This window comes from Salmo salar, chromosome 09, assembly GCF_965601325.2.
Source record: "Salmo salar chromosome 09, fSalSal1, whole genome shotgun sequence".
In the NCBI taxonomy this organism is placed as follows: domain Eukaryota; kingdom Metazoa; phylum Chordata; class Actinopteri; order Salmoniformes; family Salmonidae; genus Salmo; species Salmo salar.
In genome coordinates, this window is record NC_138299.1 from 72,105,746 (window position 1) to 72,237,500 (window position 131,755).

General features: G+C 43.4%; 9 protein-coding genes across 12 annotated transcripts in view; 6 read left to right on the forward strand and 3 right to left on the reverse strand.

Moving 5' to 3' along the window:
* The window catches only part of LOC106611661 (uncharacterized), a 9,993-nt gene extending 2,893 nt beyond the window's left edge, over positions 1–7,100 (reverse strand). The window contains exons 1-2 of the mRNA XM_014212102.3: positions 6,967–7,100; positions 1–1,262 (exon numbers count right to left, since the gene is read on the reverse strand). The exon at positions 1–1,262 is cut by the window's left edge and continues 2,893 nt beyond it. Of these exons, the coding sequence (XP_014067577.1) occupies positions 1–1,262; positions 6,967–7,069 (1,365 nt within the window). The 5' untranslated portion in view covers positions 7,070–7,100. The remainder of the gene's footprint in view (positions 1,263–6,966) is intronic.
* Positions 7,101–32,405: 25,305 nt separating this feature from the next.
* LOC106611673 (reticulon-4 receptor-like 2) lies at positions 32,406–36,106 on the forward strand. The gene is made up of 4 exons (XM_014212117.3): positions 32,406–32,610; positions 34,029–34,255; positions 34,472–34,705; positions 34,856–36,106. Exons 1-4 carry the CDS (start codon positions 32,553–32,555, stop codon positions 35,726–35,728), a joined length of 1,392 nt encoding a protein of 463 aa, XP_014067592.3. The 5' UTR covers positions 32,406–32,552; the 3' UTR covers positions 35,729–36,106.
* Positions 36,107–44,390: 8,284 nt separating this feature from the next.
* selenoh (selenoprotein H) lies at positions 44,391–46,338 on the forward strand. Its single transcript, XM_014212118.3, has 5 exons — positions 44,391–44,495; positions 44,877–44,997; positions 45,442–45,584; positions 45,666–45,787; positions 46,069–46,338. The coding sequence occupies exons 1-4, from the start codon at positions 44,474–44,476 to the stop codon at positions 45,770–45,772; spliced, it is 393 nt and encodes a 130-aa protein (XP_014067593.2). The 5' UTR covers positions 44,391–44,473; the 3' UTR covers positions 45,773–45,787; positions 46,069–46,338.
* A 2,987-nt stretch (positions 46,339–49,325) lies between these two features.
* LOC106611664 (polyribonucleotide 5'-hydroxyl-kinase Clp1) lies at positions 49,326–53,912 on the forward strand. Its single transcript, XM_014212111.3, has 6 exons — positions 49,326–49,452; positions 51,498–51,775; positions 51,903–52,010; positions 52,150–52,269; positions 52,464–52,601; positions 52,745–53,912. Exons 2-6 carry the CDS (start codon positions 51,500–51,502, stop codon positions 53,438–53,440), a joined length of 1,338 nt encoding a protein of 445 aa, XP_014067586.1. The 5' UTR covers positions 49,326–49,452; positions 51,498–51,499; the 3' UTR covers positions 53,441–53,912.
* Positions 53,913–54,284: 372 nt separating this feature from the next.
* LOC106611662 (palmitoyltransferase ZDHHC5-B) lies at positions 54,285–63,530 on the forward strand. 3 transcript variants are annotated; one of them, XM_014212104.3, is made up of 13 exons: positions 54,285–54,591; positions 56,434–56,531; positions 57,554–57,745; positions 57,836–57,957; positions 58,042–58,199; positions 58,400–58,572; positions 59,269–59,371; positions 59,484–59,575; positions 59,800–59,932; positions 60,042–60,150; positions 60,256–60,362; positions 60,878–61,830; positions 62,352–63,530. In XM_014212104.3, the coding sequence occupies exons 2-13, from the start codon at positions 56,509–56,511 to the stop codon at positions 62,485–62,487; spliced, it is 2,301 nt and encodes a 766-aa protein (XP_014067579.1). In that variant the 5' UTR covers positions 54,285–54,591; positions 56,434–56,508; the 3' UTR covers positions 62,488–63,530. The 3 variants fall into 3 exon arrangements, with proteins under 3 accessions (XP_014067579.1, XP_014067583.1, XP_014067580.1); XM_014212105.3 differs by lacking the exon at positions 54,285–54,591 and adding an exon at positions 54,598–55,081; XM_014212108.3 differs by lacking the exon at positions 56,434–56,531.
* Positions 63,531–64,760: 1,230 nt separating this feature from the next.
* LOC106611665 (thioredoxin-related transmembrane protein 2-B) lies at positions 64,761–68,785 on the reverse strand. The gene is made up of 8 exons (XM_014212112.2): positions 68,478–68,785; positions 68,311–68,371; positions 67,595–67,708; positions 67,272–67,348; positions 66,311–66,417; positions 66,091–66,156; positions 65,784–65,913; positions 64,761–65,676 (listed from the first exon to the last, which is right to left on the reverse strand). The coding sequence occupies exons 1-8, from the start codon at positions 68,664–68,666 to the stop codon at positions 65,521–65,523; spliced, it is 900 nt and encodes a 299-aa protein (XP_014067587.1). The 5' UTR covers positions 68,667–68,785; the 3' UTR covers positions 64,761–65,520.
* Positions 68,786–70,841: 2,056 nt separating this feature from the next.
* md19b (Mediator of RNA polymerase II transcription subunit 19-B) lies at positions 70,842–75,591 on the forward strand. Its single transcript, NM_001146654.1, is given in 6 exon segments — positions 70,842–71,227; positions 71,611–71,733; positions 71,905–72,038; positions 72,209–72,305; positions 72,447–72,541; positions 75,216–75,591. Coding segments are annotated over 6 exon segments (729 nt in total). The 5' UTR covers positions 70,842–71,007; the 3' UTR covers positions 75,276–75,591.
* A 247-nt stretch (positions 75,592–75,838) lies between these two features.
* On the reverse strand, positions 75,839–111,526 carry LOC106611663 (large neutral amino acids transporter small subunit 3). The gene is made up of 15 exons (XM_014212110.3): positions 110,964–111,526; positions 101,951–102,106; positions 101,605–101,803; positions 98,265–98,320; positions 98,074–98,150; positions 85,753–85,845; positions 85,446–85,579; positions 85,119–85,234; positions 84,730–84,876; positions 84,543–84,578; positions 84,352–84,469; positions 78,250–78,379; positions 78,099–78,172; positions 77,891–78,014; positions 75,839–77,815 (listed from the first exon to the last, which is right to left on the reverse strand). The coding sequence occupies exons 2-15, from the start codon at positions 102,102–102,104 to the stop codon at positions 77,606–77,608; spliced, it is 1,668 nt and encodes a 555-aa protein (XP_014067585.1). The 5' UTR covers positions 102,105–102,106; positions 110,964–111,526; the 3' UTR covers positions 75,839–77,605.
* Positions 111,527–112,673: 1,147 nt separating this feature from the next.
* LOC106611675 (uncharacterized) lies at positions 112,674–121,544 on the forward strand. 2 transcript variants are annotated; one of them, XR_014378789.1, is made up of 6 exons: positions 112,674–113,132; positions 113,701–113,898; positions 117,259–119,556; positions 120,398–120,442; positions 120,547–120,645; positions 120,819–121,544. XR_014378789.1 is itself a non-coding variant. In XM_082955892.1 (6 exons), exons 3-6 carry the CDS (start codon positions 119,521–119,523, stop codon positions 120,954–120,956), a joined length of 318 nt encoding a protein of 105 aa, XP_082812018.1. In that variant the 5' UTR covers positions 112,675–113,132; positions 113,496–113,898; positions 117,259–119,520; the 3' UTR covers positions 120,957–121,544. The 2 variants fall into 2 exon arrangements, 1 of the variants encoding a protein (XP_082812018.1); XM_082955892.1 differs by having other exon boundaries at positions 112,675–113,132; positions 113,496–113,898.
* Positions 121,545–131,755: the final 10,211 nt, after the last annotated feature.

A 131,755-nucleotide genomic window follows, 5' to 3' on the forward strand; every position in this document is an offset into this window, starting at 1 on the left:
GCGTTTGAGGTATGTGAGGTGGGTAAACTGTTGGTCACACTCATTGCATATGAAGTCCTTTGTCCCCTTGTGGTGAACCTGCATGTTGTGAATCTTCAGGGTGGTTTTGCTGCCGTAGTCTTTGCCACACTCTTCACAGTGGTAAGGCTTCTCCCCTGTGTGATGCTGAAGGTGCCTACTCAGCGCAGCCCTGTTTGGCAGGACCTTTTCACAGAATCTGCAATTATGAAGTGTTTTCACCCTTATCCTTTTCTCTATAGGTGGTGTGAATCTTATTCTTGGTGCCTTCAAACCCGTGGCACCTTGCTTTTTGCCTCGCTTTTTAACAGTGACGTTTTCAGAATCTGACTTCATTGTGTTCTTGCTCTTGGGTCCTCTTTTTCTCTTTGCAGGTAACATCTCCTGTTCAGTCTCCTTCTCTGAATGGTCAGAACAGTGCCACTCCTCTTCACTTAAGTCTTTAGGCTCAGTCTGGGAGCCTTGGTCACTCTCCTCACTTAGGTCCTTAGACCTCCTCTGTCTTTTTCTGAGGGTAGTGTCTTCAGCTGCAGCGTGTTCTTCCATCTTGAAGTGGGCACTTTCAACTTCCACCATGTCTTCGGAGTGAGTCCTGGTTCTTACCTTTTTAGACTTGCTACGTTTTTTTCTAGGGGGAGTTTCTTCAGCCTGTTCTACCAATTCATAATGATCACTTTCAGCTTTGTCCTCTCCACGAGGCATAGTTCTTTTTAGGGGGCTGCCCTGCTTCCTCCTCTTAGAAGCAGAGGCCACTTCAGTTTCCTCCTCCACAACTTCCTCAGGCTCCGCTTCAAATACATTGAAGTCACTACGTTGCCTCCTTTTTCTGGGGGAAGCCACCACAGTTTGTTCATCTGACAAATTGTCATTATCCTCCTCATTGCAGCAAATATTGGTCCTTTTCTTTTTTGAGTTGCTATATTTACATTTTGTTTTTGTGCTCTCTTCTAGGTGTTCACCAGGCTCGGCCCCTGAACAGTCATCACAATCCTTTGAGGGAGACTTTGTTCTTGTCTTTTTGGAGCTGCTTATTCTGTTCCTCCTTTTCGGTGGGGAGGCCTCCTTGTCGCTCTCCTCCCCAGAACCAGACACGGGAGAAAAGCCCCTCTCTTGTTCTTTTAGAACATTAGAATGCGTCCTGGGACTTTGCCTCCGGGAGTTTCTCTGAGGAGATCTCAGCTGCCTCTCAGAGCTTTGAGGAGTGGCCACCTCTGGCTGTTGTTCTTCATGATAGGAAACCGGTTCTGTGGGAAACAGAGGGGTGGTTTTAGATGTGTTTTTTATTTTTATAATTCCAAAGTTATGAAAAACAACATGAATGAAGGAATTACATTTTATTTTCTTGTCAAATCGCCAATTGGCAACCCATCCCTTATGGGATTAATTGACACAAACAAACATTACAATAATTCACTATGGTAATTAAATGATCATTCTTCTTCCGGTGTTCTCTGCAATGCGCATCGCATAAAGAGTAAAAAATAAAACATTTAAATAAAGACAATCTAAGGTAAAAATCTATACATAATAGTAAATTACATCCCTAGAGCAGTAAAATAATATACATACATACAGATGAAGTCGGAAGTTTACATACACTTAGGTTGGAGGCATTAAAACTCGTTTTTCAACCACTACACACATTTCTTGTTAACAAACTATAGTTTTGGCAAGTCGGTTAGGACATCTACTTTGTGCATGACACAAGTAATTTTTCCAACAATTGTTTACAGATTATTTAATTTAAAATTCACTGTATCACAATTCCAGTGGGTCAGAAGTTTACATACACTAAGTTGACTATGCCTTTAAACAGCTTGGAAAATTCCAGAACATTATGTCATGGCTTTAGTAGCTTCTGATAGGCTAATTGACATCATTTGAGTCAATTGGAGGTGTACCTGTGGATGTATTTCAAGGCCTACCTTAAAACTCAGTGCGTCTTTGCTTGACATCATGGGAAAATCAAAAGAAATCAGCCAAGACCTCAGAAAAAAATGCGTAGACTTCCACAAGTCTGGTTCATCCTTGGGAGCAATTTCCAAACGCCTGAAGGTACCACGCTCATCTGTACAAACAATAGTACGCAAGTATAAACACCATGGGACCACGTAGCCATCATACCGCTCAGGGAGTTGACGCGTTCTGTCTCCTAGAGATGAACGTACTTTGGTGTGAAAAGTGCAAATCAATCCCAGAACAACAGCAAAGGACCTTGTGGAGATGCTGGAGGAAACAGGTACAAAAGTATCTATATCCACAGTAAAACAAGTCCTATATCGACATAACCTGAAAGGCCGCTCAGCAGGAAGAAGCCACTGCTCCAAAACCGTCATAAAAAAAGCCAGACTACGGTTTGCAATAGCACATGGGGACAAAGATCGTACTTTTTGGAGAAATGTCCTCTGGTCTGATGAAACAAAAATAGAACTGTTTGGCCATAATGACCATCGTTATGGTTGGAGGAAAAAGGGGGAGGCTTGCAAGCCAAATAACACCATCCCAACCCTGAAGCACGGGGGTGGCACCATCATGTTGTGGGAGTGCTTTGCAGCAGGAGGGACTGGTGTACTTCACAAAATTGATGGCATCATGAGGGAGGAAAATTATGTGGATGTATTGAAGCAACATCTCAAGACATCAGTCAGGAAGTTAAAGCTTGGTCGCAAATGGGTCTTCCATATGGACAATGACCCCAATCATACTTCCAAAGTTGTGGAAAAATGGTATTGGAGTGGCCTTCACAAAGTCCTGACCTCAATCCCATAGAAAATATGTGGGCAGAACTGAAAAAGCGTGTGCGAGCAAGGAGGCCTACAAACCTGACTTAGTTACACCAGCTCTGTCAGTAGGAATGGGCCAAAATTCACCCAACTTATTGTGGGAAGCTTGTGGAAGGCTACCCGAAATGTTTGACCCAAGTTAAACAATTTAAAGGCAATGCTACCAAATACTAATTGAGTGTAAGTAAACTTCTGACCCACTGGGAATGTGATGAAAGAAATAAAAGCTGAAATAAATCATTCTCTCTACTATTATTCTGACATTTCACATTCTTAAAATAAAGTGGTGATCCTAACTGACCTAAGACAGGGATTTTTTCCAAGGATTAAATGTCAGAAATTGTGAAAATGAGTTTTAATGTATTTGGCTAAGGTGTATGTAAACTCTGACTTCAACTGTACATACACACTGTATATATATACACACATACATAACATATACAGATAAATAAATACAGAAAACAAAGAAACAGAAGTCACTTGAACCCAGTCTGGCACAAAGAGAAGATTCATATGGGAGACAAGCCAATACACAATCTATATACACACGCCATTAACCACATAGAAGATTCATATGGGAGACAAGCCAATACACAATCTATATACACACGCCATTAACCACATAGAAGATAAATACTTTTAGAATTTAATTACAGGTAGCCCTTTTTCTTTTATTCCAGGCTTCATCTAAATATTCTCGCAAACAGAAATACACAATGGACAAAAAAAAATACATTTCAATTTTTACTCATCGCTTAGCCACCTAATGCCAGGATATATCTGGTGGTCTGTCTCCTCATCGCTCAGCCACATAATGCCAGGATATATCTGGTGGTCTGTCTCCTCATCGCTCAGCCACATAATGCCAGGATATATCTGGTGGTCTGTCTCCTCATCGCTCAGCCACCTAATGCCAGGATATATCTGGTGGTCTGTCTCCTCATCGCTCAGCCACATAATGCCAGGATATATCTGGTGGTCTGTCTCCTCATCGCTCAGCCACATAATGCCAGGATATATCTGGTGGTCTGTCTCCTCATCACTCAGCCACATAATGCCAGGATATATCTGGTGGTCTGTCTCCTCATCACTCAGCCACATAATGCCAGGATATATCTGGTGGTCTGTCTCCTCATCGCTCAGCCACATAATGCCAGGATATATCTGGTGGTCTGTCTCCTCATCACTCAGCCACATAATGCCAGGATATATCTGGTGGTCTGTCTCCTCATCGCTCAGCCACATAATGCCAGGATATATCTGGTGGTCTGTCTCCTCATCGCTCAGCCACATAATGCCAGGATATATCTGGTGGTCTGTCTCCTCATCGCTCAGCCACATAATGCCAGGATATATCTGGTGGTCTGTCTCCTCATCGCTCAGCCACATAATGCCAGGATATATCTGGTGTGCTTTCTGGAATAAGAGCAAGTGTATATCGTGGCAGAAAGGGCAGTAGAGGATAAAATGAGTTTCATTCTCTATTTCTTCCAGGTCACAATAGTTACATAGTGTTTCCTCTTCCATTTCACCACAATACTGACCTGTTTCAATACGCAGAGGCAATATCCCTGATCTGACCTGTTTCAATACGCAGAGGCAATATCCCTGATCTTACCTGTTTCAATACGCAGAGGCAATATCCCTGATCTGACCTGTTCCAATACGCAGAGGCAATATCCCTGATCTGACCTGTTTCAATACGCAGAGACAATATCCCTGATCTGACCTGTTTCAATACGCAGAGACAATATCCCTGATCTGACCTGTTTCAATACGCAGAGACAATATCCCTGATCTGACCTGTTTCAATACGCAGAGGCAATATCCCTGATCTGACCTGTTTCAATACGCAGAGGCAATATCCCTGATCTGACCTGTTTCAATACGCAGAGGCAATATCCCTGATCTGACCTGTTTCAATACGCAGAGGCAATATCCCTGATCTTACCTGTTTCAATACGCAGAGGCAATATCCCTGATCTGACCTGTTCCAATACGCAGAGGCAATATCCCTGATCTGACCTGTTTCAATACGCAGAGGCAATATCCCTGATCTGACCTGTTTCAATACGCAGAGGCAATATCCCTGATCTGACCTGTTTCAATACGCAGAGGCAATATCCCTGATCTGACCTGTTTCAATACGCAGAGACAATATCCCTGATCTGACCTGTTTCAATACGCAGAGGCAATATCCCTGATCTGACCTGTTTCAATACGCAGAGACAATATCCCTGATCTGACCTGTTTCAATACGCAGAGGCAATATCCCTGATCTGACCTGTTTCAATACGCAGAGGCAATATCCCTGATCTGACCTGTTTCAATACGCAGAGGCAATATCCCTGATCTGACCTGTTTCAATACGCAGAGACAATATCCCTGATCTGACCTGTTTCAATACGCAGAGGCAATATCCCTGATCTGACCTGTTTCAATACGCAGAGGCAATATCCCTGATCTGACCTGTTTCAATACGCAGAGGCAATATCCCTGATCTGACCTGTTTCAATACGCAGAGACAATATCCCTGATCTGACCTGTTTCAATACGCAGAGACAATATCCCTGATCTTATCTGTGCACATAGCGATCTCTTGCTTTTAGGTAGGTTATACATAATATATCTCACACACACCAATTCACCCTTAATCAAACAAAAGGTTCTCAATTTGGGTTTTTGATTCATCTCCTCCACCCATTTTTTTCATATTGCATCATCAGTTGTTTTTTAATCATATCTATGTCTCCCTTCATTTTGTTTTCATACAGATGTTCACAGTCAGACTGTTGAAAAAGGTCAGACATTTCAGTTGCCCAGGCTCTCCTATGGATAGATCCCATTAAAGAACTTTACTAGCTATTCTGGCAGTTGGCATATCCAACAGTCTATTCCAAAGTCTCACCATACATGCCTTCCATCTCACCTCACAGGGTTCCCAGCCCATATCCCCAGTTATTGCAAGTATAGGTGCAAACTTGTGGACACCTAAAAAGTAATGTACTGCTCTGTTGTGGTCATGTTCGTTTTTAAAATAACTCTTAGAACCCTACACTCCTGCTGAATAGTGCAGAGCAGGACACAGACATGTGTGATACAGTTTGGAATACGTAGCATAACCAATATCCTTGAGTGTTTATGTTTTTCCTATAACTCCAAGAGCTCTACTTGCTGAGTCGGCTAGGGCTGATGTTCCGTATAGCGAGGTAATATGTTCATCAATAAAAATACCCAAATATTTATAATTGCTAGTAAACTCACAAATGTCTTCACCAAAATGAAACTGAAAAACTCTTATCTTAGTACCTAGTTTTCTAAAATGCATTATCTGTGTTTTTGTCAACAAGTTGTAAAAAAAACATTTATCATTCTAAGATTATTTCTGGAACATCTCTATCAATACGGGATTTACGGAGTTGTATAAAACATGTAGATACAAATATCTTTAATGATCGGTATTGAAGATATTATTTAATGAGTGTAAACTGCATGGTGGAGAGAGCATTATGCTGTCATTTTGCAGTGTAGAGTAGAATGAAATACAAAGTGTAGTTTCTATGGACTAAATGTGTTGTATTTCTCATTAGGTTTTCCAATGATAATTAAACAGAAACTGTTTCAAACAAGAATCCCCAATGAAGTTATGATGTATTCATTTAGGCCTCACTAAGGTTGACCAGACTTGTGTGCAGGGAATAGCCATATATGTGCCTCTGTGCTGTTCTATCAGGTATTATAAACTGGGTGGTTCGAGCCCTGAATGCTGATTGGCTGACACCGGTGGTATATCAGACCGTATACCACTGGTATGACAAAACACGTATTTTTACTGCTCTAATTACGTTGGTAGCCAGTTTATAATAGCAATAAGGCACCTCGGGGGTTTGTGGTATATGGCCAATATACCACGGCTAATGACTGTATCCAGGCACTCCGCGTTGCGTCTGGCTGAAGAACAACCCTTTCGCCGTCGTATATTGGCCATATACCACCCCTGCTCGGGCCTTACTGCTTAATTAACTCAGGCTGCAGTGTAAGCTTAAAAACCCGCCTTGCACTCATTGCCTGCTTGCCTGATGATTCTGCGTTTGATGAAACATAAAGCAGCTAATAGCTAGCTTGTAACGTTAACATTTTATGGATACATTAGCAAGCCACTTACTTCTTTTCGACCTCCGTGTAGCAGATTTATTCGAAATAGTTTTTACAATATCGGTAAGGTATAATTTCATAAACTTCCACTCTACCTGCTCACTATCGCCCATTGTTGTCAACAAGCTACCAGGCTGGCGACAAGACGAGAGGAAAGCAGGACATTTTCAAAATAAAAGTCCCCCACGTAGTAGAAACGTGTCAATAACCTGTATTTATTCATGATATATGAAAAATAATTGTCAAAACATTAATAATGATTCATATTTGTTCATATTTAAGTGACATTTGCATTAAATTGTGGGTTTAAAACATGTCCCAAGGTCAAATAAAGAATAACACATTTCTGTATACAGCACATACAAATATTGCACTGTACAGGAAAAACTATAGATTGTGTGTCCATAAAACTAGATTCCAGTCTACTCACTACAATTCCTAGAATACAAAAAGCTAGGCCATCGGAAATGTTGCTGGCCCCTCCATAGCTGCCAATGCAATTCACTGTATATGAAATACTGTACATGTTGGACTGTAGAGAAGAAACTAAACTACGAGTCTGGAGTAAACGTTAGGGGGGAAGGGGATACTCAGGCAGGTCTCTACTAAATCGTTTTGGAGGGGGACTTTGTCATACAGACTGTTGCTGGCTTTTTACTCCACCCCTTCATAGCCCACAATGCAATTTACTGTAAATGGACTGTGGAGGGGAAAAACGTACTACCTGTCTCAAATAAACTGGGGTGGAAAATACTCAGTAGGGTCATTTTTACCCTTATTTTACCAGGTAAGTTGACTGAGAACACATTCTCATCTACAGCAACAACCTGGGGAATAGTTCGAGGGGAGAGGAGGGGGGATGAATGAGCCAATTGGAGGCTGGGGATGATTAGGTGACCATGATGGTATGAGGGCCAGATTGGGAATTTAGCCAGGACACCAGGGTTAACACCCCTACTCTTGCAATAAGTGCCATGGGATCTTTAGTGACCACAGAGAGTCAAGTCCCCCGTTTAACATCCCATCCAAAAGACAGCACCCTACACAGGGCAATTGGGATATTTTTTAGACCAGAGGAAAGAGTGCCTCTTACTGTCCATCCAATACCACTTCCAGCAGCATCTGGTCTCCCATCCAGGAACCAACCCTGCTTAGCGTCAGTGGTAAGCCAGCAGTGGGATGCAAGGTGGTATGCCGCCATCTCTAAAAGCCAAATATAATTTGTTTTGGAGGGGAACTTTGTCATATAGACTGTTGCTGGCTTGTCCCCTCCATAGTCCCCCATGCAATACACTGTATATTAAATACATATTGGACTGTAGACAGAACAAAGTTTATTACCTGTCTCAAATAAACTGGTGTGGAAAATACTCAGTAGGTCTCTACCAACCAAATATAGTATTTTTTTAATGGGGACTGTGCACTGGCAGAGGGGCCCATGAGCTTGTTTAGAATGACAGGAAATTAGCTTTCAAAATGCAAAAGTTTCTCTCAGCCTCATCACAAAATGTGTAGAATAGCAGCAAATTAGCTCAGGGATTGTTGAAAATCAGGACAATCCTTGTCCGGCAGGGAAACGTTATTTTTATAGTTGAGAAAATAGATTTTGTGGCATTATTTCAGCTTAAAATGTACATTTAGGGGAATTTTATAAGGGAAAATATTTGTTTTGGGAATTTGCGCTACATCACTGGGACTGTGTTGTACGGCCTACAATACACTGTATATGAAATACATATTGGACTGTAGAGAATAAACATTACTATCTGTCTCAAACTGGGGTGGGAAATACTCAGTAGATCTCTAGTAACCAAACACTGTGCCCCCATTGTAAGCTGTTTGACCACAGTAAAAGTCCAGCAACACTTCCTCTGACCTAGCTTTTGTTCAAACTCATCTGTTTTGTATTCTAGGGACTCTAGTGAGTAGACTGGATCCTGGTTTTATTGACATACAATCAATAATATGTTCCTGTCTACTGTTATATTTTTACCATATAGTGTCCAGGCACTCCACTTTAAGCTGTTTGACCACAGTAAAAATTCAGCAACACTTCCTATGACTTAGCTTTTGTTCAAACTCATCTGTTCTGTATTCTGGAGACTAGTGAGTAGACTGGATCCTGGTTTTATGGACACAGAATCAGTGGTTTTCCCTGTACATTGCAATTTGTTTGTGCAATACAACACAAATACAGTGACTTTTCTCAAACATTAAATTATTTCAAAATTGCATGCTTGAACAATAGCACCAGTAAATTAACATGAAGTATACAATCAAATAATGATTATTTATTTCTATTTTTTTAATTGTATATTTTTTACCAGTAGGATATTGTTATGTTCTTTACATTCATTAACTTAAGCTCCAACCATTTCTCTATGTGCTCCACTGTATAATATTATTTATCTTATAAAAAGTAATAATTCTCTTTAGTTAAAAAATTCTCCCCAATGTAGGTATACTTTTTTGTACATCATTTTAACATAATGAACTATGCAAATATATATATATATATATTAAAAGGCATCATACACATTGCGTTATACGGTATACTTTTTTTTAGGGGGGGGGGGGGTCGTGTGCTTTTGTATTGGGCATAGGGATGGTAGTGCATTTTTTCTCGCCCTTTTGCTGGTTTTACTATATAATTTCTTCCATCCGAGCCAAATTTCCTAATTTGCTTGCATACGCCTCCCCTAGCCCTTGATCCTAACTCTCTCCGTTCCATTACATTACACAAAACAGTCATTGGACTATAAGGCGTCTTCTGTAAGGGGGAATTTTGTTAAGAGGCTCAGTCTGAACGCTCAGCCTGAACATTAACACGCATCGCTTGCGGTACGGTTTTGGAAGCATAAGGACCTTATCTTTCATATCAAAAAATAAATAATTTTCAAAAATGTAAAGATTCAATTGATACACACCTTTATTGGTTTAGGGTTCCTACATGGCAAAATCACCATGTTACAGCGCTTGTTTACAGAAAACAGACGGAAGACAGAGGCTACCACCTGTGCTAATTAGCTACCTAGCATACTCCGAACCCCTGTGTGTAAGCTTTACTCTGGAAGTGTAGCGGAAGTGTAGTTATGTCTGACCGAGGAACCCATAGCTGTATGGATCTGTGCTAAGCTGCTACAGTAAGTGTATTGTTTTTGTTTGAACAGATTCTTTCTCACTGATGAAGGATAAAGGCCATATGTTTCAAAAGCCATCTCGCAAGTGATAAGTATTGACGTTTCTAACCGTTAAAACACAGCGTCAGGATTGTAGTTCACATGAGGCACTCGTGGGCGAAGCTAATGGCTGAAAACTGTAGAGCGAAGGCAGAATGCTGCCTAGAGTTTTGGAAAGCTAAATCAAGATGATTTGTAGTTACAGATTGCTACACCAGATAATGTGATTTAACCAAAGATGGTTGGTATCCATTACTGGGGAGTTACAGGTTAGCTACTGATTGGTGTAGCACAGAGAATTTCCCACCAACCTTACTGTCTTTGTTCTCAATTCGGCCAAACATGTATCTTCTACAATGTCCGTGTGTCTCGTTGCAGGTGGTGCGTTTGAATTTAGAAAATACTCTGTTATTAAAATAAATAAATGTTTTACTTCATGAAATAATCCAACAATGTTGTCTTTTTCAAATCTTTCAAATTCAAATTGATCGAGACAGGTCATCATGACATGCGACACTTTGGGCTGGACCTACCGGTCTCATTCAATGAGAACATTTTTGAAATGGACAAGATGGCGGTGTACACAATGTTGGATTACTTTATTTCTTAATTCAAACGCACCACCTGCAACTGGACATGCATTTTGTAGTAGATACATGTTTGGCCGAATCGAGAACGAAGATAGTACTGACAAATTAAGGTTGGTCGAAAATGATCTGTGCTACACCGAACAGTACCTAACCTGTTTATCAATTATTTACCATTATCCATCATTCCTGTCAATAAAATCATGTTTTTGTATTCAATGCAGGTGCAGCAGTGATATTAATACTCATACTAAATTTCATACGAGCCCTATCAAAGTTTTAGTGTGTGTGTGTGTGTGTGTGTGTGTGTGTGTGTGTGTGTGTGTGTGTGTGTGTGTGTGTGTGTGTGTGTGTGTGTGTGTGTGTGTGTTTAAGCAGCGAGAGAGAGCGAGAGTTAGAATAGAGCTCGCCGGCTTGTAGTCCTAAAAAAAGCTAAATTGGTTACTTCTGGTTCGCTCAGCTATTCCTATGGGGAAAATTCATGGGGAAAGAATAGGGTTTTGGGATGAATGCCGAAAATAAGATCTGAGGTTAACGTTTTGTTCTATGAGATAATAGCAGTCAGTTAACATGACCTTTATGAATGATGAAGCCCTGGTGTGCTTTATGTGCTTTTTTGTTTGACATAAATGCTTCAAAATTCACTAAAATTGTCATTAACTGATGAAGATTATCTCATAAAACAAAATGTATAAGATCTCCTGAGCCTGTGTTTACCGCAAACATTATTTTCGGTGTTTATCCAAAAACCCTCCAAATTCCTTTCCCCCATAGGCTTTGGCCAATGGTGAAGTTAGTGCCAACAAAAGGCGCCATTACTATTTCTCTCTATTGTGACTGTCTATGATCCTGTCGGTCTGCATCATCAATTATCCCCATCCCACTCACAATTTAGGAAATAAAGGAATATATACTATGAATAAACAACAGAAATAAAGAAATTGAGGGCGGGGAATGAGATATAAATAGATTAGTCAGTGCTAATCAGGTTATGTATTTCTGCCTATTTTTATAAAGTCTTCGAAGGCAAAAAGAGAAGGAGAGGGAAAGCTTGTTCTTAAGACACACATGCACATGCACACACGCACACGCACACACACGCACACACACATCTCCTTCTGAGTTATCCAGTGGCGATTTTAGCATGTAAATCTTGGTGGGGCATGTGGGATGCATGCCAGCAAAGCCACTACATAAAACAACACTAAACAATACATTAATGGCACTATACCAATGCTACACATGGCTATCAAGGCGGAGCCTTGTCTGGCAGCAAAATAGTTCATTCAGTCTCATTTACTGCCTTTTAAAAAAACATAGCTGATATGGCTGACTTGCTTAAACAAATGTGGTTTCTACTGACAGTTGAGATGTACAAACTATGGCATAAGGGGACGACAAGCGGATAAGAGGCAATCCGTAATTTCGATTAAGACATTAATGAGCGAGCTAGGACCGATGTAGTCAATATAACTATTTGTTCAACACTTCAAAATGTACAGCTACATAATTCAGAACATGAGCCGTTCTTACAGAGTTCTCCCTGTACACCAAGTCAGATCCGTAGGATAAATAAAGGGGGCATATAAGCAGACAATGAAAACTCTTACAATATTCAATGATTACATTTCTCAAAAACAGGTTATAGGCTACATGTGCACCACCAAGTCAGAACAGTAGGTGAAATTAAGAGGTGAAAATAGACCAAATTATTAGGTTGAGGCACATGGGCTACTAACAGCTTACTACACAACATACACTTAGTACTACTTTCTTAGCTACAGTATACATATCTCCCTTCCATATTACATAATTTATGCAGCAGCATACAAGACATGTTTGGACCTTTTTGTGCTGTGCTCACTTGAACAGGAAGGTGGTGTGGCAGTCCCTTGTGGGAAAATTTTGTCATCAAAGTCTGGCATTCTCTGGATGTATGGTGCTTTCAAGACAACTGGGAACTCGGGAAAAAAATAGTTGAATCAGGTCGTAGCTCTAGAAAGAGGCCCCAGTTCCAAACGTACAATTCCGAGTTGGATGAAACTTCAAAAGTATTTTCCCAGTCGTAGCTCGTTTTTCCCGAGTTCCCAGTTGTCTTGAACTCACTAAAATCCAATTTTGCAGTTCTGAGTTAACAGTTGTTTTGAGCACGGCACAAATCATGCTTCATTGACAGCATGGCAAATGTTGAATGTTTATCATTTTAAGCTAGGAAAAGAGGCCCTTAATCTTAGATTCGCGACCACACAGCCACTCCACTGAATATCAGGCTAATGATTGGTTTTCAATGCTTGCAGTTAGCCACTGATTCCTTCAAAACCACTCATTGTTGAATTTGCGAATTTGGGTTAGGGTCTAACTTGTTGTGTAATGTCTATGTCCAATGGCCGATGAGCATCGATACATTTTATCTATAATTTCTCTTCATTATTTCTCTCCATATGACAAGGATTAAAAAGGATTTGCCAGTAGATTGTCGACTTGATTCATGATGATGACTGCTAGCTAAGATTTTGAAAGTATGATGTTGACATCAGTCCAATCAAAGCTACTGTAGATATAATGTTATTTGATGTCATTTTATCTGTGGCCAATGACCTTGAGCCTTCTTGGATGGGCACTTCTAATGTAACTCTATGGCAGCACCCAAGGGGCTAGAATTTTAGAGCTCTACCCTTAGACTTGACGGTGACGTATTGTCCCCATGAGTGACAGAACACTGAGCCAATCACGGCGCAATGCTCCGTATTTTCTGCTGGCTTGCCGCACCACCATAGAAAGCACTGAGCTTGGTTGAAACACCTGCATTTTGGAGCTGCCTTACTCAAGTAAACAAAAAAGAGACCATGTTTGTATGCATACTGATATTTTTTTATTTAACAAGGCAAGTCAATTAAGAACAAATTATTTTTTACAATGACGGCCTACACCGGCCCAAAAAAATGTGGGGTCGCCACTGGAGTTATCACAGTTATGTCATTCTAAACAGGATTCTCCTTGTTTTCTTTCCTTGTTTTCGCTCATATAATCTTACTAGAATACCGGCTGCACATCATTCAATACATCCATATATATATATATATATATTTCACATTCTAAATGGACCGGAAACCAAAAACAGAAACACTCCTTTCTCACTGGGCACATTCTGGTTGAATCAACGTTGTTTCGACATCATTTCAATGAAATGACATTGAACCAACTTGGAATAGAAGTTGAATTGTCGTCTGTGCCCAGTGCTCCTCCCATCTTCAACCACCATAGTAGTCCTCTTTCTCTTCACCAACTCTGTGTCTGTTTTTGTCCTCATCCCCTTGGTTTTCTGCCTCTTTCTCTCTCCTTCCCATAATCTCTCTCTTTCCCACCTCTCTTAATTTCTCTCTCCCCTTCCATCTCTCTGTCTCTGTCTCCCTCTTTCCCTCTCTCTGCAAACTGTATCTTTTTCTCTTTTGCTCTCTCTCTGTTTACCCTCTCTCAAGATCACTTTTTGGAGTGTCTCTGTGTGAGTGGACAGTCCCCTCGGGCCATGGCATTGCCTGACACGCCTCTCACTCTAAGCATGGAGAGACACACACACCAGGGAGTCCACACACACTGTCCCTTGGTATGTGGGGGTGTGCACGTGGGTGTTTTTGAATATGCTTGTCCTTATGTTTTTACAGTATGTTTGCGTTTGTAGAAACGTGTCTAGGTGGGTTTGGCTCTGTACTGTATGTGTTCATGCCTGATTTTGTGTAGGTGCCTATGAAGGTTGGTGCATGTGTGGGGGGGTGCATGAGTGCAGTGTGCAGTGTACAAATTAGGGTTAGGGAAGGCTCAACCCATTCGAATGAGACATGAGCTCCCCTTAATGCAACAAAAGTTAAACTAAGGGGGGGGGGGTCTCTAATTTAACCATTCTCCAATTTGTTTAAATTCCAATGTTGTACTGCTACAGCGGTAAATATGAAAATAAAAGCTTATTTCAAATGAAACGATCACCCCCACCTCTCTGTCATGGTTTAAACGTGGTTCGGGTTCTTTCAACCACGTTCATCTCTCTGCTCCGCCTGCCTCACGGGCATGATACACTAGCACAGGTTGCCACGCGGTGAAACAGCGCGTCCCTTTCATTTCAATGGAAGGAAAGCGGTGAGAAGCGGAGAGGGCTGGGAACCTTTGGGCGGTGCGAAGGTGGCGTGGGAGGCGGTGAAAAAGATAAACTATTCCCAACTTTATGCAAATCACCAGCGGCGACCGCTGGGCGATGACCAATCATATCGAGTGGTTCCCATGACGAATTTGACGTTATGCGACCCAAAGCTGGAGACTCATACTACGGCGTTCCATAGGAGACTTTCTTCAGCAGATGGCTGACAAAATACTAAGATGGAAGCAAATGTAAGTGATTATAACGTCTTAACGAATCATGCAAAAAATGTACAGCTGACAGGAATATGTTAGTTAATGTACAGACAAATGATTATGCATATTTTTTTTATCATAAAGTTCATTTACAAAAATCGCGATTTAGCAAGCTAGCTGTCACGTCCTGACCACTGTAAGATGTTATTTTCTATGGTAGAGCAGGTCAGGGCGTGACAGGGGGTGTTTTGTGTTTTTCTATGTTTTCTATTTTTATGTTTAGTTCTAGTTTTTCCATTTCTATGTTGTTTTTTTGGGATGATCTCCAATTAGAGACACCTGGCCCTTGTTGTCTCTAATTGGAGATCATATTTAAGTAGGGTTTTTTTCCACCTGTGTTTGTGGGCAGTTATTTTCTGTTTAGTCTCTGTACTTGACAGAACTGTGCGCTGTCGTTTTTTCCTCTTTGTTATTTTGCTTCAGTATTTTGAGTTATAATAAAGTATCATCATGAGCACTCAACACGCTGCGCTTTGGTCCCCTCTCTACGACAGCCGTTACACTAGCTGACTAGCTAACATTAGCCAGCTAGCTTGCTAGCTTTATGGGTCTCGTGACATGAGTATGAAATTGTAATTGTTTGTTTTAGGGACTCCTGAAACAACCAGCAAACCAGGATGTCCTCTTGTGAAACAGTGGATGTAAAGAATCTAGCAGGCTAAAGCATTTACTGCAAATTGAATGTACAATTTTGTAAGCTTTCCTTAATGATATTTGCCATGCAATGCAGATAGATGAAATATCGCAGCTAGCTATGTTCTTGCTTATTGTGGAGGATAGAAATACCTGTATGCCTATGGATGTGTAGCTATCTAGCTGATCTGTGTATGGACCCAAACGTTTGGTATATATATTAGTTCAGAACCTCAGCTATCATAGCCAGTTGTATCAACATAAAAACAGTCTGAATGACATTAATGAAGCCTATGGATTGAGTAGAATATAATATAACTTTGTGCCAAGGATGCAAGTTGTATATACATGTTATTACCATGCATGAGATCCCCACATTGTAGACTGTACATGTAATATATTCACTGAGCATGTGCTCTACCTTGGCAAATAAAGGTGTGGTTCAGGTATGAATGTCTTTGAGATAATTTTTCAGTCATATCCAATACCAGGAGTATCAAATTCCAGTCTTTGAATGATGCTGTGTCTGCATGTATGTATTACAATTATATACTTCAGTGTTTACCAATCCTGGTCCTGGGACATTAGTTAATGTGTAACCAGACTAGAATCCATATATATAGACATTTAAAAAACAGTACACTACACTTCCTATGCATCATGTAAATACTCTAAAATCAGTTCATCTCAACATCTAATGCCCTTCATCTGCATTGATCTGATAAACAGGATAGATGTAGTATTTCATCAAATGAGACTTAATTTCAACCAGTAGAGAATGTAAACGCTTTATTGAAAGATGTTAATTGTCCAAGTGTTATAAATACATGCATTATAAATATTATTATTGTAATATTATAAATACAAGTTCAATCTGTACTTCAATGCACATCTGTTGTGCATTATAAAAACAGGAAGAAAGGAGGTGGCGAGAGAGGTGTAAAAGACAGAAAGGGAAAGAGGTAAGACATAGAAGCAGGGAAGGCAGCATATGATTAATAAATCACAGTGCTACCTAAATATTCTCTCAGTTCATCACAATTACATAACAGTGTCTCTCGTCGGCCCAAAGGTTCTTAAAAGCGGGTGAGGTGGCGATGATGGGACTGGGGGTTGGCATCCTCTCACATCAAAACATACCTGCAGACGAGAGACAGAGCAATAGCATGTTTTAGCCTTGTGTTTTTATTTTTAATTCTAAGATTGTTAGTCATCATCATAATCAGGAGGTGAAATGCAAAACTGCCCTTGGATCATTAACTCTGGGACTACTGCATCTCTATAATAATTCTTCCTGTTGACCTGACCAAGTGACCTCTCACCTCGCTGTGTCCTTCATTTGATTTTTTTACCTTTATTTAACTAGGCAAGTTAGTTAAAAACAAATTCTTATTTTTAATGACAGCCTAGGAACAGTGGGTTAACTTGGGCAGAATGACAGATTTGTACCTTGTCGGCTCAGTGATTTGAACTTGCAAACTTTCGGTTACTAGTCCAACACTCTAACCACTAGGCTACTCTGCCGCCCCATGTAGCCAGTTCAGAAGCGGGAGGGGTTCACCGACACAGCTGATATAACCAAGAGGATTTAGGGAGAAGAGGAGAGAGGGATGAAGTGAAAGAGAGAGACTTATTGAGAAAATAAGGTAGTTAAAGACACAGGAAACTGTGTGTGTGTGTGGCCTCACCTGGTGTCCACACCACTCTAAGTGGCTGCAGAGTACTTTATGCTGAAAAACATGAACGGACAAACGATATAGCATAGTTACAGAAATAATGAAGTGTCTTACTATTCTCCATGGTTGGCCCTCTTGTCTATTCTTTGAAGATGGAAGGAGCCACAGCTATACACCTGAGCCTGCTTACTGCACAACACAATCCATCAATCAGATTGATACATGAGTGTGTAGGTGTGGGTTATAGGGTGTCTAATTGTTCTACATTTTTTCAATATGGGTGATTTGAAATATCCCGTTTTGTTTTTCTACAGACATCACACCCTTACCTAAACAACACCCTTACCTAAACAACACCCTCACCTGAGAAGTAGAAATCAAAGGGAGAGAACCTGGGAATTGAATAACTGCCGTTGACATAGCTAAGTAAATGGAAGAATACTCTTATTGCAATGTGAATGACTCTTAAAAAGAGCCTTTGGTTGTGCATAGTGTTGCCAGGGAACAGCAACCTCTTCGAAGAAGTAGGAGGTGAAGATCTCCCGCACACAGATTTCCTCTCTTGCTGCGTTGTTGGACCCCATCATTGAAACATCCTGCAGAGCAGCAGACTTCTCCTCTGGCACACGGCGGCGAGCTGCAGATCCCCTCCTGGTCCTCGTGTCCATCCTCATGAAGTTATGCAGGACACAGGTTGCTATCACACACCTGAATTCCTCCAGGAGGCAGTCCCAGATGGCCCTGGTCACCCAACCTTGCAGTGCCCTACACGTTAACTGTTGAAGGAATCTGGAAGACAATGTGAACCACTGCTCTTCATTGGGACCTCTTCATCTGCAGACAGGCTTTCATAGCTCTCTGTATCTGAGGACAGAAAACATCACAAGAAAACAGACTTCATTATAGTCAAATTAGACCACACTGAATATTATGTTACTATTATCTTCATCCTCACTTCTAGGGACTGGAACTACACAAAAGTACCTGCCTTATCCAGAATAACCTACTCTCTCATGACAGTTGGGGCTGCTATCCTATCACCCTCCTCCATAGCCGTTAGCTAACTGCCTACAAATGCATTTGGAGTTTGTGTTTTTACAGTGATAAATACATCAAGATATGAAGTTAGGTAGATGGTGATATTTCATTCATTCACTTAGCTAGCTATCTATACAGTATGTGAAGTTGGCTAGCCAACTAGCTAGCTCATTTGAGTTAGCCTGCACTGTAGCTAGTTAGCTAATAATACATATATTTTTTTTTTTTACATTTTCGAAATGTATTTACTTACTTGAATAGTGGACAATTGTGGACAATTGAAAACAGGGCAGCAAAGTTTGTTTGTCACCAGAGCGTTCAGTACAGCCCGCTAGCGAACTTGCAACATTGTTTCAACGGGATGCTCAAAGTTTCCAGGACCAATGAGATCGGGGAAGACAGACAGATGTATTTGCGTCCCATATTTCAGCCCCTTTTCAGTTGTCGACTTTCCTCTACAAAAAAAAATGTAAATTTGTCAGCAAGGGCATTCATTAATTCAGGCTACAAGAATGTCATTAGGGGAGAGTGGGGTAAGTTGAAACCTAACACAAAATGAATCTTGTGACCAAATATTTAGGGAGTCATTTCATGGAGTCTGAAGGATGAACCCCCATGGAAAAGTGGTAAGCAAGTTAGGTTCAAAAAATCAGATTTTCACAAAGTCAAATGAATTTGTGTTATTGGTTTCATGATGCTTGTATCTGAACCAAAGTAGTTTTAAGATCGTTTTATACATCCGTTGGGGTCTCTATAAGCTACAATATGAGGTCCTCAACCAAGCATGAAAGGGCATCCTTGTAGGTATGTGGACTATAGTCAAAATGTTTGCCTTGGGGTAAGTTGAGCCGATGGCCACCATACAAATTATTACATTTTGTCAGTTTTATGCATAGTACAGTCGTGGCTAAAAGTTTTGAGAATGACACAAATATTAATTTCCACAAAGTTTCTGCTTCAGTGTCTTTAGATATTTTTGTCAGATGTTACTATGGAATACTGAAGTATAATTACAAGCATTTCATAAGTGTCAAAGGCTTTTATTGACAATTACATGAAGTTGATGCAAAGAGTCAATATTTGCAGTGTTGACCCTTCTTTTTCAAGACCTCTGCAATCCGCCCTGGCATGCTGTCAATTAACTTCTGGGCCACATCCTGACTGATGGCAGCCCATTTTTGCATAATCAATGCTTGGAGTTTGTCCGAATTTGTGGATTTTTGTTGGTCCACCCGCCTCTTGAGGATTGACCACAAATTCTCAATGGGATTAAGGTCTGGGGAGTTTCCTGGCCATAGACCCAAAATATCAATGTTTTGTTCCCCGAGCCACTTCTTTATCACTTTTGCCTTATGGCAAGGTGCTCCATCATGCTGTAAAAGGCATTGTTCGTCACCAAACTGTTCCTGGATGGTTGGGAGAAGTTACTCTTGGAGGATGTGCTGGTACCATTCTTTATTCATGGCTGTGTTCTTAGTCAAAATTGTGAGTGAGCCCACTCCCTTGGCTGAGAAGCAACACCACACATGAATGGTCTCAGGATGCTTTACTGTTGGCATGACACAGGACTGATGGTAGCGCTTAGCTTGTCTTCTCCGGACAAGCTTTTATCCGGATGCCCCAAACATTCGGAAAGGTGATTCATCAGAGAAAATGACTTTACCCCAGTCCTCAGCAGTCCAATCCCTGTACCTTTTGCAGAATATCAATCTGTCCCTGATGTTTTTCCTGGAGAGAAATGGCCTTTTTGCTGCCCTTCTTGACACCAGGCCATCCTCCAAAAGTCTTCGCCTCACTGTGCGTGCAGATGCACTCACACCTGCCTGCTGCCATTCTTGAGCAAGCTCTGTACTGGTGGTGCCCCGATCCCGCAGCTGAATCAACTTTAGGAGACGGTCCTGGTGCTTGCTGGACTTTTTTGGGCGCCCTGAAGCCTTCTTCACAACAATTGAACTGCTCTCCTTGAAGTTCTTGATGATCCGATAAATGGTTAATTTAGGTGCAATCTTACTGGCAGCAATATACTTGCCTGTGAAGCCCTTTTTGTGCAAAGCAATGATGACGGCACGTGTTTCCTTGCAGTTAACCATGATTGACAGAGGAAGAACAATGATTCCAAGCACCACCCTCCTTTTGAAGCTTCCAATCTGTTATTTGAACTCAATCAGCATGACAGAGTGATCTCCAGCCTTGTCCTCGTCAACACTCACACCTGTGTTAACGAGAGAATCACTGACATGATGTCAGCTGGTCCTTTTGTGGCAGGGCTGAAATGCAGTGGAAATGTTTTGGGGGGATTAAGTTCATTTGCATGGTAAAAGAGGGGCTTTGCAATTAATTGCAATTCATCTGATCACTCTTCATAACATTCTGGAGTATATGCAAATTGCAATCTTCCAAACTGAGGCAGCAGACTTTGTGAAAATCCATATTTGTGTCATTCTCAAAACCTTTGGCCACGACTGTACTTTTGCAATGTGTTATGCATATTAATTATGAACTCAAGATAGTGCATTTTTATTGTTACAGAACAGACATCATCATGCCCCATGTATACAAATTGTAACAGACGCAGGAAGTCAGGAAGCAGGTGCAGTTAGTGAGTTTAATAACAACGAACAATACAAAACAAGAGACGTGTCTGACATAGAAACACAAACAATACTACCTGATGACTAGAAACAAAACAGTGCTCTATGAAGGGTCAGTAATCAGGGAGTAATGAAGTCCAGGTGTGACTGATAATGAGACGCAGGTGCGCGTAATGGTGGTTGCCAGGTGTGCGTGAAGATGGGTTGCCAGGACCGGTGGTTAGTAGATTGGCATCGTCAAACGCCGGAGGGGAGGGACGGGAGTAGGTGTGACAATACCCCCCCCCCCCCACCCGACGGTGAAGGTGGACATTTCGGATGATGTTGGGATCTAGAATATCGTCCACTGGAAACCAACACCGCTCCTCTGGACCGTCCACTAGGTACTGGAGCCGACCCCCACGACGTTGGGATTCCAAGAGGGATCTGACGTCATAGGCGGGGCTTCCCTTGATGACCAGGGGAGGTGGAGGGGTGTCATGGGGGATGGCATCACCCAGTGGACCAGGAACCACCGGCCTGAGGGAAACGTGAAAAGAGGGTGAGATCCGGTAGTTAGAGGGGAGTTGTAATCTGTATGTTACCTCGCTGACCCTCCGGAGGACTTTGAGCAGCCCCACAAACCAAGGACTCAGCTTCTTACAGGGCAGTTGGAGCGGGAGGTTCCTGGTGGAGAGCCAGATGCAGGATGGAACAGGGGCGCTTCACTGTGGTGGAGATCTGCCTGCTCCTTCTGACGGCGGACGGCACGCTGGAGCCTCACGTAAGCATTGTTCCACACCTCATCTGCACACCTGAACCACTCATCCACCACAGGAGCTTCGGTCTGGCTCAGAGTCCAAGGGACCAGAGCTGACTGGTAACCCAGAACACACTGGAAGGGAGTCAGCCCGGTGGAGGAATGGCGCAACATATTCTGATCGTATTCCACGCAAGGAAGGAATCGGGCCCACTCCCCCTGCCGGTCCTGGCAGTGACTCCTCAGGAACCTCCCCAGCTCCTGGTTCATCCTCTCCACCTGCCCATTAGACTGAGGCCAGTACACGGAAGTGAGGCTAACCGTGACCCCCAGCTTCTCCATGAAGGCTTTCCATACCCGTGACATGAATTGAGGGCCATAGTCAGAGACGATGTCCTCCGGAAGGCCATAGTGCCAGAAGACCTGCTGGAACAGTACCTCAGCAACCTGGAGAGCGGTAGGGAGACCAGAGAGAGGGATGAAACGGCATGATTTAGAGAATCTGTCAACAACCAGAATAGTGGCAAAACCATCAGAAGAGGTGAGATCAGTGACAAAGTCAATGGACAGATGAGACCAAGGACGCTGAGGCACGGGAAGGGGAAGGAGCGTTGCGGGGGGGATTTGGATTGAGTACTAACTGAACATGAATTGACAGTGGGCTATGTCCTGCGCCAAAGTGGGCCACCAGTATTTATCAGAAAAGGATTGGATAGTGAGGATGATACATGGGTGTCCAGTGGCGAGGGATGTGTGTGCCCAGGTCAACAGCCGATCTCTCACTCCTGTAGGAACGTAGATGCGCTCTGGAGGGCAGTTGGCAGGAGCGGGTTCCCGCTCCAGAGCCTGGCGGATGTCCACATTTACGTCCCAACACACAGGACCAATGATACGGCAGGACCGATTGATGGGCTGGTGGACACTCACAGGGCCCTCAACTGGCGTGGAACCACAGGGTATGGGAAAGCAGGTCCTCCGACATCCTGGTCCCCAGGCGGTAATTTTCATACTCGACCATGTGATGGTTGGATTGTGACGTTGGAACCACAGGAGGCTGAGGATTACCTTGTGTACAGGTGTGGAGTTGATGAAGAAGGGAAGACTTTCCTAATGCATGGGTCCCACGGTGAGGGTGAGTGGTGTGGTCACTGTGTCGCATCCCAATGGTCATGTGTCCGGGTATGAGGTTAAGTTCAGGTGAGGTAGTATTCTGTAACGTAAACGCAGGGAGTCAGGAAGCAGGTGCAGTTAGTGAGTTTAATAACAACGAACAATACAAAACAAGAGAAGTGTCTGACATGGAAACACAAACAATACTACCTGATGAAAAAGAAACAAAAGAGTGCTCTATGAAGGAAGGGTCAGTTATCAGGGAGTAATGAAGTCCAGGTGTGACTGATAATGAGACGCAGGTGTGCGTAATGGTGGTTGCCCAGTGTACGTGAAGATGGGTTGACAGGACCGGTGGTTAGTAGACTGGCAATGTCGAATGCTGGAGGGGAGGACCGGGAGCAGACGTGACACAAATGTAAAACAAGCAGGGATCTAGCCCCCCCCCCCCCTTGAGGTTCTTGAGAGAGCAGCCAAGGAAGTGAGAGAAGGGAATAAGTCCATTCGACCAGTAGCAAGGGATGAAAAATAGACTGAATGACACTGAAGAGGTACCTTGACAAAAAATAAAACCAACATGTACTGTACGTATGCGAAAGAGAGGATATGATAGAGTAGCAGAGGCACACAAGTTCTTATCTTATTATGACATGGAGTCTAACTTACAGGTAATTGACAAAATAATGAAAACACTTGAATAAATTAGGGATATTGAAAGCAGGTGCTTCCACACAGGTGTGGTTCTTGAGTTAATTAAGCAATTAACATTCCATCATGCTTGTGGTCATGTACAGTTGTAGTCGGAAGTTTACATACACATGTATGTTTGTTCTGTGTTGTTGTTTGTGTCACACGGATTTGCTTTATCTCAGCCAGGTCGCAGTTGTAAATGAGAACTTGTTCTCAACTAGCCTACCTGGTTAAATAAAGGTGAAATAATTTTTTTTATAAAAACAATATAAAAATACATTTAACTCAGTTTTTCGCAATTCCTGACATTTAATCCAAGTAAAAATTCCCTATCTTAGGTCAGTTAGGATCACCACTTTATTTTAAGAATGTGAAATGTCAGAATAATAGTAGAGAGAATGATTTATTTCAGCTTTTATTTCTTTCATCACATTCCCAGTGGGTCAGAAGTTTACATACACTCAATTCGTATTTGGTAGCATTGCCTTTAAATTGTTTACCCTGGGTCAATCGTTTCGGGTAGCCGTCCACAAGCTTCCCACAATAAGTTGGGTGAATTTTGGTCCATTCCTCCTGACAGAGCTTGTGTAACTGAGTCAGGTTTGTAGGCCTCCTTGCTCGCACACGCTTTTTCAGTTCTGCCCACAAATCTTCTATAGGCTTGAGGTCAGGGCTTTGTGACGGCCACTCCAATACCTTGACTTTGTTGTCCTTAAGCCATTTTGCCATAACTTTGGAAGTATGCTTGGGGTCATTGTCCATTTGGAAGACCCATTTAGACCAAGCTTTACCTTCCTGACTGATGTCTTGAGATGTTGCTTCAATATATGCACATAATTTTCATGATGCCATCTATTTTGTGAAGTGCACCAGTCCCTCCTTCTGCAAAGCACCCCCACAACATCACGCTGGCACCCCCATTCTTCACGGTTGGGATCGTGTTCTTTGGCTTGCAAGCCTCCCCCTTTTTCCTCCAAACATAACGACGGCTAAATTGTTCTATCAGACCAGAGGACATTTCTCCAAAAATATGATCTTTGTCCCCATGTGCAGTTGCAAACTGTAGTCTGGCTTTTTTATGGTGGTTTTGGAGCAGTGGCTTCTTCCTTGCTGAGCAGCATTTCAGGTTATGTCGATATAGGACTCGTTTTACTGTGGATATAGATACTTGTACCTGTTTCCTCCAGCATCTTCACAAGGTCCTTTGCTGTTGTTCTGGGATTGCACTTTTCGCACCAAAGTACGTTCATCTCTAGGAGACAGAACGTGTCTCCTTCCTGAGTGGTATGACGGCTGTGTGGCCCCATGGTGTTTATACTTGCGTACTATTGTTTGTACAGATGAGCGTGGTACCTTCAGGCGTTTGGAAATTGCTCCCAAGGATGAACCAGACTTGTGGAAGTCTACAATTTTTTTCTGAGGTCTTGGTTGATTTCTTTTGATTTTCCCATGATTTCAAGCAAAGAGGCACTGAGTTTGAAGGTAGGCCTTGAAATACATCCACGGGTACACCTCCAATTTACTCAAATTATGTCAATTAGCCTATCAGAAGCTTCTAAAGCCATGACATCATTTTCTGGAATTTTCCAAGCTGTTTAAAGGCACAGTCAACTTAGTGTATGTAAACTTCTGACCCACTGGAATTGTGATACAGTGAATTATGAGTGAAATAATCTTTCTGTAAACAATTGTTGGAGAAATTACTTGTGTCATGCACAAAGTAGATGTCCTAACCAACTTGCCAAAACTATAGTTTGTTAATCAAGAAATGTGTGGAGTGGTTGAAAAACGAGTTTTAATGACTCCAACCTAAATGTATGTTAACTTCCGATTTCACCTGTATTACAATTCCGGGCAGGCCATTATTTTGGCAATCATGGCTATGTCCCCATAGGATGACAATGCCCCCATCCACAGGGCACGAGTGGTCACTGAATGGTTTGATGAGCATGTAAATGGTGTAAACCATATGCCCTAGGCCGTCTCAGTCACCAGATCTCAACCCAATTGAACACTTATGTGAGATTCTGGAGCGGCTCCTGAGACAGCGTTTTCCACCACCATCAACAAAACACCAAACGATGGAATGTCCTGTGGAAGAATAGTGTCGCATCCCTCCAATAGAGTTCCAGACACTAGTAGAATCTATTCCAAAGTGCATTGAAGTTGTTCTGGCTCGTGGTGTCCCAACGCCCTTTTAAGACACTTATGTTTCCTTTATTTTGGCAGTTACCTATACTTTTCTTTACTATTAGGCCCATAAAGAAATGGAGCCGCCAGCGAATGTCACGGTATCATTCACACTCTGCATGCCTGTGTTTGAGGATAGAGGGGTCAGCATGTGTAAGAACAGGAGGATAAATATTTTTTACATTGTGTGTTCACCAGATCAACTGTTAGTGTACCAGAGCATAGAGAGAGGGGTGTGTGGGAGGGGAGGGAGAGCAGAGAGAGAGAGAGAGAGAGAGAGAGAGAGAGAGAGAGAGAGAGAGAGAGAGTGAAGTTGTAGTGAAGGCGTGTGATCTCTGACTACTGCAATAGGTCATCAACAGAATACTAACACACACACACATGTATTCAATCTCCATCTCTCTTACACACACACACACACACACACACACACACACACACACACACACACACACACACACACACACACACACACACACACACACACACACACACACACACACACACACACACACACACAGCCTACTCATGACCAATGTCTGGGTGATTGATGAAGGGAGGGGGGCACAGAGAGCCACCCTAGGTCAGCTGTGCAATTAGCTTCTCACTCCCCCCATCTCTCCCTTCTCCACCCCTTACCAACTCTCCTGCTGAGCTGACTACCACCCCCAATGCCCAGAGGGCCAAGGAACATTGTGCACTTACACACGCGCGCACACACATAGCAGATTGCTAGCTGGTTAACTGATCACCAGAGCAAGCATTGCACCCTGCATACATTGACGTGGTGACAATGGTTTTTGGTAGAGTGATTAGTTGAAAATCCAGAGAAGTGCTGTTATGCAGAAGGTCCTGGATGCAGACACAGACACACACACACATACACACAAATATGTTCTCTACTGATGAATGATGTCATATGCTTCCACAGCCTGTGGAGCTGACCTTCTGAGTAGCCATTGTTATTGTTCTGTACAGTTACCACTGTGTTGCCATAAGGAACAGACTGTGTGTGTCATGCTGTTGAAAATGGAACAGCCTTGACCCAAGTCATGGAGGGACTCAGTTCTGACTCAACCCACCCCCGAAACATGTATTAACATACACACACACACATGCTGCATACAATCTCTACCAAACTACACCCACCACCCACTGAAATGTACCCTAGAAAACACACACACACACACACACACACACACACACACACACACACACACACACACACACACACACACACACACACACACACACACACACACACACACACACACTGTGTTCTGTCCCTTCACAATGGAGAGATCCATACTCAGGTTAGGTCCTACTTGTGTTAGAGGTCTTCACCTGAACCCAAATACCCGAGACCCGACCTGGGACCCAAGCGGGTTCAAGTCCAAAATGCTAACTTTTCCCTTGGGTCAGGGTTGGTTCCTGTTTGATTGTCATTGGGTCTCTGTCTATGTTAACCCAGGGCCTGTGTGAGGTTAACCCAGGACTTGTGTGTCCCCAGGTGCTTTCATTTGTTGACTTCTGCAACCGTAAAAGCCTTGGGTTCATGCATGTTAACATCAGAAGCCTCCTCCCTAAATTTGCTTTATTCACTGCTTTAGCACACTCTGCCAACCCTGATGTCCTAGCCGTGTCTGAATCCTGGCTTAGGAAGGCCACCAAAAATTCTGACATTTCCATCCCCAATTACAACATTTTCCATCAAGACAGAACTGCTAAAGGGGGCGGAATTGCAATGTACTGTAGAGATAGCCTGTAGAGTTCTGTCATACTATCCAGGTCTATGCCCAAACAGTTCGAGCTTCTACTTTTAAAGATCCATTTCTCCAGAAATAAGTCCCTCACTGTTGCCGCTTGTTATAGACCCCCCTCAGCTCCCAGCTGTGCCCTGGACACCATATGTGAATTGATTGCCCCTCATCTATCGTCAGAGTTCGTACTGCTAGGTGACCTAAATTGGGATATTCTTAACACCCCAGCTGTCCTACAATCTAAGTTAGATGCCCTCAATCTCACACAAATTATCAAGGAACCTACCAGGTACAACCCCAAATCCATAAACATGGGCACCCTCATAGATATCATCCAGGCCAACTTGCCCTCTAAATACACCTCTGCTGTTTTCAACAAGGATCTCAGCGATCACTGCCTCATTGCATGTGTCCGTTATGGGTCCGCAGTCAAACGACCACCCCTCATCACTGTCAAACGCTCCCTAAAACACTTCTGCGAGCAGGCCTTTCTAATCGACCTGGCCCGGGGTATCCTGGAAGGATATTGACCTCATCCCATCAGTAGAGGATGCCTGTTTGTTCTTTAAAAGTGCTTTCCTCACCATCTTAAATAAGCATGCCCCTTTCAAAAAATTAGAACTAAGAACAGATATAGCTCTTGGTTCTCTCCAGATTTTACTTCCCTTGACCAGCACAAAAACACCCTGTGGCGTACTGCACTAGCTTCGAATAGTCCCCGCGATATGCAACTTTTCAGGGAAGTCAGGAACCAATATACACAGTCAGTTAGGAAAGCAAAGGCTAGCTTTTTCAAACAGAAATTTGCATCCTGCAGCACTAATTCAAAAAGGTTTTGGGACACTGTAAAGTCCACGGAGAATAAGAGTACCTTCTCCCAGCTGTCCACTGCACTGAGACTAGGAAACACTGTCACCACTGATACATCCACTATAATTGAGAATTTCAATAAGCATTTCTCTACGGCTGGCCATGCTTTCCACCTGGCTACCCCAACCCTGGCCAACAGCTCTGCACCCCCCGCAGCAACTGGCCCAAGCCCCCCCTTCTCCTTCATCCAAATCCTAACAGCTGATATTCTGAAAGAGCTGCAAAATCTGGATCCTTACAAATCAGCTGGGCTAGACAACCTGGACCCTCTCTTCCTAAAATGATCTGCCGCCATTGTTGTAACCCCTATTACTAGTCTGTTCAACCTCTCTTTTGTATCGTCTGAGACTCCTAAAGATTGGAAAATGGCCGCGGTCATCAACAGCCTTGGTTTCTCTAATGACTACCTTGCTTGGTTCACTAACTACTTCTCAGATAAAGTTCAGTGTGTCAAATCGGAAGGCCTGTTGTCCAGACCTCTGGCAGTCTCTATGGGGGTGCCACAGGGTTAAATTCTTGGGCCGACTCTTTTCTCTGTATATATCAAAGATGTTGCTCTTGCTTCGAGTGATTCTTTGATCCACCTCTACACAGACGATACCATTCTGTATACATCTGGCCATTCTTTGGACACTGTGTTAACAAACCTCCAAACGAGTGGTCAAATTGCTGCAAAGATACCACTACTAAAAAGGACACCATTAAGGAGACTTGCTTGGGCCAAGAATAACAAGCAATGGACTTTAGACCGGTGGAAATCTGTCCTTTGGTCTGACGAGTCCAAATGTGAGATTTTTGGTTTCAACCGCCCTGTCTTTGTGAGACGCAGGGTAGGTGAACGGATGATCTTTGCATGTGTGGTTCACACATACAACACTCCTTCCATGGCCTCCAACTGCTCTTAAACGCTAGTAAAATTAAATGCATGCTCTTCAACCGATTGCTGCCCGCACCCGCCCGCTCGACTAGCATCACTACTCTGGACAGTTCTGACTTAGAATATGTGGACAACTATAAATACCTAGGTGTCTGGCTAGACTGTAAACTCTCCTTCCAGACTCACATTAAGCATCTCCAATCCAAAGTTAAATCTAGAATCGGCTTTCTATTTCGCAACAAAGCATCCTTCACTCATGCTGCCGAACATACCCTCGTAAAACTGACCATCCTACCGATCCTTGACTTCGGCGATGTCATTTACAAAATAGCCTCCAACACTCTACTCAGCAAATTGGATGTAGTCTATCACAGTGCCATCCGTTTTGTCACCAAAGCCCCATATACTACCCACCACTGAGACCTGTATGCTCTCATTGGCTGGTCCTCGCTACATATTTGTCACCAAACCCACTGGCTCCAGGTCATCTATAAGTCTTTGCTAGGTAAAGCTCCGCCTTATCTCAGCTCACTGGTCACCATAGCAACACCCACCCGTAGCACGCGCTCCAGCAGGTATATTTCACTGGTCATCCCCAAAGCCAACACCTCTTTGGCCGCCTTTTCATCCAGTTCTCTGCTGCCAATGACTGGAACGAACTGCAAAAATCACTGAAGTTGGAGACTTATATCTCCCTCACTAACTTTAAGCGTCAGCTGTCAGAGCAGTGTACCAATCGCTGCAGCTGTACACAGCCCATCTGTAAATAGCCCATCCAACCAACTACCTACCTCATCCACATATTTGTTTTTGTTTTTCTGCTCTTTTGCACACCAGTATTTCTACTTGCACATCCTCATCTGCACATATATCACTCCAGTGTAAATTGCTAAATTGTAATTACTTTGCCACTATTTGCCTATTTATTGCCTTACCTCCTTACTTCATTTGCACACACTGTATACAGATTTTTCTATTGTGTTACTGACTGTATGTTTGTTTATCCCATGTGTAACTCTGTGTTGTTTTTGTCGCACTGCTTTGCTTTATCTTGGCCAAGTCGCAGTTGTAAATGAGAACTTGTTCTTAACTGGCCTACCTGGTTAAATAAAGGTGAAATAAAAATAAAATAAATGTAACTACAGCTGATAGACCCGAGTGGACCAGAATGGACACGACCAATGCTCTGCATAGTCTATAGCCCCCATAATCAACGGACCCAGGATGGGGTCGTGGGTCCCCCCCCCTAAAAAATAGGGAAGAAATTGTTTCTTTTTTGGGGAACTCAGTCAGGCTTCGACCCCATATCATATAAACACCCCTAAGGGATGGGGAAAAAATGCTCCCCCATGCAAAATGTGTAGAATTGCAGGAAATTCACTTTAAAACGGCAAAATGTGTGACTGGACATTCTCAAATAGAACTTGAGTACCACTGGTCTATATATATATATATACAGATCACTGCACCTGTACATAGCCCATCTATAAATAGCCCAAACAACTACCTCTTCCCCTACTGTATTTCTTTCTTTCTTTTGCTCCTTTGCACCCCAGTATTTCTACTTTGCACACTCATCTACTGTCAAATCTACCATTCCAGTGTTTTAATTGCTATATTGTATTTATTTCGCCACCATGGCCTATTTATTGCCTTTACCTCCCTTATCTCACCTCATTTGCTCACATTGTATATAGACTCATTTATCTACTGTATTATTGACTGTATGTTTGTTTTACTCCATGTGTAACTCTGTGTTGTTGTATGTTGTCAAACTGCTTTGCTTTATCTTGGCCAGGTCGCAGTTGTAAATGAAGAGCTTGTTCTCAACTTGCCTACCTGGTTAAATAAAGGTGAAATAAAATAAATAAATACAATTTATTTTATGCTAGTAAAGTGGATTTATTGACTTATAGAAGGCCTAGCCATTATATAAAACCTATTTATTAACCCGAAGAGCAACTTGGCTGATAAACAAAAAACGGGTCCAGTTGGGCTGGTGTAGACCTGACCATTACGGTACAGATAAGGTCTAGGTCTGGGTGTCAACGGGTCCATTTGGGTTGGGGTCTGATTTGTTCTCGATCTGTTCGTTGTGGGTCCCCCTTTTTTAAATGATCGCGTCCGTTCGAGTCTGGGTCCAACTCTTTGGACCTTAGAAGACCTCTAACTTGTGGCCGCTTTCTTATTTGTGTGTAATTTCACAAATCAATACTCTAATCCAAAACTAATCTCAAGCGATAAACTGACAATTTCCATTCGATCCTAGTCCTCTCCAATGCACGTCCAGACTCTGAGACAGAATGTCCTGCTAACTATTCGTACACAAATAAACCAGTCAGTCTCGCGCGTAACGGCGCGTGAATGGGTGATTTGACAGCATCTTCTTCTGAACATCTGAGCACTGAAAGGTCGAGCAACTTCCGTATTTTGGAGCACGACTCGATCTAGCCTTTTAATAACATAGTTATTGAGGTCGATTGAAGGTTGTGGTCAAATCCCTGGGTTAAATGATCTGTGGGCTGCGGTGCGAATAGGGCGAATAGGCTACTTGTATGAGTTGCAACGGTAGGCTATTGCGCCAACCAAGGTTATAAATGTTTGCTATTACTGACACACGCATGATCAAGACAGGAAGTAGAGCCACTATATACATTTGAGAGGATGAGGTAACTAACTGCCTCATTCATGCATAGTCGTAGACGTCACGTTCATGATGTCCACTGAGTCTCCGCTCACAGGTATGCTACGATCTCTTTCATGAAATACAAAATACTTGAAAACATTCTCAATATCATACTATTTCTTAGGCTAATTAAAAACATGGAAGTTGGGCAATAAGTATTTTTGTCAAATTAGCCTTTCCTACCTCCTTATCCTCGTCAACCACCCATCTGTGATCTAAACTCACTGCCCTGGAATCGTGCCAAGCTCCCCAGACACACACACACACCACCGTGGCCATCCTCTCTTTTCCAGTGACTTCCTCCCCTGAGCAACTTATCCACACCATCCCCTCCTCCCTTTCTCCTCGCCCGCGCGAGTCTGAGCCATACAGAGTGACGTATGAGCTATTCCGCGGCTTCCCACATCCGTGGGTGCCAGCTCACCAAGTATAAACCCAATCCCGGGAGTTCTCCCTGTCACTCACTCACTCAACCGCACCGACTCGGTCACCAGAGCTGAACTTCAGCGGAGATAGCAGGCACTTTCTCAGCGCTCAGGCTAGCTCGCTTTCGGCTTTGGTTCGAGATGGAGACTCGCTCGACTGCACGGAGATCTCGGAGCTCCAATATCCACAACTTCAAGAGTGAGTTGACTTCAGTTCATAGGCTTTATCTTTAATGTTTTGTTTTAGGTTAGATGTGGTTGATGGTAATGAGGATGGTTCTGTCGCCAGGTGTGATTTACAGTGTTTATACACTCACTGTTTATTACATTTATAGTCAATTGAATTCGTTCCCAGTTAAGTGCGTAAACAGCTAGGCCTACCTGAATAGGGGGTTGACCGTGCCTGCATGTGCCACTTCTGTAGCCTATTCACTTTTTTCAATAAAGTTGTTGGCCCTGAAGTACGAATCTGGCTCTTGCAAACAAGATGACACTTACAACCTTCATTCCGTTAACTCTCCATCCACCTCAAAAGTGTAAAGCTCAGTAGTTCATTCGTTCAGTTTTCATCTGCTTTGTAAATTACTTTTGCGCATGTACCGTTGTATCCTACATTTGGTAAAACAACTTTGTAGATGAATTCATAGAGAAAATGTATGCAATCCAAAGCAAGGACACAAGTAAGGTAAACTAGTTATTTCATAAGCAAGAACAAACGTGGAAACTGTTCTGTTGCTCACAAGCGCGCACGTCCTAAGCAAGTCCTCTCCACGTCCTATGCGCGTGGAGTTAACGAGCCGTGTCAGAAGGTGAGGTGGTTGGAAAATCTTGCGCGCGAAGCTGAATGGGCACGCGATTATCTTTTAATGCTATGTTATTTTCCCCGGAACGCATTGTCCCGGGTATCCGTGCTTGCCAAACCGCCTCTGAATAATCCATGCAGAGCGAAACTGAGCCGGGTCGGGTTACCTTGTTTTACGCGTGTCCATACTCTGTAACCTCTTGGTGATCCAAACTTTTTGTGGAGTTGGCTCGTGAATTTAAGCTACTAGGGTAAATCTTTGTTGGCACTTCTGTAGCTCGTGTAATAGAACCTGATAGCACTTTGAATCAGAGGAGCAGAATATTCGGTTTTACGCACATTCAGCTGTTTAGTCTTGGATAACTGTTGGGTTCCCAGAAATATAAACCCGTCCTGTGACTAGCCTATGTAACATGATCAGCTAGATATAAATAGGAGGATGATTTGTATAACGTCATTTATTATGAATGATTGCCACTGTTCAGACCTTTGGTCGATAAATCAGACTTGAGATCCCAGCAGTCCTTTTGATAATCTTGGTTTGTGCGTCATATTGGGCGTCATTAACTACTTTCTGCGCCACTCCACTGGACAGCTCCAAGTGCTGAAAACAGCTCAGCATCTCTTTCTCTCTCTCACTCCATCTTTCTCTGACCACCTTCACTGTACAATGCATCTGCTTGTTGTTATAATGTCCCATTATTGTCATCTATGTCCATGAGTGAATAAGATAAAATGAGAAAATAATGTCCCAGAGTTTGACTGTGTGTTACATTTATTCCTGTCTCTTTTCTCTCCTTGTGTGTGTTGTTCAGGTGGGCTCACCCTGTGGCTGCTGCTGTGGTTGGTGGTGCTGAAGCCCAGTGGGGCGGGGGCGTGTCCAAGGCTGTGTGTGTGTTACCCGTCGCCCATGACGGTTAGCTGCCAGTCTCAGAACTTCACCACCGTGCCCTCAGGAGTGCCCTACGACTCCCAGCGCGTCTTTCTGCAGAACAACCGCATCACCGAGCTCAGAGCAGACTCCTTTGGCTTCGAGACACAGGTGAGAATGTGTGTGTTTGTGTGGACCTATGCTTTTGTGAATGAGGTGTTCGTGTGTTTGTGTTTGTAGATTGATATTGCATAGTGTTGCATTTAAATGTAGTATTTTGCTTAGCATCTGAGCTCTGTGTGTTCGTATAGGACCTGTGTCCTTGCTCCTTTGTGTAACGACCCCTTTCTATTTACCTCTCCCCTTTTCAACCCCTCCCCCTGCCAGGTTCTCTGGCTCTACTCCAATAACATCACACTGATTGAGGCTGGAGCCTTTAGCAACCTGAGGGTTCTAGAAGAGCTGGACCTTGGTGACAACCCGTTGCTCCGGCAACTGGAGGGTGGAGCGTTCCGGGGACTGGAGAAGCTGCAGAGTCTGCACATGCACCGCTGCAAGCTGGCCGCTCTTCCCCTCGACCTCTTCCTCAAACTCTACAGCCTGCAGTTCCTCTACCTGCAGGTATGGATACACACACACTCGTAGAACTTCATACATACACCTGCATGCATGCACATACACACACACACACACACACACACACACACACACACACACACACACACACACACACACACACACACACACTGACAATGTCCTTCCTCCTTGCAGGAGAACCAGCTGCACTTCATCCAGGATGACCTCTTCTCCGACCTGGTCAACCTGACCCACCTCTTCCTGCATGGCAACCGTATCCGCACGCTGTCCGAGAACGTGTTCCGCGGCCTGGTCAACCTGGACCGCCTCCTGCTCCACGACAACCGCATCCGGCAGGTGAACCGCCGTGCCTTCCGTGACCTGGGCCGTCTGAGCATCCTCTACTTGTTCAACAACTCCCTGGCAGAGCTGCCGGGCCAGGCCATGAAGGACGCTGTGGCACTCCAGTTCCTCCGCCTCAATGGGAACCCCTGGTCCTGCAGCTGTGAGGCCCGCCCCCTGTGGGAGTGGTTCCGTACAGCTCGCATCTCCTCCTCTGAGCTGATGTGCTCATCCCCCTCCCAACGCCGTGGACAGGACCTGCGCTTCCTCCGCGAGATGGACTTTGCCCTTTGCCCCCTCCCTGACCCCGGGTCACTGGCTGGCACCACCACAACCACCTTTAGCACCAAGACAAGATGGTGGTTCTCCAAGCACAAGCCTGTGTCCTCATCCAAAGGAATCTTCCAGAAGAGCTCGGAGAAGGTCAAGGTGTTCCCCTTGTCCTCAGTCAAGCCCAGCCAGACTTCCGACCCTTCCTCCACCTCCTTCTCCTCTAAGTACGAGCTGGCGGAGGAGGAGGTGAACCTTCCCAAGGTGGACCAGGAGGAGTACTGGGCAGACTACGGGAATGAAGACGCCTCCGTGCGCTGCTTCGAGCTTGAGTGTCCGCCCGGTTACGACACCCCGGTCCTCCCGCCCTCCTCCTCCTTCTCCCTCACTCCGTCTTTCCTCCCTCTCCTCTCCCTTCCTGTGCTAACTCTGTCCCTCCAGCTTCTCTTTGGCTGAACATCCCCCCCATCAGCCGCTCCTTTTCTCCAACTTTATTTTCTCCCTCCTCTTTCTTCTCTTCACACCTGGATCTTGATTCCTTTCAGTTTCCCCCCCCGGCCCCCCAGGGGGCGGTACACTGATGTAGAAGCAGGCAGGCAGTAGGGAGCTGCTCTCAGGAGCACAGGTGAGATGCAGTGTAGGCTAACACCATTTGATTGGAGGGCACCGCTGCTGCTGATAGGGCTGAGCTCATTTTTCACTGAGTTGACACCACAGCAGCAGGTTCTATTCCCGTGACAGCACGATAGTGTGGCCAGTTTACGCGAGCTCCAATCACTACTGTACCACCGCACTAACACATCACACACCAGGACACTTACACGTCCATACATATAGCACCTTAACACAATACTGCATTCAATTCATACCACTCAGTAAGATGGTGATGTTTTGAGGAAGTTTTTCACCACAACTACTAGTTTGTATACGCAGCAAACAACGCAGGCGTTGGCTATTTTGTACGGCGCCAAGCGCTCACCATTGTAAACCACTGCATACCAGTTCTGCAAAGAAAATATTTTCAAAAGCAACACTTTCTTTTGTTTTTGGTTTAATGACATCAGAGACATGACATCTTTGTTCACTGACCTTTCAACTTTCACCTCTCCACCTGCGATACCATGGCTAAAGCAGCAAGACATAGAAAGCACTGAGGGCATCTCATAAAGGAAATAGTAGGAAGAACAATGATGGTAAAATACTGTAGTGAGACAACTATCAGTGAAATGGTAGAGGAGCGGTGGATATAAGTCAACTATGAAGAAAAGGAGGGTGATAATGTACAGGTATAGGAGAGAGAGATAACAGGTTAAAGTTCCAAGGATGATGACAAACAAGAGATGATAAAATAGAGAGCGAAGCAGAGAGAGTGTGAGAGTGAAAGGATTGTTAAGTTGTTAAGACGTACAGCAGAGATCAGGCCAGGTCAGAGATCAGGTCAGAGATCAGGCCAGGTCAGAGATCAGGTCAGAGATCAGGCCAGGTCAGAGATCAGGCCAGGTCAGAGATCAGGCCAGAGATCAGGTCAGAGATCAGGTCAGAGATCAGGCCAGATCAGAGATCAGGTCAGGTCAAAGATCAGGTCAGAGATCAGGCCGGGTCAGAGATCAGGTCAGAGATCAGGCCTGGTCAGAGATCAGGCCAGGTCAGAGAGCAGGCCAGGTCAGAGATCAGGTCAGGTCAAAGATCAGGTCAGAGATCAGGCCGGGTCAGAGATCAGGTCAGAGATCAGGCCTGGTCAGAGATCAGGCCAGGTCAGAGAGCAGGCCAGGTCAGAGAGCAGGCCAGGTCAGAGATCAGGCCTGGTCAGAGATCAGGTCAGAGATCAGGCCTGGTCAGAGATCAGGCCAGGTCAGAGAGCAGGCCAGAGAGCAGGCCAGGTCAGAGAGCCAGCGAGGGAGTGAAAGCGAGGGCGTCTCTCCAGCACCAACATTTGACATGTAATCTATTTTTCCTGTCAACACCATCAATAACAAGCAAATATCTCACACTTTAAGCTCTGTACATAGGTACTGATACACTTATGACACTATATATAGTAGCAACATACATGACACTGCTGTGTAGTTTAGTGTATGAAGCCCATGCTTCAACGTTCTTCTTGTTTTCTGGTTTTTGTTTTGGTGATTGTTGCCATGAGTGATGCCATCATGTGTATTCGTGTACTGTATGTAAAGATTGAGGAGATTTGAAGAGAACTTTGGTTTCCTTCAAACGTTTCTTCTCTACCTCTTGTTTTAAAGTCTGTGGTTACCCTCTTGACCAGAGTGTGTGTCTCTCTCAATGTGTTATTGTGAGATGTGCACAGAGGGACAGTACTGGGGAGAACCTGTAGCCCATTATGGTGACTGAAGCCCAGGTCCAGCCCAGTTGATCCAGTCCAAATGAGTGACCTGCTGTGGGTCAGCAGCAGATGAGGAGTGCCCAGTCATCCCTTTAATGTGTGTGTGTGTCAGCAGCCTCTCATGTGTTAAAAGACGATTAACGACCCCTTTCGTTAGCAAGCTGTCATATTTCAAGCAGCTCTCATATGTTAATGAGTCTGAGTCTAAGAGGATTCCGCTGTGAGCAGAAAACGCAGCTGTTTGATTCCAGATCTAACACACACACACACACACACACACACAGACACACACACACACACACACACACACACACACACACACACACACACACACACACACACACACACACACACACACACACACACACACACACACACACACCAACAGCAGGTGCATGGCTGAATGTAAATCTCTGTCGAATCAAATGCAAATCCAACAAGGTAATGATGAGAGTGTTGTAGCATTTCTGTTTGTCACTCCTCTCTTCCTCAGACTGTGGTTGAATGAAATAAGAATGAAATTGTGATACAGTTACTTCTTTTCAGTGGAAGCTGTGAATAAACATTTTCTTGGTTTTACTAAAACAGAACTTTGTGGGAGTCTCTGTTCTCTGGGTTTCCTTCAAAAGGCAGTCGCTCAGGAGAAGAGCCATGAAGTATAAAACGCACAAGAAACACCCACTTGCAGGCTTTGCAACATTGCATCTCCCTATCAAAGTATCTGGAGGAATAGACTCTAAAGTGGAAAGACATCAATTGGTAATCAAAATCAAGTTTGATGAAATGTAAATATATATGGGGGAAATTCTGAATTGAAAATAGATGGGGGAAATGAAAAGTAACATTTGTAAGACATTGACAATATTTTTTGGTCTTGGATGTTCTAACAGAAAGGTTAGAGGTTTGATGTATTTGGTTGCTCACTCTGTGACAGATGGTTTTAGTTGAGACTGAGCAAGTCAAACGTCTTAATTATGGCCTCATTTAAAGTCTTAATCTGCTCCTTCTAAACCCCTAAAGCTCTTTTTTTGGGGAGTTTGGAGTGTGTGTGTGTGTGTGTGTGTGTGTGTGTGTGTGTGTGTGTGTGTGTGTGTGTGTGTGTGTGTGTGTGTTCTCACATTTTGATCTCTCTCTTTCTCAACCTCTCGATTGCTCTGTTTCTGGAGCAAAATGATGATAAGTACAGAAACGTGGTTGTCTTGGGGCAGGGGGGTCATGAGTCAGGGGAGACAGTGATAGGTGTGATGGTATAGGGTGAAAGAGTGACATTTAGCACCGGAATTAATCCTCCCCCTCAACAGATCGACACTCGAATGACGCAGATACGGAGAAACACATACAGTACCAGTCAAAAGTTTGGACACACCTACTCATTCAAGGGTTTTTCTTTATTTTGACTAATTTCTACGCGTTTTAGAATAGTAGTGAAGAGATCAAAACTATTAAATAACACGTGGAATCATGTATTAACCAAAGAAGTGTTAAACAAATCAAAATATATTTTATATTTGAGATTCTTGAAATTAGCCACCCTTTGCTTTGATGACAGCTTTGCACACTCTTGGCATTCTCTCAACCAGCTTCATGAGGTAATCACCTGGAATGCATTTCAATTAACAGGTATACCTTGTTAAAAGTTCATATGTGGAACTTCATTCCTTCTTAATGCGTTTGAGCCAATCAGTTGTGTTGTGACAAGGTAGGGGTGGTATACAGAAGATAGCCCTATTTGGTAAAAGACCAAGTCCATATTAGGGAAAGAACAGCTCAAATAAGCAAAGAGAAACGACAGTCCATCATTACTTTAAGACATGAAGGTCAGTCAATGCAGAAAATGTCAAGACTTTGAAAGTTTCTTCAAGTGCAGTCGCAAAAACCATTAAGCGCTATGATGAAACTGGCTCTCATGAGGACTGCCACAGGAAAGGAAGACCCAGAGTTACCTCTGCTGCAGAGGATAAGATCATTAGAGTTACCAGCCTCAGATTGCAGCCCAAATAAATGCTTCACAGAGTTCAAGTAATAGACACGTCTCATCATCAACTGTTGTCACGCCCTGACCATAGAGAGCCCTTGGTTCTCTATGGTGTAGTAGGTCAGGGCGTGACTAGGGGGTGATCTAGTATGTTTATTTCTATGTTGGTGCTAATATGGTTCCCAATTAGAGGCAGCTGTTTATCGTTGCCTCTGATTGGGGATCATATTTAGGTAGTTATTTCCCCACCTGTGTTTTGTGGGATATTGATTGAATGTTAGTGTGTTTGGGCACTATGGCCTCACAGTCTTTGTAAGTGTTGTTATTTTGTTTTGTTAGTTTCACTTAAATAAATATGTGGAACTATACTCACGCTGTGCCTTGGTCTGCTCATTTCCAAAAACGTGACAACTGTTCAGAGGAGACTGTGTGTGTCACGTCCTGACCAGTAAAGGGGTTGTTTGTTATTGTAGTTTGGTCAGGGCGTGGCAGGGGGTGTTTGTTTAGAGTGTTTTGGGGTTTTTTGGTTCATGTTCTATGTTAGTGTATTTCTATGTTTGTTCTAGTTAGTCTGTTTCTATGCTTAGTTTATTGGTTTGACCTTCAATTGGAGGCAGCTGTTTCTCGTTGCCTCTAATTGAAGGTCCTATTTAATAGGGGTGTTTTGTCTATGGGATTTGTGGGTAGTTGTTCCATGTGTAGCTGTATGTCTCACAGGACTGGTTTTCCGTCATTGTTGTTTTGATTAAGTGTTTTGTTTCGTTTTCTTCTCAATAAACAAGAAGATGAGCATACACATTCCCGCTGCGCCTTGGTCCCATCTTTACGACGAACGTGACAGTGTGAATCAGGCCTTCATGGTTAATTGCTGCAAAGAAATCACTACTAAAGGACACCAATAAGAAGAAGATAGTTGCTGGGGCCAAGAAAAATTGACATTAGACCGGTGGAAATCTGTCCTTTGGTCTGATGAGTCCAAATTTCAGATTTTTGGTTCCAACTGCTGTGTCTTTGTGAGACACAGAGAAGGTGAACAGATGGTCTCCGCATGTGGAGGTGTGATGGTGCTTTGCTGGTGACACTGTGATTTATTTAGAATTCAAGGCACACTTAACCAGCATGGCTACCACAGCATTCTGCAGCGATACGCCATCCCTTCTGGTTTGCGCTTAGAGGATCTATCATTTGTTTTTAAACAGGACAATGACCCAAAACACACGTCCAGGCTGTGTAAGGGCTATTTGACCAAGGAGAGTGATGGACCTGCATCAGATGACCTGGCCTCCGCAATCACCCAACCTCAACCCAATTGAGATGGTTTGGGATGAGTTGGACCGCGGAGTGAAGGAAAAGCAGCCAACAAGTGCTCAGCATATGTGAGAACTCCTTCAAGACCGTTGGAAAAGCATTCATCATGAAGCTGGTTGAGAGAATGCCAAGAGTGTGCAAAGCTGTCATCAAGACAAAGGGTGGCTACTTTGAAGAATCTCAAATATATTTTAATATATACTTTTTTGGGTACTACATGATTCAATGTGTTATTTCATAGTTTTGATGTCTTCACTATTATTCTACAATGTAGAAAAAAGTCAAAATAAAGAAAAACCCTTGAATGAGTAGGTGTGTCCAAACTTTTGACAGGTACTGTACACACACTAAAACACACATGCATGCACACAACTTTCTTTCTAGCATTAGGGGTTCAAATCATTTAGATGTCAGTTGCCTAGCAATCTCACTCTCTTTTTCTGTTCAAGTCTCCCTCTCTCTAACAGGATATACAGGCACATTTCATCCCAACATTTCTTCTCCCTCTTTCTCTCTCTACTTCTCTCCTCCCTCTCTTTGACAACTCACTCCCCCAATTTGGTCTCACGTTACGGTACACAAGTGTGTTCTCCTCCTCTGTTCTCATTTACTTTCCATTTCTTTCTTTCTTTCTTTCTTTCTTTCTTTCTTTCTTTCTTTCTTTCTTTCTTTCTTTCTTTCTTTCTTTCTTTCTTTCTTTCTTTCTTTCTTTCTTTCTTTCTTTCTTTCTTTCTTTCTTTCTTTCTTTCTTTCTTTCTTTCTTTCTTTCTTTCTTTCTTTCTTTCCATACCCGCACTCTTGCCACAAAGGAGAGCACAATTTATAACATGTTTATTGATGTGTTATAACATGTCATCCCATCATCGCTATGTTTTTATAGTGTCCCCATTCTCTCCGCAGGTGTCTGTGTGGAGCTCATAGGCCCTAACTCTGCTCTAGGAACAGAGACGCCGTTAGCAGGCTATAGACTTTGATGTGTATGTGTCGCAGAGAGCCTACTCATATTCAGTGACTCTCTCTCTTCTTTCTCTTTCATGTCTCTTCTTCTGCTCTTTTGTCTAGTTGTCAAACTTTTCACGGTACTGCAAATCTTTTTAACACTGTCAGTCACTTTGTTTAATCCTTGACTACTGTCACATTGATCACTATGTCGCTCTTTCTTTCTGTATACCCCCCCACCCACTCTCTCTCTCTGTCTCTCACCCTTTCTCTGCCTCTCCCTCCCAGATGGCAATGTTTGTATTGGCTGCCCAGCTAAGCCCTCTGAGTCTGTTTTAGTGAGTTGGTGTGTCGTTGGCGTGTTTGGTGACGTGTGTCTTCACACAATTCTCTTATTCACTGAGCCCAAACCCAGCCAATCAGTGACGTAAGTGGGACCAGAGAGGGATACAGAGAGAGCTTAGAGGGAAGTTATGAGGTTCAGAGAGGCTGAAATGGATTCGTTCAAATTAAACTGGGTATTTTTGTTGGAAAGCTGCATGGTTCACTGTGTGTCCCTGGCCCGTATATTGCCTGCCATTATTATCTCAATATTAAGTGCAGTATCAGGACACCCACTGCTAAAAAGAATGTGACCAACATCCATTATTGATTCACAGGTTACATGTGAATTACATCAGAATGTGACCGCTTCCATCTATCTACTACAGCAGAGCAGGGTAATATGACCCCTCAGGTCAGTGACCACCAGTTCCAGACACATCACCAAGCGGAAAGAGAGAGAAAGAGAAAGCTAGACCTCACCAAGCGGAGAGAGAGCGAGAGCGACAGAGAGAAAGAGAGAGCGAGGAATTCTGAGGTTTTTCCACCCATCCCACAGGAGGCTGCCTGTACATGCTATGACCGGCTGCCAGGTCTTTGGATAGAGAGGGTGAGATACATCCATTACTTGAAGAATATTCAAATGAATATGCGATAACAACACAGTCTCAGTTCAGATAGTGAAGGGAAATGGTGGCGAGAGTGAGAAAGAGTTTTGATGCCTTCACTATTATTCTACAATGTTGAAAATAGTTAAAATAAAGAAAAACCCTTGAATGAGTAGGTGTGTCCAAACTTTTGACTGGCACTGTATAGATGGGGCTCCATACAGGTGGGGCTTAGCCCCACCTGCCCTGAATGACGGGTCGACCACTGAAGATACGTTTGGTCCAGTGCGAGTGAGATTTTTGAAGAGGGTGGAACCAGGCCTTTTGGCCGCTCCATGGGTTGTTTCAGGTTGGGTGGAAAAGATGGTGGGTGTTGTTGGGTCGATGAAGGTAACCTGATGAATGTTTGTGTTTCTTCAGATCAGAGGGAAAGACTTGGGGAAAGACCTGTATCTTGTTTTGCGGTTAAGTACAGGGCACCATTGAAGGAAGGGATTTCTGGGGTAGTGTGGAGGTGGAGCAATTTAAGTTGAAGATTCCTGGTGTTTGTGACGCCCACTGTTTGGTGCGACACAGATCCGATGGGGAGCGTGGTGAAATAGAGGTGACACAGTCTGTTCTTTTGAGCTTTGATTCAGAGTCTTTACCTGACAAAGTAATGTTAGGATATATGAGTTATGCTTTTAGAGCTTTTGTGCCGAATACACTGCAGTGTTCTAGGTGTCACGTTTATGGGCATGTCGCAGCAGTGTGTAGGAGGGAGATTCTAAGATGTGGGAAGTGTGCAGGAGGACATGGGACAGAGGAATGTGTAGTTTTGGTGGAAAAAAGTTGTGTGTCAACTGTAGTGCTGCCCATGTTTCTGGGGATCGGAGGTGTCCGCTGAGAGAGAGAGGCAGGTGTCAGAGTCGTCAGAAGGTGTCGTATGCTGAGGCAGTGAAGAAAGTAGAGGAGGGTGGATCAAGCATGGGGGATGCTGAGAGGATCCCTTTGATTCCCTTGTAGATCTGTGCCAGAACAGAGCGATAGGGGCGGCAGGTAGCTGAGGGGTTAGCATGTTGGACCAGTAACCGAAAGGTTGCTGGATCAAATCCCTGAGCTGACAAGGTAAAAATCTGTTTTCTGCCCCTGAACAAGGCAGTTAACCCACTGTTCCCCGGTAGGCCGTCATTGTAAATAAGAATATGTTCATAACTGACTTGCCTAGTTAAATAAAGGTATATAAGACAAATATGATGTATGTTTCACTAAGGTTGGCGTCTTAGTGTTCAAAGCAATGGTTATCAACCGTTCCGCAGAGATGGAACAAAAGTCACAGAAAATAGATCTGGTGGCAGCTGCAGAGAAATACTTGGATGTATGAGTTGACTTCAGAAGAGTTACCGGGTGTGTTGAGTGGTAGTGTCATCTCAGGTTGTTGGCATGGGGTAGGATCAAAGTAGGTGGTGGGTTTTAATGAGTGTAGGTTTAGTTGGTCGGGTAATTAAATATTTTTATTTAATTGAGCTGTTTCCACTTTTACCATTTTGTATCACAAAGTGTAATGTATTTATATTATAGTTCAGTTGGGGGCGGTAATGCAATATATTGCATTACCGCTAAACCGTTAAACTCTACCGAAGAAGAAGAAACCCTTCTCCCCCCCCCCCCCCCCAAGCCCACAAAACGCGCGAAAGTTCACTCATTACACAAGACCAATAACAGCAATGGCGTCCCGTAATAAAGCAGGTAAATCATATAAAATCTAGATTACTTATAAAATTGCACTAATGAAATAAATTGTCACAGTAAATTGTCACAGTTTTACAAGATAAATTGCAAGACACTAAATCAGAGACAGACAACTCTGAGCTAGCTACATTAGCTATGTAAGGACAGATTAGTTAACATTAGCTTGTTGACTTTTACAGTAGCTAACCCAGAGAACTGTATATATATATGACGAGATTGTCTCCGTCTTAACAATGGGAGCCGTTGTCCCAAAGGCGGAAAGGCTGGTGACAAGTTTAGGTCCAAAAATAAGCGCATAGAAAGCACATTTAGGCGAGAGTGAAACTACTCGATTCGCCTCTTCATCTCAGGCTACCCCCACTGTCTGTTGTTGGACAGGTCGTGTTTTGAAGCGCAAGGCGAGCGTCAAGGAGGAGTCCGTGGAGGAGAAGAGGGGTAAAGGCGAGGACGATCAGCCGGAGATTGTCACAGAAGGCCGGAGGGTGGTCATTGAACACTGGTGAGAACTGAACACACCAATAAGACCCATTACATTTGGGTGACGAAAGAGAGGACAAAATATAAATTAATTGGACTTTGTATTCCAGTGTCTATGCCGTTTTCATTTGACAATCTGGCACGCAAATAGCTCAGGGGTCTCCAATGCTGTTCCTGGAGAGGAACCCTTCTGTAGTTTTTTTTTTTCTCCAGCCCAGTTGGCACTAACCTGTTTCAGTTTATCAACCAGCAAATTATTGGAATCGGTGGTGTTGTAGATTATGGTTGGAGTGAGAAACTACAGGACTGTAGCTCTCCAGGAACAGGGTTGGAGAGCGCTGATATAGTTTGTCATCTAACAACATTTACACAATTAGCACAATTTAAAGTGCAAACAAATAAGCTACATCTCTGCTGCAGGTTAACATAACCAGTTAACGGTCACTGTTCTGTTGTCTTACTGCAGTAAAAGCTGACGAGTGTACGGGCGTAATGCCGAGGGGGTCAGAGTTGCCCTCCTGGCTGCCTGTCCAGACCTCACTGTGGTCCTGAACCCCCAGAAGCCCCGGAGTAAAAGTTTTGAAGTGATTCTGGTTGAAGGAGAGAAAGGTAATGATGTCCAGGGATGCATCTGTGTGAAATGTCTCATCTCCTTTCTTTTGTTTAATCCATTACTCTCTTCTCCTACAGAGGTCTGTCTGTGGTCAGGGATAAAGAAAGGCCCGCCTCGCAAGCTGAAGTTTCCTGAGCCTGAAGTTGTAGTTTCTGCCCTGGAGAAGGCACTGAAGACTGAATAGACACCGTTGATGAAGGTCTGTTTAGGCAGAACCTTAACAGTTATGTCCTTCCAGGTCCAATTCAACTGACTAGATTCAAATCGGATTGACCAAAACTGTGGGAAAGAAAGCCATTTGAGCTAGACAGATTGGTTGAGAGGGTTTGGCTACTAGAGCCAGTAATGACACAGACCAAGAGAAAAGCACTAACAAATCAATGCAATCCACTTATTTGATTGGATCAATAATGCCATTATCCAATTGTCCATTATCATTTTTGGGTAAAATAGTGAATTCTCCCTCTTTGTACTTTGCAGCCAGTCATCCGTGGTTTGTAGCAGCTGGATGCAGAATGATGAGGACTGACCAACCGGGTTGCTCCCTAGTCCTTCCTCTGATGACCCAAGCGTCAAGCTCCTCTGGCCTGGATACACAGTGACATCTAATGGTGTCTCTCTGTCCCTCTTTTACAATATTGCTGCTTTTACTGTTGTGTTCTCTTCTTGTTCATATTATCCAAATAGCGCTGTAAAGTCTTTCACCTGCTTTTGTATGTCTATGAAGAATAAATATTGTTTCTACGTTTCTTTCAGTGTTATGTTTTGGAAAGTAGATATCATTTTGCAATAGGTAACACGTACTCTGACACATTCCATGTGTCTGACGTGTGCCTGGCTGTCTGAATGGAATTAACTTGCTATTTATAAAATATGATATTAACTCAATTTAGCAGAGGACATAAACACCCATCTGATTTTGGTACATTTCTAATTCCAATGTAGACCTTATTCACCCCCAGATGTCCCCCCCCCCCCAACATTATATAATTTAAGCTGTACACATATTATGGCACCTAAATGGATATTTAGTCAGGCAATTCCACCATAACAGAGTGATGCTGAGACTTCGATTATTCACTTTAAAATTTGTTAAACCCAATGATTGACAAGTTAAACCATTCTATGCACAAGGACTACTTTGAAATGTCCACTGAACATTCAACAACAGAACAAATACTTGAACAGTGCAGCTGTGAAGTTCAGTAACAGATTGATTGCTGTTGGTGCAGCTTTTTTTTGTGTGTGTTTTGGATGGGAAGCAGCAAGGGGGGACAGGAGGAGACCGAGGGAGAAAAGAGAGGAGCAGGATTTGGACTACAGAGGGAGAGGGTGGTCGGTGAGTACTGAAATATCCACAGCCACCCCCCTAAAGAATATTACCACTTTTAGTGAAGGACTGTATTTCGGACTGAGACCTGACACTTACAGTAGATGGCTTTACCTAACTCAACTATTATGAGTATGATCCACTGATCCAAAATCATTTTTGAAAACTGTCTCTCAGTTTGTCCTTTATCCTTGTTCTTCCCTGCCGGTCCTCTAGGTTTTGTTAGCTGAACACAGAACGATGAGGACTGACCAATGGGGTTGCTCCCCAGTCCTCCTTCTGATGACCCAAGCGCCAAGCTCCTCTGGCGAGGACACCGATGACTTCTAGCGGTGTCTCTGCAGTGCAACACAATTCCTCTATTAGGTTACTGTACAACTGTGGTTCCCAAAATATTTTCAATATACTGTCAGTGTACTCCAAGTAAAACCCTACCATCTCCCTGAGTATCCCCTTCAAAAATCATGTCTGTCCATAATGACCACAATGTGACAAAATGGGGCTTGAGGCATGAGGTGCTGGCTTGTTTACCCTGGAGGGTTACTGCTTCACAGTTTGGGAAACACTGGGTACCAATATACACTGAACAAAAATATAAATGCAACATGCAACAGTTTCAAAATTTTTATTGAGTTACAGTTCATAAGGAAATCAGTCAATTGAAATAAATTCATTAGGCCCTAATCTATAGATCTCACAGACATGCATATGTTGGTCACAGATACCCAGTGCTTGATTTGGACTGAAATAGGTGCTGGTACTGTTTATATCAAGGTACAAGAGCTTCACAATACTTTTAGCTAATATTCTGTAAGACGAACAGGAGCTCAAGCAGTATTAGGTGCCGGTTCTCAGCTCCGGTGAGCTCCTGCCCAAGTCAAGCACTGCAGATACCTTTAAAAAAAAAGAAAGTGGGGGCGTGGATCAATAAACCAATAAGTATCTGGTGACCACTATTTGCCTCATTGAGCACAACACATTGCATAGAGTCGATCAGCTTGTTGATTGTGGCCTGTGGAATGTTGTCCCACTGCTCTTCAATTGCTGTGCGAAGTTGCTGGATATTGGCGGGAACATGCTGTCGTACGTTGATCCAGAGCATTCCAAACGTGCTCAATGGGTGACATGTCTGGTGAGTATGCAGACCATGGAAGAACTGGGACTTTTTCAGCTTCCAGGAATTGTGTACAGATCCTTGTGACATGGGGCAATGCATTATCATGCTAAAACATGAGGATATGCGGCGGATGGATGGCACGACAATGGGCCTCAGGATCTCGTCACGGTATCTCTGTGTATTCAAACTGCCATTGATAAAATGTAGTTGTGTTTGCTATCTGTAGCTTATGCCTGCCCATACCATAACCCCACCGCCACCATGGGGCACTCTGTTCACAACGTTGACATCAGCAAACCAATCAGCCACATGAGGCCATACACACTGTCTGCCATCTGCCCGGTACAGTTGAAACCAGGATTCATCCGTGAAGAGCATACTTCTCTAGCGTGACAGTGGCTATCGAAAGAGAGCATTTGCCCACTGAAGTCAGTTAAGATGCAGAACTGCAATCAGGTCAAGACCCTGCTGAGGACGACGAGCACGCAGGTGAGCTTCCCTGAAACGTTCTGACAGTTTATGCAGAAATTATTTGGTTGTGCAAACCCACAGTTTTATCAGCCGTCTGGTCTCAGACCATGAAGAAGCCGGATGTGGAGGTCCTGGGCTGGCGTGGTTACACATGGTCTGCGGTTGTGAGGCCGGTTGGACGTACTTCCAAATTCTATAAAACAACGTTGGAGGCAGCTTATGGTAGAGAAATTTACATAAAAGTCTCTGGCAACAACTCCAGTGGACATTCCTGCAGTCAGCATGCCAATTGAACGCTCCCTTAAAACTTGAGACATCTGTGGCATTGTGTTGCGTGACAAAATTGCACATTTTAGAGCTGACTTTTATTGTCCCCAGCACAAGATGCACCTGTGTAATGATCATACTATTTAATCAGCTTCTTGATATGCCACACCTGTCAGGTGGATGGATTATCTTGGCAAAGGAGAAATGCTCACTAACAGGGATGTATACAAATTTGTGCACAAATTTCGAGAGAAATAAGCTTTTTGTGCAGCTGATGAAACATGGGACCAACACTTTACATGTTGCGTTTATATTTTTGTTCAGTATATTTGCTGCTATTGCTGAGTATCCACTCATCAATTTCCAATGTGAGATGTCTTATCTAATGTTTTTTTTGTTATATATTAATCTATGGAGAATAAAGCTGCTTTGTTTCTATACTGTTCTACTGTCTTTGCTTCGAGTATGGAATGTGTGCATAGGCTTTTGTGCTTCAACAAAAGCACCGCAAATTAAATCAACCGGATTTCATACTTTTTTTTAAATGCGTCAACGAGCCACACAATCACAGACGCTGATTGGTTCTAAGAATGACGTGAGTCAGACTATCGTTCTATGGTGGTCTTCCGGTGAGGTGGAGGACGCTTTGAAAACCAATTTAGGACCAATCACTTATCCTGTAAGTAGCAAATGTATGTTGGCACAAACGATTATCTAAAATAGATGTATATATATTTCTCAGTTCTATGCGTTCAGCAGGTTTGCACTGGTACGGCTCTAGCCAGGCATTGCCGGATAGCTGGCCTGCATGCTAACATTAGCTAGCATTATTTACTTTTCGCATGATATTGGACTTTATACAGACGCTCACTTTTTTTTGTACCTAGCCGTTTCAAGTAGTTCAAACACCCCTCTTGATCAACGTATTTGTAGCTTCTCAACATGTAATTTATGCTAAGTGTTGTAAATGATTGGCACGCGTTACTGTTCTGCGTTGGCCTGTACCAGAGACTTGTAGTGTTGTCACGATACCACTTTTTACTAACGATGCGATGCCACATTTTTACTAACGAAACGATACGATGTGGGGGGAAATGTCAGTGGACTATTGTCCTGTTCGCCCCATCCCCCGGACGCTTGTTCCGGGTTTCAGATGTTCTGCTTATGTGCTACGCAGAAACCTGTCACTGAAAGTCGCACTTCTACTCAATACAACACGTTGAATTTAACTTTACATTATTCAGTGTATAATAGAATACTGCACAGAATGGCAGATTTGCACATATTTGTATAGGCCTACCTGTGATTTGGCTGGAGGAAGGAAGGAATATAACTTGACATGCATAATGATCTGCGTGTCATTGTGGCAGTAAGGGAAAACACTGCATAAAACCTTTACTCTTCAGTTAACACACACATCTCCCTCACATACTGTCTCCCTCTCTACCACAAACACACACTGCTCTCAACTTTTGAAACGTTAGGCATCAAACAAATTAAGGAGCAACAAAAATATATATTTTTATGTTTTTATTTAGCTTAGGTTTTCATTAGGCCTATATGAATCTTTACCTTTGAAGCACATTTCATGAGTAGCATGCCCTTTTTCTTTCTTCCTGTGCCAATCAGTGGCGAAGCCGTCTAAGGCACTGCATCTCAGTGCTAGAGGTGTCACTACAGACCCTGGTTCGATTCCAGGCTGTATCACAACCGTCCGTGTTAGGGCTTGGTCGGGGTAGGTCGTCATTGTAAATAAGAATTTGTTCCTAAGACTTGCTTAGTTAAATAAAAAATCTCAATTGCCTAGACCTACTGTGAAGTTAAAAGGTGGTTAGCTAGCTATGTAACATGACTGAACAACATTGTTATCAAACCAATAATTTGCGGACCGTGACATGGTTTGTGAAATTATATAAAATGAGTGCAATTCCGGATAGAGAGAGAAGGTATCTCTGGTAATATGGGTCGTGTATATATATATATTTTTTTACGTTTAGGCTAGAGACAAGCTGTTTTCTCTGCTGCAAAGCTGCAAGCATACCTGTGGTGAAGCTGTGCTCAATTTCCCCTCTCTGGCACTCAGATGTTGCATGACAGTACTTATAACACGTGATAAACTAATACAATGTATCAACTTTGCTCGCTCTGCTCCACTGTAACAAATGTACAAATATAACAACACAAGACTCATCAGGGTCTGCAGCCCACTGATGGAGGGATAGATGTGCAGGAAGAGCGGACGGGGAGAAGCAGGTGAGGGTTGGTAGGGGGATGCGGCTAGCTGATTACAGCGCATACAGTGAATACTATTGGACCGCTCATACTAGACTTTATAAACATGTTATAACCGGCGGCAGCAGCTTCTTTAGATCGGCAGGGCCGCCAAATTTGGTGGTATGATATGAAACGGTACTCTAAAATGTTGGTATCATAAGTATAATGATATTTTGGTAGCGTGTTACCGGCATACTGTTCCACACTGAAGTAGAGGACTCTGCGCTGTCGTATGCTTGTGCTATCATAAGTCATTCCAGGGATGTTCATATGCTGTCATGACTTATGAGAGAGCACCACTGAAATCTGACATTACAGCATCTAATGATCAGTCGCGTTATAAATCCTATCCAGCGTCAACTTATCGCATGGCAGAGATGAAGCAGCCATGTCGGTGAAGTATCAGTGTTGTTGAGGCTAAATCGAACCTTTTTTTTTGTCTCTGTACAGCCATGGCGACTGAGGGCCCAGAGAAGACTGGTGAGGAGGCTGCGGGGGCCGGGGCGGGCGCTGGTGGGGGAGGGACGAGGTTTGACCTGGAGAAAGAGACAGAGCTGCGGTTCGAGGTGGAGGCTGGGGAGAAGGTGCAGCTGGAGCTGCTCACGGGATTAGCCGAAGTCTTTGGTTCGGAGCTCAACCGCAACAAGAAGTACACGTTCCCACCGGGCTCCAAGATCGCCGTGTTCACCTGGCAGGGCTGCAGTGTTTCTCTCTCAGGGAAGACAGAGGTGAGAGGCTGTGGAGGAGTAACCGATGAATGGAGGGGGATATGTGCATGGCTGAAACGTCTGCCTTGGTATCTGCAACTGCTAGGAGTGACGGACGCAGAAATGTGTCGATCTCGCTCTCTTCTAGGTGGCGTACGTATCAAAGGACACACCCATGCTCCTCTACCTGAACACCCACGCCGCACTGGAACAGATGAGACGACAGGCGGAGAGAGACAACGAAAGGGGCCCACGGGTCAGTGTTCGGCTGTGTGTGTCTGTTTGTGAGAAGTGGCCCTTGGTCAGTGTGTGTGTGTGTGTGTGTGTGTGTGTTTGTGTGTGTGTGTGTATATGCTCGCTTGTTGTGTAAACGTTGCTTCAACGTTGTCCCCCAGGTGATGGTGGTGGGGCCTACAGATGTGGGGAAGTCGACGGTGTGCAGGCTGTTGCTGAGCTACGCTGTCAGACTGGGCAGGAGGCCCACACTGGTGGAGCTCGACGTGGGCCAGAGTGGGGTGAGACATGAATATGTTGTCTCCGTGGATGGAGGCGCGCATATCGTTTCTTTGCTACTGTTCCCCTCTACGATCACTGCTACTACGTTAATAAGGAGAATTGCATGTAATATTGAAATGAATCATGCTTCTGTGATAGTGTTGACTGGCTGTGTCTGGTTAGTGCTGTTGACGACGTGGTGCTTTCCTGTCAGGTGTCAGTCCCGGGCACAATGTCAGCGCTGTGTATTGAGCGTCCCGCTGACGTGGAGGAGGGGTACTCAGTACAGGCTCCGCTGGTCTACCACTTTGGCTCCACCACTCCAGGGACCAACATCAAACTCTACAACAAGGTGAAAGAGGACACAGATAACCTCTATGATTATGGTATTAGGTTCTATGAACCCATAACTTTGTAATGGACTTTTTCCCCCCTGGTGTATGTAATCTTTCTCACTCTTTCTTCCCCATCCATTTCTCTCTCCCTCCCTCCTAGTTGACATCATGTCTGGCTGAGGTGTTTTCCCAGCGCTGTGAGGTGAACAGGAAAGCCAGTGTGGGCGGCTGCATCATCAACACCTGTGGCTGGGTGAAGGGTTCTGGCTACCAGGCCCTGGTCCACTGCGCCTCAGCCTTCGAGGTGGATGTGGTTCTGGTGCTGGACCAGGAGAGGCTCTACAACGAGCTGAAGCGGGACCTGCCGCATTTCGTCCGAGTCGTGCTGTTACCCAAATCCGGAGGGGTCGTGGAGCGCTCCAAAGACTGCCGGCGCGAGGCTCGGGACGACAAGATCCGGGAGTACTTCTACGGTTTCCGCGGCGTCTCGTTCTACCCTCACGCCTTTGACGTGCGCTTTTCTGACGTGCGCATCTACAAGATCGGAGCACCGTCCATCCCGGATTCGTGCCTTCCTCTGGGGATGTCGCAGGACGATACCCAGCTGAAGCTAGTCCCTGTGACCCCAGGTCGCGACCTCACGCACCACGTACTGAGCGTAAGCTGTGCCGATGAGGGGGAGGAGGTGGCTGGTGGGGTGCGCAGGGGCTTGCTGGAGAGCCCGGTGTGTGGGTTCATTGTGGTGACTAACGTGGACACACAGGCACAGGTGATGACCGTGCTCTCGCCCGCACCAAGACCCCTCCCCAGACACACACTGCTCATCATGGACATTCGCTTTATCGACCTCAAATAGAGGAGGGGAAGAGCGAGAGATGCAGTATGTCTGAAATCTGATGGCTCTGGCAAGGAGTTTATTTTCAGTAGCACAGAGTTTGGGGCAGCAGAGCAGTAGCCTGGTTGCTCTGTTTAGCTAACATTACACTCCTTGTACCAAAAATCTATCTTTGGCATATGACAAGGGTTGGAATGATAGCTAAACAGGGTGGTACCCAGACTAGGAGAGCGGTATCTGTTCTGTCCATATTTGGTTTCACACTCAACTGATAAGGGAGAGATGAAAGACAGCACAACTGTTGAGTGGAGAGTAATGGAGCTGAGGGAAAAGGGCTGTAAATATTTTTCCAATTCAACATCAATTGCAATGTACAGAAACGTCTTGGTTTTATATCAGTTCTATCAAGTTGTTTTCCCCACACAAGACTGTTTGGTATGATTGTTTTTATTGTGAAAATACATTTTTAAATAAAATGTGCCATTTCCAGCAATGTTTTAGATATGACTCTTTGTTCAGAAGCTGTAACCTGCTTTAGATAACAGACCACTATCCTGAGCGACCTCTGGCATGTTGAAAGCTTTCAAATGTTGTCCCTCATACACATACTGACTCACCCGCGAAGGCCAAGAGATTTGTGGGAATGACGCTAATCTCAATCACTGATTGGACAAAACGACCCACCTAAAGGAGCGAGGGCGTGTCGTGCCAACATTGAGGGGGTTCGATTAATCTCGCCCGGGCGCAGGTGTGTTTTGCACCGGTTGAAAGTTGATTGCATTCGATTTGAAACCGAGCTGGCGCCAGGTGACCCGCTCTGTCCAACGGGGGTCGGCTCAAACAAAAGTGATGTAATTAAGCGCGTTTAGTAATTATTAGGATTATGTTTCCCATGCAAAAGTGATTGTTAAATCTTTCTTCCAAATGAAAACTAGTTAGAAATTTGAAACATTTATTTTATGGAAAATGATATTTCTGGACGATGCACCATGCTCGATTACTGTTCGATTTGAGAAGGGCGCTCCTCCGGATGCCGTGATGGGCTTTTGCCCGGTTCAACACGGGCCAGCGTAAAATAACTCCCCCATTGGCCTAGCTAGTAGCTAACTAGCCTCGGGACTCGAAACTCACCCAAATATTAAGAACTTGAAAACATCAGCCCTGGATGTCAGGTATGCCCAGTTTTTGGTGAACTGCTTTCCCCAATATTCAAGTAACTGATAGTATAGTTCTACTGTCTCAAGCGGTGATCAAACACAGGTCGTCGCGACAAACTTGCCCTGGTTTGGCTAGCTAGTTAGCTAACATTTATTCCTTGATCAGGACTCTGTTTCATTATTACATTACACATAACGAGTCATTGGACGAAGGCGTCTTCTGTGCGGGGGAGTATTTTGTAACGACACTCGGTCTGAACATGAAAACGATTCGCTTGCGGTACGATTTTGCAAGCATAGTGACCTTGTCTTTAATATCAAAGATAAATATTTTCCAAACAAAAGGTTAAATTGTTCCCACACGGCCATATTTCCATGTTAACGTTAGCTGTCTGCGTAAACAAACACTATCTGCGAATCCGAACACCTGTGTTAACGGAAGACAAACGACACAAACATGTTGTCACTGAAAAATACTGTCCGCTGCAACTGTTAAACCGCTACAGTAAGTGTATTTTACATTTGTGTAATTGTTTTAATGTGATATGAGAGGGATTTGTGTTTCTAGAACCGTACCTCAATTGAGAATCGATTCACGTTTAGATGGAGTATTTGGCTGTTTTGGCTTCCAGAGCCAATTCGCCTTAACAACATATAAGGTCCTTGGACTAAGGAGTAACGTTAGGCTAGGTCACTTTCTTTTTTACTGGGGGTTGCAGTTTCACGTAACTTTCGAGTCCCAACAGCTCTCAGAATGCGTAGTAATTATCGTCTTGTCTTTTAATTTTGTCACATGTACACTAACCCATCGTAGCAGGCGTAAAATAAACGTACATGCACAGATTCATTGGGACACAATTACAATGCCTATGTAGCTAGCTAACTACATACCTACATACCTAACATCCTGCAGAACATGGTTGGCTGACTAGCTGTTTTTCGCATCGACGATGGAGCATGCAATCGGATACTTTCTAGTTTGAGTTAGCAGACTTGATAGAAGTGAAGTGCTGGCTGTCAGACTCGTCACCAACAGACATAATGTTTGGAAGCTAACGTGACAGTGGCAAAGGCAGGGTAACGTTTGCTGAACGGGGATATTTCAGGATTAACAGCCATTTAAATCAGGGGGATTTAATGTGTGTGCTGCATGGAGATGATTAGTCGTCTGCTAACAGTAGGTCACACAACCTCCTACAGCCTGTTTGTAGACACGGTCCGTGTAGAGAAGGCTAGGCTTGTTTTGGTGCTAATAAGATATGTCGTGTTTGCTTTAAATATATTATCTACAGAATATTTGTATGTCAGGTGGTGTTGATTGTACCGGTATGTACTTTTGTGCGCCTCTGTCATAGATGGGGGGTGTGTAGAGTAGCTAGCTAGGTTGTTGAAGGTTGTAGTAGAACTGTGTTCTAATGCTCAGGTTCCACCATTGCCTTAGAACTGTTTTCAGTGTTCTAACGGAACAGGACTTTCCCCGCAGGTGTTACGTGAGATCTGTGTGGATGAGGGTGCTGTTGTATATTTCTGAATACGTGTGTGTGTGAGAGAGAGACCCGTTTTGACCTCATTAGTCAGTACTGGGAAATGAAGATGGAGTACAGTTGACAAAATTGTCTGGTTTCAACACACAACCTGCCACTCCCTAGACATACACACACTTCTGTGGCGTGCAACAACTAGCTATGTAAAGAACATGTTATTGTCACACCTTGCAACAATATGTTGTTCATGGCGGCATTCGTGTTAGTGACTTTGTGTGTGTAAATACTAATAGTTGAAGCTTGTGGTGTTGGTTAATGCTATTGATGTAATCTAGTAGTTGTGTAACGTGCTCTCTGTTTCCCTATGTTTCAGGAGGTGGTGTGATAGAACACAGGACTGAGAAGACCTGCAGTTGTCTGAGTGGCTTCTTCTTTCTGCTGTGGCATCATGGGAAAGCAGGCGTGTCTACGGTGGTTTCAGAGATGGGAGGGGTTTTACCTGCACTGTTACAAAGACTAGAAAAACAGCGAATTGATCCAACAAGACTGATCTCACCTGTGGATATGAACGCTCTCTTAGACTGACAGAGCACTGAATAGTGTATACAAGATTTGAGAGCTTTTGTATACAGGCTTTTTTATTTTTTTAAAGCTGCATGTGGGCTTGGATTCTTACTGGGCAGCTTTAGATTTCTTTTGTTTTGTCCCAACTGCTGCTGCCTCCCCAGAATATAGACCCTGGGAACTCTCTCCTTTGCAAGCATTCTGTCACACTTTTCTCTGTCTCACGCAATCACATTGCCTCACACACACACTCAGTGCCTAGATACACCTTGTACAAGACCAGAGTTCAGTGGATGGTCACTGCTCTGCTAGACACCTCTGTTCTGTTGTTTTACAGGCAGTCCTGCTACTACCTCCTCATTTCTGCCCCCCCCCCCCCCCCCCCCCTACAAGAGAGTTTGTAAATAGTAGTGATAGATGTAGTTTTTCCTCCCTGTGGAGGGTTAGGGTTTGTTTGTTGTCTCACCAGGTCAGGAAGTGTTTGTGCTTGTGGGTCTTTGTTGCAGTAGACAGGAAAGATTTGGTTGGTTTATGTATATTGTTGCACCAAATAAGGTTACATGAAAGCCATACAGAAATATTTATAAAAGTTGCAATTATTTTTGTATAATATTGTATAGTTTTGTTTTCAAAAGATATAAAATGTATAGCTAGCTATCTAGCTAGCTGTAGATATACCTGCAAAGATCTACACATATGCAAACAAAGGTGTAGACTTTACTATAAAATAAGCGTTTTAGTTTAAGTGGTTTTAGTGGCTGAAGTGCAAATATCTGGCTACCTTTCTTAAGATGTTTCTCCCAAATGGCTGCTTTCTGTAATAATATTATTTCTGCTACCTAAGACCCTTCCCATCTACCATCATGCCCCCTTATCCCATACGGACACTGAGGTCTTCCCTCTGACCTTTCCAACATCCTTCTCTTTAGATATACCTCTTCTACCTCGCTCCCTCCTCTCTCCCTCCCTCTGATGCCGGGGTTCAGTAGTGGGCGACTAGGTGGGGAGGTGGGTGGCCCCGCCTCCTCTCCCCCCTGCCCGTTCCGACCCAGTCGCTACGTTCCCGTCTCTGCGGCCACCTCTTTCCTGGTCGGCTCCACCACGCTCTTCTTCTGCTTCACGTGAGTGACACACACACACACACACACACACACACACACTGAATTCCATATAAAATATCTGTCTCTCACCCCATCCCTTTCTCCCTCCAGGTGTCCGTGGTTGTCAGAGCATGTTTCCTCCGTCATTCCCATCTATAACGCTGTGGTCTTCCTCTTCACCCTCGCCAACTTCTGCATGGCCACCTTTATGGACCCAGGGGTCTTTCCCAGAGGTAAGCAGAGTGTGTGTTAGAGACGCATCTCTTAGGTGTAAAGAAAGTGTTTCAGTGTGTGTGTGTGTGTGTGTGTCTTCACAGCGGAAGAGGATGAGGATAAAGAGGATGATTTCCGCGCTCCGCTATATAAAACGGTGGAGGTTAAGGGCATTCAGGTCCGGATGAAGTGGTGTTCCAGCTGCCGTTTCTACAGACCGCCCCGCTGCTCACACTGCTCTGTGTGTGACAACTGTGTGGAGGTAAACACACCCACACACTACTCCAGACTGCCACTTTGCTAACACTACACGCGGTATGACAGGTGACAACTGTGTTGTAATAAGTTGTCAGAGGCAGCAGTAGAAATATTAGCAAAACATCAGTTATTTCATTGGTATTTTTGTTGTTGTCTTATTTCTTGACCCTTTTGTGACCGTTTGACGTGTGTGTGACCTGGCAGGACTTTGACCACCACTGCCCGTGGGTGAACAACTGTATTGGGCGCAGGAACTACCGTCACTTCTTCCTGTTCCTGTTGTCCCTGACGATCCACATCATGGGTGTGTTTGGCTTCGGCCTGCTGTACATCCTCCAGCACCAGCACCAGCTGGACAGTGTTCACTCCTCTGTCACGTATCCTTATAGGCCGTGTCTAGACTTGACAGTTCATGCAGCTTTAGTGTTCTGATCATGGAGTTCTGATCAAGGATTTCTGAACTCGTCATGCATCTACACCTACATTTTAAATGTGTCCACAGTTTGTCCAGATTCCCTTTTCCCGCGCTATATTCAATTTCCAGTATGCATTCTACAAACGGTGGAATAGGCTAAATATGATAACGCAACAGCAACTGATGGCAGTAGCTAACTACTGTAGCTAACTAGCCGGCTAACCTCTGTTAGCTAGCAAGACGGGTTAGCATATTAGCTAGCTGGTTAGCATTTATGAGGCCAGCAAACATGTTCCTCACACGCTAGGAACGTATTTCCTCCAACGTTATAATGAAAAGGTGCCTCTCGGTCCCAAAACCCCATTTTTCTGGAGTCTTGTGGGAGGAGCGCCGATGACATCGCCCACTCTATATGCTTTCGGTAGCCTGATTGTGTCCAGACTGAGGAGAAATCCACACACAATGCATCCCTGACCAGCTCCTGAAGTGGTCAGACAGATCAGAACACAATCAGACCACAAAGTGACTTTTCAATGCGATCTTCCTATTCTGATAACAGAAGTCACATGTTAGTATCAAGTGTAGACACGACCATAGACACACACACAGTCTTGTTGTTGCGCTGATTTAGGTTGTGTCCTTGACTGTGTGTTCCCAGTATGGCTACGATGTGTACAGCTGGCCTGTTCTTCATCCCAGTAGCAGGTCTTACTGGTTTCCACATGGTACTGGTAGCTCGGGGTAGGACCACTAACGAGCAGGTACGTCTGTCTATCTGGGTGTGCTCCTCTGAGAGGCCCGACGTGATCCAGATTATCTAAAAATGGATTCATTCTCTCTCTGTCTCTCTGCCTCTCTGCCTCGCTCTCTCAGGTCACAGGGAAGTTTAGGGGCGGGGTTAACCCTTTCACCAATGGCTGCCTGAGGAACGTCTCACACGTGCTCTGTAGCTCTCAGGCTCCCAGGTTAGTGACCGTCTCTCCTTCATTCCTCCTGTTTTCCTCTGCTGTTCCAGCTTCTTGTTGAACAAGCCCATAAGGAACAACTGTGTGGCTTAAGAGTTATGGTTGTTAACTAAGTAAAGTATCTGACTATATATATGTGTATGTGTGTGTGTGTAATGGAGTATGAAGTTAGTGTGTTTCAGTGGAAAGTTTCAGGGTCATTCATGTGTTTTCCCATCTGTCAGGTACGTGGGGCGGTGGCGGGGCAAGCAGACAGTGGAGGTGCAGCCTCCCTTTCTCCGCCCTCCTCTCTCCGAGGCGCAGCTAGAGGCCAAAGTCCTGGACAACGGCATCCAGAACGACCACCACAGCACCCGGGTACACACACACACACAAACAGATCTAACATACAGGGGTTTTCACAGATGCAGCTCTCGCTCTCATTTGTGTCGTATGAACAGTCTTGTCCCTTTCCTGTCCCTGTCAGTCTAAGAGCAGTTTAGAGCAGATGGAGAGCCAGTCAGCAGATGCAGAGCCTTCACCTGCTCCCAAACCGGAGGTCCGCTACCCTGGCCTGCCCCGCGCGGACACCGAGGGTGAGCAGTGAGCGCACACACACTAGCTCAAGTATCCCACACAGACGTGCTGTCTAGTTTGTAACACTGTTTTTTTATATCTAGGTATTTAATTTTTTCCCTCAGAAAGCAGCCTGCTGTCTGAAGGCCCGTCCACTCCCTCTATGTACAAGTACCGGCCGGCCTATAGCAGCCCACAGAGGAACCACACAGCTCTGACGCACCCAAACAAGGTACACGTGTACACACGTTAAACAAGAGGTCAAATCAGTTGATAGATCACCTGTAGAAGGATTAAGCCGAGGGCATCCATGTGGTACGAGCAGAGATTTCTGACAGACCCCTCTCTCAGGTCCTGTCCCTTCTTTCCTTTGTGCTGAACTCCATCCCCCTCTCTTTTACTTTGAATTGATCGCTCAGTGGCCATCGATTTGATGAGTAAGTCTGTTATCTCTGTGTGGGTCGTGAATCTCTGTGAAAAGGTTTGTGCTCGACTTCATCTACTTCAATGCTTGTATCATCTTAGGTGTTTGTTCCTGTGGTGCTGATGTTAGTGGTCTTGATCATGACCCACACACACCCAGTAGTCCTCCGTCTTGCTGGCTCTCTGTAGAAACGTCTGTTGTCTTCTGTTGAGGAATGTCCCCTCAAAGTAATCCCTTTTGGAACATACGTTTCCACCCTCCCTCCCTCTCTTCATTCTACCTCTTACTGTTCTCCTTGCCTCTCTGTCTCTCTCGCTCTCCAGATGATTCGTGGGGACAGTCTGGACTCTCCCTCCATTCTCCAGTCAAGTCGCCAGCCCAGCTATCGGTCTGAGCCCAGCAGCCTGGATGGGGGGTCGGTAATTGGTTTGGCGGCACGTGGAGGGGAGAGGGGCGAGGGCCCCGGGGGGTCCAGTGGGACGGGTGGGGAGGTTGCGGGGGGCATCTCCGGGTACTCCCTAGGGGGGCGGTCGTACACTTCCTACCCCTCCTCTCTGGTCCTGTCCACCGGTGGCTCTCACTCCTCCAGCATGCGCTCTGCCCACACACACCATAATACGCTGGGCACGCTCCAATCAGAGGGCACCACCGACACCAGCTACAAGAGCCTGGCCAATCAGACACCTCAGAACGGCAGCCTGTCCTACGACAGCCTGCTGACGCCGTCCGAGAGCCCCGAGTTTGAGTCGGCCGCTCACGAGCTGTCCCCACAGAAGCCCCATGCCCCTGCAGCGTTTCCCCCGACGATGACCTCCTCGCCGCCCCTCGGGGTCAGGGACGTTCCCTTGCAGGGGTACACCTCACCCTTCCTCTCAGCACAGATGGCCCAGCAGAGAGAGGGCCAGCTGCTCCAGGGCTCTGCCTCTTTCTCCTCCCCCAACAGGGCATACCTCCGCGCCGTCAGCCCTCCCCCGCCGAATCCCCCACACGCTGCCCACCCCGAGACACAGCACCACCTCCTCCACCAGGACTCCAGACACCCACACTTCCGTGCCACCTCCTCCATTCGTCCCCTTCCTCCCGTCTCTGAACAGCCCTCCCCCTCCTCCCCGCATGCCTGTTCCCCAGACCCCCCTGTGTCTCCCCCGCCCAGAGGCCCCTCCCTAGGGAAGTCCCCCTCCTACACCGGGGAGGCAGGGCTCCAGCACAAGGCTCGGCCAATGGGAGGAGGCAGTTTGTCGGGAGAGGGCGGAGTCGGAGTGACCCAGGCTCCACAGTGAGTAGAGATCTGAGCCACGAGCCTGCTACTCTTCATCCTCTTCCTCCCTGATTGATCTATATGAGCCCTCTTCCTCCCTGATCTGTGTGAGTCTTCCTTTTCCTCTTGATGTCAGTCCGTTTCTGCTGGATTTTGTGTGTGTGTGTGTTTGCCTGTCTATGAGGAGTCTGTCTTTTTAAAGTTGGATCAAAACCATGCACGGGTATAAATAACTGTGTAGTAGGATAGATGTTTGTATCTGTAGTCTGTCTACTTGATATAGAGGCATGCAAGTATGTGTTTAGGTGTGTGAAACAGGAGTGATTGTGTTTGTTAGCATGAGCAGTTTAGCATGCTACTGTTTTCTCACTCTGTCTATTTCTGTGTCCTTTTTCCTCCTTTTCAATGATCTTTCTGCTCTTGTAACCTTATCGTAAGGCCTGTTCTATTAGTCTATTTATGAATCGGATCTACTCACCTCTTCTTCTCACTCCTCCCTCTGTTACCCCCATCTACATCCTTAACGGCTATCCAATCAGATCCACCTCTCGCCCAGGCTTGGCCAATCACAGCACATCCAAACCAGTTGGGGGGGTGAAAAAAGTGACTGGCGTTGGAGGGACCACCTATGAGATATCGGTTGGAGTGCCAGACATCCGCCCCAGCCGACGATAGAAAGAAGATTGTTCCACTGGACAGATTCCAGTGCTCTTACTCTGAGGAGACTATGGAGATGGTTATTCACTCACGTGCACACACACAATGAAAGGACTATCCTCTGTTCTTGGTCAATATGGAGTGGATAGTGGAATAGAAGTGGTACTTCAATGACCTTAGTATCTTTATAATGACACTGGCCATCTTTTACTGACGATCATTTATATTGGATCAAATGGCGACTGAAGTGAAACTCTGAATGTTGATCAGTAATGGAATGGGTCAACCTCTCCGCAGTCTGTGAGCCATAGACTGTATAACAGGAACCTTGTTCTGACAGCTGGGTACTAAACTCTATAACGCATATATACAAAGATGATTTATTTCGGTACGTTAGTACATGGAGAATTTATCCGATAAAATGTAATCCTGGAAAGGAGGGTATTTGAGCCAATCGGTATGGAGCCTGAGAGGGCGCATATGGACTGGTGACCAATTGTGGCGCTCAGTGGTTCAAGACTTCCTGTCCCATTCAAATGGATGGACCAATCACAATGGATCACCACTCCACAGTAGTCACTAATGTAATTAGTCTGCAGCGAATATTCAGACTGCAGAGATGATGCCTCAACCCCTGCAAACACAGTTTCATTTGAGTTTTATAAAGCTTTTGTTTTTTTGTTTTTTATATATATATATATATATATAAATGCCTAAAGAATCTTTAAGAATTATTGGGTCAATTGTTCAGATGCTGGAGATAGCGTTTTGGGGTTTGTCAATGACTAAGAATGTGAGTTAGACTAATTGCTTGTTTTGATTGATGGCTGTATCAGCCAGTCATAGAGCTCGCTGCAGTTCTCATCCAAAGAGATTGGTGATCCTATATGACGGCCAGCTGAAGAGGCCTGTCACTGAGGATGTTGAAAGCCACATAGAAAATGTTTATTCTGAATCATAAATACAGTACAAGCCTCTTCATGGAATGTCCACTAGAAATGTTTATTATTGATACATTATGTGAAATCTCTCTTCGAAGCTTTTAAATGATTTGCCTGTCATTTTGTCTGTCAATCAGTGCTAGAAAAACTTTAAGGATGGTCAGCCAAACATGTTAAGAGTGTGAGGGGGCATATTTATTTTACTGGACAGGAAAACCTTTGAGTTCTGAACACAATTCCAAACCAATCTCTATATCCAGGAATTGGAAGAAGTTGCCCCTACACATTGAGGCCTTTTGCCCCTAATTGTTAAGGCACTAAAGGAGGGGAAGCTGATTCTAAATGTATTCCCAGAAGGGGAAACTTCTACCCAGAGACCACATCCCTATCATAGTGCCTTGTCCTTAGATTCTAATATAATTGGAAAATTCCAACATATCAAATTCTGGGGGGTGATATAAATATAGGTATGCTGTAGTAACTTTTCTTTGTTCATAGATGTATGACATGTCTAGGAGGGGACAGATGTCAGGGTTGGTTTGAAATTGAGGACTGTTTTGATCAGTTTTTGCCTTGAGACCATTCGTAGTAAAACAAAGCGGTTTTTTTTACATATATTTTAAAGTATTTCTTACAACTATAACCAGGTAAGAATTTTATATTTTAATTGGTTTTGTTGACGTTCTGGCCTCTTGATTTCCTTATCTGCTTTCTGTTTTTTTATCTCTTTATGGTACAGTTAACATTTTGCACATGAATATGTTTAGGAAGGCACAGTCAGAAACAGGAGTGTGTGGTTGAGAGGAGAAGGTGGTATGTTTAATCCAAGCCCACTACATAGTTGGATTGTCAAAGCTAGCTGAATGTAGCACGTTTTATGTTCAGGGAATTCTGAAGCACACAAACTATCAACCAATCACACAGCAGTGTGGCCACAGTCAGTGTTTGTATGCAACCCTAACCCCCCCCCCTCGCCATGTGTACAGTAGGTGTGATTGTGTGTTGTGTTGAATGCACTCCCAGTGTGTGTGTGAGAATATCCTCGTCAAATGCACACCTGGTTGATATGAGTACAAGCAGTCAAACATACAGGGCTAGAGAGAGTCTTACTTTCTCCTGGTGGGGAAGGGGGCTTTGAACAACAGAATATACGTGAGTAAATAAGAATGCTGCTATTGTTGTGGGCTATGCTGAATGGAGAGTGTCGGAAATATTTCTGATGAATATGTAGAAGACATTTCCAAAATGGCCTTAAAAGTTTAAGGTGTCTTCTCAGAATAAAAGGTCAACCTGACGGAAAAACGGGTCTGTCTTCAATCAAAGATCAGCCAAGAGCGTATGGGGCTGTCGGAGCGTTGAAAAGTTTTATTTAACTTTTGGCAGAACAGATTATAGCCTATAAACTGTCAGTTTGAATTCATTCTTTGGTGTTGAAAAATATGACCCAAAAAGCAGCAGGACATGAAAAAAACCAAGTGAACTGAAAGTCACAGAATAACTAATATGGATGAATGAGTGAGATGGTAGTGTAAGGCATTTTCATTTAAATCATTTAAAGGCCCAGTGCAATCAAACTTGATTTTCCTGTGTTTTATATATTTTTCCACACTGAGGTTGGAATAATATTGTGAAAATAATGTTAATGCCCTTTTAGTGTAGGAGCTGTTTGAAAAGAATTCCTGTAATTTCAGCCTGTTTTGATGGGAGGGAGTTCTGGCCTTCCATGGTGACATCATGTGGTAAATTTAATTCCCAACCTCTTACAATAACTCGTTTTCCCTTCCCCACTCAAACCGCTCCCAGAAAGTCTGAGCAAAATTCTTGCTTGAGAAATTTCTATTTGTTTTCTACCATTTTGTTTTAAATTGATCACAATTTAGGTACTTAATTGTTGCGCAGAATAATCGTAATCTATTGAACTGCTGCATTGGACCTTTTTAAGGCATCAATAATTAGGACGGTTAGATGTTTCTGTTTTAGATGGCTCATTCTGCCCCAAGTCTTGAATGAACTTGAATACTGGTAGTCTGATAATACAACAGCGATATAACAGACACAGGCAGATTGACTAGCAGTGAACTGGTAGTGCAACCCTGTTCTCCCTTCGTCGCTACTGGTTTTTCTTGCTCTCTGCTGGGGTGTCAGGTTCAGGTTGAGGCTCTTCGCTGCCCTCTGGTAGTAAGGGGTTGTCCTCGCCACGACCCTTCTTTATCTTCTTTGACGCCTCGTAGAGCTCGTTCAGGTTGAACTCGCGGATGATGTTCTCCTAGAACAGAATGAGACACGGGTGTGTGAGTGGGGACCCAAAGCCATTCACACACTTCAAAAAAGTATGGCGCACACACAGATTAGTGATTCCCACACAACACACACCTCGCTGAAAGTCCAGGACACTGCTCGACACTTATTGTCCACCATTGGACGTCTCATGACCTCCCGCCCTGACTGGAAAAGCACCAATGAGGGGAGCTGCTTGGCCAGAGGGGAGGTGCTAACCTTGTACCTGCAGAGATGGGCAGAAAAAGTGTCAAGACTATAGAAATAGGTGGTCCCTTCTCATCTGACTTCTAGACAGACTGTAAGACTGTAGACTGCATGTCAATGTAAATGACATTTTTTTGCATTCTGGTGAAAATGTAGTTTGTAAGAGACACTACCAACATCAGAGGGAAAGTCTTACCTCTGAGCCACCTCTCCGTACCGGCCAGCGTCTATCTTCCCAAACCGCAGTCCTGCACAGTTATACCTGCATAACAGAGGAAAAGAACAAGAGACAGCCATGTTTAGTTAACACAACAACATTAGAAAGATGTGTTTCACTGGAGGAAGAGTAGAGGAGGGGTGAAGTCACGCAGATAGAAGAGAGATGGAGCGAAAGAGGAAACACCAAGAATACTAACTTGAGGGAAAGGTCGGCAAAGACGGGGGCGAAGGACTGACACTCGGGAGACCAGTTTGCATAGAACTCAACGATCCACGTCACGCGACTATCATGATTCAGCTCCTCCTGTCCAATGGGATTAGACCAGATCAGATTACCTGAGTAGATCACAATCACTGTATCAGTAGTCTGGTTCCCAGCCAGGTGTCTCCCTACTAATAGTATTGTCACTAGGCTGGCAAGCAAGGATACTAGAGCAGTAGAACATGTATTAGCAACACTTAGCCTGTTGTAAATAAACAAAATCTAATGCTCACTTACAGTCAGTAATATGGTAATGAGAGTCTCAGTTAACTAGACTCAACAGCCTACAGTATGGTGTCTCGTCTTCACACTCAGTTAACTAGACACAACAGCCTACAGTATGGTGTCTCGTCTTCACACTCAGTTAACTAGACTCAACAGCCTACAGTATGGTGTCTCGTCTTCACACTCAGTTAACTAGACTCAACAGCCTACAGTATGGTGTCTCGTCTTCACACTCAGTTAACTAGACTCAACAGCCTACAGTATGGTGTCTCGTCTTCACACTCAGTTAACTAGACTCAACAGCCTACAGTATGGTGTCTCGTCTTCACACTCAGTTAACTAGACTCAACAGCCTACAGTATGGTGTCTCGTCTTCACACTCAGTTAACTAGACTCAACAGCCTACAGTATGGCGTCTCGTCTTCACACTCAGTTAACTAGACTCAACAGCCTACAGTATGGCGTCTCGTCTTCACACTCAGTTAACTAGACTCAACAGCCTACAGTATGGTGTCTCGTCTTCACACTCAGTTAACTAGACTCAACAGCCTACAGTATGGTGTCTCGTCTTCACACTCAGTTAACTAGACTCAACAGCCTACAGTATGGCGTCTCGTCTTCACACTCATGGCTGTCATGTCACATCTCAAGTCTTGGATCAACCCACTTACGTCTATGGTCTTTTCACTGAAGTACTTGATGTACTCTGGGCCCATGTAGAGTGGCGGTTTGCAGGTCATGACGAATGCTTGGACAGGAAAGGAAACAGAAACATTCTTGACATTGTAGAATGTATACTTGGTACTAACCCTAACTCCTAACCCATGCTGTCAAATTCACTCACAGAGCACAGACAGACTGGTTGCTTTCGACAGTAAAGTCAAAGTGCAAATCAATCCCTGAAGCAAGCACCAACTTCCTCTGGTCACTAGTTATAATGCATATTAACTGACTGACAGCAGTGACATGAAGGGCAGTGTGACAAGCAGCTCACCAATACACAGAGCGAAGTAGAAGATGCCCAGTCTGATGTCCAGCCTGAAGAAGAGGATGACGTTGGCCACCTTACTGAACATAAACAGGTTCCCTGCATGCTGCTCTAATGTGACTGGAGAACAGGAGAAAGGTTAGGGTTCATGACAGAGAAACAGAGGGGGGGGGGGAGACTGGGGGAAGGAGTAGCGAGAGAGGGGGGTACGAAAAACTGGGGGGATGAATAGAGAAAGGGGGGAGGGAGAGACTGGGTGAAGGAGTAGAGAGAGAGAGGGGTAAGAGAGACTGGGGGGATGAATAGAGTGACGGGGGAGGGAGAGACTGGGGGGGTGAATAGAGTGACAGGGGGAGGGAGATAGTACAGAGAGCAATAATAAGACTCAAGGATAGAAAAGAGCGGAAGGGGGGGTAGGAGGAGTTAACAAAATAAACAGTACCCCCCTCACAACTGTATTCTCATGTTTACAAAGCAAACACATTGTCAAGAGCCAATGAACAAGCAGATGAACCTTGGGAGTGCTGTAATCTCAGGAGATGGTTTACAAGATGTGAGGGACCGGGTTTGTTGGGAAAATTGAAATAACAGTGTATGTGTTTGTTCTGATGTTTACTGTTTATACTGTAAACCACTGAGAGATTTTCAGTGACAACAGTGGGCTCACCCCTGCTACATGGCCAAACCTGTGTGTGTGTATTTGTGTTTCATTCTGCACCTACTGGCTCTTCTGTTCTTCATCATGACAATCGCACTGAGAAACATAAGAATCTCCACTTCTCTCTGTAAGACATAGGCCCCATAATATTACATACAGGTATTGCAACATTTACGGTAACAATAAACCCCACAGGATTTAGCTCAAGAGCAACTCTACCCCGACACTGACCCAGTCAAAGTCGCATGGGTTCCCGTCCTCCCGTTCTGTGTTGAGGTTTTCGCAAAGTCCCGGACACTTGCGAAGTATGAGGAATGCGGAGGACATCAATATAGACAAGATGTAATAAGGCTTGAAGAGCCATTTGTATATTTGAGGTAAGTGGTAAAAGAAAGCAATAACTCCGGTGATCAACCCCATGTTCCCTCAGCATGAGAGAAGAGAAAGAAAGGGGGTTGAGCACAGTGACAGCCGTTCTTATTATACCTCAGTGGTGACAGCTGAAGCACCAAGCGTTCAACCAAAGATTGCGCAACGTGAATGAGCGCGACATATGACACTTGACTGCGCATGCGGACACTGACAGAAAAGCCAAAACCTTGTTTTGTACCTGTTGTCGTTCCGTAGACGGTCGTTTCGAGCGGGTACTCTAAAACATAAACAACGTTTTTTTTTTTTAAATATCGAGGAAATTGGTGAAACAACACACACAGTTGCTAAAAGTACACGAGATAACGTACAGGATCAGTGTAGTAATGTGACAGGAGATGTTTCGTCTCAGTCGTGGAAATGATTCTCACCGGTCAGGCGGACCCGAACCCCCAGAGGAACAGGCAACTGTTGTTCAGCAAAGTCACGGAGAAGAGCCTAGAGAAGTTTACATCCGATGCCAGGTACATATTCTATGAATAATACATTTGGCCATACATCACGTTGAGCTGAATTTTTTTTTTTCACCCTTGGGAAACTAGCTAAAGTTAAATCTGTCTGAATGTGTCGTCAGTTTTCACAGATTTGGCCACACGTTCAATCCGTTCTATAAGAAGAACCCGCAGGTGACAGAGAACATCCATAAGCAGTTAAGACAATATTTACAGAGGACTTTACAGGTTGGGCACCAACATCAACAAACTGATCGATGAGGGGGAGCTACAGTGCAAACTGGATCAGCTGAACAAGCTAGAAGAAGCTGCTGAGAACAGCCAAGACCCAGCATGGTTAGTCACTGTCTGCCACCATAGAAGATGTTGGCCTCTTTGTTTGTGTCTGTATGCTGCCGTACCTAGTGTCTTCCTCCATCTTGGATTGTCCTGTAGGTGTTTTCACCTTGTAAAGTCGGACCTTAGATCAGTGTCCAGGGGCACTTCTCTTCGTCCTACTCCACCTCGTGTCCCCTCAGGCTTCTCAGTGGAGTGCCTGAGCAGGACCTGTGTAGTTTTGTGATGCCTTACTACTTGAAGCAGGAGGCGTAGCTGCGGAGGGAGCTGAAGAAGATTTAGCAGGAGAACGCTGTGCTGGCTCAGAGGGTGCAGGCGGGCAGGGAAGGAATCACCCAGACCGAACAACGCATTGCAACAGCTGTGGAAGGTGAGTGTAACCGGCGTCACTGTGCTCGCTTGGCAGCTTCACTTCCTCCCTCAACTTGCCTCTGACTGGGATTGAACCTGGGTCCTACGCCTTCACAAACACATTTGACCGCCCGATTGACAGCATGCAAAGCAGTTGGGCCCCTGAAAAGGATCCAGTTCATTGGTGTCATTTCAAGCTGTGGGGTGAGTTTATCCAGTATGATTTCACCCCATTACATGAGTGAGAGAGAATCATGATGCATTGGTGCCCACATTTTATTTAAACTTTATTGAACTAGGCAAATCATTTACAATGACGGCCTAACCCGGACGACACTGGGCCAATTGTGCTCCGCCCAGATCCAATGAGTTGTAAATGGAATGGAATAAATGAGTAGGTGTACACTTTGGCTTTGGTTTAGCTGTCAAAAAAGAACAGATGTTATGAAGATTAGGCTGTCGAGGCTGCCCCTGCTATACAATGGTGATTGTAACACACATATTTTCATTAGTCTGCGTCCATAGAGACTAGCCTGGGCCTACTGTAGGAACATATTTGAAGGAATTTTTTTTCACTGTCTGTTTTTGTCAATTCCTGCATCTTTAGCGAGTTCCAGATGCTCTCTTCCTCCCTCTGCCCACCTGCGACCTTTGATGACCCTGAGTACAGCCCTGTACTAAAGCAGATTGGAAAGGGGGATACCTAGTTACTTGTACAACTGAATGCCTTCAACTGAAATGTGTCTTCCGCTCTAACCACTAGGCTTTGACCAATTTGAACCTTAACATGTTACAGTTTTGTACTTAGTATACCAGTTCTGTTTTATTCTGTGCTTTGTGCTCTGTTTTTGTCATTAAATAAACACCCAATAAAAAACACATTTGCCTTCATTTAGTAGCTAGAGTGCTTAATCAATCAAGTATACTTGATGAACGTTAGAAACGTACACTTTTGTAGTGGGGGGTTCGGCCATCGTCAGTACAAATTTGGTCGGCCAATATATTCCTGGTATTACGGTACTTCTCCAATGGAAAATATGCATTGACAGTATGCAACTACCACAAAGGAGTAGAGACGAATTAAGCGTTTGTTGTCAGATTATCGTCTGTAGTCACATGTGTACAAAACTAACCGTATCGCTTTAGGAAGACATCGATTTATTAGTTATTTAAATGTATTACTCGCAATAGATATGACGGAAATGTTTTCAACTCTGTATGGGCAAAATGATGCTCAGGGACCTCCTCGATCATCGTCTCTGGGATTTGGACCGGGAAATCCACCACCCCCTCTGCCGCCAAACCAAGTCCCGATGGCGGCCCAGATGCCACCTCAGCTCGGGGATGAGGGGCCTGCTCTACGGAAGCCGGGAGCCATGAACGAACCTTTTTATTTACTGCGAGAACTACCAGGTACAGTTAACATTTCAGTGTGGGCACTACGTAATATGTTTATTCGTACCCGAGTGGAGGATTTGAAGTGATTTTTAGCTAGCCCCTTAGGTTATTTTCTAATAATAACATTAACTAACGTTAGCCTTTCTGAGCTAGCTGGCTATTGGCTAAGAGCCCAGCTGCGAGTAGAACGTTAATCTGGTGTGTGTGTGTGTGTGTGTGTGTGTGTGTGTGTGTGTTATATTGCTATATCAATTTCGAAGTGCACTTCCTACATTAGCCATCACAAGTTACTCCCTCTGGAGTCTGGACCCTAGTAGTATGGTACATTGACGTCCGTGTGGACAAACTCTGGATCTTGTTACTGCATTGACAGTGTATTTAAAAAATTTGCCTCACAGTGGGCAATGAGCTTACGGGCAATACCAACCTCATCACCCATTACAACCTGGAACACGCTTACAACAAGTTCTGTGGCAAGAAAGTCAAGGAGAAGCTCAGCAACTTCCTGCCAGAGTTACCAGGTGAACTACCATTCATCACCTTTACTATGTCTGTGTGTGTGTGTGTGTCTGTCTGTAAGTGATTTCTGTGGACCCATCCCGCTGAGTATCCCACCTCACTTGCCTCTTCCCCATCTCTCCCTTTTCTCTGACTAACAAATTCTCTCTTTTCCCTCTTTCCTGTGTCTGTAGGTATGATAGACTGGCCTGGTACCCAGGATGGCAGTTCGTTGCGCTCTCTGATAGAGAAGCCTCCAGTGTGTGGCAACTCCTTCAGCCCTCTGACCGGAGCCAGCCTCACCGGCTTCAGACTGCACACCGGACCGGTAGAGAGAGAGAGACACACACACACACACACACACACACACACCTTCCTTTGACCACAATACTCTAATTTTTAGGGTACTTTATTCATCCAACACTAGGCCTCCGTATCATTTCTATACTGTTAACGATGATGTTAAGACATTATCTACTCTGTGTGTCGGTGTTCCAGCTACCGGAGCAGTACCGACTGATGCACATCCAGCCTCCTAAGAAGAAGAGCAAGCATAAGCACAAACACAACCGACCACAGGATCCCATACCGCAAGGTAACGCATGTGTACACACACACACACACACACACACACACACACACACACACACACACACACACACACACACACACACACACACACACACACACACACACAACCATCCCATCAGCCTTTGAAACCCTTCTGTCTTCACAGAGACGCCCTCAGACTCTGACCCCAAGAAGAAGAAGAAGAAAAGGGATGATGACCCTGACCGCAAGAAGAAAAAGAAAGACAAGAAAAAGAAGAAGGTAAGACTGCTGCCCTGACCCTTTCTCCATCTCTTGCACCGAAGTTGGTATATAGGAGGCCTATAAGCCTGCAACCTTGTCCCGGGGCTAATTGCTCATATACGCCTGGAACAACAACTCAAATGTGGGAGTGAACTAGGGCTTTCCCCAACAAAAAAAAGAAAAAACCTTTGTCTATCAAGAGTCGTCTGTTCTTTCCACCGGTTTTAAAACATGTATTTTTTCCATACATTGACACAACCTATGTATTTTAATTAAATCGACTATATACACTGAGCTTGTCTGATGTTTTAAGCAAACTGTATGATGAAATAATTGAGACACACAAATGACTGGAGACAGCGAGTGACTAGCACCCGTTGTGTCTCCCTGCTGCAGTGACCACCACAGAACATCAACTGTGTGTATAGCGCCGTCTGTGTTGCTGAAGCTGCAACATAATTAGTCACTTCTGACTGAAAAGTTATGTTCCTCCGAAATCCCTCATTTGTTTAGGATAAACATTCTCTTTACGTGACACATCTATGCTTCGCATGCACGTGACCAATAGAGCCTGACCTATAGCACATCATAATCACGTCAATAAATTGGTTATAACAAACCCTGAACGCCGCAACACGTGTGACAGCAAAATGGATGCAGAGGACCTGACAAACTGGAAACGGGGGAATGTTTACTGTGTGCAGGAGGTAAAGGGGAAGACAGATGTGTGGGATAAATGTTACTAGTTGTGGAAAATACTGGAGATCAGGAAAAATAAGCTATGGCGCAAGCGCTGCGTGCATATTAGGCCTGTGTGGGCCAAACAGGTGCTGTTAGATTACAATATCATTTTTCTGACCGTTTAGAACAATGTTAACAACACTAAATAAATGTATAAGCGTACCAAAGAGTCTGTAACTAATTAAAAAAAACATGTAAATCCTTTATTACAGCAAAGACTAAAAACAGTAGCATTCATTTGTGAATGCAATTTCCAAAATGGAACGGTTTAGGCCTATTTATTGTTTACACAAATTATTCAATGGTCGCTTTATTTTATTTAAAAACAAAAAAATGCTTGATTGCATTTCACATCATGAATGACTCGTATGCTGTGTGATGACATGAATGAATAAATTATTGAGACAGTAGCCTATATAAGTATTGAAATATAGGCCTAAGTAAGTTACGGTATTAAGACTAAACAGGATGTGCTCATAGGCCTACAGCTTGATGGTGGTTATACAAGGCTGATATACTTAAGCAATAAGGCACGAGGAGGTGTGGTATATGGCCAATATACCACAGCTAAATGCTGTTCTTAGGCACAACGCAGAGTGTCTGGATACAACCCTTAACCGTGGTATATTGGCCATATACCACAAACACCCGAGGTGCCTTATTGCTATTATGAACTGGTTAACAACGTAATTAGAACAGTAAAAATACCTATTTTTGTCATACCCATGGTATACGGTCTGATATAACACGGCTGTCAGCCAATCAGCATTCAGGACTCCCAGTTTATAATAAGCCTACTAATGATAATGGCATTACTTATTATTATTATTATGATCATGATAATAGTAATAACATAAGGAGATCAAGAAAAAAGGAGGGTGGTTATTATTATAATTTTTTTAAATGGACAATTTGGAACAGTTTAAACAGCACTAAATACATTATATTTAATACCAGAGATGCTGGTCTAACGAAAAAAAGCTTATTACAGCATAGCAATGATTAAAAACAGACACTATATGGATGATTTATAAAGCCAGGCACATTTAAGTTAGGCTATTGATTATAGACTTAAGTTGGTTTCCTCTCTTCACTTTTCTAAGACAGTAAGGCAAGGGCTGTTTTCTTGTCTCCTCATTCCATCGTTGCCTCCGCCGCATTGTTCTCAACACCAATATGCTGATTAACTTTGCTGTTATACACGTAGCAACGTGTTCTAGGAAAAGGCACAAATTCAACAGCGCACTGATGTTTCAGAACCGCGGACAGCAACTGCTATCCAACGTGGGAGAAAGCACATCTGTTATAAAATAATATTTTTATTAGTGTTGCACCATTGTTCCTACTTAATATAATCATATACAATTTCAGTAGCACGTCTTAGACTGATTGACTGTGCCATCCCCACGGCCTCCACAATGGATTACTCCATCAGACAGGAGTCTTGTACACCATGATTTGTATTTTAAATAGATTTTTTTGCTACTGCTCAACTAAATACATTTCGGTCGACCGACAGCCTATCGCGCAAACAGTCGACTAAATAATAACATATTTATCATTATTTGATCTTAGCAAATCACATGACTGCAAGCTGTGGCTCTAAATCAGAAAACATGCGGTATGCTAGCAAAATAATTGACCCAAGTTTGAGAGACTAAACGCTAGCTGTCTACCCTTTTGAGTTAGCTAACTTAACATATTGCTGGCTATACATCAACATTTGTGTGGTCAACGTGTGTTGCATGTGGGGAAAACTTACTGTCCCAATAAAAACATAATGGACTGAAATCTGCAGAAAAATGGCTGAAATCTCCATATTGCATCCAACGAGCGCATACAGGGGAACATAAACAAAACGGGGATACGAGTTCAGAGGGAGGTTATTGGAGTTGAAGCCAATGGTTATGGATCGGCACTTTTTCTATAGTATTTCTGTCTGTCCTTACAGAACCGCCACAGTCCGGACCACCCTGGCCTGGCTGGCTCTCAGCCCAACAGCCTCCGATAGACCAGAGACAACAAGTGTGTGTTTTTTTGAGAGAGAAGCTGGTACGAGTGTGTTTAGAAGAATCAGGAAATGTTTAGGAGAGTATGTATTTAGATACAAGAGATAATGCTTGTGTGACAGGGAGGGGAAAGACAGTCTATGTATGTGTCGTCAGTGTGTGTGTGTGGTAGATTGGATGTCAGCAGTGTAATATTGTTTGAGGATGAGAGACGGAAGGCCACTGATATTCTGAATGAGTGTATATTATGTTCCCCTTTTTCATTTGGTTGTGATATTTTCTGACCACATTATATTCCAATAAACGCTGATTTTTGTCCATGCTGCGTTGATCCTCTTTGTCTGTGGCATGGTTTTCTCCCTGACGCCTCAAGGGTTGCCTTTAGTGATATGCTGTTTCAGTCTTGGTAACAGGACTCTTCTACAGGTAAAGGGGAACTAGCGAAGTCAGGAATATGCACCGGCGTGTTTACAATCTGAAAACATCCATTCAACATTTTCATTTCTAATATGAATATAGTACTAACTTGGAAGATTGTCAGGGATATCAAAACACAGTCACAGGACAGTTTCTTACATATGTTTATACTTAAAGCTGGTTTTAGTCCCCAAATGAGACATGGCAGAAAAAAATGATGCATATCACTTCTGACACACAAAAGCTATAAACAGGAGCATGATGGGGAGGGGATTAGATACAATACATTTTGGCATAGCTACATGCCCCTGAGGAAAGGTGCTGTACATATTGAAATATGACTAGAACGGCTCCCAACATGGATTTGGTTTCCTAGGTGAAGTTTGGTTCGTCTTTTCCTGTCGATTTACATTCAAGTCTATGTACTGAGGTCAGGCAAGGCACTGAGTTAATACAAAAAACCACTTTCAATCCCCCCCCCCCTTCCCCACTATATACTAATGATTCACATTAACAGTTGCATAATAGAAACTGCATAATATAAATGCATCAGACTATATTGAGAACATTGGTGTCTTCTCAGCCAATAGTGTTTTGTTACATATGCACAAGAGAAAAAAAAAGTTATATTTACAAAAACGGTCTCCATAGGCCAGAGCTTTGTGTATACGTAGGGCACAGTTTTCCCTGGTCAGGATATGTGGGTAGGAAAAACTCCTGGCCCTACAAAATACATGAGCTCTGTAACCGGGTAGAGTACACAGCAAAAACACAATCTTCATCAGACGTAGTTATATTCATGGCACTACAATGAATACATCTGCTAACAATAACACACAACTTCCCTTTTTTAACACATATGCAGCTAAAAGGTACAAAAAGACACTTAAATACATATTTACACACACAAGTTCATTACTGTGCACAAAGCTGTAACAGTATGACACAGTGGACACTACCATTCTATGGATCTACTTTTAAAAAGTCTATGCTTTTGGGGGTCAAGTGTCACAAGTTCATGTTTTCCTATTTAAAAACATCTGAATTGTATGTTCAGTGGAGGATGACCGATTAACTCCACTTCTTCAATCTAGGCATAGAATATCTACGTATTTCATGGATGATAAACTGACCGATGAAAAGTCAAATCTCCACACCACACACAGATGGGTCTTGATTGAAGAAAGACAGTTGGGGGATAGAAGAGGTAGTCAGTGTCTCTACAGTCAGTCTGTATGCATGTTAATGTGATAAAAATATTGCAATAGAAAAAGTATTGGCGTTATATTTGGTACAGCAAATTGAAGCATTACTCATGGCTGGGTGAAGTGTGCATGGCTTTGGTTTTCCCAAGCTTCCTAGTAAAACGTATCACTACCTTACTGTGTTAATTCACACTTAATGTCATTTTGATTCCTTTTTTTATATATGACACCCAGTGTATTTGATTTACAAGCAGACACTATCATGAATGACTTTTTTTTGTTTCAGCAGGTTGCACAATTCATATCTGAATATCATTATTTGGTGTTGTGTTTGTGTGTGTGTGTTCGTCTGCATGGGTTGAGTCATACTAAAGGATTAACACACCACTGAAGGGTCTTTCAAGTACCTTACAAGTTTTGGCTTAGCAACACGGACATACGAGTGTCTGCTTGTGACCAGTGAAAAGTGTTGTGGCTTTTTAACAAGTCATTTGGATATTCTGAACTGAACCCAGAAACTAAAATAAACAGCATAAAATATTGACGACACAACTTCTCCTTATCGAGACAAATGTGTGGATTATGATTAAAAAAAAAATGGTTTAGTCAACAAAAACAGCAATAATCCTAACAATGGAAAAAAACGTTGCTGATTTTGTGGATAACCATGGACACTGACACAAAAAAAAATCCTACAGTTCCCACAATCCTTAGCATTGCGCAGGAACCACTTCCTGTGCTAGACCGTTGCTATGGTGTTTGAGGCCTTTGTGATCTGAGTGGTTGAGACCCTCTCTCTCCTGGCCAATGCCATTCTTTTCTCGAGCCTCCTTGTCCTGGATCAGGTGTCTGCGATGGTAGAATAGGTATCCAGGCAACAGGAAGCCACCCAATGAAAAGAGGATCATGCCCAGGTTGATCTGATGGGTGACGAGATATGGGAAGTTAGACGACCAGTGAGGGGTTAAAAAGCCTTGTATGGATAACTGACTCACCCAGTAGGGGTCTCCGTGCAGGGATCCCACCATGATGATGAAGAGGGGCTGCTGCAGCAGGGCCACCACAGCACTGATCATCGACTGCAGCCCAGTCAGAGTACCAAAGTGATTAGAGGGGTACCTGAGGGAGAGAAAGGATTCCTCAAGTCAAATTCTGTATTTAAAAGATGGTGACCATAGTTGCATGATGACGATGAGAACTTACACGGCAGCATACAGGCCTCCACAGCAAGAGTGGATGAACCCTCTGACCATGGTGTGGAGGATGAAGGTCAGGATCTACAGGAGAGAGAATGTTGACCTTTGGGTATTTCTGTGAGTTTGTCTGATACAGTATGTCATTAGTGTGTGTGTACCTGGAGCGGCAGGTTGTCTATCAGACAACACACTCCGAACACCAGCAGTAGCAGATTGGTGAAGATGAAGGCTCTCATGGCATTGGTGATTTTCTGGATCTTTTTGTCTCTCGTCGGCCCGTCTGTTGGTCTGTGTGGGATTGGACAGGGACAAAAGGCATCAACCTCACCTCTTATATCCATTTAGCCTCTTTCCTTTTGTCCCTGTCCTCATTCTATTTTTCCACAGAGTTCCCATTATGCCTTTTTCCCCCCGTCCCCCCTCTCTCAGGCTGCAAATTACTGGGGATCCAGGGGTGCTCAGCTCCCCTGAACGCAAAAAAAAAGTCAAACTTGGGGGGTATCTCTAAATAATGATAATTTTACCAGTCTCCTATTTGTTTAAAATGCAGTGGTAAATGTTTTACAGGTGTTTAAATATTCAAATAAAAGCTTCCAATTGAAACTAACACCCCCCTCTCTGTCATGGTGGAAACCATTTATTTCTAAAGGGCTGCACTTGTCATCCAGGCCAGGCGGAGTGCTGTTCGGATGGTACAATTCTATAGCTGGCTAGACCGCAGTGCTGTCCACTCAGTAGTGCTGAATTTTGGCCTCAGCTGTGCTCCTTTACGTATAGATTTTCATTCCAATGCATTAGATTTATCCGTTGATTTGTCATTGTTTTCTTTTGTCAGTCAACTGTTTAGAGCGCACATTGCTTTGTTTTTCAGGTGCGTGCGAGTACTGGTGTTCTCCCTGGCCAGAAGAGGTAGACCATTTTAATTAGCTTCATTATTTTCTAGTAATATTTGTATTATATTGAATGTGTAGGCTACCTGTTCAGAGGAATGCACTTGATGTTTATCATTTTGTGTATTTATCATGCTATTGCCATTGATTGTTGTGTCACTAATTCCCTATTAAGTCGCTGTTACTACTTTGTACGTTTTGTATTTAAACATCACACTGCTCTCTGTGCCGAGTTGTGGTAGCGAGCCGTGATCCTGAGCGGTGTTTTGAAAGGAGTGTCATGACGATCAGGTTACAGTTCGTGTTCTCTCTCTCTCTCTCACTCTTACTCAGAGCGGGAAGTCTGCCGTTTTATGGCGCTAATACAATACGCTGCCCCCAATGCTCTGTACTGTTCAAGGTAGGAATGTAAACTGTGAGAACACAGAGACACCCTTGAACATCAAAAGTTTGAATAATTAAACAATATTTCTATTGTTGAGAATGTGGGACTGGTCCGTGGACACTTAAGGGACAGTCATGACAAGTGTGTTTCATTTGGTGATCTCATGAAGTACAGGAAACGCACACAACTGTACCTCTTGAAGTGTACATTTCCCAGCTGTCAGGTTAACATCTAAATATTGTGAAATGTATGTGATTAAACTATTTATGAAAATATGTAATGTGATATTAACCTTCTAAATGAGAAAATATGGGTTTTCATAAAGTTAACCAAATCAGTGGTCACTTCCTACAAAATGTACATTAAGTCAGAGAACGCCGGGATGGAGTCCCCACGTTGGAATGGCTACAATTCTATAGACCATTAGACATTACGGCTGTAGTTTTGGCTACACGGCTGGAAATGGTTAAACTCTGGGACAATCGATCACTACAGAATAAGAGCAAATCCTAGATGTAAAATTACTAGTCTGCAGCTAGAAATTAGGTAAGTCTAGGACGAGAATATCGACAACCGCCGAAACAACTATTCTAAGAACATGGTACGTCTGACATATCCATTACAACAGACACAATCCAGAGCCGCGGAGAAAACTACAACCACGAAGGACGTTGTGACTTCTGGGGAAGTTAACCAGAGACCCTGATGAACTGACTCTCCAACAGACGGACCGGCGATTCCAACAGAGATGACAACCACATACGGGCGTAAATGCAGTGAGGGAAAAAAGTATTTGATCCCCTGCTGAGTTTGTACGTTTGCCCACTGACAAAGAAATTATCAGTCTATAATTTTAATGGTAGGTTTATTTGAACAGTGAGAGATAGAATAACAACAAAAAAATCCAGAAAAACGCATGTCAAAAATGTTATAAATTGATTTGCATTTTAATGAAGGAAATAAGTATTTGACCCCTCTGCAAAACATGACTTAGTACTTGGTGGCAAAACCCTTGTTGGCAATCACAGAGGTCAGACATTTCTTGTAGTTGGCCACCAGGTTTGCACACATCTCAGGAGGGATTTTGTCCCACTCCTCTTTGCAGATCTTCTCGAAGTCATTAAGGTTGAGGAGTTTGGCAACTCGAACCTTCAGCTCCCTCCACAGATTTTCTATGGGATTAAGGTCTGGAGACTGGCTAGGCCACTCCAGGACCTTAATGTGCTTCTTTTTGAGCCACTCCTTTGTTGCCTTGGCCGTGTGTTTTGGGTCATTGTCACGCTGGAATACCCATCCACGACCCATTTTCAATGCCCTGGCTGAGGGAAGGAGGTTCTCACCCAAGATTTGACGGTACATGGCCCCGTCCATTGTCCCTTTGATGCCGTGAAGTTGTCCTGTCCCCTTAGCAGAAAAACACCCCCAAAGCATAATGTTTCCACCTCCATGTTTGACGGTGGGGATGGTGTTCTTGGGGTCATAGGCAGCATTCCTCCTCCTCCAAACACGGCGAGTTGAGTTGATGCCAAAGAGCTCCATTTTGGTCTCATCCGACCACAACACTTTCACCCAGTTTTCCTATGAATCATTCAGATGTTCATTGTCAAACTTCAGATGGGCTTGTATATGTGCTTTCTTGAGCAGGGGGACCTTGCGGGCACTGCAGGATTTCAGTCCTTCACGGCATAGTGTGTTACCAATTGTTTTCTTGGCAACTATGGTCCCAGCTGCCTTGAAATCATTGACAAGATCCTCCCTTGTAGTTCTGGGCTGATTCCTCACCGTTCTCATGATCATTGCAACTCCACGAGGTGAGATCTTGCATGGAGCCCCAGGCCGAGGGAGATTGACAGTTCTTTTGTGTTTCTTCCATTTGTGAATAATCGCACCAACTGTTGTCACCTTCTCACCAAGCTGCTTGGCAATGGTCTTGTAGCCCATTCCAGCCTTGTGTAGGACTACAATCTTGTCCCTGACATCCTTGGAGAGCTCTTTGGTCTTGGCCATGGTGGAGACTTTGTAATCTGATTGATTGATTGCTTCTGTGGACAGGTGTCTTTTATACAGGTAACAAGCTGAGATTAGGAGCACTCCATTTAAGAGTGTGCTCCTAATCTCTGTTTGTTACCTGTATAAAAAGACACCTGGGAGCCAGAAATCTTTCTGATTGAGAGGGGTCAAATACTTATTTCCCTCATTAAAATGCAAATCAATTTATAACATTTTTGACATGCGTTTGTCTGGATTTTTGTTGTTGTTATTCTGTCTCTCACTGTTCAAATAAACCTACCATTAAAATTATAGACTGATCATTTCTTTGTCAGTGGGCAAACGTACAAAATCAGCAGGGGATCAAATACTTTCTTTTGTTACTTCTAGGCTGGACTACTGCAATGCTCTACTTTCCGGCTACCCGGATAAAGCACTAAAGAAACTTCAGTTAGTGCTAAATACGGCTGCTAGAATCCTGACTAGAACCAACTAATTTGATAATATTACTCCAGTGCTAGCCTCCCTACACTGGCTTCCTGTTAAGGCAAGGGCTGATCAAGGTTTTACTGCTAACCTACAAAGCATTACATGGGCTTGCTCCTACCTATCTTTCCGATTTGGTCCTGCCGTACATACCTACACGTACGCTACGGTCACAAGACGCAGGCCTCCTAATTGTCCCTAGAATTTCTAAGCAAACGGCTGGAGGTAGGGCTTTCTCCTATAGAGCTCCATTTTTATGGAATGGTCTGCCTACCCATGTGAGAGACACAGACTCAGTCTCAACCTTTAAGTCTTTACTGAAGACTTATCTCTTCAGTAGGTCCTATGATTAAGTATAGTCTGGCCCAGGAGTGTGAAGGTGAACGGAAAGGCTGAAGCAACGAACCGCCCTTGCCGTCTCTGCCTTGCCGGTTCCCCTCTCTCCACTGGGATTCTCTGCCTCTAACCCTATTACAGGGGCTGAGTCACTGGCTTACTGGTGTTCTTCCATGCCGTCCATGGGAGGGGTGCGTCACTTGAGTGGGTTGAGTCACTGACGTGGTCTTCCTGTCTGGGTTGCCCCCCCCCCCCCCTTGGGTTGTGCCGTGGCGGAGATCTTTGTGGGCTATACTCGGCCTTGTCTTAGGACGGTAAGTTGGTGGTTGGGGACATCCCTCTAGTGGTGTGGGGGCTGTGCTTTGGCAAAGTGGGTGGGGTTATATCCTGCCTGTTTGGCCCTGTCCGGGGGTATCATCGGATGGGGCCACAGTGTCTTCTGATCCCTCCTGTCTCAGCCTCCAGTATTTATGCTGCAGTAGTTTATGTGTCGGGGGGGCTAGGGTCAGTCTGTTACATCTGGAGTATTTCTCTTGTCTTATCCGGTGTCCTGTGTGAATTTAAATATGCTCGCTCTAATTCTTTCTTTCCTTCTCCCTCTCGGAGGACCTGAGCCCTAGGACCATGCCTCAGGACTACCTGGCACGATGACTCCTTGCTGTCCCCAGTCCACCTGGCCGTGCTGCTGCTCCAGTTTCAACTGTTCTGCCTGCGGCTATGGAACTGACCTGTTCACCGGACGTGCTTGTTGCACCCTCGACAACTACTATGATTATTATTATTTGACCATGCTGGTCATTTATGAACATTTTAACATCTTGACCATGTTCTATTATAATATCCACTCGGCACAGCCAGAAGAGGACTGGCCACCCCTCATAGCCTGGTTCCTCTCTAGGTTTCTTCCTAGGTTTTTGGCCTTTCTAGGGAGTTTTTCCTAGGGAGCTTTTCCTAGCCACCGTGCTTCTTTCACATGCATTGCTTGCTGTTTGGGGTTTTAGGCTGGGTTTCTGTACAGCACCTTGAGATATCAGCTGATGTACGAAGGGCTATATAAATAAATTTGATTTTTCCCCTCACTGTATACACATTGCAATTATTCTCGATTGAGCGGCCGTCCATGTGCAAAAGATTAGCATTTCAATTACTATAATTATCAACTGTGTGTAGTGAATCCATTTTGTCTTTCCCGCTCTCTCTCAGTCCCCACCCCTTTCCTTTGTTTATCAAGCCGTCATATTGGCTTCGTCCGCTAGGGACTTTTTCTTGGTATCATGTAGTAACCCAAATATCTACTGTTTGTTTTATTTAATTGTGTGTGATTATTTAGTTAGTAAATAAATAAGCCAATTTGTATATCGCTGATTCATAATTTAGGCTAGGGTTCGTGCAGATTTCCAAAGGGTTTCATTAATAGAAGACTAATTCAGAAAACATTAACTCTAAATCTCAACATTTTCCGTGGTGCCCTGACTTCCTAGTTAATGTTTACATGTTTAGTTTAATCACGTAATAATTAAACCTAGAGAATCGAATTGATAAAATAAGTCTTCACATTTAATGATAGTCCAGACACGACAGGAGCAAGCACTAAAATAAAAATCTCCAATATTTTAATGTTTACAATGGCCTTATCAATTAATTGGCTCCGTTTCTAAATGGTTGTGTTAGCAGTTTTATCTTAAGCAGCTGTATCTGGAGTCTGCATATGTTCATGAGTGTTAAAGTTCATACACATTGTTGCCTAGTGTATGATTGGCCAGTTTCAGACCCATTTCAGGTGTACCAACTTTTCAGTCTACAAAAAAGGTACATTTGGCAGCAAAATGCATCAATTAATGTAGGCCTAGTCATTAAGCACACTTTTGGGTGTTTTGTAACAAATGTATATTTCAGTTCATCAAACGGTCCGAGTGCACATGCACTGTTTGGATGCGAGAATTATTTTGAAGTGGACGAACATGAACAGGTAGCCCAGTTTTTTGAAGTGATTTGTTTGACAATCAGATGAAAACATGATGACTGGTTGTGTTCATGCCACATAAAGGTAATTCATTTGTGTCGTTTTACTAGTAGGCCCATAAAAACTTCACGTATACATGCCCAATAGAGAGACCCCCTGGAATGTCATGGTGTCATTCTCACACTGCTCTCTCACTTTCGCTCTCACACACCTCTTCTCTGTCTCTGCCACACACTCCTTCATCCTCCAGTCCATGATGTAGCCAATCAGAGGACAGGTGACCAGGCAGAGCAGCTGCAGGGTGCCAAAAATGGACGAGTAGAAACTCACTGGAGAGGAGAGAACACACATTTAGACACACATGACAAGGACATGTCACTTTCACCAGGAGACATTTCTCACCTTTCTTCTTTGCCTCGACGATCAACTCCCCAGAAGCTGAGGAAAGAAAGGAGGACAACTTGATTAGAACACATTTACATGGAGGGAATAGGGCCCAGTCATGACAGTGTGTTGGTTTGTCAGATGACTGCCAGCTGGTCTGGTTTGTCAGTTGACTGCCAGCTGGTCTGGTTTGTCAGTTACTCACCGTGAGGGTTGCCGTGGGTGACGAGGAACTCCAGCATCTTGTTCATGGCGCCCATAAAGAAAATTATCCTGAGCTGGGTCATCCCCATGGTAACCAGACTCCACAGGAAAATGGGCGAGAACACCGACCTACGGAATGGGATGGCATCTGAGAGAGAGAGAGAGAGAGAGAGAGGAGAGAGAGAGAGAGAGAGAGGAGAGAGGAGAGAGAGAGAGAGAGAGAGAGAGAGAGAGAGAGAGAGGAGGAGAGAGAGAGAGGAGGAGAGAGAGAGAGGAGAGGAGAGAGAGAGAGAGAGAGAGAGAGAGAGAAGGCAGACAGTTAATATGGGTCTATGGGATGTGTTTGTGAGCAAGAGCTGTTGTGTTTTCAGGTGTGTGTTCTGGACTCACTCTGTGTGTCAGCTGGGAGTTTCTCAGTGGAGTCATTCAGGCCTCCATTCTTCTGACTCAACCTCTCTCCCACACCCTTATGGTCCCCAGACAGATAAGTCAGCGCTAACTTCTTACTGTTAAAGAGGAAAAGAAACCAAAGGAGAAAGTTGTTTATTACCTCTTATGTTGCATGTCAGTATGGTAACTGTTGTATTTCTACTTAACTCTTAGTACTACAGTAACCTGATCAAGTTTACTGTCTTGTTCTAGCATTGTGGAAGTATTATGATAATATTGTAATAGCCATTCTTTTGTGATCTGACGTTGTTTTACTGTTGTACTGACCTGTAGTCGACCTCGTCGGGCGTGGGGAAGGCCTCCACTGGCCAGTTGAGGAAACAATTGAGGAAGACTAAGCCTGCTAGACCCGACCACACCCACATGATCACCCGGAACGACACACCCGCATCATAGATCAGCTTAGAGAGGGACAAAGGGAAAATGGGGTGTTATTTGTATAGAATAGTACAAATATGAGGCTTACACCCAGGTCATTGAACGTGCTTTCTATATGTATGAGTGTTACGGGGCAACGGTAACAAATATGCATTCATATCTGACAAACATGCAAATGTGCATCCATCATGGTTACCTTGACTCCAGGGAAGGTGACAGCGGAGGAGGCGTAGGAGCCAATCATCAGAGACATGATGGTGGAGCTCAGACTGCCAAACATGTTGGGTAGCTGGAGGGAGAAAGAATTATATTTACGAACAGTCTCAAACATTGACAATTTGACCATATCAACACACACTGATACAGTGAGAGCACAGACAGTCAGTACTAGTAAAGTCTTGTTTGGCTGTGTTTTAGGAGTGCAGTGATGCAATTTCACCAGCAGAGGGCACAAAGGTATTGAGTAAAACAGGCCTACAGTATCACTTTGGCAGAGGAAGTATCACACTAAAACGTCTTCCTATCATTTAATAAAGTTAATAATAGACATGTCATAGACAGAAGGATGGAAACATAATTAAAAATTGTTTTAGACCCAATGCCATTCAATAAGAGTACTGTTCATGAGCTAGGCCATTCTCAGCACAGACTTTCTCTATTAGCAACCATACATCAACGATTCATAAACGAATAACAGCGACACTGACGTGCAGTGTCAACGTCCTTCGATTAAAAAAAGTTGATAATTTCTTCATGTTCAGGATCTCATCCCAAATTGATCACTATGATAGTCATGATTACTTGTAAGAGCAGACTACAGAGCCATCTTGCAGCACAAACTTAACGTTAGTTTCAACAAGTCAAGATGCCCATTGAAGTTATTTGCATAATTGAAATCTCTGGGAGTTTAGGGAAATATTTTTACACAATATTTTCTTCCCAAGAGCAGTAGTACTCGTGCCGACTGAAAGTGAAATGTGACGGCGTGAGCGAGGGGAAGTTGTGATCTTTTTGTCACCAGGTTGGTGTGTTGCTGGAGCCTAGAGGTCTCCCTAGGGTCAGGTCAGAGGAGTCAGGTCTGGCACAACAGCAAGCTGTTCCTGGCCGTGTTCCTGGCCGTGTTCCGACATGACACCGGACTAGTAAAAGACACCTGAAACACCCGTCCTCATTGATGGATTCCAAGAAGGCAAATATTTCCCATCCTGGCGTTGCAGACAACGTGTAAAAGTACAGATATACTAGGATGATCTTTGGCAGATTTTGTGAATGCCATGGGCCATGTGCTAAAAACACATAGATGAAAGTTAGTATCTCTTACAAACGTCAAAGTAAAGTTATTCTAGCCATGTTAAATGGCAGTCTTAACGTTTTCCTGTTGACTAACTGTACAGCACAGTGAGACAGAGTGTCTCAGCACCTGTCTGTTTGTGTGGTGTGTGTGTGTGTGTGTGTGTGTGCAGGAAGAGATATTCCCACTGGTTCTCTGACAGGAGCCCATAGAGCACACATTTAACACATATACTTCAAGCACGACATCCCTGTTTAGACAGCCAGGGTCAGTGGAAACACGTGTGTTTAGCAGACAGGAATGACCGACACCACATGACCAAAAGGTATGTGGACACCTGCTCGACGAACATCTCATTCCAAAATCATGGGCATTAATATGGAGTTGGACCCCCCCATTGCTGCAATAACAGCCTCCACTCTACTGGGAAGACTTTTCACTAGATGTTGGAACATTGCTGCAGGGACTTGCTTCCATTCAGCCGGCGTTTAAATTCATCCCAAAGGTGTTCGATGGGTTGAGATCAGGGCTCTGTGCAGACCAGTCAAGTTCTTCCACACCGATCTCGACAAATCATTTCTGTATGGACCTCGCTTTGTGCACAGGGAAATTGTCAACAGGAAAGGGCCTTCCCCAAACTGTTGCCACAAAGTTGGAAGCACAGAATCGTCTAGAATATCATTCTATGCTGTAGAGTTAAGACTTCCCTTCACTGGAATGAAGGGGCTAGCCCGAACCATGAAAAAGCCACAGACCATTATTCCCCCTCCACTAAACTATACAGTTGGCACTATGCATTAGGGCAGGTAGGGATCTCCAGGCATCTGCCAAACCCAGATTCGTCCATCGGACTGCCAGATGGTGAAGCGTGATTCATCACTCCAGAGAAGTTTCCACTGCTCCAGAGTCAAATGGCTAGCGAGCTTTACACCACTCCAGCCGACGCGTAGGCTTGTGTACGGTTGCTCGGCAATGGAAACTCATTTCATAAAGCTCCCGACAAGCAGTTGTTGTGCTGATGTTACTTCCAGAGGCAGTTTGTGTCAGTATTGCAATCTCGGACAGACGATTTCTACACACTGCGCGCTTCTGCACACAGAGTTCTCGTTCTGTGAGATTCTGTGGCCTACCACTTCCCGGCTGAGCTGCTGTTGTTCCTAGATGTTTCCACTTCACAATAACAGCACTTACAGTTGACCTGGGGCAGCTCTAGCAGGGCAGAAATTTGATGAACTGACTTGTTGGAAAGGTTGCTTTTCCCCCCTCTTTAATCTACACACAATATCCCATAATGACAAAGTAAAAAGTTAATTTTTTTGTGTGCACATGACATGTACATAAGTATTCAGTATAAGTATCCCTCTGCTATGAGACTGGAAATTGATCTCAGGTCCATCCTGTTTCCATTGATCATCCTTGAAGTTTCTACAACTTTTAACTACAAATTAAGAAATTAATTTAATCCATTTTAGAATAAGGCTGTAACGTAATAAAATGTGGAAATGGGAAGGGGTCTGAATACTTTCCGAATGCACTGTATAGTGTAGCTGGTTTACTGACAGACCATACAGTCTGTCAGGTACATGTGAATTACTGGAAATTTGACATGGATTTGAAAATGCATTCCAGGATAGATAGATATAGATATATATATATATATAAAAGCACATCTGTGTAAAGAGAATATGGGTGTAAATGTGTCTGAGAGAAATAGACAGGGAAGAACGAGTGTGAGCGAGACAAAACGTGTAGTTGAGTCGATGTTAGGGTCCCCAAAGAAAGAGAATATACAGCGGTTGGCCTCTTCAATCTTTCTTAACGTTTAAACAGCCATTTTTGCATCGGTTTTCCATTCAAACGTGAAGAAAAATCCATAACATTCCATGTGAATTCACAATGCAGCTACGCTGCTGCCAGCAAAGGTTTGGGTCTCACCGTGCATGCCTTTCAGATGGTTAAGCATTGCACCTGTACTACCATATACTAGGGTCCTATAAAAGTTATTCTAGCCAGAATCACGGAATCCCTGACATTAAAACAGAATTCAACAATATTAAAAAATGTATTGAACTTAATTAGAAAATGTATTAATTTGCCCAAGTTAGATCATAAGACATTTTCCTGCAACTTTTTGAAATGGCACAGGAACGCCCCAGTCTTTCACAAGAGATCCATAGCACGTTGGGGACGATAAAACAACGGAAGCCCATTCATTTTCAAATGAAGGAAGCTAAGTGGGCAGGGACCGTTGGGCGATGTGGAGAATGGGAGGGACGTGAAAGTTGGGGAAAGCTGAACTTTATGCAAATACTCTGACAACTCATTGCTATTGACCAATCAAAGCTCACTAAAGTTTCCCGCTCCTACTGGATTGGCTGTTGATACCTAGGCACCATCTAGCCTGTTTTTTTATCTTGCTAGCACCAACATGACTCAAAGCATGGGTCGCTATCCGAATTTACAAGCATCTCGGCCATTGTGTGTGTTGTGTGCGGTGCGTGTGTATGTCTAATCTACACTCAGTGTAGCCGTTAGCAATAATGCTAATGATAAACACCTGCTGGTAGATGGAAAAGGTTTCCCCAAAACCTTCTCAATTAAAGGTGAACTACAAAGTAGCCTATGCCTACCCGGCTGAATGACATTATTTGCACCAATCCAGTTGCCATTTGTTTTGCAAACTCTGCTATTGCAGGAAACAGAAACACTGCTAACCAACCAAACAAAGGTCTCTGGCTGGTGCACACGTGCACAATTCATTTTTCTCTCTCGATTTTTGACCTCAAAAGTGGTCTCCTGATGTGGTTTAAGCATTGTTGTGAATTTAGAACATCCAATGTTGTTGTTTTTCTATTAAAACGTGATTTCCCGGGCAAATTTATGGATTTTATAGGGACATACATGTACCTCAATTTCAAATTTAGGTATGTCCCTCCCGGTTTGGTGCCGTTTGCTTCCGTTTAAGAAATGTTTTGCAACAGAATCGACGTAATGAATAAGCCCCAAGCGAGACAGCGCGAGGGAGAGGAGGCAAAAAAAACGTGGTGAGCATGTGTCTTGGTAATCTGTTTCGCATGCCTTGGAAATGTACCAAAGTAGCCTAAAGTTCGCCTCTTTTCCTAGGCCTTTATAGCCTATAACAAGCAAAATAATATGTTTTGTGATAACTGCACTATGATTTTAATTGTTTTTCAGTTTGGGATTTTTCTTAACATTAAGTATTCCAATTTCATAAAAAAATTCACACCCCTAGCAGGAAGCACTAAACAACAGCTGATAGTACTCTCTTCCGCTCTCTATCTTACACCCCCTTCTGTAGGCCCAGGAGGGTTTCCTGACCATATAACCTGACCAGGAAATACTCTGGAGATCCTGTTTTAAAACCCCTCTCTGTCTCATCTGCCCTCTCTTTCTCAGGTCCACATCTGTCGGTTTGTCTCTCTCAAGACACAGTGGGGAAGGGCTTGGGAGGAATGTGGCGGTTGCCATAGGAGATCTTAAAACGGAACAGCTGAGCAGCCATCACCTGCCGGCTCAGTCTCAGGAAAGCCTCAGACCGCTTAAAATTGGCCAGGAGGTGTTCCTGACCAGAAACAACTCTAGGCCCTAGTTATAGTCTAGTGTTTTCCTGGTAAAGTCCTGGCCCTACTCTTATACATAGCATGAAATGCCAATTGTCCACCAGCCAATCCTAAACACAACCGTAACTCAATATAACCCCTTTAACTAGGGATGTTAACCGTTAATCGGTTAGTGGCCGAAAATGCATTTGACCGGTCATGATTCAGTGGTCTAATTTGCATACATTTAGTGGAATTAAAATAGGCGCATGTGTATTTTCGTTAGTTGTCAAGCATCTTATTTATCACATGCGCACAGCATACAGAGCCCAGTTGGGGGGAAAAAAGCGGGTACTGGAGTGAAAAGTGCTTTTGTTAGCCCAGTCATAGCACAACAAATAAATTCTTAAATTGGAAATCACAAGTTAAAAACTGTTTTGATGGCCACGACTAAAAATAGCTACTATTTGTATTTCTCAATCTCAACTCGTAACTAATGTGTGACTCCCATTCCAGTGCATAGGCTATAGCCAACAGTAGGCAGGCTATCAGCGCACCACCCACCACTTTGTAATGGGAGCTTGAGGCAATGTAATTGTTTGAAACCTGAACGTTTCACTTTACTTTAAATAACGAGGCATGTCTTACCTTGCTTTAGAGTAGCCTAGCCAAAATCCAACCATAGAAACATGGAGGAAAATATTATTTTATAAAGACTTCCTCATGCCATTAACCATCATTTTCTACTGCTCTATTGGTTATCATATCTTTCTTTCGTTGTCCAGAACCTAAAGACACAATGCTAGTTATATTAGCAAACCATCTTAGTTGTTGCTATTAGAGTCTCTTTCTATGGCTCAGATATTAATCTCTGTCACATATAGAACCGCTTGGAAAAACAGAGACATCATAGAGAGGGGTCAGAAAGGGACAAATGGAGAAGAGTGAATGTCAATGTCTAGCAAGAATGGTGTATATGTGTGACAATGAAAAAAACGCTCTGAGACGAGAGGGAGGGAGGCAGGGCGCCCCTGTGTGTTTTGGGTAGAGGTGGATGGGCGGAGCAGAGGAGGATGTGTGACAAGTCAGGGCTTACGATTGGTGGGAGGCACAAGTGGGACAATTTCCATACGGAAAAAGGCTAAACACCTGACTAACATACGGTAACACAGCCCTTCAGTAGGGTAATAATAGCACACTGGTTGCCCAAGACAAACACAGACAAGGTGCCCCATATCATATGACGTGCATACGCCACATTACACACACAAACAAATAGCTTCCAGACACAACACTCTCTGTCTTCTCAGTTCTATGACGCTGACCACCACCATATTACTCAACAATCAATACTGGGTAATTGTCTTTCATTTGTGCTGCAAAAACACCTTGTTGGCACATCATACAAACAGGCCAAAACCTATATTGTTTTTTCAGTGATAAGAGTCAGACCTGGGTTCAAATACTATTTTAAATATCTCAATTACTTTCACATACATTCGAAGTATTCAGATATCTTTTATTTGAAAAGACAAGTAGTTGAATATTTCAATGCGTTTCAAAATACCCAAATACACTGACTCAAATAAACTCCCATGCATTTAACCTAGTTATTTGAAAATAGTATTTGAAAATACTGCTTGGCTCAACATACAGGGCTGCTGCGGGCCTGGGGAGGTTTTGTTAACCTTCCGGGTCAGTCAATTATCCATCAGTTGCCCAGTTAGGCCAGTGAATTTTTTTGTTTGTAATAATGCTATATAATTGATGGGGAAAAAAACACAAAATTCCAGAAACTGTTAGTTTGTATAATGATAAATAAAAAACCCTACTAGATCTGACTTTGCTGATAGCTACATTGAGGTAAATCGTTCTCACTATGACTGAGATAGTGCCTTCATACCCCCGTACCCCCAGACATATTCCACATTTTGTTGTGACCAACTGAATTCAAAATAGATTAAATAGACTTCACGCATCTACACACAATACCCGATAATGACAATGTGAAAACATGTTTAGACATTTTAGCAAATGAATAGAATGTGAGTAAATACTTTGTAGAAGCACCTTCTTGGGTATGTCTGGATCAGCTTTGCACATCTGGATTTGGGGATTTTCTCCCATTCTTCCTTGTAGATTTTCTCAAGCTCTGTTAAGTTAGATGGGGGGTGGCGGTGAACAGCAATCTTCAAGTCTTTTCACAGATTTTCAATGGGATTCAAGTCTGGACTTTGGCTGGGCCACTCAGACTTTCACATTCTTGTTCTGAAGCCATTCCAGCATTGCTTTGGCTGTATGCTTGGGATCATTGTCCTGTTAATCTTTGCCACCCAGTCTAAGGTCATTTGCACTCTGAAGCGGGTTCTCATCAAGGATTTGCCTGTATATGGCTCCATTTATTGTTCCCTCTATCCTTACCAGTCTCCCAGTCTCTGCCAATGAAAAGCCTCCCCATAGCATGATGCTGTCAACACCATGCTTCACGGTAGGGATGGTGTTAGACAAGTAATGAGTTGTGCCTGGTTTTGCATTCAGGCCAAATATACTGAACAAAAATATAAATGCAACACGCAACAATTTCAAAGATTTTACTGTGTTACACTTCATGGAAGGAAATAAGTTAATTGAAATAAATTCATTAGGCCCTAATCTATGGATTTCACATGACTGGGCAGGGCGCAGCCATAGGTGGGCCTGGGGGGGCATAGGCCCACCCACTTGGGAGCCAGGTCCACCCACAGGGGAGCCAGGCCCAGCCAATCAGAATAAGTTTTTCCCGATAAAAGTTTTTTTTTTTTTTTTTACAGACAGAAATACTCGTCAGCAGCACCCCCCCCCCCCCCCCCCCCCCCCCGACAATCCTGCAAGTGAAGAAGCCGGATGTGGAAGTCCTGGCCTGGCGTGGTTACACGTGGTCTGTGGTTGAGAGGTCGGTTGGATGTACTGCCAAATTCTCTAAAGAGATGTTGGAGGCGGCTTATGATAGAGAAATTAAATTCTCTGGCAACAGCTCTGTTGGACATTCCTGCAGTCAGCATGCTAATTGCACACTCCCTCAAAACTTTAGACAGCTGTAGCATTGTGTTGTGTGGCAAAACTGCACATTTTAGAGTGGCCTTTTATTGTCCCCAGCACAAGGTGCACTTGTGTAATGATCATGTTATTTAATCTGTTATGGCTAGGGGGCAGTATTTTCACGGCCGGATAAAAAACGTACCCGATTTAATCTGATTATTACTATTAGAATATGCATATAATTATTAGCTGTGGATAGAAAACACTCCAAAGTTTCTAAAACTGTTTGAATGGTGTCTGTGAGTATAACAGAACTCATTTGGCAGGCCAAAACCTGAGAAGATTCCATGCAGGAAGTGCCCTGTCTGACAATTTCTTGCCCTTCTTGATTATCTCTATCCAATACAGGGGATCTCTGCTGTTACGTGACACTTCCTACGGCTCCCATGGGCTCTCAGAAGGCGGCAAAAAGCTGAATCGTGGCTTTGCAGGCTCTGGCTGAAAAACATTAGCACGTTTGGATAGTGGCTGGTCACAGTACTGTGAGACTCAGACTCGTGCACGAGTTGACTCCATGTTTTATCTTTGAACGAAAACCACCACTCCCGGTCGGAATATTATCGCTTTTTTACGAGAAAAATTGCATAAAAATTGATTTTAAACAGCGGTTGACATGCTTCGAAGTACGGTAATGGAATATTTAGAAATGTTTTGTCACGAAATGCGTCGTGCGCGTGACCCTTCGTCACCCTTGGATAGTGTCTTGAACGCACGAACAAAACGCCGCTATTTGGATATAACAATGGATTATTTTGAACCAAACCAACATTTGTTATTGAAGTAGCAGTCCTGGGAGTGCATTCTGACGAAGAACACCAAAGGTAATCAAACTTTTCTAATACTAAATCGGAGTTTGGTGAAGGCTAAACTTGCTGGGTGTCTAAATAGCTAGCCCTGTGATGCCGGGCTATGTACTCAGAATATTGCAAAATGTGCTTTCACAGAAAAGCTATTTTAAAATCGGACACCTCGATTGCACAAAGGAGTTTTGTATCTATAATTCTTAAAATAATTATGTTTTTTGTGAACGTTTATTGTGAGTAATTTAGTAAATTCACCGTAAGTGTTCGGTGGGAATGCTAGTTCTGAACGTCACATGCTAATGTAAAAAGCTGGTTTTTGATATAAATATGAACTTGATTGAACAAAACATGCATGTATTGTATAACAATGTCCTAGGGTTGTCATCTGATGAAGATCAAAGGTTAGTGCTGCATTTAGCTGTGGTTTTGTTTTTTGTGACATTATATGCTAGCTTGAAAAATGGGTGTCTGATTATTTCTGGCTGGGTACTCTGCTGACATAATCTAATGTTTCGCTTTCGCTGTAAAGCCTTTATGAAATCGGACAGTTTGGTTAGATAAAGGAGAGTCTTGTCTTTAAAATGCTGTAAAATAGTCATATGTTTGAAAAATTGAAGTTTTTGTATTTTTGAGGAATTTGTCATTCGCGCCACGCCTATCATTGGATATTGGAGCAGGTGTTCCACTAGCGGAACGTCTAGATGTAAGAGGTTAATCAGCTTCTTGATATGCTGCACCTGTCCAGGTGGATAGATTATCTTGGCAAAGGAGAAATGCTCACTAACCGGGATGTAAACATTTTAGAGAAATAAGCTTTTTGTGCATATGGAACATTTCTGAGATCTTTTGTTTCAGCTAATTAAAAATAGGACCAACACTTTACATGTTGCTTTTATATTTTTGTTCGGTTTTGTTACATTTCTGATATATTCCCTAGATAGAATTGTGATGAGGCATGTATCTCGGAGATTACGGACAGTTCCTTGGACTTCATGGTATAGTTTCTGCCCTGACATGCACTGTCAACTTTGGGCCCTTATATAGACAGGTGTGTTTCTTTCTAAATCATGTCCAAACAATTGAATTGGCCACATGTGGACTCTAATCAAGTTGTAGCGACATCTCAAGGACGAGCAGAGGAAATTGGATAGACCTGAGCTCAATTTGAAGTGTCATAGCAAAGGGGTGTGAATACTTATGTACATTTGCAAACATTTCTAAAAACATGTTGTTTTCACTTTGTCATTATGGTGTATTGTGTGTAGAAAAATTACAAAAATATATATTTAATCCATTTTGAATTCAGGCTGTAACAACAAAATGTGAATACTTTCTGAAGGCACTGTATGTGGTTGTCCCACCTAGCTATCTTAAGATGAATGCAGTAACTATAAGTCACTCCGGATAAGAGTGTCTGCTAAACGATTAAAATGTAAGTCTTGGTTGAATCTTTGCGATGCGGAATTCAGGCATTATGCGCTATTTGAATGAAGTCTTTCCCAAAAACCTTCCCAATTAAATGTTGACTGCAAAGTCCCCTACCTGACAGAATTATGATTGTTTGTATCGCAGGGCAATTGTGCAAACTCTACCATTATATGTAGCCAACACTGTCTATTGTACAGCACATAAAAAACACAGCTAGCCAAACAGTGCAAAATTGAATTAAAAAGGGTAATTACACCACCCCCCCCCCCCCCCCTATTTAAAAAAAAAATTGTTTCCAGACCTCGAAAGGGATCTCCCGATGTGGTTTAAGCATTGTTGTGGACTTAAAATAAAATCACAAAAATGGGATGTTCTATTTTATTTAGTGTGATTTTGAGTAAAACATTAAAGTAACAAGGAAAATAAGAAAAATACTAAAATAGAATTTAGCTAAAGATAAAACTGATTTTATAGGGCCCTACAACCAGGGCTCTAATTAAGTGATAATGCCGGAGAAACCAGTGTTTGGACGAGAATATATATATATATGCTACCAACATATTCAAATAATGATTGACATTTTCATTAAAAACGTTATTTTGACTAATTTATTCATATTATTTCATCCTTCACCAAGATATAGCCCTGACACAAATCTAGGGTTGCTACCCAAGCCGGCTGGTCATTCGTTCTATTGGTTCTATTGGTCCGGTTGCTAGAGACGCGACCCAGTCGTTCAGTCTTTTTGTTCTGCTTCTATGGATGCGACTCAGTTGTTGGTTCTAAATGTTCCATTGCCATACTGCCTGGTAACGTTCTTATCCCTTGCTTGCTAGCTAGCCAACTACGGCTAACTTACTGTTACGTCAGTGCAGCCAGAATAACAGCAAAGTAGCTGCATTCGCATAAGCTGTTTTCGAGTGACATTTATTTGGATACATCCAGGACAATGAACTAATGAGGCATGATTTTGCCTGGCATAGAAAATGTTAGACATGATGAGCCAGACAACACAGCTAACACAATCACGTCGAATTGAAGCTGGAAAGATTGCAAACTAGCTGCACATCGTTTCGTTGTACCTTTTTTTCAATTGACATTACTTTGTATATATCCATACAAATTATGCCAGCTGATTCATGATTTCGAACTGACTGAGACACGCTGCCTGTCGGTCTCATCCCCACACGTTCATTACAATGGGACAGCTGGAGATCTAATTTGAATATTGAAACAATGTATCTCTGACATTTGCAACAGACAGCAATGTTTATACAAATCTCTGCTGTTGAAAACGAAATGTTAGTCTAAATGTCTAGATGCTTTTTATAGTGGAGATCAAATGTATAAAGTGCCTGGCTGGGCTGATGAGACAGTGGATTGAGCAGTCAGATGGAACAGAGTAAATAGGCATTTTAATGGCATAGATTTAGCCAGTGTTAACTTGTGAAAGACACTGGCTGGAATATGGTTTTAACCAATCAGCATTCAGGATTACACCCACCAGTTGTATAAATTAAAATGGTCTATTGGTAGCACTGATGCTCCTAACTTTAAAAAAGTTAGGAGCACCACAAAGTGTAGGCGCATCAGATTTTTTTTATTGATTTAGATGTAGCCTACATTGGGCCTATAAGATTCCTACTTCTGATGCACATCTGAAGATATCCTTTTTCCTTTCTCTGCCACCAAATGTTTGCATGAAGGTCGGGTTATCAGGTTGTTAGTGCAATATGGGCAAAACATCTAACATCTAATAGAATGATTATTCTATGGTTGGTGTTCTTTGGCATAACCACAGAAAATCCAGGTAGGTGTTATGACAGAGTAAGAACCAAAGTGCTGGTCAGTGTTTCTCAGAGGACCCTAATAGCATTTGAATAGATGCATAAATGTTACATTTAGACAAAGATTTTAGAATAGGCTATATGATTCAGAACACGCCATTGCACAAACATGCTGATATACACCACCACAGGTAGCAACCTGTGTTAGAGCTAACGTTTGCTTTGCCCTAGCTAAAGGGCAGCTAGCTAGTAAGCAATTAGCATTAGGCACATGCTAGCTTCCGTAGACTAACTCGCATTTTGCAAAAGAGCAAGATACACAAACTAATATTATAATAGAAAAAATATGTGGATTCATATTTAGAAGCAAAGTGGAAAGCAGTTTCGTTTTCTGTTTTGAAAGAATCTGTTGAGTGCATTCTGAGAGAAACAGGCACAGCGTGGAGGAACTGTCTGTTTGTTAAGTGACAGGGGGCGGGGTTTCAGCCTGTCTTGTTTGATCAGTGTAGAGAACAGTGTCGCAGTGAAATATTGTTCCTTTCTGTGTGTGTGTGTGTGTGTGTGTCTCACCGTGAGGGAGGTGAAGGTCAAGCAAATGCCACCGAATCCGTTGAAGGAGAGGGCCAGAAAGATCAGAGCAGAGAGCCCTGATAAGAGAGAGCAGCAAAAAGCATTGTTTAAAAATAACTAGGTGTGTCGTCTACAGGTATCAGCAAGTGACTGTGTATTTTGTGTTGTTGGGGATAATGTCTGTCACTTACGTTGAGGATCGTACGCTGACATTGACATTATGGCACAGGAAAGACCAAAACAAAAACTGCAGAAAAAGAAAGTTTCATTTTTAGATGGATATCTAAAATATGGAATACATTATTATACATTTATTAACAAATAATGGTCCATTTCAAGCCAAGGAGAGAGATGAGGTTTATTAGTCAAATCTCTCTATTTGCTCTCCATCTCTTACTTTGTCCCCCGGAAGAGATTCCAACGAGGCCGGTGTTCTCCTACACCCACTATCAGTCATTACAGAGTTCACACACACACCTCTTTCGTCTGTCACACACACACAGTCACAAAGACAAACACACAGAATGAATAAGGCCCTATTCCCACTACGAGAGATGAAGGAGAGTCTGAGGAACGGAGTGGCAAAATAGATTTCTACTTTTCACATCATCACATCCTTGCCTTTCATTGTGGTTGGCAACGCAACATTCTCGCTCCTCAGCTCAAACTGCCCGTAAATATTTCAGTAGCCACTAGCACAAACTATTTAACGATCCGAGCAACTTTTCTTCTGAAACATATTACAATATTGAATAATGCAACCAAACCATATTACTCTCGTGATTAATGCAACAATCCACAAGCATTTGCAGACAATTAGAAGGGTTTATTTTCTTGTCCATACACATTCAATTAGCTGACAATACACAGCTAACTCCTGCGAGCTAGCGAACAAACATGCTTCATGTCCAAGTAACGTTGGCATATCAATAATGAATGTTTACCCCTCCTACTCAAATATAAAAGTACTGTAACGTTATCATACAGTGTCATTCATATTATAATATAGTCTACACGGCTAGGTAACGTTAGCTAGCATACAAAAACATTCCTGCATCCTCACAAACATGCTGGCTGTAGCTGAATGCTGACGTTTCACTGAAAAGTTTGATAATTCCCTAGGGAGCTGCTTCTTGCCTGGATCTCAGCCAAGCAAAAAAAATAAACAAACACGAGATTTAAAGCTAGGGCAATCATTTCAGAATGTAACAGGCTGTTACTGCAGTTTCCGGAAAAACTCTGTGGGAAAGGTTCTACATGGAACCCAATACGGTTCTATCTGGAACCAAAAAGGGTTCTCCTATGGGTACAGCCGAGTATCCTTTTTAGAATGCTTTTTTTCTAAAAGTGTAGAGGGAGGCAACTCGCGGGCGAGTGTCGTGCGCTACTTCCAGAGGCAGCGGTCGAGGCATGACAGGTTCGCAAGTTTACATTGGTATTGTAAGGACCGACGCTGGAGACGAAAAGCAAGTACAGGGAGTGAACATTTAATGGAAAACAAACAAACAAAACAAGAAAAGTGTCTGGATGGGGGGAACAAAACGACATTCCGACAATAATGCTGACACGGGTAACAACACTGAGGAACAGACAGATAGAGGGGCAATCAACAACGTGAAGGAGTCCAGCTGAGTCCAATGAGCGCTGATGCGCGTAATGATGGTGACAGGTGTGCGTAATGAAGGGCAGCCTGGCGCTTCATAAGTGTGAAGACCCTCTTACATTGCAACTCTGTGGACTTCACTTTCATGGCTTTGCAAAGTTCTGATTGTCCATTGAACAAACTTGACGAACTCAGAGTGAGGATCTCCTTCCAGAGGGACATCAGATCCGCTAACATACTCTGTTTCTCTGAGATTTGGCTTTCCTCCGGCATCTAGACGGATTATATACAACCAGCGGGTTTTACAGTTTTTCAAGCAGATAGGAAGCAGGCTCTCTCTAGCAAGAGCAAGGTTGGTGGGCTCTGCTTTATGACCAATAACACATGGTGCGACGGGGGAAATGTACAGGACCTTGCTAGTTTCTGCTTCCCTAACTTGGAATACTTGATTATAAAATGTTGTCCCTTTTATCTGCCGAGAGAGTTCACCGGGATTGTCGCCATGGCTGTGTACATCCCGCCCCAAACTGACACCAAAAAGGCTCTCAAAGATCTTCATTGGACCCTGAACAAAATGGAAACCGCATTCCTGAAGGCAGCGTTCATTGTGGCGGGGGACTTTAACAAAGGTAATTTGAGAACCGTGCTCCCGAAAATTCTACTCTTGACCACTGCTACATGAATTTTCGACACAGGTATAAAGGCCCTCTTCAGTCCTACTTTTGGAAAATCCAACCATGACTCCATCTTGCTTCTCCCCGACTACAAACAAAGACTCAAGATGGAAGTTCCGGTAATCAGGTCTTTACAGCGTTGGTCCAACCAATCAGAATTCACGCTCCAAGACTGTTTTGATCACGAGGACTGGAATATGTTCCGAGTTGCCTCTGGAGATAATGTCACTGAATACGCAGACTTAGTCACAGGATTTATAAAAAAAAATGCAGATATGACATGATACCGATAGTATCTTTCAAAATGAACCAGAATCAAAAACCGTGGATTGATAGCAGCCTTGTAGGAAAACTGAAAGAGAGAGATGCTGCTTATAAACAAGGCAAGGTGACCGGGGTCAATAGTTTGGTTAACTTCTTGCGGATCATCATTTAACTTTCATGAAATCACAAGTGCAATACATCAAAATAAAGCTTAACTTGTTGTTAATCCAGCCGCCGTGTCAGATTTCAAAAAGGCTTTATGGCGAAAGCAAATCATGCGATTATCTGAGGACAGCGCTCAGCACACAAATGCATAACAAATCATTTTCAACCAGGGAGTTGCGACACGAAAGTCAGAAATAGCGATATAATATACGCCTTACCTTTGAAGATCTTCTTCTGTTGGCACTCCAAAAGGTCCCAGTTACATTACAAATGGTCCTTTTGTTCGATAAAGTCCTTCTTTATATCCATAAAAACTCAGTTTAGCTGGCACGCTTCAGTCAATAATCCACTCGGTTTCCCTCCTTCAAAATGCATATAAAATGAATCCCAAACGTTACCAATAAACTTATCCAAACACGTCAATCAACGTTTATAATCAAACCTTAAGTACCCTAATACGCAAATAAACGATACAATTTAAGACGGAGAATCGTTATTGTCTTTACCGGAGATAAACAAAAAGAACGCACGCTCTCGACCATCCGCTTGGAAACACTACAGCCAAAATGGGAGCCACTTAGAAAAACTACAACTTCTCCCTCATTTTTTCAAAAAACAGCCTGAAACTCTTTCTAAAGACTGTTGACATCTAGTGGAAGCTCTAGGAACTGTAATCGGGGACGATTTCGCCCTATTATAAAAGTGCCAGCCATTGAAATCAGTTGAAATCAAGATATACCTTGCTCATATCCATATCAAACAATTTCGAAATCATACCGAATTATCACTATTGGTGCCCACCACTAGTTAATGTTCTATTATTACCTGCCGAGGAGGCGTAGCGGACGCGGGCCGTACTTGTCCATGAGGATGCCCAGGGGCAGAGTGGCAGCGCTGAGGAGGAAGGAGCCGATGGTGAAGCCCAGGTTGAGCATCTCCTCCTGGTCCACACAGCTCACCCAGATACCACTCTCCCAGGAGGACTTGTTGCCCAGCGCCAGCACGTGGGCATTCGTGTCGTTCTCTATGGGAGAGAAAGGGGGGAGTGGGAGAGGTTACCCCTCATCCTTGATAACATATAATGTATGCTGATAATGTATGCTGAGGAATAGTGTGTGTATGAGAGACAGCGTGAAACTGTCTTCCTCCTCTGTGTGTGTGTGTGTTCTACCTGAGCAGAGGTGTGAGTAGAAGCCCTCGCCCTTCAGCATGAGGAGGAGTGAGCCCCATCCCAGCAGCACGGCAGAACACAGAAGGTTCTCCAACACCGCCGTCATAGCCATCCACCAGCGCCTCCTATAGGCCTGGAGAAGAGAGGGCGCCATTGCTGCTCAGAGAGAGAGAGAGTAATTCATGTAGATGTTACAGCCAACAGTACAGTATTTGACTACACATTTCCAGCTATAGGCCAGTATGTCACTTTGACAAGTGGACACTGGCTAGGATCCAGTCAGTGAGAGGGGGGCGTCTGTGTCAGTGGTCTTGAGTTTGCCTAAGTGGGGGTTGGACAGATGTGAACAGGAAACCCATTCAACATACTTTATGAGGGAGTCCAGTGTGTGCATGTGTTTTTGTTTAACTATCCTTGTGGGTACCAGAAGTCCTCACAAGGACAGTAAAACAAGGAACATTTGGCAAGTAGGGCCATTTTGCCGGTCCCCACGAGGCAAAATGCTATTCTAGGCTTAGTGGTTTGGTTTACAATTAGGGTTAGAATTAAGTTTAGGGATAGGTATAGTTTTAGGGTTATGGTTAAGGGTTAGATTTAGGGTTAGGGAAAATAGTATTTTGGATGGGAATCAATGATTTGGTCCCCACAAGGATAGCAATACAAAACTGTGCATGTGTGTCTTAAGAACAGACCCAGAGCATGTGTTTTATTGAGAGATGGCTGTGAGAAGAAGAAAAAAATGGGTGGTGTGTGTCGGGGGGAGATAGAGAATGTGTGTGTGTGTGAGACTGTGTGTAATGTGATTAAGCATAGTACAGCTCAATCCTTTGTCCCAAGAAAGTATCTGAAGAGGGCGATTTCTCTTGTAACTGACACCCCATCCTGGACACACAATCACACACGACTCTCTTTACCCTCTCAACAATGAGTAACATCTTCACAGGCACTTAGCAACGTACACTACCGTTCAAAAGTTCAGGGTCACTTAGAAATGTCCTTGTTTTTTAAAGAAAAGCAAAACATTTTAGTCCATTAAAATATCAATTTGATAAGAAACAGTGTAGACATTGTTAATGTTTTAAATGACTATTGTAGCTGGAAAAGGCAAATAGAAAAAATAAAAATGGAATATCTACATAGGCGTATAGAGGCCCATTATCAGCAATCATCACTGCTGTGTTCCAATGGCACGTTGTGTTAGCTAATCCAAGTTTATCATTTTAAAAGGCTAATTGATCGCGAGAAAACCCTTTCGCAATTATGTTAGCACAGCTGAAAACGGTTGTGCTGATTAAAGAAGCAATAAAACTGGCCTTCTTTAGACTAGTTGAGTGTCTGGAGCGTCAGCATTTGTGGGTTCTCTCACTTCACAAGATTTCCTGCCTTTTCCCCCCCTACTTGTGCTGTTATCACTCCTTCCATCCCCTTGGCCTTGAGTGGGTAATTAGTTGTTTGTAATAAAGAGGGGAGAGTAGAAGGGTGACTGTACCAGTGTAGGAAATGTGGACATGTTCTTTTTGGTGTACTACTCAAAAATATAACATCTAAATTCCATCCCCTTGTATTTGTTTTTCAATGACTCAACATTCACCATTCAACAAATCTCTGACAGAGCGAGAGACTGAAGCCAACACTTGACGGAAAGATAGGTTTACGTCCAACTGAACGACTCGCCCATTAGCACAGTCCTGGGAGCTGAGGTGAATGCACACTACAGAGGCTTGCAAACAAGTAGAAGCACAAAGAAACAAGGTAATTTACAGTTAACAAACACCTGTCAACCCCTATCATATCACAGCGAAGTGTGTAATGTTTGTGTACGTTGGAGGAAGAGCAGACCACAAACCCACATTATTTCCTACAGTGCCTGTATCGCAGACTACTGTACACCTCTAGCCTAGCTAGGATACAGCTGAATGATGCATCATGCTGTAACAAACTTCTACTTGATATTTACTCAGCTATGGATAAGGCTGTGTAGGTTAGAGGTTTGAAAATGTGTGGAAGCCTATTAAAAATACTTATGACATGGTTATTATTACACTGTTTTTAAAACGAATTCTCTCCACTCTCTCTCTCCCCAAGGGATCATTCTGAATCTGACCTTGACCAGTGGGGTTTACCAACCTCATGGGCTGGACAACAGGACAAGACGTCAGGGAAAACAATTTACTTTCAAGTTCTCATTAAATAAACGACACACAGCACGGGACTTCTGTTCCCAACGGTGTCTAAAAAGCGCAAACCCGCCAATAGTGCGTGGTCAGTGACTAGCTCACAGCTGTCTCTCTACGGCCTAACCTCAAACTTGTCTCTGGTTACCAACTCTGTGGGGTGGTAGTGGGTCTTCTTGAGTCTTTGCTATGTTAGGAAGGAAGTGAAGTTCATTCTTGCTGACCTCATGTCCTCAAATTCAGGACACAACTACTATACATACATCACACACACACACACACACACACACACACACACACACACATACATACACTACCAGTCAAAGGTTTGGACATACCTACTAGAGGTCGACCGATTAATCGGAATGCCCGATTAATTAGGGCCGATTTCAAGTTTTCATAACAATCGGTAATCGGTATTTTTGGCCACCGATTTTCCGATTTAAAAAATAATAATAATTACACCTTTATTTAACTAGGCAAGTCAGATTAAGAACACATTCTTATTTTCAACGACGGCCTAGGAACAGGGATTAACTGCCTTGGTCAGGGGGGATTCGGGGATTGTTTTTGCAACCTTCTGGTTACTAGTCCAACGCTCTAACCACCTGCCTTACATTGCACTCCACGAGGAGCCTGTATGGCAGGTTGACTACCTGTTACTCGAGGGCAGCAAGAAGCCAAGGTAAGTTGCTAGCTAGCATTAAACTTATCTTATAAAAAACTATCACTCTTAACATAATCACTAGTTAACTACACATGGTTGATGATATTACTAGTTTATGCGGTGCCTGTTAATTTCTCATCGAATCACAGCTTACTTCGACAAACGGGTGATGATTTAACAAGCGCATTTTCGAAAAAGCACTGTCGTTGCACCAATGTACCTAACCATAAACATCAATGCCTTTCTTTCAGATCAATACACAAGTATATATTTTTAAACCTGCATATTTAGTTAATATTGCCTGCTAACATGAAATTGTGTCACTGCTCTTGCATTCATTGCCTGGCTCGTTGCGAACTAATTTGCCAGAATTTTACGTAATTATGACATACCATTGAAGGCTGTGCAATGTAACAGGAATACTTAGACTTAGGGATGCCACCCGTTAGATAAAATACGGACCGGTTCCGTATTTCACTGAAAGAAAAAACGTTTTGTTTTCGAGATGATAGTTTCCGGATTCGACCATATTAATGACCTAAGGCTAGTATTTCTGTGTGTTTATTATATACTGCTCAAAAAAATAAAGGGAACACTTAAACAACACAATGTAACTCCAAGTCAATCACACTTCTGTGAAATCAAACTGTCCACTTAGGAAGCAACACTGATTGACAATACATTTCACATGCTGTTGTGCAAATGGAATAGACAACAGGTGGAAATTATAGGCAATTATCAAGACACCCTCAAACAAAGGAGTGGTTCTGCAGGTGGGGACCACAGACCACTTTTCAGTTCCTATGCTTCCTGGCTGATGTTTTGGTCACTTTTGAATGCTGACGGTGCTTTCACTCTAGTGGTAGCATGAGACGGAGTCTACAACCCACACAAGTGGCTCAGGTAGTGCAGCTCATCCAGGATGGCACATCAATGCGAGCTGTGGCAAGAAGGTTTGCTGTGTCTCTCAGCGTAGTGTCCAGAGCATGGAGGCACTACCAGGAGACAGGCCAGTACATCAGGAGACGTGGAGGAGGCCGTAGGAGGGCAACAACCCAGCAGCAGGACCGCTACCTCCGCCTTTGTGCAAGGAGGAGCAGGAGGAGCACTGCCAGAGACCTGCAAAATGACCTCCAGCAGGCCACAAATGTGCATGTGTCTGCTCAAACGGTCAGAAACAGACTCCATCAGGGTGGTATGAGGGCCCGTCGTCCACAGGTGGGGGTTGTGCTTACAGCCCAACACCGTGCAGGACGTTTGGCATTTGCCAGAGAACACCAAGATTGGCAAATTCGCCACTGGCGCCCTGTGCTCTTCACAGATGAAAGCAGGTTCACACTGAGCACATGTGACAGACGTGACAGTCTGGAGACGCCGTGGAGAACGTTCTGCTGCCTGCAACATCCTCCAGCATTACCGGTTTGGCGGTGGGTCAGTCATGGTGTGGGGTGGCATTTCTTTGGGGGGGGGGGGGGGGGGTCGCACAGCCCTCCATGTGCTCGCCAGAGGTAGCCTGACTGCCATTAGGTACCGAGATGAGATCCTCAGACCCCTTGTGAGACCATATGCTGGTGCGGTTGGCCCTGGGTTCCTCCTAATGCAAGACAATGCTAGACCTCATGTGGCTGGAGTGTGTCAGCAGTTCCTGCAAGAGGAAGGCATTGATGCTATGGACTGGCCCGGCCCGTTCCCCAGACCTGAATCCAATTGAGCACATCTGGGACATCATGTCTCGCTCCATCCACCAATGCCACGTTGCACCACAGACTGTCCAGGAGTTGGCGGATGCTTTAGTCCAGGTCTGGGAGGAGATCCCTCAGGAGACCATCCGCCACCTCATCAGGAGCATGCCCAGGCGTTGTAGGGAGGTCATACAGGCACGTGGAGGCCACACACACTACTGACCCTCATTTTGACTTGTTTTAAGGACATTACATCAAAGTTGGATCAGCCTGTAGTGTGGTTTTCCACTTTAATTTTGAGTGTGACTCCAAATCCAGACCTCCATGGGTTGATAAATTGGATTTCCATTGATTATTTTTGTGTGATTTTGTTGTCAGCACATTCAACTATGTAAAGAAAAAAGTATTTAATAAGATTATTTCATTCATTCAGATCTAGGATGTGTTATTTTAGTGTTCCCTTTATTTTTTTGAGCAGTGTATTATAATTAAGTCTATGATTTGATAAAGCAGTCTGACTGAGCGGTGGTAGGCACTAGCAGGCTCGTAAGCATTCATTCCAACAGCACTTTCGTGCGTTTTCCCAGCAGCTCTTCACAATGCATTGCGCTGTTTATGACTTCAAGCCTGTCAACTCCCAAGATTAGGCTGGTGTAACCGATGTGAAATGGCAAGCTAGTTGGCGGGTGCGTGCTAATAGCATTTCAAACGTCACTCGCTCTGAGACTTGGAGTAGTTGTTCCCCTTGCGCTACATGGGTAACGCTGCTTCGAGGGTGGCTGTTGTCGATGTGTTCCTGGTTCGAGCCCAGGTAGGAGCGAGGAGAGGGACGGAAGCTATACTGTTACACTGGCAATACTAAAGTGCCTATAAGAACATCCAATAGTCAAAGGTATATGAAATACAAATCGTATAGAGAGAAATAGTCCTATAATTCCGATAATAACTACAGCCTAAAACTTCTTACCTGGCAATATTGAAGACTCATGTTGAAAGGAACCACCAGCTGTCATATGTTCCCATGTTCTGAGCAAGGCACTTAAACGTTAGCTTTCTTACATGGCACATATTGCACTTTTACTTTCTTCTTCAACACTTTGTTTTGCATTATTTAAACCAAATTGAACATGTTTCATTGTTTATTTGAGGCTAAATTGATTTTACTTATGTATTATATTAAGTTAAAATAAGTGTTCATTCAGTATTGTTGTAATTGTCATTATTACAACAACAAAAAGAATCCCCAAAAACTATATATATATATTTTTTAAATAAATAAAATCATTTTAAAAAAGTAAAAAAAAAAATATATATATAATAAAAAAACAAAACCGGCTGATTAATCGGTATTGGCCTTTTTTGGTCCTCCAATAATCGGTATCGGTGTTGAAAAATCATAATCGGTCGACCTCTAATACCTACTCACTCAATGGTTTTTATTTGTATTATTTTCTACATTGTAGAATAATAGTGAAGACATCAAAACTATGAAATAACACATGAAATAACACATTTCCTCCTGTACTCTCTGTTCACCCACGACTGCATGGCCAGACACGACTCCAACACCATCATTAAGTTTGCTGACGACACAACAGTGGTAGGCCTGATTACCGACAATGATGAGACAGCCTATAGGGAGGTGGTCAGAGACCTGGCCGGGTGGTGCCAGAATAACAACCTATCCCTCAACGTAACCAAGACTAAGGAGATGATTGTGGACAACAGGAAAAGGAGGACCGAGCACGCCCCCATTCTCATCGACGGGGCTGTAGTGGAGCAGGTTGAGAGCTTCAAGTTCCTTGGTGTCCACATCACCAACAAACTAGAATGGTCCAAACACACCAAGACAGTCGTGAAGAGAGCACGACAAAGCCTATTCCCCCTCAGGAAACTAAAAAGATTTGGCATGGGTCCTGAGATCCTCAAAAGGTTCTACAGCTGCAACATCGAGAGCATCCTGACTGGTTGCATCACTGCCTGGTACGGCAATTGCTCGGCCTCCAACCGCAAGGCACTACAGAGGGTAGCCCTGCCTGCCATCCAAGACCTCTACACCAGGCAGTGTCAGAGGAAGGCCCTAAAAATTGTCAAAGACCCCAGCCATAGACTGTTCTCTCTACTATCGCATGGCAAGCGGTACCGGAGTGCCAAGTGTAGGACAAAAAGGCTTCAACAGTTTTTACCCCCAAGCCATAACACTCCTGAATAGGTAATCAAATGGCTACCCGGACTATTTGCATTGTGTGCCCCCCCCAACCCCTCTTTTACGCTGCTGCTACTCTCTGTTTATCATATATGTATAGTCACTTTAACCATATCTACATGTACATACTACCTCAATCAGCCCGACTTACTGGTGCTTGTATATAGCCTCGCTACAGTTATTTTTCACTGTCTTTTTACTGTTGTTTTTATTTCTTTACTTACCTATTGTTCACCTAATACCTTTTTTGCACTGTTGGTTAGAGCCTGTAAGTAAGCATTTCACTGTAAGGTCTACTACGCCTGTTGTATTCGGCACACGTGACAAATAAACTTTGATTTGTTTAACAAATAGGTGTTAAACAAATCAAAATATATTTTATATTTGAGATTCTTCAAAGTAGCCACCCTTTGCCTTGATGACAGCTTTGCACACTCTTGGCATTCTCTCAACCAGCTTCATGAGGTAGTCACCTGGAATGCATTTCAATTAACAGGTGTGCCTTGTTAAAAGTTAATTTGTACTATTTCTTTCCTTCTTAATGCGTTTGAGCCAATCAGTTGTGTTGTGACAAGGTAGGGGTGGTATACAGAAGATTGCCCTATTTGGTAAAAGACCAAGTCCATATTATGGCAAGAACAGCTCAAATAAGCAAAGAGAAATGACAGTCTATCATTACTTTAAGACAATGCGGAAAATGTTAAGAACTTTGAAAGTTTCTTCAAGTGCAGCCGCAAAAACCTTTAAGCACTATGATGAAGCTGGCTCTCATGAGGACCGCTACAGGAAAGGAAGACCCAGAGTTACCTCTGCTGCAGAGGATAAGTTCATTAGAGTTAACTGCATCTCAGATTGCAGCCCAAATAAATGCTTCACAGAGTTCAAGTAACAGACACGTCAACAACTGTTCAGAGGAGACTGTGTGATTCAGGTCTTCATGGTCGAATTGCTACAAAGAAATCACTACTAAATTACACCAATAAGAAGAGATTTGCTTGGGCCAAAAAGCACATGCAATGTACATTAGACCAGTGGAAATCTGTCCTTTGTTCTGATGAGTCCAAATTTGAGATTTTTGGTTCCAACCGCTGTGTCTTTGTGAGACGCAGAGTAGGTGAACAATTTTGGCATGTGTGGTTCCCACCGTGAAGCATAGAGGAGGAGGTGTGATGATGCTTTTGCTGGTGACACCGTCAGTGATTAGATTTCAAGGCACACTTAACCAGCATGGCTACCACATTCTGCAGCGATACGCCATCCCATCTGGTTTGCATTTAGTGGGACTATCATTTGTTTTTCAACAGGACAATGACCCAAAACACACCTCCAGGCTGTGTAAGGGCTATTTGACCAAGAAGGACAGTGATGGACCTGCATCAGATGACCTGGCCTCCACAATCACCAGACCTCAACCCAATTGAGATGGTTTGGGATGAGTTGGACCGCAAAGTGAAGGAAACGCAGCCAACAAGTGTTCAGCATATGTGGGAACTCTTTCAAGGCTGTTGGAAAAGCATTCTTCGTGATGCTGGTTGAGAGAATGCCAAGAATGTGCAAAGCTGTCATCAAGGCAAAGGGTGGCAACCTTGATGGATCTAAAATAAATAAATAAATATGATTCCATGTGTTATTTCATAGTTTTGATATCTTCACTACTATTCTACAATGCATAAAATAGTACAAAATAAAGAAAAAAAACATTGAATGAGTAGGTGTGTCCAAACTTGACTGGTACTAATGAACGAATATATATATTATATATATTCGTTCAAAATGTGTGGCTCAATAACCAAGTTTATATTTACACATGTCCATCACATTAGCTAGCTGTAGTTAGCCAGCTAGTTTCAATGCCAAAATATTCACATTGACCGGTTTGCCAAAGGTGGACTAAAGTAGCTCGGTTAGTAACGTTACCTCAGCTAACAAGCTAGCTAGCTAAGTAGGCATAATTAATAGGCATTATTGTCATCCAATGATAACAAGCAAATATCATAACATAACAAATCGACTTTTGTCATTTTAATAACGAATTAACAAGCACATATAGCTATCTACGTCTGGAAGAAATTGCTAAAACGCTATTTGGACGCTTCAGCTAAACCAAAATGTAACGTAATGAAATAGCTAAAGTTAGAAGTCTCGTGCCACGTGTGTGAGAAGTGAGGCCGGTGCTTGTGGCATTTCGGCACAATGTGCTAGCTTTTATTGTCGCGTTTACGGTCGCTTTTACATATAAAGTCAACTAAAATATGTTTAAGTTTCCAATAAAAAAAATACTTACTTCAGTTGTCTTTCTTTCTCAAAAAAGAAACCACAGTCTGTTGACAGAACGTTGAGAGAAAGTTTCTAGCTGTAGAAAACTATTTTTCAAATGTCACGTTCTTCTATTTCTTCTCTTCCCCCCCTAAAACAAAACACTGGTCTCTTATATTAAAACTACACCGTCTTCTTACGAGTCTTCACTGACACGGCATAATGTAAACGTTTTTTTTTTTCGTTGACTCTCCTTTCTCTCCGAATTTGACTTCACTCATTGTAATTTGACTTCCTAGTAATCCGCCCACTCCCCACTATGGGTAGCCTATTTGCGCTCCTTTGTCTTTGTCGTGGCTTTCTCTGCCAGTGCGGACGACTGGGTGTAGGCTACCTGTAGCCTCCTGGAAAGTGACAATGATAAAAACGTGAGAGTGAGGAAGAAGATTTTCACCTTTTCACATAAAAACATGAAAAGAAGATAAACTCCATTTTCCTCCATTATACCTATTAGAATTGGTGACATTAAGTTTCATATATACAGGACAGAAACCCTATAAATGCACGTTCTCTATCTGTGCCCTCTGCCAGTGCCAACATTTTCTTTGGGTACCCTCTCAATTAAATGGCCCCCCTATCCTTCAGAGCACAGGGTATGGGGCACCAGTCCCTGAGACATGGTTGACGCCTGTAGGCCAGAAATGGTATTGCAACAACTATATCTGAAACTTTTAGTCTATGAACTGAGCTGGTCTGATCACAAGTTCAAACCAAATCAAATTGCATTTGTCACATGCACCGAATACCGTGAAATGCTAACTTACAACCCCTTAACCAAAAATATAGAGTGTTAAAAAATGTATAAAAAATGTGCTTATCGTCCGAATCGTCCGATATTAGCTAATAATGCCAAGATCGGCATCGGCCCAATGTCTAGTTTAACGCCGATGTGCAAAACCGATGTCAAAGCTGACATGCATACCTATATAACGTAGGTAGAGGACGCAATGAAAAATATAGCGCTACACGTGCAACACAGCATTCCTAACCTAGCCCACAATGTCTGCTGTGTGGATCTATTTTGAAGTTTCAAAGGAAGATAACAAAAAGGCCATATGCAATGTTTGAGCTGCTATTATTTCCCAAGGAGGGGAGAAAGTGAAACCTTTCAATACCACTAACCTAATTACTCATTTGAAAGTGCATCACCCCCAGACGTTCAACGACAACTTAGAACAAAAAAACTAATCACACACTTCCAACAACTAAACAAGTTCAAGCCGAGCAGTCATTTGAAAGAATAAGAACATTTCAGTGAGACAACTCAAAGGCGAAATCCAATAACAGCAACATAATAGAATTGCCCTTGACAAACAACCATTCTCTATCGTGGATGATGTTGGCTTTCGCCGACTGGTCGAGCACCTCGAGTCCCGGTACACACAACCAAGTAGGTGCTATTTTTCAGATGTTGCCCTACCGGAGTTACACAGTATTGTTGAAATGCACATCCATGAGCTACTTGCAATGGGCGTCACTGCTATTAGCTTCACGATTGGCATTTGGACCAGCGATGTCAGCCCCATGAGCATGCTGAGTCTAACAGCACAGTGGGTCGACGAGGATTTCATACTGAGGAAAACCGTATTCTATGCTCAAGAATGTGCTGGTTCTCATACCCCTGCTGCCATTTCAATGGCATTTGAGAACATGTTTGAAACTTGGAAACATGAACACACTCCTAGCTCCATTCAAACAACTGACTTGAGAGATAAGCTCATCAACTGCGTCTGCAGCAGACGTGATATCCTCTGTCATGGCATTGAAACGCCTGCTCAACAAAACTGCCAACACAGACCATGGGGTTAAAACTTGTAAAAGTACTCTACTAAAGGCTGTGAACAAGCGATTCGGTGGCATTCTCTCTGAGCTTCTTTACTGTGTCGCCACCATGCTCGATGCTAGGTACAAGGACCCCTACTTCGATGCAGACAAGAAACAGGGTTTACGTGAAATGTTACAGACACAGCTGGACAAGATGGAAATGGACACAGTGACAGTGCGCACCGACGAAGAGGACCCACGACAGAAGAGGCCATGGACAGACAGAGTTGAAACTTCACTGCTTGACATGTATAATGAAATCCTGGTTGAGAATGAAATGACTGAACAAATGAACAACGAAACAGCATAGCAAGTAAGTGAAAGAAATAGGTTTTGATTGTTTTACTGGTAATGGGGACATACGTAAATGCCAACAAAGTAACTTTTTGGTCAGGTGTGTGTGTGTGTGTGTGTGTGTGTGTGTGTGTGTGTGTGTGTGTGTGTGTGTGTGTGTGTGTGTGTGTGTGTGTGTGTGTGTGTGTGTGTGTGTGTGTGTGTGTGTGTGTGTGTGTGTGTGTGTGTGTGTGTGTGTGTGTGTTTCAACTATTTAACTGTACTAGAATGCTTAAAAGGCCGCTAAACATTTTAAATATCGGTTATTGGTATCAGATTTTTTTGTCAAGGAAAATATTGGTTATCGGTATCGGCCAAAAATGTAATATCGGTGCATCCCCAGCCCAGAAGCGTGACGTTCTTGAAAACATACCTAAAGCTTCAAGGTCTATCCAAGTGGGGGAGAAATAGGCAAGGCTGCCGATGTCTTAAAGAAGCAGGGAGTCAGTCTGGAATGTATGCATGGATGACTAGTCTGAAGTTCAAGATGGGGTAATATCGGAACAAGTTGAGCAGAGCTGGAATTCCTGAGGTCTCTGTGAATGCAGGGAAGAGGAGCAGAAACAACCCAGAGAGATAGTCACCCCGCTCAAACATCAAGAGACCCAGGTGAGCTGAGGTAAACTTCCTGCCATGCTTCCTGACGCAGACGACTTTTCCCCTTTCGACAAAATGAGATCGTCAATGATGGACCGCCAGGGAAAGGGTTCCTCGAGAACTGGCCAGCCCTTCACCTGGACTCTCAGGTAAAACAGCTAATATCTCTCTCTCTTTCTCTTATTTTGTCTCTGTCTCCCTCTCGCTCCCTTTAACCCTCTTCCCCTTTGGAAGATCTTTCTGTCAGTCAACATTGTGTTCAATGTGGCTTTTGTTTGTGGTTTGTTGTTATTTTTTTGCAGGTGTGTGCAGAGTTCCACCGAATAACGAACATCAATCTGAGGAGCTGATTTTACACTGAGCTAGACAGCCACTAGGTGTTCATGTTAAGTGAATATATTATGTTGATATTTATGTTGATATTTGGTTTGATTGATTGGGAACCGGCAAGGCAGAGACAGCAAGGGCGGTTCGTTGCTCCAGCCTTTCCGTTCACCTTCACACTCCTGGGCCAGACTATACTTAATCATAGGACCTACTGAAGAGATAAGTCTTCAGTAAAGACTTAAATGTTGAGACTGAGTCTGCGTCTCTCACATGGGTAGGCAGACCATTCCATAAAAATGGAGCTCTATAGGAAAAAGCCCTACCTCCAGCCGTTTGCTTAGAAATTCTAGGGACAATTAGGAGGCCTGCGTCTTGTGACCGTAGCGTACGTGTAGGTATGTACGGCAGGACCAAGTCGGAAAGATAGGTAGGAGCAAGCCCATGCAATGCTTTGTAGGTTAGCAGTAAAACCTTGATCAGCCCTTGCCTTAACCTGTTGGGGATAGGGGGCAGTATTTACACGGCCGGATAAAAAACGTACCCGATTTAATCTGGTTACTACTCCTGCCCAGTAACTAGAATGTGCATATAATTATTGGCTTTGGATAGAAAACACCCTAAAGTTTCTAAAACTGTTTGAATGGTGTCTGTGAGTATAACAGAACTCATATGGCAGGCAAAAACCTGAGAAGATTTCATACAGGAAGTGACCTGTCTGACAAGTTCTTGTTCATCTTGGCTCTTTTTATTGAAGACTGAGGATCTTTGCTGTAACGTGACACTTCCTACGGCTCCCATAGGCTCTCAGAACCCGGGAAAAAGCTGAATGATATCGAGGCAGCCCCAGGCTGAAACACATTATCACCTTTGGTAAGTGGCCGATCAGAGGACAATGGGCTTAGGCGCGTGCACGAGTCGACCCCATGCTTTATTTTCTTTCGTCTTTTTACCTAAACGCAGATTCCCGGTCGGAATATTATCGCTTTTTTAGGAGAAAAATGGCATAAAAATTGATTTTAAACAGCGGTTGACATGCTTCGAAGTACGGTAATGGAATATTTTGAATTTTTTTGTCACGAAATGCGTCGTGCTCGTCACCCTTCTTTACCATTCGGATAGTGTCTTGAACGCACGAACAAAACGCCGCTATTTGGATATAACTATGGATTATTTGGGACAAAACCAACATTTGTTATTGAAGTAGAAGTCCTGGGAGTGCATTCTGATGAAGAACAGCAAAGGTAATAACATTTTTCTTATAGTAAATCTGACTTTGGTGAGATCTAAACTAGCTGGGTGTCTAAATAGCTAGCCCTGTGATGCCGGGCTATCTACTGAGAATATTGCAAAATGTGCTTTCACCGAAAAGCTATTTTAAAATCGGACATAGCGAGTGCATAGAGGGGTTCTGTATCTATAAATCTTAAAATAATTGTTATGTTTTTTGTGAACGTTTATCGTGAGTAATTTAGTAAATTCACCGGAAGTGTTCGGTGGGAATGCTAGTCACATGCTAGTCACATGCTAATGTAAAAAGCTGGTTTTTGATATAAATATGAACTTGATTGAACAAAACATGCATGTATTGTATAACATAATGTCCTAGGGGTGTCATCTGATGAAGATCATCAAAGGTTAGTGCTGCATTTAGCTGTGGTTTGGGTTTATGTGACATTATATGCTAGCTTGAAAAATGGGTGTCTGATTATTTCTGGCTGGGTACTCTGCTGACATAATCTAATGTTTTGCTTTCGTTGTAAAGCCTTTTTGAAATCGGACAGTGTGGTTAGATTAACGAGAGTCTTGTCTTTAAAATCGTGTAAAATAGTCATATGTTTGAGAAATTGAAGTAATAGCATTTCTAAGGTATTTGAATATCGCGCCATGGGATTACACTGGCTGTTGAGTAGGTGGGACGCAAGCGTCCCACCTAGCCCAAAGAGGTCTCTCACATGGGTAGGCAGACCATTCCATAAAAATGGAGCTCTATAGGAGAAAGCCCTACCTCCAGCCGTTTGCTTAGAAATTCTAGGGACAATTAGGAGGCCTGCGTCTTGTGACCGTAGCGTACGTGTAGGTATGTACGGCAGGACCAAATCGGAAAGATAGGTAGGAGCAAGCCCATGTAATGCTTTGTAGGTTAGCAGTAAAACCTTGAAATCAGCCCTTGCCTTAACAGGAAGCCAGTGTAGGGAGGCTAGCACTGGAGTAATATGATCAAATTTTTGGGTTCTAGTCAGGATTCTAGCAGTTTTAGCACTAACTGAAGTTTGTTTAGTGCTTTATCCGGGTAGCCGGAAAGTAGAGCATTGCAGTAGTCCAGCCTAGAAGTAACAAAAGCATGGATTAATTTTTCTGCATCATTTTTGGACAGAAAGTTTCTTATTTTTGCAATGTTACGTAGATGGAAAAAAGCTGTCCTTGAAACAGTCTTGATATGTTCTTAAATGGAGAGATAGAGGGTCCAGAGTAACGCCGAGGTCCTTCACAGTTTTATTTGAGACGACTGTACAACCATCCAGATTAATTGTCAGATTCAACAGAAGATCTCTTTGTTTCCTGGGACCTAGAACAAGCATCTCTGTTTTGTCCGAGTTTAAAAGTAGAAAGTTTGCAGCCATCCACTTCTTTATGTCTGAAACACAGGCTTCTAGCGAGGGCAATTTTGGGGCTTCACCATGTTTCATTGAAATGTACAGCTGTGTGTCGTCCGCATAGCAGTGAAATTTAACATTATGTTTTCGAATGACATCCCCAAGAGGTAAAATATATAGTGAAAACAATAGTGGTCCTAAAACGGAACCTTGAGGAACACCGAAATTAACAATTGATTTGTCAGAGGACAAACCATTCACAGAGACAAACTGATATCTTTCCGACAGATAAGATCTAAACCAGGCCAGAACTTGTCCATGTAGACCAATTTGGGTTTCCAATCTCTCTAAAAAAGAATGTGGTGATCGATGGTATCAAAAGCAGCACTAAGATCTAGGAGCACGAGGACAGATGCAGAGCCTTGGTCTGACGTCATTAAAAGGTCATTTACCACCTTCACAAGTGCAGTCTCAGTGCTATGATGGGGTCTAAAACCCTGATCTGTTTCACCTGTCCTTGTGCTTGTCTCCACCTTCCCCAGTATCCCTTGTGTATTTATACCTGTGTTTTCTGTCTGTCTGTGCCAGTTTGTCTTGTTTGCCAAGTCAACCAGCATTTTTCTCTCAGCTCCTGTTTTTGACCCTTGCCTGTCCTGAATCTGAGCCCGCCTGCCTGACCACTCTGCCTGCCTGCCGCCCTGTAATGTTTTGGACTCTGCCCTGGCTATGAACTCTTGCCTGTCTCGACCTGCCTTTTGTCTATCCCTTGGACTATAATAAATATCAGAGCTCAAACCATCTGCCTCCTGTGTCTGCATCTGGGTCTCGCCTTGTGTCGTTATTCATAAAAGCGTTTCCACTGACATTTCTAAAATAATTAATTTTACAGAGACAAAAATATCCCACCTTGTCTTTACTCGTATAAAAAGGTTAGATGGAAACCTGGTTAGTGTCACAGTTGGTTATTGTGTTGGGGGAAGGCATTTTGTAATGTTGAATACACAGGCATAGGAATATTAAAGTCTGGTTTGAGTTGTCAAGAACATTTTAAATTGTTGACTTTATTTGATTCCAAATTTTATTTTGTACAGTATGTTTATAGCAATCTATGTTATTGTTTTTATATTATTCAAGCCTTAGAATAAAGATGACTTGAATGCCTGGAAATTGACTGACTGAGTTGTGTGTACTAAGAATATAGTATGGTTTGGTAAGATTTGAGTTAATAGTATCTAACTAAATCGAGGTAATCTGTTTCCAAAAATGGTTTGAGTAAGAATTTGAGTTTCATTGAAATTAATATTTTGAGTTGGTACGACTATTGCACTACTGAAGTTGAGTACAGATAAAGCATAGCAATTAAATATGCAGCAATTAAATGTATTAAATTATTTAAACAATATTTTTAAGTGAAGTACAGTTAAAAAAAATATGTTTGCATAAAACCATTAGGTTAAGTACAAGTAATTCAAAATAATTAAGTGTGACCTTACTTTTTAAGTTTAAGAGTTTAACAATTTTTTTTTTTTTTAGGTAATCGATTTCCCCCCAAAAAATTACTATAGTGCACACTGTAATGGGTGTTATAGTGTGCACTATAGTAACTGATTGTTCTACAGCTGTGTTCTACAGCTGACGAATAGCCTATCTGTTTGTGAGGAACCAGTAAGAATGAACCAGTAGTGTGAGTAAGAGGATATGATGTATTGTTATAATAACGATTTCATTAACATTTGTCAATGATGTTCATTCCATGGAAAACCATTATAATAGTAATGGTTGTCCCAGTCTTAACAAGCGACGGATAACCACACTAATTAAAACCTTCCCTCTGAAAGATTAGTCAGTGTCATATGACAGGTAAGGACTTGATGGATGACGGCAAAAACACGAACAACTGGGATGTTCCTTCATTTAACGTCCAGGCAGATGTTAGGAAAACCCCATCTCATTTCCGTCATGGAGGCATGGATGTCTTTCACAACATCATACTATGGAACTCTGACTCTGTTCACCATCCAGCCCCTCTCCTTCAGTACATTACTCACATCCCATTTCTATGTTTCAACCCCTCATATAAAGGATCCCCCTGGCCTTAAATGAAGACCATTGATTGCAAGCACCCCTTAGCTATCTGAGCGCCACTGCCTGCGACAAAGAAAGACGCTTCTCTTATTTCATAGAGTAAATCAGGTGGCTACTTCTACCTGCAGTACAGAGACAGAGTAGCCTGAAGGCTAACAACTTCACAGAGCAAAGTAAGTATATCATTGCTTTGGTTGGGGAGGTTTAAGGGTTCTGCTTGGCTGAACGTCTTTTATCATCTGTTTAGTGTAACATACAACCATGTAGATAGCATCATGTACATAATGGTGGGGAAAACATTTATTGAACTAATTTCCCTTCTTCCTCATTGTCTCCTTCCTTCCTTCCTTCCTTCCTTCCTTCCTTCCTTCCTTCCTTCCTTCCTTCCTTCCTTCCTTCCTTCCTTCCTTCCTTCCTTCCTTCCTTCCTTCCTTCCTTCCTTCCTTCCTTCCTTCCTTCCTTCCTTCCTTCCTTCCTTCCTTCCTTCCTTTTCTCTCTCTCTCTCTCTCTCTCTCTCTCTCTCTCTCTCTCTCTCTCTCTCCTTCCTTCTCTTTCTTTTTCTCTTTCTCTCTCTTTCTCTCTCTCTATTTATCTATCTATCTATCTCTCTCAGTGGCGGGTTTGGAGCTGGTGGTGTGTGTGTGTGTGTTGGTGTGTTTGCGAGGGATCTGTGCAGCCCCAGTTCTGTGCAGCCTCAAATCGGCAGAACATGCTCAGAATGAAAAGGAATTGCTGGTGGAACGGCTGAGTGATGAGGTCAACCTCATGCAGAAGGAGAACGCTGACCTCTCACCTTTGGAGGTAAGACAGCTTGAGATATTGTTGCCTTTAACCGCAGATCCAGGAGCTATTCAAATAGCCTGCATGTTTTGTTATTGTTAGGCCTTATTTAGTTCATTGGATGAAGGGTAGCCTGCAGTTACAGTGACTAATCGGCTACAATTATTTCAGGAAATTGTGTTTAGTTGTCTTACTAATTGAAATATAAAATGTATATTTCCTGAAGAAAAAAATGGTGAAGAATGAATAATTTTTTTATGGGGAATAGCACGGTCTGGCCTGCACTCTCCTCCGGCATGGACTTTTTGGTGCCTGTTTGAAGCGCTGTCACCATGATTGAAAAAGTAGTAAACTTGTCTCAGCAGCCTTCATATTAGCATATTGCCATATTGGATCGAAAGAGGGTAGAGATGTCTTTACCCGTTATCACGTAGCCCTTTTCTGCAGTCAATGACCAAAAGTGCCTTCTTTGGCCTCGTATGGAATATACTTACTATTTTTCAGAATTTCATAATTAATATATATATATTTTTCAAAACAACAAAAATACAGTTTTTCTATGTCAAAAATGTTGTTATATTTCAGTCATCTGTGATGTACATGAAGTGTAATATTGGGATGCAAACTCAAAATGTAATGCATTTCAACTCTATATCTGACATGGTAGTAACTAGGTAAATGAAAACATTTTATCGTCATTTAACAGATTGATGTTGGCAAAAGAAATGGCAGAAATTCACACAGATGTTTAATGGCTGTAAATTTCATATGTGCACTGTTCTATTCTGTTTGTATCTGTGAAGGCGTGTACGAGTGTGACGTGAATTTTAAAGTTGATAATTTCATGTAATATGTCCAACAGACGAACTTGATATTGCCCCAGGAACAATCTGGAAAAAGAAGAGAGGTGGGTGACGTATAACTCTATAGAACTCAACACATTACAACACAGCCTATAGCCAGCCAAACATGGATATTAATACTGTCATTTGATTATATTTTTGCCTACAGACATGGTGCCTACTAGAGCAAATAGATTGTAATCACCACAACATGCCTGAAGTTGTCCGCAAGCATGCCCAATCATTGAGACAGTCTTTGAAAATAGCGGTGAGTGTATGTGTGTGTGTGTGTGTGTGTGTGTGTGTGTGTGTGTGTGTGTGTGTGTGTGTGTGTGTGTGTGTGTGTGCGTGCGTGTGTGTGTGTGTGTGCGTGCGCGCTTGTGTGTGTGTGCATCTGGGTTGAAGGTTCTCTCTCACACCTTCTTCCATCTCGCATCCCAGGCTGTGCCTGACTCCGGCCCGTGTCCGTCTCCGTGCCATGTCGACCTCGACCCCTGGAACAGTCTGAGGTGGAAGATGGGTCGTCTTCCTCACTGGATGAAGATTCTTAACAGTCTAAATCTCGACTGCACCTCATAGAACAGATTAGACATTTATTTATCAGGTAACGGCTTATTCTACAGCCCTGTGTCAGCTTGTATTTCTATGGTATTTAAAATAGATATTTAGTAAATACCAGTCAATCTGAATCAGGGTTGTAACATAAACTGAATATGGAAACTATCAATTGTGCATTTATTTAATTATATTGTTTGTTATACAGAGGTAGGATCTTAATTTGACCAGTCGTAACAAAAGAATCCTGCAGCAACAGGATTTGAACATTTAGTACATAATGTTGCCTGGTCAGTAGTTAGGCTAGTTGGACAAAAGTAGGCTACATGAAAAGAGAAATACTGTTAATATAAGTTATATTAACAGTATTGCACTTTTCATGAAGCCTACTTTGTCCAACTAATAGCAAATGAGCTTTGTGATTGACATAAATTCACTGAAAACCTGCACTAACAATATAATCATGTGTTTTACCCGTTATTGCTTAATTAACAAGCCTGGCAGAGTTGTCTTGTCAAGATACAAATATCCTGTTGGTGGGATATTATGCGCCAACAGACACACACACACACACACACACACACACACACACACACACACACACACACACACACACACCACACACACACACACACACACACACACACACACACACACACACACACACACACAAGAAGTCTGAGTTTTGTTCTCTACCCTCTTTGGACGAATATGCAGGCTATGCTGCTGAGACAAGTTTATTTAAAGAAAAATGTAATGTTGACAGCTCAGAAAAAGCCCAATTCTATCAATACTTTTAAACAGACGTTAGATGGGGTAGATGTTCACTTTCATTTATTTATATTTTTGTGTTTCTCCTTTTAACCATGTTTTTATTATCTTATGTACTGTAAGCTGCACTGTAATTCAGTTTTCTTTACTGTAAACTGCCAAAGTACAGCATTATTTATAAATGGATTTATTGTTAAATCAAATCAAATAAAACTTTATTTGTCACATGCGGCGAATACAAGTGTGGACCTTACCGTGAAATGTTTACTTACCTTAACCAACAGTGCAGTTCAAGAAGAGTTACGAATATATTTACCAAATAAACGAAAGTATTTTTTTTTTTAAAGGAACACAATAACATAACAATAACGAGGCTATATACAGGGGGTACCAGTACCGAGTCAGTGTGAGGGGGTACAGGTAAGTTGAGGTAATTTGTATATGTAGGTAGTGGGGAAGTGACTATGCATAGATAATAAACAGTGAGTAGCAGTAGTGTAAAAACAAATGGGGGGGGGGGGGGGGGGGGGTCAATGTAATAGTCTGGTGGCCATTTGATTAATTGTTCAGCAGTCTTATGGCTTGAGGGTAGAAGCTGTTAAGGAGCCTTTTGGTCCTAGACTTGGTGCTCCGGTACCGCTTGCCGTGCGGTAACAGAGAAAACAGTCTATGACTTAGGTGACTGCAGTCTCTGACAATTTTATGGGCTTTCCTCTGACACCGTCTATGTAGCACTTTACGGTCAGATGCCGAACAGTTACCATACCAGGCGGTGATGCAGCCAGTCAGGATGCTCTCGATGGTGCAGCTGTAGAACCTTTTGAGGATCTGGGGACCCATGCCAAGTTTTTTCAGTCCCCTGAGGGGGAAAAGGTTTTGTCGTGCCCTCTTCATGACTATCTTGGTGTGTTTGGACCATAATAGTTCGTTGGTGATGTGGACACCAAGGAACTTGAAACTCTCGACCCGCTCCACTACAGCCCCGTTGATGTTAATGGGGGCCTGTTCGGCCTGCCTTTTCCTGTAGTCCACGATCAGCTCCATTCTCTTGCTCACATTGAGGGAGAGGTTGTTGTCCTGGCACCACCCGGCCAGTTCTCTGACCTCCTCCCTATAGGCCGTCTCATCGTTGTAGGTGATCAGGCCTACCACTGTTGTGTCGTCAGCAAACTTAATGATGGTGTTGGAGTCGTGTTTGGCCACGCAGTTGTGGGTGAACAGGGAGTACAGGAGGGGACTAAGCACACACCCCTGAGGGGAACCGGTGTTGAGGATCAGCGTGGCAGATGTGTTGTTGCATACCCTTTCCACCTGGGGGCGGCCCGTCAGGAAGTCCAGGATCCAGTTGCAGAGGGCGGTGTTTAGTCCCAGGGTCCTTAGCTTAGTGATGAGCTTTGAGGGCACTATGGTGTTGAACGCTGAGCTGTAGTCAATGTATAGCATTCTCACATAGGTGTTCCTTTTGTACAGTTGTAGAATGGCAGTGTGGAGTGCATTAGAGATTGCATCATCTGTGGATCTGCTGGGGTTGTATGCAAATTGGAGTGGGTCTAGGGTATCCGGGAGGATGCTGTTGATGTGAGCCATGACCAGCCTTTCATAGCACTTCCTGGTTAAATCCCCCACTTTACACATACAGGCCTATATCAAGTTATAATGCAGTACCTTAGGATGCTTTAAGTAAAGTGTTACCAATATTTGCTTTACCGATGTAGCGGTTATCAGTAGGATATTCTGATCCTAGATCTGTGGTTAAAAGCAAACATTACTCAAGCTGTCTTAGCTCCACAGGTTCAGACGTCAGAGGTCTTGTTCTGTATGTGTGCGACCAGGTCAATTAGGTGCTCCACCAGCAAGTTTCTTCCCTATGTTCACAAACAAAAATCATACTGTGTGTGTGTGTGTGTGTGTGTGTGTGTGTGTGTGTTTCTAATTGACCCAAACCTTGTTTAAAGCCAGTTGTGTGATGTGGCTGATGTTTGACAAAGTCAGGGAAATTCCTAACTATTAGACCTCATTATCATTCTTAAATCTGTTTCTACTTAATAAGGTCAAGACAGCAATCAGCAAAAACGCACATACACACACGCACGCTTACACGCACACACACACACTTTCTCTCTCTCGCTCTCTCTCTTTCTCTCTCTCGCTCGCTCTCTCGCTCTCTCTCACACACACACATACAGTCACACACACACAGTCAATGTGTTCTTAATTTTCATTATGTGACGATGCTCTGCGTTGGCAGAGAGGAGTAGGAGTCACACGATACCTCGCTAAACTCATTTCATCCCTTCATTCCATTGTGAAAAGACCATAAGTCCAATTTCCTATTAAGTGTAAACTACACACAGCTGGAAAAATGAGTTGTTCCTACAGTATCTAATCTACTGTACGGTACACAGAGATGTGTGCCTGATGTGACACTCTGTGACCACTGGGAGGCAGCAGAGGATCGTACAGAACAGTGATTCCCCGAACTTTGCCAGACAAGATTTTCGTCACAATTCACCTGTATGTTCCAACTTACCATATACGGAAACACAACTCAATATATAGGTCTAACCATCCCACTGTCTGGTAGGTTGGCAATTGCTCAGTACCCAAAGATCCCCAATTAGCACATTCAACAGACTCCCTTCATGTCTGAGAATTATTCATTACTGCTGTACTCTGAATGATGAGAACCTCAAATACCGCTGTGCCCGTGGGCCATCCATAACTAACTCTGTGTTGAATTATGACATCAACCCCTGAGAACAGGCTTTGGATGGGTTTAGGGGTTTAGAGAACCAATATGGGACAAGAATAGTCACATAAATATGAGATAATGACACGACAGCACAGTTACCGCAGGCGACAGCAGATGATGGACGAGCGTGGGATAAAAGAAAGAGAGCAGGAAGAGAGAGAGAGAGAACATAGTAAGAAGGGAGTAGGGGGAAGGGTTAACGTAACATTAACTGTGGATGGAGGGATAAGAGTGAAAGACAACACAAAAGGTGGAGGGGTGGGATGGAGAAGTGGAAGGGTGGAGAGGGCGTTGTCTCCGGACTTAAGTGCTGCCTTTTATACTGTTCTTACTCTGTTTCTACCTTTTATGGCTAAGATGAACCAATGTCAAGTGTGTAATGTGTGCCTCCTAGCAGACTGAGTAAATCATACAGGGAAAGAAAGGAGGAGGGGAGAGAGAGGGAGTGAAAGGGAGAGATATTTATTTGACCTTTATTTAAGCAGGGAATCACCATTGAGACCAGGGTCTCTTTCACAAGGGAGCCCCACATATACAATTTCGTAGACAAAATCTAAAATCAAATACAACATAAAACCAGTCAAATACAGCACAACCCAAATATTTAAGAAAAACAATTACATTCCTCAATTAGAAGGTCCCCAATCAATATTGGAAATTGCCCAAGCGGCACCAGATCATCCAACTCTAATATATTTTGTAGTTGGTTCCAGCAATGAGGTGCTTTGTAGATGGGAGAGAGGGTGTGAGAGGGAGAGAGGGAGGAAGACTGGGGAGAGAGGGGGAGCATGAAGAGGGTAAGGAAAGAGATAAGTAGGAGGGGAGAGATAGAGAGGAGGGACAGCTAACAAGTAGGAAAAGGGGGAGCAGGGAAGGGAGACAGAAATCCATGGAGGTAAGTGAAAACGGGAGAAGGGGAATGTGGGGGAGAGATGAAGGGAGAGAGGCTGTAGAGAGGAAGAGAGAGGAAGAGGGAGATTATAGAAGTGACAAATGGAGTGGTGGGGGTGAAGAGGTTTAAGCAGTGCTTGGCGTGTTAGAGATACGCGATAAGATCATGCAGTGTCCTTAAAAGCATGATTTCAACAACCTTCAAGGGCAGATGTAGCTAAGAGAAAGGCAGTGTGAAAAAGAATTGTGCCCCCAGCTAAAGATGTTCTCTCTCTTTCCTGCATCCTCTCCAACCTCAGCCTCTGTCTTCCCTCTTTAGTTCCATCCAGCTTTTTAAAGCTGTTGATCTTCTCACCTCCTTCACCCTCCCCTTTCTCCTGTCCATCCCTTCCAAACATCCCATTCGTACAAGTTTCTAGTGCTTCTCTCGCTCCTCCTTTCCCCAACTCGCCTGTATGACCTTGTGTCTGTGGGTCAGAAAGCTGTGATTGGTTGAAACCTGGCCTTTGATCTCTAAGGAGGGGGTACCATGTGTGAGTCTGAGGTGAGTCAGAGAAATAGAAGAGATTCTGAATGTAAAGACCAGCAGAGTTGGGTTCAATTCCATTTCAATTCCAGTTAATTCAGAAAGTAAACCCAATTCCAATTCCGCATTCCACAAGTATTGAAGAGAATTGGGATTCGAGTTTTCAGTGTACTTCCTGAATTGCCTGGAATTAAGAATTGACAAGAGACATGTGAACACCCTCACTGAAAATGACCTGTAGCTCTCTGTCACTCTGATTCTGTCATTCTGACAGTGATACTAAATAAATGAGAGATGATTTATAAGGTGGTGTTAGTCTTACTACAGTAAGTGCTTCATAGCATTTGGGTCTTACTGTAAAACAACAGAGGACGGAAAATAAAGCGATTGTGCCTCTGCTAATAATCTTTGTTGACGTCAATTATTTTTGTGTCCTATTCTTCAAACCGCAAGTTTGGTACGCAAATGCAGAAGGAAACCGGTCCCAGCTGTCACCACTTTGATGTGCCAATCATGTTTGATCGTTGTGCAAATCCAAAGCAAGTCACTAATTATTTCAACCTCCTAAAACCTTTGTTGAGGAATCAACACTGTCACACACCATCACTTCCTTTTAAAACCAACTAGCCATGATCATGCACTGTATTTACAGTTTTTTACAATCACTTTGGCACTAATTTCGGAACCTTGATGTCATTTTTCAAAACTCTAGACACCAAACTCACAACCAATGATCAAAATGCACATTTTTCAAAACTCTTAACACTTTTTCCAATTGCTTGGATACAATACACATAAAGCTAAGATCATGTGTTCATTGAACTAAAATCACCTGTTCAAAATGACACAACTTAACATCAAAGTTAACTTAACTTAACCTCATTTCAAAATGCAATTCACACATTACATCTGAGATGACTGTCTATTCATTTCATTACAATGATCTAACTATCAATTGATACAACTGATCAAAATGATAAGTAACTGTTGCATTACTCTTAATGCATAGTTTTATGGAAACTGACAAACAATATTCCATGTTTAGATCATGAAAGTTTCAGGATAACGAGATCCATTGACACCAATTACCGTGGAGCATGAACCAATTGGACTACATTATCTATGGATGTAATATTTCATCATCATTCTTTATCAGACACTGTTTCTATGGTCCCATGTACCACTTTTCCAGACCATGTTTTCAGATTTCACATTACTGTATACTCACCGGCAACATTATTAGGTACACCTATCTAGTACTGGGTAGGACCCCCTTTTGCCTCCACAACAGCCTGAATTATTCACGGTGTTGTACGTTAAGAGATGCCCTTCTGCACACCACTGTTTTAAACAGCTGTTATTTGAGCATTTGTGGCCTTTCTGTTAGCATGAATGAGTCTGGACACTCCTCTGACCTCTCTCATTAACAAGGTGTTTTTGCCCACAGAACTGCCACTCACTGAATGTGTTTTGTTGATCGCACCATTCTCTGTAAACTCTAGAGACTGTAGTGCGTAAAAGTCCCAGGAAGGCAGCTGTTTCTGAGATGCTGGAATCACCATGTGTGGCATCAACAATCATACCACGGTCAAAGTTGCTTAGATTACGCATCTTGCCTGTTCTAATGTTTGGTCGAACGACATCTAAAGCTCTCTACTCTATATACATTTACATTTACATTTTACATTTAAGTCATTTAGATATACTCTATATATTGAGTTGCAGGCAGCCACCTGATTCGCTGTTTGAATGTAACCTTCCTTGATGGGCTAAATCAGGTCTGTAGAGCTGATGGCGTGACCTATGTCATTGTGTGGGATAATGTCAGGTTCCACCATGCTCAAATGGTGCAAGCATGGTTTCAGGCCCATCCACAATTTACCACCCTGTACTTACCCCCATACTCTCCGTTCCTTAACCCGATTGAGGAATTTTTCTCCACATGGAGGTGGAAGGTATATGATAGGCACCCTCACGAACAAGCCACCCTTATCCAGGCCATGGATGACTCATGCAATGACATCACGGCAGACCAGTGTCAGGCCTGGATTCGCCATGCCCGAAGATTCTTCCCAAGATGTTTGGCTAATGAAAACATCCATTGTGATGTGGATGAGGACCTGTGGCCAAATCCACAAGACAGGGTTGATGGAAATATAGAAGTACAGTAATCAATCTTTTGTTTTGCTTTTTACAGTAAGCCAGGTGAGGAACACTGCAGTTGACCTTTAAGTGATTTTTATTTTTTGTAGCTAATTATTTTAGCTTTGATTCAAAGATACCTATGTTGTGATTTAATTGTATTTCATCAATACATTTCAGATTTTGTTCAATTCTCTCTACTAGTCCTTTTACAGTGATGTATTTACGTGTAGTAGCATAACGAAACATGTATCACATATTTTGTACTACAATATTTAATGATTGTACAAACAACTACACAGTGAAACTATCGGTATCTTGTGTGTGGGTGATCTAAATGAATGTTCCTATGGTATTTCATGATCAATGCGTTATTTGAACCAATGATTCTGCAAGTGCAAGATTTCTTTAAAGATATGAATGCACAATGCAATGTTTTGAACATTGGACAGCCTGTGTTACAACTGATGACCGTTTTGAGTTTAGTGTCTAGAGTTTTGAAAAATGACTACAAGGTTCTGAAATGAGTGCCAAAGTGATTGTTAAAAACTGTAACGAGAAAAAATGTATTATTACAAAGTCCAAGCCTGTCCGTTTCTCACTGGGCAGACAGACACATACTTGGAATTGAGTTTGTTTTGGTCTAGTCCAATCGAAATGCGTTTGAAGAAAAAGAAACTCAGACAGCGCGACGGAATGGACAAAAAGCATCGTATCACCATGGGGTTTGGACCATTAAAAAAGATGTCCTGTATGTATTTTCCACTGTTAAACTAGGAAAATATTTAGTTGGTTCCTTGAAAAAACATTTTGTGAGAGAGAAATAATATTTGAGTCTGTCTCTTTGTGTGTGTGTCTCCCTCATTGTCTGTATGTGTGTGTGTGACCACGTGTGTGTGTGTGTGTGTGTGTGTGGTGTGTGTGTGTGTGTGTGTGTGTGTGTGTGTGTGTGTGTGTGTGTGTGAGAGTGAGTGAGTGAGTGAGTGAGTGCATGCGTGTGTTTGTGCCTGTGTGTATATGTGTGTGTGTGTGTGTGTGTGTGTGTGTGTGTGTGTGTGCATGCGTTCGTGCGTGCATGTGTTTGTGTGTGAGAGGGGTGAGTGAGTGAGTGTGTGCATGCGTGTGTTTGTGCGTGTGCGTATATGTGTGTGTGAGAGTGAATGAGTGAGTGAGTGAGTGTGTTTGTGCGTGTGTGTGTGTGTTTGTGCGTGTGTTTGTGCGTGTGTGTGTTTTTGTGCGTGTGTGTATATGTGTGTGTGTGCCTGCCAGAGTGGGAGATGAGGAGCCTTTGTGGCTCTTCTGTAATCTCTGGTCTTTTATACCCTGCTCTCCTCAGACACTAAAAGCTTTCTATTTACCTTTCACACTGTCAGGGAGAGAGCGAGAGAGAAAGAGAGAGAGACAGGGTGAGAGAGAGATGGAGAGAAAAGAGAGAGAGAGACAGAGTGAAAGACAGAGACAGAATAGAGAGAGAGGGAGGGAGAGAGAGAGAGAGAGAAAGAGAGAGAGAGAGAAAGAGAGAGAGAGAAAGAGAGAGAGAGAGAGAGACAGAGTGAAAGACAGAGACAGAATAGAGAGAGAGAGAGGGAGAGAGAGAGAGAAAGAGACAGAGAGGATGTAAGCAGTGTGCCCCATGTCGGCGGAGCCTCAGAGTAGTGGGTGGACAGCTGCTCCTAACCAGCCATACAGAGTACAGACTTTAACAAACCATAACACGTCAACATGGAACACAGACCACGACATGCCAACATGTAAAACGCTCCATTGACTTCCCCCACTACCAGAACTCCTTTTAAGGCTACAGAACTGGCACTCGCCGATATAAAACATGAATCATATCACAGTAAGCGAGAGCGCTGTTGAAAAAAAACGTACTCATAAACAGAACAAAACAAGTCTGGAGTCCAAGTCAGATTTCGTCATGTTGGATTTACCTGACGATAGGTTGGCACAGAAAACAAAGCCAATCAAATGGCACCTATGTCTTGATGTATCTTTCCTCTTTCTGTCTGTCTGTCTGTCTGTCTGTCTGTCTGTCTGTCTGTCTGTCTGTCTGTCTGTCTGTCTGTCTGTCTGTCTGTCTGTCTGTCTGTCTGTCTGTCTGTCTGTCTGTCTGTCTGTCTGTCTGTCTGTCTGTCTGTCTGTCTGTCTGTCTGTCTGTCTGTCTGTCTGTCTGTCTGTCTCTCTCTCTCTCTCTCTCTCTCTCTCTCTCTTTCTCTCTCACACGCACAAACACAAACACACATACACCGTTCAAACACCATTTAAACATAACTCAAACATCCTATGAATTGAATCAAAAACCACCCCCCCCTAATCTCTTTTGAAAACATTTTGAAAAGGTCTGCGTTCTCCTAGGGAGCAGAGTCAACAGACACACGTAGCCAGATGAAAGAGAACTCACACCTCTGTGGTTACACACACAAGGAGGATGAATTGATTAACTCATAAAGCCCCCCCCCTCAGCCCCCCCAGCCCAACCTCCAGCTAAGTCAGTGGAGGCGGACCGTTCTGTTGCATGGCAATGGCCCAGGGGAGAGGGTGGGGCAGATGGGTGCCATGAGGTGAAAGGAAGGGATGGGCCAGGAAGCGGTGGGGTGGGGTGGAGGGGAGAGACATGGGGGGGGGGGGGGGCAGGGTAGATTCAAGAATGAGACTGAGAGAATAAATTAATGTAAAGACAGGAAAGGATGGAGAGAGAGTTAAAGGGGAGATAAGTGTTAAAAAGACAGAAGAGAGGACAAGCCAAATCAATGCTATGTAGCTGTGCCAAAACAGAGAGAGAGAAAAAGTGAGGGAGTGAGGGAGAGGAATGCAGTAAATCCCTGGGCGACTCAACAATTCTCTGGAGAAAGAAAAGAGGAATTTTTATGTGCTGCAGGTGAGCAGAACGGGGGGGGGGGGGGGGGGGGGAGAAAGAGAGCAAGAACTGAAGATACAGAGAAAGAGGGAGAGAATGCGGGGGTGGTAGAGGGAATTTCGGTTAAAGAGTCTGATTGTAACATAAGAGAGAACGACAGATGGATGACCTAGCAGTGAAATAGTGTGAATGACATCAAGCTCACCATGTAGTCGGACAGACCGACGAATGATTGACAGGCTAGTTGACGTACAGACGGATGAAATGATTGACAGGCTAGCTGACGTACAGACGGATAGACTGAAGAAGAGAGGCATTCAGAAGGACATATGGGAAAGATATTGAGAGACAGTGGCTGAGAGAGAGAGAGAGAGAGAGAGAGAGAGAGAGAGACGCGGGAGGGGTGGGGTCTGAGAGTGCTGAGGAAAGAGCATCTGGGTGTCTACAGAGAGGAGGAGAATAAGAGAGAGAGAGAGAGAGAGAGAGAGAGAGCATTGCCTCTCACAGAGCAAATCAAAGTTCTTAACCAGAGGACTTATGTCAACTCCTCTGTAGGCCATAACTCTCCATTAGATCAGTCTGCCACTCAACTGGACAGGGCTTCCCCAGACCGCTATAGGGAACGTTAGGGAATGGAAGATAATATATAAATAACAACAAAATGCCAGTGGTCAGACTAACCATGGGTGAAACACAGTCACCAGTTACATCATCAATCGACTCATCCATACAGAGGAAATACAGACAGAGAGAAATATTGAGAATGTGTGTTGAGGGAGAGAAAGAGAGTAAAAATGTCATAGTTGTGAATGGGAAGCTTCATTCATACCCGCTTATGACACATGCGCCTAGAACGATTCACACACGTGCTGCGTATACAG

Bases quoted from the DNA above. Each gene is read 5' to 3' on its own strand.
- LOC106611662 (XM_014212104.3), top strand. From the start codon at position 56,509: ATGGGAAAGCAGGCGTGTCTACG. The intron at 58,573-59,268 runs GTATCCTTATAG...GTGTGTTCCCAG, and splicing joins AGTGTTCACTCCTCTGTCAC to TATGGCTACGATGTGTACAG. The intron at 60,363-60,877 runs GTACACGTGTAC...CTCGCTCTCCAG, and splicing joins CTCTGACGCACCCAAACAAG to ATGATTCGTGGGGACAGTCT.
- LOC106611673 (XM_014212117.3), top strand. From the start codon at position 32,553: ATGGAGACTCGCTCGACTGCACGGAGATCTCGGAGCTCCAATATCCAC. The intron at 32,611-34,028 runs GTGAGTTGACTT...TGTGTTGTTCAG, and splicing joins CAATATCCACAACTTCAAGA to GTGGGCTCACCCTGTGGCTG. The intron at 34,256-34,471 runs GTGAGAATGTGT...TCCCCCTGCCAG, and splicing joins CCTTTGGCTTCGAGACACAG to GTTCTCTGGCTCTACTCCAA.
- LOC106611664 (XM_014212111.3), top strand. From the start codon at position 51,500: ATGGCGACTGAGGGCCCAGAGAAGACTGGTGAGGAGGCTGCGGGGGCC. The intron at 51,776-51,902 runs GTGAGAGGCTGT...GCTCTCTTCTAG, and splicing joins CTCTCTCAGGGAAGACAGAG to GTGGCGTACGTATCAAAGGA. The intron at 52,011-52,149 runs GTCAGTGTTCGG...GTTGTCCCCCAG, and splicing joins ACAACGAAAGGGGCCCACGG to GTGATGGTGGTGGGGCCTAC.
- LOC106611663 (XM_014212110.3), bottom strand. From the start codon at position 102,104: ATGGCGCCCTCTCTTCTCCAGGCCTATAGGAGGCGCTGGTGGATGGCT. The intron at 98,321-101,604 runs GTAATAATAGAA...CTTTTTCTGCAG, and splicing joins CCGCTACGCCTCCTCGGCAG to TTTTTGTTTTGGTCTTTCCT. The intron at 78,380-84,351 runs GTGTGTGAGAGC...AATCCCACACAG, and splicing joins GTGGCAGAGACAGAGAAGAG to ACCAACAGACGGGCCGACGA.
- LOC106611665 (XM_014212112.2), bottom strand. From the start codon at position 68,666: ATGGGGTTGATCACCGGAGTTATTGCTTTCTTTTACCACTTACCTCAA. The intron at 67,709-68,310 runs GTAGGTGCAGAA...CCTGTTCTCCAG, and splicing joins GATGAAGAACAGAAGAGCCA to TCACATTAGAGCAGCATGCA. The intron at 67,349-67,594 runs GTGAGCTGCTTG...TTCCTGTCCAAG, and splicing joins CTACTTCGCTCTGTGTATTG to CATTCGTCATGACCTGCAAA.
- LOC106611675 (XM_082955892.1), top strand. From the start codon at position 119,521: ATGCAGAAGGAGAACGCTGACCTCTCACCTTTGGAG. The intron at 119,557-120,397 runs GTAAGACAGCTT...TATGTCCAACAG, and splicing joins CTGACCTCTCACCTTTGGAG to ACGAACTTGATATTGCCCCA. The intron at 120,646-120,818 runs GTGAGTGTATGT...CTCGCATCCCAG, and splicing joins GACAGTCTTTGAAAATAGCG to GCTGTGCCTGACTCCGGCCC.